General features: G+C 40.6%; 2 protein-coding genes and 1 long non-coding RNA gene across 4 annotated transcripts in view; 1 reads left to right on the top strand and 2 right to left on the bottom strand.

Annotated features, from left to right (window-relative positions):
* Positions 1-6212, top strand: part of ZC3H12D (zinc finger CCCH-type containing 12D) — an 11661-nt gene extending 5449 nt beyond the window's left edge. The window contains exons 3-6 of the mRNA XM_064707181.1: positions 1894-2033; positions 3010-3244; positions 3874-3980; positions 4648-6212. Coding sequence (XP_064563251.1) covers positions 1894-2033; positions 3010-3244; positions 3874-3980; positions 4648-5657 — 1492 coding nt within the window. The 3' untranslated portion in view covers positions 5658-6212. The remainder of the gene's footprint in view (positions 1-1893; positions 2034-3009; positions 3245-3873; positions 3981-4647) is intronic.
* A 22127-nt stretch (positions 6213-28339) lies between these two features.
* Positions 28340-89157, bottom strand: TAB2 (TGF-beta activated kinase 1 (MAP3K7) binding protein 2). Of its 2 annotated transcripts, XM_064708426.1 has the most exons (7): positions 88761-89157; positions 48212-48401; positions 41486-42998; positions 34734-34894; positions 34014-34107; positions 32671-32751; positions 28340-30487 (listed from the first exon to the last, which is right to left on the bottom strand). In XM_064708426.1, the coding sequence occupies exons 2-7, from the start codon at positions 48311-48313 to the stop codon at positions 30342-30344; spliced, it is 2097 nt and encodes a 698-aa protein (XP_064564496.1). In that variant the 5' UTR covers positions 48314-48401; positions 88761-89157; the 3' UTR covers positions 28340-30341. The 2 variants fall into 2 exon arrangements, with proteins under 2 accessions (XP_064564496.1, XP_064564497.1); XM_064708427.1 differs by lacking the exons at positions 48212-48401; positions 88761-89157 and adding an exon at positions 44833-44969.
* Positions 89158-94976: 5819 nt separating this feature from the next.
* LOC135444904 (uncharacterized) lies at positions 94977-105542 on the bottom strand. Its single transcript, XR_010439348.1, has 4 exons — positions 105408-105542; positions 101888-102013; positions 97766-97953; positions 94977-95070 (listed from the first exon to the last, which is right to left on the bottom strand). It is a non-coding gene; the product is annotated as an uncharacterized LOC135444904 (long non-coding RNA).
* Positions 105543-108916: the final 3374 nt, after the last annotated feature.

Genomic DNA, 108916 nt, shown 5'->3' with positions numbered 1-108916 from the left:
GGCCCATGTACTCCAGGGTTTTGTGGGAAAGGTGACTGGCAGGAGCCAGTGTGTGCCACAGAGGGAGGATGGGAAGCTCTGAGGGCCCTGCTCCATTGCACAGCAGTCCCTGATGTTCCGTGGGGACCTGCAGCTCCCACACGGGCACAGACTCGTTCAGGGGGTTCAGCCACAGCTCTGGCTGCAGCAGTGTGGCAGCAGCTGCATCAGCTGATAATGAGAAGTTCCAGGTTCCTCACTTTCCTTGCTCCACTCGGCCTTTTGGCTGACCACTTGTGCTTGAGTACTTCATTTTCTGCACGGGATTATACATACAAGTAGCCAATAATTAAGAAAAATGTTGCTGAACTTTGTTTGAGTCATTGCATCAAAGATTTACCCGGACTGCCTTATAAAGGCAGTTATCTGAAAAAGTCACTCAAACTTCCAATTCAGCAGTCCAGATGATGTTATTAATATCCTGGAAGGATCCAATCCTTTAAAACCAAACAAAACAGCTGCTCTAAAATGGAGATATTAGATGTGTCAAGCACCTCAGACCATTTATTATTGCTAAGGGTTTTGAATGACTTCCTATTGCCTTGGTAGCTCTTGATAGGCAGCCAGGTTTCTTCCTACAAATTGTGTTATTTTCATCTGTGGTCACCATTTCAGGACAGAAACTTTTATTGGGTGTAAAATCAGCCTTGGTTATGAGGCTGGTGTAAACAGATCCTAGAGATGAGTCCCTGGGAGGGTGGTGGGAGACTCATTTAAGACTGTGGCATCACCCTTGACTGGTCTGCCAGTGCAGGTGGGTGGAGCAGGGAGTCATTCCCAAGGGCCTCTGCAGAAGGGAAAGCCTGAGTGAGACTGGCAGATATGCAGAAAAGTCAAAGTACGAGGATGAGCATTCTGCAGATACTGTGAAGGCATTTATCCACTTAGGACTTTGGGTACAAATTTAAATTAAATTAATTTAAATTAATTAAATTAACCAATTTTAAAATTTTAATTTCCTTGTGCAGAGGTGGTTAACAAGCTACCTCCCTTTACACATACACTGTGCTGCAGTCAAATTTTAGATAAGTGAATGTCAAGCAGTAGGAGCTTTCAAGGCAGGCTTAGGCACATTTAGAAGGATGTCACCCTCATGTTTTCCTTGAGGTTATTTTCTGTCTGGTACTGCATACTGAATTCTTCAGAACCCACCTTGCTGGCACTTCTAGAACATCTTGTCTTAGGGCTTTCCTACCTCTCTGTGCAATGAAGAAAATATCCAATAACTAGAGAAAGATAAAAGTGGGCCTGAGGTGCCTGTGGCTATCTCCACTGATGTCTTGTCTCTTTTTTGGTTCTCTGTATTTCCTATCTTTCTCCTTTTTTCTTCCCCCTTATTTTGCCTCATGTTTCCAAAAAAGATCACCAGTGGAGTGCCCTGTGATCACACCTTCAGCCATTAAAATCTCCAATAGCCCTGTTACCACAGAAGAAAATTCCCACATTTTGTTTCTCACAGGAGCCTCACAGGTTTCTGCTTGTGCAGGAAGAAACTCTCACCCCTCAAACCTTTTTCAGACAAGGCATGTGAAGGGTTTTACAAGGCCTAAGATCTTGTTGGTACTTTAGAACTTAAGTCCATCCAGATACAGATGGAAGGAATAGGCTTGGATCACAGAAATGGGGGATAGGATACCTCTGTTTTTGAGTATCCAAACTGTTTCAGATAAATCTTTGGCTCTGCTGGAGGAGCTGTTTGGATCTGTCCCACCAGGACACCCTGCCAGTTGTTTTCTTGGAAACTGGTGAATGACACAAAAGCTGTTTATTTTGCCTTTTCATTACTGGCTCAGTTCAAGAGAACTCTAAGCTTCATGAAAGCTTTGCCTCATCATCCTCTCTCTTTCTTTACAGTCATGGAAACAAGGAGGTGTTCTCCTGCTGGGGCATCCAGCTGGCGGTGGATTGGTTTCGAGAGAGGGGGCACACTGACATCAAGGTTTTTGTCCCACTCTGGAGGAAGGAACCCCCTCGACAAGACAGCCCCATTGCAGGTAGGTCACCATCCTGGTGGAATTTGGCAGCCACCAGGTGCAGTTTGGAGACAGAGGGGCTGTGAAGAGCCTGGTACAGTTGTTTTTCCTGTAAAGACAAGCACAGTGCAAGTTGTGTACCAGTCCTCCCTCACTTGAATGAGTCATTAATTCATTGCCCCATTCATGCTCCTGGCTGGCAGCTAAAAGTGCTTACAAGGCTTTGTTACACTGCTTTAAACCTTCTGCTTAACAAGCACAAGGTGCTGCCAAGCTGAGTTAAAGAAGGAGTTTGTCAGCTTGCAATGAGTCTGTGGAGCCTTTGAGGCCTGCCAGGAGACAGTGATGCTCATTACTGCATGGCTGCTATCTGTCAGCCTGCCACCCAGCACAGAGGGTGCATGGGCTCCCTCCCCTTCCAGGAGAGGAAAATGCATCAGCAGAAATCTGCAGAGTGAGACTCGGTTTGTGGGGAAATATTTGGTCTGGAAATCAGCCAGGTTTGTGCCAGCAGCTTGGTGTCTGCAGATGAGGCAGATCTGCCTTCCTGCAAAGAAGGAATGGCAAGAGGTCAGAGTGTCCTCAACAGCAGCAGAAGAAGTTTATTTATGTATTTTATCACACATGTTTTATCTCCATGCAAAGCTTACATCAGGGCTGGTTATGAGCAGGGTAAAAAGGGCACTGCAGGGATTCAGTATCAGACTCTGGCATAGAATTCAAGGCATTCTTTTACAGATAAGACTTAAAAATCAAAAAAGGATGTCTCAGAATTTACAGGTTCAGTAAAACCTCTTTGTAAATGACCTAATTTGACAACCTAAGTTGTCAAATAACCACCATTTGAAAATTGCACCATGATTTTCCTAAAGTGCTGAAATATCTTTAGATTGTTGTAGGTTTCTAGCAGATGTTGGAGACCTGGTCATAATTTATTAATTAGTTCCTCTTTCATTTTTTTTACTTCCCTCATCTATTTCTGCCAATCCCCCACCAGATCAGCACATCCTTGAGGAGCTGGAGAAGCAATCCATCCTGGTGTACACCCCCTCCAGGAAGGTGAAGGGCAAGCGGGTGGTTTGCTACGACGATCGCTACATAGTGAAAGTCGCTTACCAGAGCGACGGAGTCATTGTTTCCAATGACCACTACCGGGACCTCCAGAATGAAAACCCCGAGTGGAAATGGTTCATTGAGCAGCGACTGCTCATGTACTCCTTTGTCAGTAACAGGTAGGGGATGATGGTGTTATAGAACCTGGAATTTAAACATTATGGGCCAGCATCGGAGTACCTCCCATCAATAGCAGAATGCATAAGCCTTTTTATGAAAGGATTTACTGCAGCTTTTCTTATCTTGTTTCTTCAGTGTCCTACTCCCTCAGCTTTGGTCTTAAAACCTCCCATGTCACTCTTCTTCTATGAACTTTTGAATGGCAGCATTAATGACCAGCTTTGCTTCTTTCCAATCCAATTTGTGATGTTGAACCAAGGGCTGGTATCTTTTCATTTCTATTTCTTGTAAGAAGCAGAATGAAATCCATGAGAGGAGGTTGGCTGGCAGTATTTTTAATTCCCCTACATGAGCAAAAAGGACTTTTCCCTGTATTTCTACAGTAATGGCTTGCTAGAAGAGACAAGAAGCTGGTCTCTCTGGCCCTTCACCATCCCTGCTGAAAAAAGGTTTTCATTCTTCCACCATGCCTACGAGGCTGGGCTGAGTGCTCCTCAGTCTCTCCACACTAACCTCTCTTCTGTCCTGAGTTTTTAATAGCTGAGGTGTCCAGGGGAGATGCACTTCACTGAGACATCCAGTGTGCACAGACCTGTGCTCACATCCATGGCTTCTTTTACTTTTCCAGGTTTATGCCTCCCGACGATCCATTAGGCCGGCACGGACCCACCTTAAGTAACTTCCTCAGCAAAAAGCCAGTGCTTCCTGAGAAAAAATGGCAGCCTTGCCCTTATGGTGGGTTTCTCCCCATGTTGTGAAGTGCCCCCTGCTTCCCAGCAGCGCTCTCCCTCAGCCACGCGCTGTCCTGCTCCGTGTGGTGAGCACTTGGGCTGGGCTTGCTCCAAGGTGTGAGTGATGCTTTTCCCCCTCCTGCTTGAGTGGCTGCAGCCTCAGCAAAGGCAGCAGATGTTTGTGGCCCCTCCATCCCTGCCTGCACACAGCACCCACGGGCACTGTGGCTGTGCTGGCTGTCCTGCCCACACACACTTCTCACCTGGTGGAGTGGATTCTGCTGCAGCACTTGGGAATGGCCATCCAAACATTTTCCCTCTCTCCCCTCCCGACAGCCCCCCAGCAACGAGCAGGTTTCTCAGAGGTAAATCCCTATGCTATTTTTTAAAGCCACCTTTTGCAGCAGCAGGCCTCCCAGCCCACAGAGTGCAGGAACTGAAACATGAATATCAGACACTTCCAAAATAGCTGAGACTTCCTTTCACTGCTGCTTCACGCTGCTATTAATATCAGCAATATTTAAATCTGGAGTCAACAGTACTGAGTTTGAAAATAGTGCTTCCTCTTTTTCTGTGTTTGTCACACTCAGTGCTGGGGAGAGGCGATGTGTACATTAATTGTTGTTGGTTCTAGTGACAGCTTCCTGTCTGATTTGTTTTTATCCTTTCAGGTAAAAAATGCACCTATGGCAACAAATGCAAATTTTACCATCCAGAGAGACAACATCAAGCTCAGCTTTCGGTTGCTGATGAGCTCAGGGCCAAAACAAAGGTCCCGTTACCCCAGGGGAAGGAGGAGGAGAGGTGTCAGTGCTCCCCGTGCCACGCCTGCACAGAAACTCTGCGGGAAGCCCGAGGCTGCTCGGGGCCCTCCCGCTGCCCAGGCCGGTCCCAGGGCGGCTGCTCGGAGCAGACTTTCCGTGCCTGGCCCGGCAGCGCCGGCTCTGACCTGCGGAGGGACCCGCGCCTGCCGCAGCCAGAGCCGCTGCTGGAGAAGATGTCAGCGGTGTCCATCCGTGAGGACACCTACGGCTGCAGCTGGTCCCGGTGCACCTCTCGGGACAGGGGCGTCTCGGACAGCCCCCAGCCCTGCTCCGACCTCAGGCACAAGCTGCTCTCACTTCATCCCCCTCCGGGCTTGGAGCGCCCCGGCTCTCCCGGGTGCCCTTTCCAGCGAGGAGCGCTCCCGGCCGTGCCCGGCGGGATGTGCGCGGAGCGCGGCTGGGCTCGGGAGCGCCCGGGTGTGCCCGGAGAAGGGCACGGGAGCGGCTGCTTCCCTCGCGGTGCTCAGCACGAACAGGCCCTGGAGAGCCAGCAGCGTCTGCTGCGGCAGTGCCCGGCTCTGTGCCCTGCCCGGCTGCCCCCGTACGGCGAGCCCCATCCCCATGCCCAGCCCCATCCCCATGCCCAGCTCCAGCAGCGCTGTGTGCCCGGCCAGCCCCCGGGGCAGCCAGCCCAGCTGGAGCCCAGCGACGGAACGGGATTATTCCAGAACGCCCATGCCTACCCCAGTGCCGCTTACAGGGACTACTGGCACACCCCAGCTGCAAATCCACCCTCTGCCCAGCAAATTAACATACAAAGGGAGCTGTGCTCCCCTTATCCGTACAGTGGGATGAGCCAGGTGGTGACTTTGTACCCCAGTATCCAGGATAAGGGCACTGGAGCACCTCCCCTGTGAAGACAGGCTCGGGAAGCTGGGGCTGTTCAGCCTGGAGCAGAGAAGTTTGCATGGAGACCTCATAGAAACCTTCCAGCATCTGAAGAGAGCCTACAAGGAAGCCAGAGAGGGACTCTTAATCAGGAACTCCAGGGACAGCACACAGGGGGATGGCTTCAAACTGAGATGGGGTAGGTTTATATTAGATTTGAGGATGAAATCCTTAATTGAGTGGGTGGTGAGACACTAGAACAGGTTGCCCAGAGAAGTTGTGGATGCCCCATGCCTGGAAGTGTTTAAGGCCAGGTTGGATGGGGCTCTGAACAGTCTGGTCTGGTGAAAGGTGAAAGGTGTCCCTGCCCATGGCAGCAGGGATGTTGGAACTGCATGATCTTTTATGTCCCTTCCAAGTAAAACACTTCTGTGATTCTATGATATTGCCTGCTGAACTTTAATGTTTGAAAGACGCAGAAATTTGTGAAACCTCCAGAGCAAACCATTCCCAATCAGCACAAATCGCAGGGCAAGAAGATGCTGAGGCTTAACTAACTGAGGCTTATCTGAGTCTTAACTGTTTTAGAGGGTGTTATGGCAAGGATTACAGCTGCTCCAGGAATACAAATACAGGCATCAAGTCAAGGCAAAGGCTGCCACCCACAGCAATGGGATTGCATTCCACCTCCCCTGAAAGAGAACAGGAGGGCTCAGGGTTACTGGGCTGCCAGCACTTGAACCTCACTGGGGCCTGGGTTGAGGATGGCACAGATTTTCATTAACACCCTGAAACACTAGATGTGATTTTAGAGTCCAACCTATGGTTCAACTTCTGTAAAAGAACTGTGCTTGCTCAGCCAGCACAGAAGGTGATTTGGCCTGTTCCCTAGCACAGGGCTGTGCTCCCTGCTGGAAGGCAGCTCTGGGTCGCTGTCATCACCTGATCCAAGCCCAGCCCGCTGCCAGGGAGCTTTCAGAGCTACATCTCGTGCTTCTAAAGCCATGCTGAGAGCACACAGAACCCCAGCAGAGGGGCTGGAGGTGCACCAGATCACCTGAAGGAAGACACAGGTACACTTCTCAGAAAAGGGACACACAGAGCATAAATAAAATCAGAGAAGTCATCTTCAATGTAAGTCCTGGTGTGGACTGAGGGCTTGGGGCTGGTAATTAAAAAAATCCAGAAGTCCAGATGATGCTAAAGAGAAAAAAAATAAAAAAAGCTTGAAAGTGTCTACTGCACAAGTGTCTCCTGCACTGAACAAGAAATCTATTGTTGACTTAACTCTCAATTACCAAACGTGGCCCCAAAATGCAATTATACAGTAAACCATGTTCTGTTAGGACATGTTTGATTTCCAGTAAGCTGTAAAGCTGCTAATCTCTGCATTATTCCACCTAATGCTTCAGGTTCAATTCAATTAGCAAGGTTGATCCTGGAGGCTTTTTGGCATTATACCAAAGTTTAAGTATGTCAGTATGACATGTTTTAAAAATGTTTTAACACATTATAAAATGTGTTCTGTAACATCTTTAACACTTTGTCCTCAATAATGTCTTCATTTTCTGGATTTTACTTACGTGGTGGGTTTTTTTGTTGTTATTTTGTTTAGTTTTTGGTTTTGTTTTCTTTTTCCCCGCAGTCCCAGTCATCTTAGAACTGTTGCTTCAACATTCAGGTGGGATTTTCAAGCTCTCTGACCCTACAGTATCTCATTTCTCTGAAGTGAGTACAGGTTATTAGTTCCAGACAGGAATTAAACACAGTCCTCAATGAGAAGCTGGAATTCTGTTGCTTCTGCAAAGGTAGCAGTAATTTACCCTTAGTGACATTAGCACATGATGAATTTTTTGAAAGCTGTGATAGTTTGACCTGTTTGCCTCTGGAAACCACCACCAGCTTTTGGTTTTTTGGTGTTTTTTTTTATGATGGTGTTTGAAGAATCTGCAGAAAATAAATATACTGTGTCTATTTAATTTCTTATGCCCCTATGGTTGGCTCCAAAAAACAGCAATTTAGATTTTGGAGGTGTAACTTATATTCATAGAACATGACTGTATTTTCCATATCTCCTATGCATTATTGGAATGGCTTACAAATTTATCCACTACATATTACATAAGGATTAGAAGTTCTAACAAACCAGAAGTTAAAACAAAACTATGGAATAAATTCTCTGTGACATACCTCAAAAAATACTAGAGACAAAATGTGATGCCAAGTGGAAAAATACCTTCCACCCAAACAGAGCAAGTTCCAAATGGCAGCATCCAGAAAACACACACACAGCAATGGAGCAGGATGTAACTGTGCATGTCAACATTAATTTCCATGTCTGGCATGCACATTACATATTTCAATACACAAAGCACTTAAAAATCCATGGGAAAATTGGCACACTGCCTTTACATGGTGCCCTTGGCTTGCTGGAGATGTGCATGAACTTTTCTCCTTTTCCTTTGAGGATGCACAGGAATTTGGTGGTTGTTCAAAGCCCTCTCAATGTTTAATTTTTCTCCTTTTAATTTCTGTCATATTTACTGAGAATCTTTTTGTAAAATACATAGAATGTGTGCTCTGCTGAGAAAGTGTCTGAGAAAATAAATCAGACCTTGGTGCTAAACAGAACTTGATTTCTCTTGGCTCTTGTGCTCACCAGAGTGTTGTTTCTCATGGGGATTTTGTCGGAAGGGCAGCTCAGCAGCAGCGCTGTGTCACTGCCTGAGGAGCTCTGCTGCTGGCCGGGAGCCCACAGAAAGCAGGGAGTGCTTCCCTGTTCCACCACAGCACGAGCACATGGGGCTCAGGAGCTCCTGCTGCAGGGCCTTTGGCACTTTCCAGAGCAGGGATTGCTGTCTGCCTTTGTCAGGCCCTGGAGCAGGGAAAGGGCTGAGAACAGAAGGGAGGCGGTGGCTCTTGGACACAGGGCATTTGAGAGGCTGTTGCTGTTTGGTGTCTCTGCTGAGATGCATTTGAGGCCAGCTCTCGCTGCCAAGTTGCAAATGAGCCCATAAATCTTAACAGGCTCAGAAAGCCCTTGATGTTCTTTGCTTTTTGGTTGTCAAGGCTCTTTTAGAAGAAGCTGGAAGCGCTGAGAGCAATCTTCCGGGAGATGGGCTGCTTTCCCAAGGGAGACTTGCAGAGCTGCCAAGTTCGTTTCAAGAAAAAAAGTCAGGAAAAAAAAAGCCAAAAAAAAAAAAAAAGCCAGAGAAAAAAATCCTTTTACTTTCTCTACACTCAGCCCTTCCCCAAAAAGGCAGAAAGCCAGAGACACCCTCCCTTGCAAGGGGCTAGGGAAACTAAACACAAATATTTCACTGAGAAATCTTGGGTCAGCCCTGCAATAGCTCCTCAGCATAAGAAGGGGGAGGGAAGGAGGGTGCTCTTTGCAGTCCTGGGCACCCCAACACACCTCCCACCATCTCTGCTAAAATACAGAACTCTCCTTCACAGAACATGGGTGACAAGCCTACTCATGTGGTGAGCTGAGGTACCATAAGAATTAATGCCATGAAATAGTCTATAAAGCTGATAATCTTGCTGGGTATCAAATACTTGTATTTGCCAATTATTCTGAGAAATCTTGGTAATATTTTAACTCAGTTCCCACAAAAACTGGCACAATTTATAAGTAAATATTTGAACTAATCACAAAAAATTAAATAGAACATGACTTCTCTCTGCCTTAAGAAATGTTGGGAGGAACAAGGCCTGTACTTCACCAAGTGTGACAAACTCTTGCACTCACTCATGGATACACAAGACTGCTGTAGGATCTATCTCCCATGCACTGGGGGGACTAGGATGCTTTGAACCCTTGAGGAGAGTTTAATACTACAGCACCATTAGCATTATGGAGAAAGTGCTGTGGCTTGCAATTGATAGCAAAGGGATTTTTTAATAGTATTTTAGCCACATCCCTTCTCCACCCCCAGCTGGGCTCACTGCCTTGAAGTCTTGCAGCAGGCTCAGAGGAGCTCTTCAGTGAGATGTGCTGATGTGCTGACTTTGCAAATGCAGCCCAAAGGACACGGCAGTGGAGCAGAGCAGGGAGAGAACACAGCCCATGTGAGAGATGAGCCACAGAGCCAGGACAACCCCTCAGGGCTGGCAGGGCTGGCAGTGCAGTCAGGAAACTGGATGATGTGCATGAATGGTGGCATCAGGATTGTTCACCCTAACCACACTCACAGCTCCTCCTCTTTCCCTGAGTCAAACTGTTTCCTCATCTTCCCTTTCTTCTCCCATCCTTGTCGGGCTCAGGATTTCCATTGCACCTACAATTCCCTAGTTTGGGCATGGAAGGGAATTACTAACACTGCTGGTTCCATACAGAAGACAAATGGGCATCAGCACTTGATGGCAGAAGAAAAAGATAAACTAGGAGCAGGCAGCAAAATATGGGTGGCATAAAAAAAATGCCACACTGGACAAACAAGTAGATTTTCTCAGGAAAAGAACAAAAAAGATATTAAATACAATTAATGAATAGTAGAGCTTGAAGAAGCAAGTACTGAATGTCACACATGGTAGGATGAACATTGGAAAGGCCCTGCTGTGCAAAGTAAGGCTGAAAAAGGTGACTGCCATCCAACTGCACACTTGCAAGACTGAGCAAAGCAGGCCCAGCTCTCCTGTGGCTCTCAGCTTGCTGAATTTAGAATCTGTAATTTAATACCTGCAGAGACTCCAAACAACTGAGAAAAGTGCTAAATAAGAAGCAGCATCAGCTGTAGTAACCAAATGAGCTACAACACTGAACACAAAGTCAGGACAAAGATAACTTCACCATCTGGTGATTTTATTTCCAGATTAGACTTTGTTTTACTGCAGGAATTAAAGTTCTCCTGGCATGGTCAGGAGGAGAGCTGTGCAGAGACCAGAACTGCCTACAAGGACTGAAGAACAGCCAAGGCTTGCCAAGGGGGCAGCAGGAGAAGCCCAGAGGAATTGAGACGGCTTTTACCACTTGAACTGGTAAACAGCAAAATGCACTTCATTAAATAACCCCACATTCTCCAGCTATAGGGAAATCTAAATCCTAAGGAGTGCCATGATGCCCTGGAAAAGTTGCAGTCCACCCCCCACAGCTCCAAAAGTGGAGCTAAGGAAAATTTAGTAGACAAGCAGATTTGTTATTGCCAAAATATACACAACCATTGGCAGACAATTATAAGTGTTATTCAAAAACATCATCAGAATGAGAAATACTGAGTTCTCTCCACAGGAGGTCCTGTTAGGAAGAGGCTGAAGTGAATACAGAAGCTTGTAAAAATGTTATTTCCAGCAGGGAAACATTCTCTGAGAACTTCAGCATCTGCATATCCTTTTGTTCATAACGTAATATATGACATGTGGTAGATTTGGAGACCTGGCTCCACTTAAAGAAGCAGATGGAAGATCTTTAAATCTTTAGAGCATCTTTCCTAGGTCATATTTAAGCCTTACAGAAGGTGAAAAGAAGTGAATACCAATTTAAATTGAAGTAAAATAAAAAATATTATGGGGAAAAGGGCAGAGAATCCAATTTTCTATATCAGTAGAAAAAGTAATCAAGTTATTTCTGTTATTTCTGTTCATCTTCTATGATATTGATAAGCAACTGGGGATGGTATTTGGGAGACACTGGTTTAGGCCAGCCTCTGCACTTTGCTCTTTGATGTTCTAATGTTTGAATTTGCCAGCAGGCAAATGGAAGCCTGTAGGGAACGTCCCGCAGTCCCGCAGCCGACATCCCTAGACATGCACCGATAAGATATTTCTAGAAAACACGGTGGCCAAGTCCGCCACAAGGTGTCAATGTGGCAGCACTAGAAGCAGGCTTTGCTGCTCCGAGGCCTTTTTGACACACGGCGGTGCCGTGCGCTCGGGGAAATCCAGGCAGCAGGAGCTGCCCCGGGAGCAGCAGGAGGAGCTGCCCTGAGAGCAGAGGGATCTGCCCCGGGAGCAGCAGCGGGAGCTGCCCAAGAGCAGCAGCAGGAGATGCCCTGGGAGCAGCTGGAGCAGCGCCGGGACTCGGTGCGCCGCAGGCTCCGCGGGCCGGGCTCGGCCTGTTCGGCACGGACGCTCCCCTGCCGAGGACCCGGCCTGAGAGGCTCCCGCAGGCCGAAGGAAACCACGGGTGAGGCTCGATCTCACCGGCAGAGCCAATTCTGGTGCCTTCTGTGAAGGCCCTGGGGAGCTTGTCCCTATGTCCCTGAGGCACTCCCTCCCATTCCCATGACTGGCCCTTATCCTTGCACTGCCCCGTGACCGGGGTCAGCCCCCAGGCGCCTGGGAAGAGAGAGCCGGGCCCTCTATCCCTCCATGTGTGTGTCTGGGGCCTGAACACCTCACCGCGCGGCTGAATTTAACATCTGTGGATATTATGCAAAGGCTCTTTTTGCTTCCTTACCTTGGACTATGCCAGCAGCAGTTCAGGCTGCAGCAGCTTCCTGCGAGCTGGAATCGCGGCGCTGTTACCCCGCCACACACGCCCGACCTCGTCCCGTGGTTTGTGTCCGGCGGTGCTGCAGGGCTCACAGCAGCTCGGGCGGGCTCTGGGCCGCAGCAGGGTCAGGCTGTGGAGCACTGAGAGACAAATGCACAATAACAGGTTTCAGAAAGGGCGCATTTTACAAAATTTACCCTTTATTCCGTCTCTTTATTCTCCCCTCACCTGCAGTTCAGGCTGTGACTACTCTGCCATCGGCGGCTCAGGATTTATCTTGGCCGCGGCCCAGGCGCTGCTGCCAGGCTTTCCTTTCAGGGCAGCAGCCCTGGGAAAGTCACTCGGGGTTAAGTTTAGGGTTCCAGGTTGGCACATTCTTAACGCAAGCCAAAAATAAGTGTGAATGGGGATCAATTTTATGAATTTGCTGAGCTGCCAATTATATTTTAAAGCTGAAATCTGAAACTAGGTTTGCCAGTGGATAAGTATCACAGCCAATCCTTAGGCAGAAATTAATTGAAAAAATACTCTGCAAGCCCAGATAGCCTCGCCTTACAAATGTTATCTCCCATGTCTTTCCTGGTGGACTTTGGACATTGGCAGTCAATCAGAACACAGGGGATTTTAACTAATTAAGTTTATTGTCTTGTATGTGTCAATCAGCAGTTAGGTGGATATGCAACAAATATTCCCAGCATGCGACTGTATGGCAGCATTGGGGGGCGGAGGGGGAGATGCAGGGGGAAACTTCTCCCAGAATAAACCAGCACAAGCTCCTACTGCATTCCTTTCTTTTATACCTTCTTTCCTTGCATTTTTGGGGAGCCTTGTACAGTTGCCCAAAGCCAGGCAGTTGGGTTGTGCTCCTACATCTCAACAGAACTGAAAATAAAATTCTCCACTCGCCAGGCAGAGGCTGGATGTGCAACTCAGCACTTGGAGCCCTGAGCTCACAGGCATCTGAAACCTGCCTGCAGCCTTGTTTCTAAGCTCCTTGCCAGAGGCAGAAATAACCCTGTGGGTCCAGCTGTCACATCACCAGTGGAGCAGCAAAACTGGCTTGAAGGCAGGATTTCCTGATGGAGCCTGTATTTGTTCACACGCCAGCAGATAATTCCCAATACTGCGCCATACTCCATTTCATTTCTCAGGCCTGCTTGAAATGCTGCATTTGTGGTGCCCAGCTCTTGGTTTTCAGGGCTCAGTACAGTTTTGAATGCAGTTTATCCCATTTCAAGGCAGATTTACATCAGAGCCATTAGCACTGATACTACAAAAGCTACACACACTTTCTAAACTTTGTAGTATGTAAAATAATCCGTGAAAAACAGAAGACATCCCCATCCTTCTTGAACAGCTTCTAAAGCAAATTTTCCAGAGGACACAGACAAATTTATGACATACAAATTGTATAGGTCTTATTTATAAAAATGTATATATATACAAAATAAAATTTTATTATTAAAATATGTGAGATAATGTATAAAAAGCATGTTCCATTGTATTGACACTGAGCTGCAATCCAAAAGGACCAACCTCAAGTGCTGTGCGCAGTTTTGGTCACCATAATATAAAGATACAGAGCTATGAGAAAGCATCCAAAGGAGGTCCATGAGGATGGTGAAGGGTCTGAGAGGAAGCTGTATGAGGATCAGCTGAGGTCATGTGGTCTGTTCAGCCTGGAGGAGACTGAGGGGAGACCTTGCTGTAATTATCTTCAACATCCTCACAAGGCAAAGCAGAGGTGCAGACAGTGATCTCTTCACTCTTGAGACCAGTGACAGAACCTGAGAAAATGGCATGAAGCTGCATCAGGGGAGGTTTAGGCTGGATATCAGGAAAAGGTTCATAACCAGAGGGTGCTTGGGCACTGGAACAGGCTCCCCAGGGAAGTGGTCACAGCTCCAAGCCTGACAGAATTCAAGAAGTGTTTGGACAATGCCTTCAGGCACAAGGTGTGTCCTGTGCAGGGCCAGAAGTGGACTTGATTCTGACGTGTCCTTCCAGCTCAGCATATTTATGATTCTAAACACTGAGGGTTTTTCTGGAGCATCCCCAGGGTGCTGCCATGGCCCAGCCTGGAAACACTGCCCTGCAGTACACGGCCTCTGAAGTGCAGGCTAACCTGCCCTGAGAGCAAAGGCTCCTCCAGGCTGGCTGTCACATGATTCAGAAGGAACCAAGAGGCACCAGCTTTGCTCCTGCCTGCCTAGGGACCAAACACTCTACATTGGGTTAAGAGTACAACAAAATCTTGCCAGCTCAGGGGTGACTCAGCAGCTTGTGTGCATTACATCAAGCGCAGCATGATCAAACACACTAGCAGGGAAGTCAAGAGAAAATGAGGAAACACTTGGTTTGGGAGCTAGTCATGGCCATAATGTGGTATAACCCCTCACAGCATTGCAGCAGCAGGCTTATCTCCTCCTGACTGGAAAGTACTAAAGAGGCAGGCAAAGCAAACTCCATTGATCCAGGTACTGGAGGTTTGTGAAAAAACATCTGGAAAAGGTCAGGAAGAGTGCTGGCTCATGTTAGGGCTAGAGGACATTCAGAGAGAGCTTAACTGTGCCTGTGTCCTGACAGCTGGCAGGCACCCTCTCAAAACTACACAAAAACCAACAGAGGCAGTCAACAAAACCTGCAGGTATGGAGCAGCTTTTGTAGCTAAACACACAACAGGAGGGCTTGGGGTGAGGGAAATCCCACACAGAGCAGGCCCAGTCAAACATGAGTGACGGCTGATGCTTTAGAGGATCACACAGGAGTTGCTAACAGATGAATAACGACTGACAAAACAAGCTTCTAAGCAATCTCATTTATGCCACCTACCTCAAGCCTTCAGTCACACCTTTTCCACTGGTCTGTTTTATTCATTGGTCTTTATAAGGTTGGGTTTAAATGCTTTTACTCTTAAAATGAAAATAAAAACAATTAGGTCATGGCAGTAACAGCAGGAGCCAATTGTGATGTGAAATGAGCTGTGTTACCTTTCTGAGACTCATCTGGAGTCATAAAACCAAAACTCAGAAAAAGTATTAATCACCGCTTGCCAACATCTTCCTTTTGGCCACAGAAGTGAAAGCCCTTCCACACTAGGCAGGAAACTGCAGCTGTGACCAAGTGATGGGCAATGCCAAGATAAGCCATTCCCTGTCAGCCCTAGGGTGTGCCATTCTGATGCCAAACACAGGATTCATAGCTCATTAACAGCTCCACAGAGAATGGGAGCATCCTGGAGTGCAGCCCTGTAAACCAGTAACAAGGACACCTCCAGCTGGGGGTGATGCAATCCCTGCTCTGAAGCATTACTAATGCATTTTGTCTCAGTCTCATGAGATGAATTTCACATGTGAAATGAAAAGATACTGAGCTGAAATCACCACATGGCAGCCCAGCACCTCCTGGGCCAGTATTATGACTAATACAACTGTTTCAAAATCCAAGAGAAAAGCATGGCTGCCATGGGGTGGCAGACTGATGAACAGGTGAGATCTAGATGCTGACTCAAGCCTTGAACTCAAGCACTGTGTGCAATCAATTATCAATAGGTTCAACCCTACTGCCAAATACAGGGATTGGTCCAGGAAAAGAACAGGATGAAAAGCCAGGAAATTAAATGAAAGAGAATGAAAACCAACATGAGGCAATAGATCAGGAGATGGATGACACTTTTCTATGGAACTACTTAAGACATACCTTTGCATGGCACTTACCTTATGTCCACTTTGACCTTGGCTGGATGCAAGAATGCAAGTTTCCAACCATGTCATCACGGGGTACAGCCATGCCTGACAGTTGTGTTGGGAGCAAATAGTAAATAATGTCAGTAGTGAAGTATCTCTCTCCATCACTCAATCCTACTGTTTTTTTCGGGAAGCACTGAGAACTGGGACACATGACAACTGCCTTGAAAAATGATTGAGTCTTGTTTCTTCAGAGCAAACTCCACACTTGCAGTGTGGAGCTTGGTGGCCACGGCTGTGGGGCTGAGAGAAAAGCACTTCCTGGTGAGATCCATCTGGACAGCTGTAGGGTCCATCAACAAAAGGAAATTTAGCCCTTAGCCATGCTAGCTGGTTGTTTTGTTTCACTTAGTCCAGAGTGCCAGGGCCAGAAGTGAAGCTCATGGGGGCAGAACAGAGGCCAGGCAGGCCAGCATTGGTTTCCTTAGGGTTTCAGAAAGTTTAAGCCATTTAATTTTAAAGTATCAAGCTCAGCAGGAAGAAACCTCCACATTACTAATCAGTATTAAAGAAGGAAAGCTTTTGCTATGTCCTTCAGCTCATAAAGCATTACAAGGCATTTTCTTTCTCACATACAGGGCAGGTGTGCCAAGGATTATGAAGAGCTCCCAAAGCCCAGCATCACGCTGCCTTTCCCCCTCACCCCCTTAAGACCAGCAGCAGCAGCAGCTCAGTGGGAGTGACACAGTAAGATTTTCTACTGAATGGCCCACTTCTTCAAAACCTCAATACTCAGGAATATGCACAGTAGAAAAGATGCGTGCACCTCCAAATGCTTCCTCAATTGCAGCAGAATTGCACAACAAACACTGCAAGAGGCCAGACTGCTGCTGTGGATCAGACAAGAACCTGCACAGCTTTCTCCAAGGCGCCAAACAAGTATGTGACAGGGCATCAAACCACAAGTCATCAAATTTCAAGCTGCGTGTCCAGTGACAGCCTCCAACATCCTCTCTATGACAGCAAATATGAACTATAGACATTGGATACCAAAAAGTTTTTCTTGCGGGCATAAAGGATGCCACATGACAATCTTTTCATAATTGTATCAGGTATCTCTGTCAGAAGACAGTATATTCTTTCCTCAGGTTATGTTTAAATTTTATTTCTGGCCCCAAAACACAGAGGGAAGAGAAAGGCTCATGAAAAAACCCAAGACATAAATCCTACTTCTAACCCAAATTTGCACTGTAGCTACTGGATAGATGCAACAAAACATAGGAAACTTGGCCTGAGTGGTTGTTCAAGTCTCTAATTAGAAAAGGAGAAAAGGAAAATTGAAAAGACAGAGGCAGAGATGAAGGCACAGCAAATAGGCACACAAAAAATCCTGGGGTCACATTCTGCACACTGCCAAGGCACAAGAACAGAGCATCTTTTAGAAGCTGAGCCAGTGACACAGCAATACTGCTGAGATGGACAAACCAAGGGCCAGGCTGGATTGGGCTTTGAGCATCCTGGTCTAGCGGAAGTTGTCCCTGCTCATGGCAGAGGGAGGTGGAACTAGATGAGCTTTAAGGTCCCTTCCAACCCGAACCATTCCAAATTCTCCAATACCTTTGGCCAAATGCCTTTTAAAGCCTAAATAGTACTTCATGCTTTTTCAATACTGTCCATAGGCTCACAAGTCAGCACCAGCCTCAGAGCAGAGGGATGGGACACAATGCACCCAAACATGTCCTCCTTCCAAACAGCAGCTCCCCAGATGGAGCAAGAGCAGCTCTCCATGACAATAAAGTAAGACACAAAGCAAGTACAAACAAGAGCAAAGCTGCAAAAAGATTCTGTAAAAAAATAAATCCATCCATCCATCCATCCATCCATCCATCCATCCATCCATCATCCAATTTTGTACTACAGAAGACACTGTGAAATAGCAAATATTAAAAATAAATTAAAAAATCAAAAATCAAAAAAGGGCCCTCAACTCACTGTTTACAGCTAACTATGAAGTAGAGAGTTGCTACCATGAATAAGTAGATTGTAAATGAAATATTTTTTTATATCAGCTGATGAGAGACATTATGTATGTGCAAACATTGCTTTGCTTGTAATCTTAGGTCAACATAAAACCCGCTATAAAAAAAAAATATGTTAAATAAAGTTTTTGGGATGGTAACTTTTGTAATCAAGTTTTCCTTACAAACACACATTCATTCTCTCCTCTGAATCATGTTTCCTGTCACCTCAGAAGAGCTATCAATACTTGTTAACCTCTTTCAAATTTGCTTCTAGATTTACTGCCCGAGTTAGGAAACACCACTTTTACAGGTTTACTGTTGCAGTACAGTGGTGCAAAGCTAAGCCAGAATTAATGATGCACGGGCTGTTCTTCTGAGAGTACAAGGTGTCTCTTGTAAGGAATCAGTGTCCAATCTCCAAAACCATGGAGGCTGAATAACCTCTTTTACAAGCAGGCACCTCTTCACTTTTGTGGGTAAGCAGCTGTGTACCAGCCAGATGAGGAACTCCAGGGACTCACTTCCAACTGTCCTTTCCTCAGGAAAACCTTGTGAATTTTTCCTTGTGTCTAGGTTTAGAGCAAATTTGGGGAAGAATCCCCCAAAGGAGCTCTGGTGGGAAAAGCAGATCCAATCGGCCCCTCCCCCCAACTGGTCCGGGAGGAAAGAAAAATACCTCCTTGGAGAAAGGTGGAAAAAAAAACCCCTGTTTATTAAACAATAAGACCAAAACAGTATCAAAACAATGAGACCCCTTGCCACTCTAAAAGAGATGACAAACTGAGAAAAAACCCCGAGTTCAAGCAGCAGCTCACTCAGTCTCTGATCAGTCCCTCCGGTGCTGGAATTGTCGCAGGCCAGGCCTGGCCTGGTGGGCCACAACTGCAGCTGCCGGTGTTCTCCTGGGTGTTCAGTCCAGAGCAGTTCCAAGAGGTCCAAAGAAAAGGGAAAAAACAGTCCAGGGAACTTCTTTGCCTCAGCTAGCTAACACTAACTAAAAAGCAAAAGAAGAGCTCTCTGTCCCGCTGTCTGTCCGCAGACAACACAGTCAGGAGCAGGAATGTGGAGGAGTGCAGTGTCTGAAAACAAACTGCGCGCTTCTTCTCCCTCCCCCTTCACTCTCTGTAACACTCTTAAAGGTACAAAACTTATTATTATTCAGCATAAACAGAATGAGACGATTGGGGATAAAAGCATCATATAGTCAACCCAGGACATTCCACCCCTTATCCCCATATCGTCTGCTTACTACTAAAACTAATATAAATTCTAACTCTACAAGTACATACATGATACATCCATTATACAACTATACACAGACAATGGTAATAACATTCAGGAAACAGTGATATTTATACAGGTTTTATCCAACAATCAGGTCTCCCTGAGGTACACATCGTGTTCTTCCATCTTTTTGCATTATCCACCACGTGCAACCTGGTCCCTGAGCAAAGACAACCCCACGAATGGGTTTGTCTGTACTCGAGGCAGAATTGATCCACACAGTCTTCCCTAACAAACCTCTGACATGTACCACTGGGACTTTGTCTCCATCTACTCTCTGCAAAGGCTCAGATTGGGCAGGGCCGACTCGGTTAGTAGAGCCTCGGGTGTTAACTAACCAGGTGGCCTTTGCCAGATGCTGATCCCAGTTCTTGAAAGATCCCCCACCTAATGCTTTCAATGTGGTTTTTAACAGTCCATTGTACCTCTCTACTTTGCCTGCAGCTGGTGCATGGTAGGGGATATGGTACACCCACTCAATGCCATGTTCCCTAGCCCAGGTGTTGACAAGGCTGTTCTTGAAATGAGTCCCATTGTCTGACTCAATCCTCTCAGGGGTGCCATGTCTCCACAGAACTTGCTTTTCCAGGCCCAGGATGGTGTTCCGGGCTGTAGCATGAGGCACAGGGTAGGTTTCCAGCCATCCAGTGGTGGCCTCCACCATGGTCAGCACGTAGCGCTTGCCCTGGCGTGTCTGGGGCAGTGTGATGTAGTCAATCTGCCAGGCCTCCCCATACTTGTACTTGGACCACCGCCCACCGTACCAGAGGGGCTTCAGTCGCTTGGCCTGCTTGATGGCGGCACACGTCTCACAGTCATGGATAACCTGAGAAATACTGTCCATGGTTAGATCCACCCCTCGGTCTCGTGCCCACTTATAGGTGGCATCTCTGCCCTGGTGGCCTGAGGCATCATGGGCCCACCGAGCTAAGAATAACTCTCCTTTATGTTCCCAATCTAGGTCTATTTTGGACACCCCTATCTTTGCGGCTTGGTCTACCTGATCATTGTTTTGGTGCTCCTCATTAGCTCTACTCTTGGGTACATGGGCATCTACATGGCGGACCTTCACAGGCAGCTTCCCTACCCTGGTAGCAATGTCTTTCCACTCTTCAGCAGCCCAAATTGGCTTTCCTCTACGTTGCCAGTTAGCCTTTTTCCACCTCTCCAGCCATCCCCACAGAGCATTGGCTACCATCCATGAATCAGTATAAAGGTAGAGCTTTGGCCACTTCTCTCTCTCAGCAATGTCCAGGGCCAGTTGAACAGCTTTGAGTTCAGCAAGTTGGCTTGATCCACCTTCTCCTTCAGTGGCCTCTGCCACCTGCCGTGTGGGGCTCCATACAGCTGCTTTCCACTTCCGGTTCATTCCCACAATGCGGCAAGAACCATCAGTAAAGAGAGCGTATTGTGTATCTTCTGCTGGCAGTTGGTTGTATGGTGGAGCTTCTTCAGCTCGTGTCTCTTCTTGTTCCCCTTCATCAGAGAGACCAAAGTTTTCACCTTCGGGCCAATTTGTAATGACCTCCAAAATCCCAGGGCGATTCAGTTTACCTATATGGGCGCGCTGAGTGATGAGAGCAATCCACTTGCTCCATGTAGCACTGGTGGCATGGTGAGTGGAGGGAACCTTGCCTTTGAACATCCACCCCAGCACGGGTAGTCGGGGTGCCAGGAGGAGTTGTGCTTCAGTGCCTATTACCTCCGAAGCAGCCTGGACTCCTTCATAGGCAGCCAGGATTTCTTTCTCTGTTGGAGTGTAGTTGGCTTCAGACCCTCTGTAGCTTCGACTCCAAAATCCCAGTGGTCGACCCCGAGTCTCCTCAGGCACCTTCTGCCAAAGGCTCCAGGACAAGCCATGGTTCCCGGCTGCAGAGTAGAGCACATTCTTCACCTCTGGTCCTGTCCTGACTGGGCCAAGGGCTACTGCATGAGCAATCTCCTGCTTGATCTGTGCAAAGGCTTGTTGCTGCTCTGGGCCCCAGTGGAAAGTGTTCTTCTTACGGGTGACCAGGTAGAGAGGGCTCACGATCTGACTGTATTCGGGAATATGCATCCTCCAAAAACCTATGGCGCCTAGGAAAGCTTGTGTCTCTTTCTTATTGGTGGGTGGAGACATTGCTGTGATCTTGTTGATGACATCGGTGGGAATCTGACGCCGTCCGTCTTGCCACTTCACTCCCAGAAACTGGATCTCTTGAGCAGGTCCCTTGACTTTGTTCTTCTTGATGGCGAAGCCAGCTTTTAGGAGAATCTGGATAATTTTCTCCCCTTTCTCGAACACCTCTGCTGCTGTCTTCCCCCACACAATGATGTCATCAATATATTGCAAATGTTCTGGAGCCTCACCCTTTTCCAGTGCAGCCTGGATCAGTCCATGGCAGATGGTGGGGCTGTGCTTCCACCCCTGGGGCAATCGGTTCCAGGTGTACTGCACGCCTCTCCAGGTGAAAGCAAACTGAGGCCTGCATTCTGCTGCCAGAGGAATGGAGAAAAATGCATTGGCAATGTCTATAGTGGCGTACCACCTTGCTGCCTTGGACTCCAGCTCGTACTGGAGTTCCAGCATGTCCGGCACAGCAGCGCTCAGGGGTGGGGTCACTTCATTCAATGCACGATAGTCCACAGTCAATCTCCATTCTCCTTCAGATTTTCGCACAGGCCAGATGGGGCTGTTGAAGGGTGAGTGGGTCTTGCTGACCACCCCTTGGCTCTCCAGCTCTCGGATCATCTTATGGATGGGGATCACAGCATCTCGATTCGTTCGGTACTGTCGGCGGTGCACTGTTGAGGTGGCAATTGGCACTCGTTGCTCTTCCACCTTCAGGAGACCTACTGCAGATGGGCTGTCTGACAGTCCAGGCAAGCTGTTCAACTGCTTGACACCCTCTGTCTCTACAGCAGCTATTCCAAATGCCCATCTGAGTCCCTTTGGGTCTTTGAAATACCCACTTCGAAGGTAGTCTATGCCCAAAATACATGGGGCCTCTGGGCCAGTCACAATAGAGTGTTTCTTCCACTCATTTCCAGTCAGGCTCACCTCAGCTTCTACCAGAGTAAAATCCTGTGATCCCCCTGTCACACCAGCAATAGAAACAGACTCTGTCCCCACATGTCTCGATGGGATTAATGTGCATTGTGCACCAGTGTCAACCAAAGCTTTGTATTCTTGTGGTTCATATGTGCCAGGCCAACGAATCCACACAGTCCAAAAAACACGGTTTTCCCCAGCCTCTACCTGGCTAGAGGCAGGGCCCCTCTAAGCCTGGTTATCCTTCTTTCCCTGGGCATATGTCTTGGAGGTTCCTTCAAGGGGATCAAAAATATTGTCATTATCATCATATGTGACAGTTCGGTTACTGGCCACTGGAGCTGCTTCCCTTTTGGAACTTCCTCTCTGAATCTTCAGTTGTCTCACCCGTTGTGCCAGAGCAGAGGTAGGTTGTCTATGCCATCTCCTCATGTCTTCTCCACAATCACGCAAATAGAACCACAGCTCAGCTCGTGGGATGTACCTTCTCTCGCCGTCTGGGGAACGTCTGCGTTGGGTACCAGAACCTCTGATCTGTACCGCCGAGATTTGGAGAAAGCTCTCTTTAATCTCCTCCCTCAGTTTCTTGTGACCCTCCTCTATCTTGTCCTCTAATTTTTGAAGACGTGTTTCCACCGCTGCGATTCTGGCATGTGTTGGGCCATGTACAGCATCTGCATATGCTCGGAGCTTCCTTGCCATGTCAAGCACAGTCTCACCCCTCTCATCCCTCTTCATGATGGCTAAGGCAGAGGCATATTCATGTGGCCCGAGTCGTACGAGTTTTCGCCACATCACAGACGTGCATGGTACTAAGTCTGGGTTCCTAGTTGTTACATCATCTGAGAAGATAATCTCAACCACGGCCATTTCTCTCAGGCGTTGGATCCCTTGCTCTATTGTCTTCCACTGAGTCTGCTGCATATAGAGATCGTCTGCACACAGGTATCTTTCTGCTACACTTCTTAGGACCCGTTCCCAGAGGCTCTGAGAGTTAGCCCCCCTCATCATTCCTTGGTCTATGACAGTATCCTGTGACAGGGATCCCAAATGCCTGGCTTCCGTGCCATCCAAAATTGTAGCCTCGCCTGCAGCATCCCAGAGACGGACCAGCCAACTAATTATGGATTCATCAGACCTTCGAGTGTAGTCCTTCCTTAGGCCACGAAGGTCCTTCAGGGAATAAGACTCAATATTTGCATCTGATCTTGCACCTGCTGCTTTGACTCCTGATTTTACGTCAGGAGGCATTGAGGTTCCTTCTCCTGTATCATCACCATCATCATCATCATCATCCACTGGTCGATCAGTTTTTTCCGTGCGTTTCCCACTTCTAGTACTGGTAGCAACAGCCATGGGTTTAGATGCTGGCTTAGGCTCACTGTCTGGTCTAGCTGCTGGCTCTGAGCCTGGGCTGTTGGCTACAGCTTGAGTGACTGGGATAGCTGATTTATCTCCCTGCCCCCCTGCCTCTGTCTGCTGCCCAACAGTATCTAACAAAGTGCGATAAGCATAGGCCAGGGCCCAGCTTATTGCAATTAGCCTTTTCTCCTTAGAATCGTCATGGCACTTCTCCTTTAGGTATTTCCCCACCTCTGCTGCGTTCTGAATTTGTTCCCGTGGGAAATCCCAGTCTACAGGATCAGAAAATTCCTTCAGGGTTTGGCCTTATATTTTCCCATTCTCCACCCCACTCAGGATTTTTCACGCCTGCATCTGCTTCTGGATCAGGGGTCTCACCAGCTCCTCTGGATATCTCAGCCCTTATTCTAGAGAAGCTGCAGACCATATAGAGGAAACTTACCAAATTAAATACCAGAAAGATGGTCTCTTTAACATTCAGGGGAAACTGAACATTCTCAAAAAGTGACATAACCGATCCAAAGGAGAAGAGGGAAAGGGAAGGCTGGAAAGTCTCATTCTTAGCTCCTCCTCTAACAGACTGAGTGTAGTTACTAATAAATTCCCAAAACATACCACTGGAATTGGGATGCAGGGTAGGATGAAGAAACCATAAACCATACATGCTGTAAACAGAGGTCAGTATCTTTTTGAACGCTTTATAAATCATTATCACCAAGGCCAGCACAACCGCTATTCCAATCCGTACCCCTCTACCGTAAAAATTACTTGTTAAGGACAATAATCCTAATGACCAGAAAGGTATTGAAACCTCAAAAAGGTCTAGAGCCCAGAGCCATACAGAGGCGTTCTCAACCAGAGACATCAGGGGTTCAAGCAGCATAGCTACTAACTGCTTTAACAACAACAGACACACAATTAATAGGGCTTTTTTCCACATTTTCCAGCCGCGCGTTGGGCGCCAATTCATGTATTTGTCTAGGTTTAGAGCAAATTTGGGGAAGAATCCCCCAAAGGAGCTCTGGTGGGAAAAGCAGATCCAATCGGCCCCTCCCCCCAACTGGTCCGGGAGGAAAGAAAAATACCTCCTTGGAGAAAGGTGGAAAAAAAAACCCCTGTTTATTAAACAATAAGACCAAAACAGTATCAAAACAATGAGACCCCTTGCCACTCTAAAAGAGATGACAAACTGAGAAAAAACCCCGAGTTCAAGCAGCAGCTCACTCAGTCTCTGATCAGTCCCTCCGGTGCTGGAATTGTCGCAGGCCAGGCCTGGCCTGGTGGGCCACAACTGCAGCTGCCGGTGTTCTCCTGGGTGTTCAGTCCAGAGCAGTTCCAAGAGGTCCAAAGAAAAGGGAAAAAACAGTCCAGGGAACTTCTTTGCCTCAGCTAGCTAACACTAACTAAAAAGCAAAAGAAGAGCTCTCTGTCCCGCTGTCTGTCCGCAGACAACACAGTCAGGAGCAGGAATGTGGAGGAGTGCAGTGTCTGAAAACAAACTGCGCGCTTCTTCTCCCTCCCCTTCACTCTCTGTAACACTCTTAAAGGTACAAAACTTATTATTATTCAGCATAAACAGAATGAGACGATTGGGGATAAAAGCATCATATAGTCAACCCAGGACACCTTGGCACATAATGAAACGTGGCCAGGGCAAGACCTCAGTACACAATGGAGACGTGGCTGTCCTGTCAGCAGATGCACAGTGCTGACACCAGCATTTCTCTCATGTCACGTCCCAAGTTCCTGACTCCAACAAACCCTATCGAGCTCTGAGGCCTGCTTACCACATTTTATTTTGCATCTTACAGCAGGGTGCAGGGAAAGCAACACCACTTGCTTCTGTATACGGAGAAGAAAGGGCACAGCATTCCTCAGTCCATTTCCTCGATGTTTCCAACACCGCATTCTTTAGCCTTGGATCTTTAATCACTTGCAAGGGGAACCTGAATTAAGTTAAAGTTTATAGGCTTTATAAACTGGTAAGTTCTGCTGATATCTACTAATACTAAAAGCACATTAAAATGCTTAATATGAAGCATCTCCATTTGTTACCGTATCAGCTACATCAAAATTTTTTGGCACCATGCTCCCATAAAATGTCCAAAAAAGCAGTCTCAGAATTCACAGCTGTAATAATGTACCCCCTTAAAAAGTGGAACGGGTTTTTAAAGCAACTTTGAATGCTCTAGTAGTACCCAAATTGAGATGTTACTTTTCACCTTTAAAATCTGCACTCACCCATATGATAGGGTTTTATTATTTTAAATGAACTTGCAAATCATAGACAGCTTGAACCCCTGTAGATAATCAATCATTTTGGCTCAATGTCTTTCATAAGTACACATGGGTATCTGCAAATCAAATCAATGAAGAGAACAGGACACTGGGAAAAATGATCAGCTAAACTAATGCCTGCAGCAGCACTGCACTGGCTGAAGATTGTTATATTTTGATTAAATATTAAAATATATTTGCATTTTTGATGAAAGCATAATTATATGCACTGCTGGAAATTAATGTGTGAGGTCTTGACTGAAGCAAGAATTTCTGAGACACCTACTCAGTGCTGCCTCTGAAGGCAGCACTGTTTGAGATCTACTGTAGATGCCATCCATACAGAACTGCTCAGAGAAAAAAAAACAAATTAATGAATCATATCAAAAAGTAAAAATTGAGTCTGATCATATAATTTTCAATGCTCACCACTACTCCCAATTGCTCCTATAGCACTTAAGCTTGATATAGAGCCTGAAGCTCGCAAACATTTCATACTAACTCTTCCTGTTCTCTCTCTGTACTTTTAAAGTAGTTTACACAAAATACGAACCTCACAAGGCATTCTGGACAACATAAAATCAAAGACTGTTCCTCAAAATTAGCAATAAAAGATCTATTCAAGCAGTCAGGCTTGAAACAGGAATGCACTGTAATTATTCCACTCTGTGCCAATGAAAGGAATCTAAAGTTTAATTTGTATTTGCTGTTCAACTTATCAGGGCATTTTAAACAAATATGAGATAAAAGATCAAATTATTTTCTTGCTAAAGTTAGAATTAAACATGAGTAATAACTGCTGCACATTCACAAGTTAACATATTCTGTTAACTGTACTGAAAAGTTTCTGCCACTGCTTTGTAGCAATACTCCCATTTTAGAATACCAAAGGAGTACTGAAAAAGAGTAAATAGTAGATTTCAATAGATTACTTTTCTCTAATATCTCTTCTACATCCTTAATCAAGTCTTCCTTTAATTTGTGTCCAGACTCCAATATACATTGAAGTGAGAGGAATTTGACAGAAGGAACATAGTACTGATAAGGACACTTATCCCCCAGTCATCTACAAAACATGCTGAAGGTAGACATTTCAAGACCACAAAACAGATTAAATTCACATAAATAAAGCAAACAGATAGGCATGAATACTGACCACACAGTTTTAAAGCTAATCTATCATTAGCTTGAGACTGAAGATATTGAATCTCACAATTAAACGGAGTTTCACAGGTGCCACACCTGGCCACACTCCTGGACAACAGAATAGCTCTACTGATTGGAGACTGCACAAGATAAAATTTTTTCTAATATATTTAGAAAGCAGCAAGGTGCTAGCTCTGTTTAGTTGCTACATTTCTAAAGTTATCCCAGTTTTGAAACTTGACCAAGTGATAATGTTAAGCATTCACAAAAAATAAACAGGAGCATCTCTGAAAGCCAAGAAGGGTACCCCCTTCCTGCTGTATATACTTTCTTTACAGAGATCCCTGACAAAGACAGTACAGGAAAGTAAAAAATCATAAATCAGCATCCAAGATAGAGTACTGACATCAAACCACAAAATTTAACCTTGCTGCAAGTATTAATTTTTTTATGTTCCACGAGGAAAATAAAAACAGCGGTGAAACCTAGTTCTACTTCATCCTTCAAACCCAACCCATAATGACACACTACATTGATATGCCACTATCTGATGATATAAGCGACCTGGAGTACACAAAGAACATAAAACTCTTGAAGGGGAAGGTAAAAGTCTGGAATTGACACTGGAGATATCATTTCTCTTACCCTACTGTTTCAGGATCAGTTACTGAAAAGGCTGTCCAATACAAACTCATGTTGAGCAGAGACGGCTCTGCACACCTAGCTGGAGCAAGGATGTAAGTATTTTTTTTCCCTTCAAATTCAGGGAAAAGATCATTTATGCATTTCATGGAACGAGCAGGATTACATCTCACCTATTTCTCCAAATATGCGCTTTCCTGCCCTCAACTGACTGGCATTTCCTTTAAAAATTCAGTTGCCCCCTCACTCCAACCACTGTTTCTTATATTACAGATTATGGCACACTAGTTGAATAATATGCATTAAGGATTTTTTTTTCCGGGATCTGTAGCTAACTTTTTTTTGCTAAATCAGTTTATAGATGTCTCCTGAAGGCCTTTTATACAGCATCAGTATGTCTCAGGAAAGCTCAACTCCACATAACAAATATCTGCTTTGACAGGGTCCATGTGGGAAAGACATGTCAAGGAACACTCCACATCTCACAGCATTTATATCCATAGCACCAAGACAGAGTTTAACCATATTCATCCTTAAACTGTGTTTATATTAACATTAGTTCATCATCTGTCACCACAAAGCAGTTGCCCATTTTGATTTAGAAAAACATTTTTAAAATCATAAACCCCAGAAGCAGGAAGTAAAAAGGGACTGTGTCTAGCTTATTGCTTTATGAATAAATGAGTGGGTCTTCGGTCAGGAAACAATCTCCTCAGTTCAACTTTATGAAATACATTCCTTATGCTCACTGAATTGGAATTAAACAGAGTAATGCATGGCAGGAGAGACAAGGTTCAACAAAAAAAGGCTTAAATAAAAACTCTGGTCATAAGAAATCAGCCTACTTTTAATACCGTTAATGCTTATTGCTCCGTTGAGTATTCTGTTGCTCCACAGCATGGAAAAAGCAAACAAACCACAAAAGAAAGCATTAGAATATATTTTTTTTTAATTTTTATAAATAACTTATCTGTTACAAAGGCAGTTTACCCAGCTAAATCACAAAACCATCAACTCAAGATATCCAAATTAGGTTTTATTAATAAACAGGTAAAAACTGATTTGTCAATCTTCACATAGAACTGCAGATGAAGCTGAAAAACAAGGCCTCATTTTATAAACAAAATGCATTGAATGCAACTGCTTTGGGTCTACTGCCTAATTACCTGGGATTGACATTTTCTTCCCACATACAAAAAATTGCAAAGCCTTCAAAACAAAGGCCTCTGTGCATTCACATAGATCACTTGTAAAACTCCTAATAAAAGTGTCCACTGGCGGATGTTTACAGTGGGTGACAGTCTACTTTGTCTCTTGCTACATGGTTAGCACTCCCTCCAGCCTCACACTAAGTGCTGCTGCTACATAATTCTTTGTGTGCCGTCTTTCATGCATATTGTACTGGAATTCCATTTTCTTGATCTCGGTTACATACATCCCCGATCATGTGAGTATTTTCCTTAAAAAAATAGATCATCAAAATAAAAGAGATGCTTGAGGTTGCTTCAGTGTTCAAGTCTGTTTGATTTCTCTTTTCCAGCCTTTATTTCAGTTGTCCTAAATATTGCTATCCTTGTTTTCTATAAATATGAGACTTCACCACAAAGTCAGGTATAGAAACTGGCTGCCAAAACAGGAAAGCATTTAAAGTCCTTGAACAAAGCCGTATGATGCTGCTGCTGTTGATTTTGGCACTTTAAGTACTTCCCCAATGAATCTCTCTTCAGGAGTCTGCAAGACACCCAGCAGATGAAGCAAGCTTAACTCGGATGCTGATCTGTTGGTGGGTTGAAAGTTTCCTACTATAAAGTTTCCTCACAGCAGACAAAATGCTCCCTTTGTGTCACCCACCGTAAAACTCAGTGTACAGAGTGAACTATATGCGTAACTCTTCCAACTTTTCCTGCACTTTTACCACGCTGCATCTGCAGGTCTTCACAGATCATCAGCATTTACAAGAGCAATGTACAGAACGAGCAGAGGAAAGCTATTTTGTGCATAGTTTTTTACTAATGCTCTTATTTTAAGGCATTGCTTCTCTCAGATAAAAGCTTAAAAAAAGGGACATGATCGTGCTTAATCACTTAAAGGGAAAAAAAGAAAGTTAACAAAAAGACTATTACACTATACATACAGAAGTACAAGAAAATAATAAAGGTGAGGAAAGGAAATCACTTAAAGCAGGCTCTAGAGCTATGTACAGTAGGAAAAGCTTTGGGGTATTTCACTGTGTGTATTGTACAGACAACGCATGCAGTTTTTCCTTTTCATCTTTAGATGTGATTGTAATGATTTCTGGCTTCACAGAGATGTTTTCAGGGAAGACAAGGCAAAGAGTACCACTGATTTGTGAAGTTCTTCCCTTTATCAAAGGCACTATGTGGCAGCAAACAGTTTAAATATTTAAACCTTGTTCCTTTTAAGATTTCCTTTGTGCATGTAGTGTTTCACTGAAAGCTCTGAAAACAAAAACACTAGCACTCTATTCCTTTCCCCTGTCAAAATTCAGTAGTGACATTGGGGCAGAGAAGAGGATGGGCGACACCCAGGCACTGAACACGGTGTGTGTTCCTGGTAATACTGTACATGGTTCAGGCAGCTGGCGAGTCTCTCAGCAGATTGCCCTTCAGCCGATCAGTGTCAGCTGCCTGTGACACAGCTCTGAGGTATTGCTTGCTCTGTGGGCTGACATTTAACAATAGCAAAACACCATCTCGTCACACCTTCCATTTTACAAAACCCTATGCATAAATGCTTTTTTTGCCCCCCAATGCCTGGACAATTCCTTGTACGTTTGCTATGGTTTTAGGGAAGGTAATGGGCCTGTTGGCTCAGAAATGCCTGGGCATTTCACACTGTTCACAGCGATTTAAGGCAGGATGGTTTAAAAAAGTACAGGCGGTACAACTCCACTGAGCTCCCTCATCTTCATCTGTGTCTGGAACAGTCTTTGGTGTTTTCACAATGGACCTCTGATCTGTGACATGGAAGAGATAAGATAAGCAGTTACTAACTGAAAACAGCACGGAAAGAATTTTGAGATTTTTTTTTCAGTAACTGAGAACAATCTTGTTCCTTTGAGAACAGCACAGTTATTAAAAGTGACAGAAGCAGCTTTTTACCACCCCCTTGACTACAGCTTGTTTGTAGGTAAGCCAAAAGGCTCAAGGTAAAACTACAAAAATCAAGTTTCCCATCCCTTAACTCTGCTTTCTTCCCTTAGTTCAAAGCTAAGGCAAAAAAAGGAAATAAAATTTGCAAATTAATCAGCACAGGACAAGATTTAGAAGTCTGACGTCTATGAAGTGGTCTAAAATTCATTATGACAAGAAGTATGTGCTTTGTAACCCTTTGACATGTCAAACTTTTTGATTCTAGAAAGAAGGTAGCAGTTCTTCAAGCCATCTCAGCAAGCAGATGTACTAAAGAAAAACCATTGCAGGGCTCTGTCATGCTACAGAGTAATCATCCCAGCAATACCAACACATCTTTTTGCATGATGTGTTAGAAATCTTCAAATATTTTAAAAGAGAAAAGAAGAAGAGAGAAAAGGAATGAAAAGGATGAAGAGAGAGAGAGTGACTTCTCAAGTTAAGGGTTCCCCAGTTTAGGTAACTGTGAAATCCTTTCAGCCCATTATTTCATCTGGAAAACATCTCATCAGCAACGGCAATTGCTGCAAAATGACAGCAAGATTTCCATAAGTATAACACTACTGATCACAGTACAAGAATTATTTTTGTTCTTTTGTGAACAGCAGTAATTCTGTTTTAAGTCAAATTCTGTTTTAGCTACATGATAGCTAAATTGAAGCTTAAAATGAAATTAAAATTAATGAAGAACTAAGATACAGCAGTGATACTTTTTTTAAAAAAAAGAAGAAGAAAGGTAATTGACAGAGGGACTTTGTAGCTTATAAACCAATCAGGGTCAATTTTGTATTTTCAAGATAGATTGAATGAAACACTTAAATTTGGGAGTTCCCAAACTTAAGATAAGCCAATAAAAATGTTGACAACTAGTCAAAGAAAATGAATTTTTCTTCTTTGATGGGTTAGTTTTTATTTATTATAAAAGGAACTACATAATTGACAGAACTTATAAGTTCTTCATGGTTCAGTTGTAAAATGTGTCTAATAGGAATGTGTTTGGATTTAACTTTACTTGGAATTTTCACTACCAGCTCAGGTAGTGGAAGGATAAAAAGTGCTTTATAAAGTATGAAAAACAGTATCAGTTTGGAAGTGCTGCAAAAGATCTGCAGGACAAAAAGTTCAATTTGTCTAGACCATTTTACAATGCAGAACTGTCAGAAATCTCCAAGATGAGATTCTGTAACAACAGTTACTGCACACCCCAAGGACAATTAACCACATACATCTATATTATGTGGAGAACTTTCAGGACAGAAAGACTGCACAGAAACACCTGTGGATTATCTCCATGTTTTGTGAGATGGTGTGCCTAAAGTCATAGTATAATGATGTTCCAAGCAAGCTGAATTCATTCTCTGCTTTACGTAAAACACAAGAGGTAATTGTTCAGCTTTGTTTGACACCTTGAGAGTGGAACAAGCAAGTAATGTGCACACTAATGATAAACAGAATGCTTAAGAGTGTCTAATACTCAGCAATACTGACTCCCTACTGCTCTGCATTACTTTCCTGTTCAACTACCTAGAACTATATTTACCAATAGTCAGAAGAGGCTTTCATGTAACTTGTTAATAGAAATTCTGCAGTAACCATGAATTCCGGTGAGGGTAACCCACCTGAGTTGTTACTACATGTAAGTAAATCTACTGTTCACTATGGATAATGGTGAAGTCATCTAAGTGAGTTTCACTGGCCCCTAAGCAACGTACCTCATGCTCATTTTTAGAGAAAGATGGATGCTTCCATTACATAAACTGCCTTACAATATATTATTCATCTTTAACATAACCCATTTAATATACTTCTCTTTCCTGAATGTATGAGTGAGAGGAAACAAGAGCAAACAGAAGCATATTTACTGCCAATACAAATAAAATGTGAGGTTTGTATGCTTTTGAAGTAATCTATTTCAAAATCAACACTTAAACAAGATTTGTAAATTAGAACTTGGTATTAGATACAAACCAGGTATTTGTATCAAATCCAAATTTTATCAATACAATACCTTTGGGTTTTGGTGGCACGGGACCAAGAAATCCAATATTATCGTAAAAATTATGAATAGCGCTGGGATTAAAATGTGGTCCTAAAAATAAAAAAAAAAAAGTGCAGCAGTTTAAAAAAATAAACTTGAGTAGGAAGGCATATCAATCTTTTCTGGCAGTAATTCTGTAACCATACTATTATTCACTTATCACCTTTTATATCAAGGTGTCAATAGAGACCCCTAAGTGAGATATTAGTGATTTCAACAACACACTTTAACAAACTTATTGCCCAAAATACGTAATATAAAGTAAAGTCAGAGACAAGCTCTAGCAAACTAAACTCCTTTTAAGGTATCTTTTTCTGCTACTCTTTAAGATAATTTTATTAGTAAATCATATCTGACGCTTTCTAAATTGCAACTATACTCAGAGATATCTCACCTACTACGCAATGTATTATACAGGCTTAGAATTAAAACTCAAGAGAAAGTTCTAGATGCAATTTACTTGTAACAAGCAAAAAAAAAATCACCCACTACTCACTCTATTTAAGGTCAGGCTTTCAGTGTAGCATTACACTCAGCACACCTGTCTGCCTTCTCCTGAACTGCAGGTAGACTGACTTTTGTGTTCATGTGTGGAACTCATATCCCAGCTGATCTAACAGCTCACTGCTTCTGGAAGTGGGAAGCATCAATTCCTTCCCTCTCACTATCTCAGTTCTCCCTTCCTGTGCCTCTACCCCACATCAGCTATAGCAAGCTTTTCCAGCAATGCAAGTTTTAGCTTGGCTTGTGAACAGAATCAGCTCTGCAAAGGGTCTAAAAAACAAATACAGAGGCAGAGCTCTCTGTGCAGAGTAAGTGGCAAGAGAGAGAAGCAGGAAGAGAGAGGCTTTCTTGCTGGCAGTTCTTGAACTGGCTCAGCTGTCTCATTTCACCCCCATGACCAAAGGCTGTGTCCCTGCAGACAAGGAAAGCAGAGAGCACACTGGAAGTTACAACCACATTTTATATTTTCTAACTGGAGAGGCTAAATACAGACAGAGGTGGAAGACAAAAGAGAGAGAAGAACACATATGTATAAGATGTATCACTCAAAAAACTTACTCTTTCTTTGATACACAGATAATCAGATTTGTATGAAATAGGAATGACTGTGGAATTAGGAAAATCATATGGCCGACAAAAACAAGAGGCTTTAAAGACAGTTACTACCATGGTTTCACTCACACTAATGTGATGATTTATCAAAAAGTATGTATATCCATCATTTATGACATGGACTTTTTTGAAACATGTAGACAGTGGAAAAAAAAAATCAACATTTACAGTTACTGATGTACTAAGACATACTGTACCTCTTGCTTGAAAAAGATCAATCTCTTTGGTTAGGCAATCTATGTCTATCTGCAGCTGTCTGTTACAACTTCTTAACTGTTGCATTTCTTCCAGCTGAAAAAATAAATCTGCCTGTTAGACAAATTTTCCCAGTTTATGAACAGTTATCATTCACGCACAGGTAGACAACATTTAATTATTTCAGAAATTATGATAAAAGAATCTTCCCTAATGACTACTTTTCTTTTAATCCAAGCATAATCTTAGAAAAAGCTTCCAGACCTACTGAATAGTTCTCTCTCATCAGACTTCAGAGCAGACTGAACAACTCCAATCTTCAGTCAGGGCATAGCCAGTGGTCTGGTCCACCAGATCAATGGATGATCATCTAGCACTGAAAACTGGTGCATTAATTGGTTTCTTTGAGCTCAGTATATGCACCAAGACCAAAAGTACTTGGTGTGATAACAGTACGAGTATTAACTTGTAAGGGCTATCATTTGAAACCTTTAGTGACTGCCTGTAAAAGCAGTTCTTCACAAAGCAACTAGCAAGCTGCAAGCTCGTGGTTAAATGACACATTTTTAGTCCTTACTGTGAACTCCACTGTTCACCAGCTTAATTCTAACTATACTGCCTGTCCCTAGTATATTGTCAATATACGAACAAGTCTTCCTTCCATTTATTGTGACAGACCACACTTGTGGTTAGGTTTATACCCTACAGATGTTTCAACTTACTGATGGAATTTGGGAAACAGAATTCGATCTTTTCAGGCGCCTTCGTGTTAGATTATTCTCCATTTCATTGACCTCTGATTTTAGTTTATCCAACTTTTTCTTTTGAACCTCAAGTTCTCGTTGAAGTCGCTCCATCCTGGCCTTCTGGTGTACCAGTAAAGCTGCAATACATAAAGTCCCATTTTATCTACTTTATTATCCTTCACATGGCAACATCAGATTAAGAAGCAAGTTGGCACTCTTTTGGGAAAAAAACTGAAAAAACCACTGGTACAGACTGCTTTTCCAATTTCCTCACAAGAAAAACTCTGCCATAAGACAGAAAGTGCTGTATTTTTGAAAACAGCACAAGCTAACCACAGACAAGCAAATATGAGAAAGCCATACAATGCAGTAAATGGCCATGCAAAATTTAACTACCCAAAGACAGGAACAAATATTTCTGTGTGTATTCATCTTAACTACTGTAAAACAGGTAGCATGAAGAGGATTTCAGACAACTGCAATATGGAGCACTGCATATGCTTATTACAATTAGGACTGGATCCAGTGTTCATCATAGCACAAACCATCAAATGAAACCAAATCAGAAATAAGCACACCACTAGCAAACTGATACTTGTCAAAAGCTGGACTGTATGTCACTTTACCCCTAAACTATGGTGCAGAACCATTAGCTCAGCTTCTAATTTCTAACACTGGTTACTATTTGTAAAGCAAAAGACACAAGGAGACCTAATTGAGAAACAATGAAGTGAGCAGAACTTCACAGTTTCAAACCACAGTTTTTCAAATGTATAAAGAACCTAAGTAACAGATGACACAAATTCATGCAATATAATGAGTTTATTTCACTGAAGGTAGGTTTACTATTAAATATAATCACAAAAGCAGATATCACTGCTCAAAGTAATAACCACCTTCTATAAAAATGTATTTAATTAAATAAACTAAAGAATAATTTTAATTTCTGCACAGCCATTCATTCACCCGTTAAACTAGTAATTTCTAAACTGTGATAATTTTCACAGACTATGAATACTTTTATATCACCCTGGAAATTATAAAGAAGTAGCAATAACACGGTATTTTAAAAAAGATTGAATTTGCCTCACAAAGTCTTTAAATCAAACTCCAGCTGGAACATGACGTTTAACTCCTTACAATTTCTTCAGGTACCAAAAAATTAGAAGCACTCAAATCTGGTTACCTGGGTTTCCCAAATAATAGCAGAGGAAAAAAAACCCCCAAAACAACATCAAAAAGATGGAATGCTCCACATCTCTGGCAACTGACTTCTCCTGCAGATCCTGCCTGCTCATTCATTCATTCACCCATTGCATTTTGTCTTCCAGAGGTTCTTTAAAAGGAGGAACCATTAAAGAATGCCAAACTATTTTTGAACAGTGTTACAGACCATACTGAGATCCAGCCTAGGCTTTTGAGTCACAAATGTTCACAAGATAGTGAAATGACATCTAGCTTCTGCTACATTTTATTCAAATCGCAGAAGTTTTCATAAACAAACACCTTTACTTTGGGTCACAGTAGTTGCACTACAGTAAAAATTGCAGCTGTACTCATGTAAAATAAAAACATAATAACTGAAACCTCAGTATAAAGATTTTTGTTGAAGACTTGAAATTATCAGGTAAGTATTCTCAGCAGACAGCCACTCCTCTTGGAAAGCCTTTTACAAACAGAAAATGAAGCTGCAATTCTAAAGAAAGGAAATAAAAGACTACTTTGCCTCTACTCTGGTAGAGTGTACAAGTCCTTTTTCTTTCTACATTTTATTTCCATTTTCAGACAGTCTCTTCTGTTTTCATTACCTTGGTAAACCTGCTAAGGCAACACAGCCATGCTCTACTGCCCAGACCCACAACTCCTCAGACCTGTCAAATGGTGGATGCAGGCTGCTGGCGAGTAGCCAGTGCTGCTGGATGTGCCAGGTGAGGAGCATTGCCACCAGACTATCAGGTTGTATGGCATGGCCTCAAGAGTTCAACTATGACCAAAACTTTGCCTGTGCATCCCTCATCTCCTTTTTAAAACTACTTTTGTAAAGAAAAAGAACCCAAGATTCCTCATTTTGATGTTCTCCCACTTGTGTGATTTAGAAATTCAGCTGTCATTATGCAGCTGTACAAGGAGGAGAAGGCACTGATGGATGCCCCCAGCATTACCACATGCTTTTCATTTTCATGTCATGTCTGGAAAGTCATGCACTTTATTTTCCTAGGAACTTTGGGACTACCATCTCACAATTTCAAATCCCAACAGGTTTTAAAAACACACATTAAAAATTACCATTGTAATTAAAGAAGAATCACTTGATACTACTGCGCTATCCTTCTACTTATTAAAAGTAACTTTGATAAGGAACTTGAAAGAGATTGGTGTAAGCAGAGACCTTCATATACAATTTGGTAATTTTGCTTTAATACCAATTTGGTAGCTGCAGGAAAACAATGATGGGGGGAAGACAAAACCGTCCCTGTATTTCAGTGTCGTAATTATGAATGGAAAGCCGCAATTTAAGTATTCAGCTCCCTCTAGCGTTACTCAGAGCAACTGAAAACGTTTTCTTAATTAAGTGCAAACACGGTATTTGACACATTTAGTTTTTTTATATTTCTGCATGTTTGCATTCAGCAGAGTACAGTACACTTCAATGCCCTGGCAGATGCCACTGTTTCCTCTGACAACCAAAGTGCACATTTACACATAAAAGCTGTGTATCATTATAATTACAGGAAGGAGCATAAAAGTCTGGAGGACAAAAGTTCACTCTTCCTCTCCCAGAGACCTTCTCAGTCAGGCACTAAATATACCTTGAAGTTTGTAAATGTATGCATAATTGTTTTCTCAAAGACTCTGTGAATGTGAATTTTAACGTTAAGAGTACATTATTTTAAGTGTTTCGAAGATAAATTCTAATCTAGGAATACAACGATTTCACCCTATCCTATAGACCTACACAGTTTTAAAATCTCTTAGTTTGTCAGATATGGAGGGGATTTCTGACAATGCAATTACACTGTGGCAGGAGGTTCATGAGAGTCTCAAAACTTATGCTTGGGCATGTTGTCTAAACCTGAAGCTGCACAGAATTCAGTCATCTGATACGCAACTTCAATAGTTCAAACTGATTTCTTTGATCTCTCTTTTCAATACTCTCTTCACCTAATTTTTTAAAAAGAACATCAGTGAAGAATGGGGCCTGATATACAGAGGCAAATATAAGGTGGTATTTTTTCTTAGACCATATGATGCAATGGGCTCAGAGTCCCTTGGTGCATAGGCCACAGCTGTATCTTATTCAAGTCTTTTTTCTTAAACATCTACGAGGACTGGCTAAGAATGAAAAAAACTTGTTTCCTGCAGCTTTATTTATTTTTTTTAAGTTTCAAAGATCTCCAAGAAACCAAAGCAAGACCTGTGCAAAATATTAATTTACTAATCTAGTTTACAAATTAATTTATTTACTTTAAAAACACAGTGGCAAGAATTGCTAAGTAAACATGCTTCCACTTATATAACTATAGTTGGTACCAATGATTCACTCAACTTTGCACACCATCCTCTTTCAAGTTGAAGAAAATAATATGAAAACATCAGTCAGTCAAAGGCATATAATATTTAACCAAAGGACTTAAGTTCCCTAGTAAGAAAACATCCACCTAGTGATTTTATTGTACAATTATGTATTTTCTTGAGAGGTTGCCTTACCTTTATACAGATGGAAGGCTATACCCAGAATGAGCAACTATTAAATAACTGTTCAGCCTCACTACTCATCACATGAAATGCATACATCACAAAAAGGTATCTGAGAACAGCATTTTCAATTTCTAACAAGATTCCAATTTTCCATCCATAAGACATGTTATACTAAACTAAATTATACATTGAAATCCCACTTAACTACTTCACGTTAATAAAACTAATTATAAATTGTAATCTCTACTAAGCAATGGGAATGCTCCTGCACGCTGACAGAAGTGACACTGAACACATAAAAATGCATCCTCTTTTGGCTGTCCTTCTGGGCATGCATCTAGCATTACTCTTCTCACAGCACCATGAATTCTTACTGACTTTAACAGCAGACACATGCACTCGACACTTCCACAAGTGAGTCCTCAGTATCAGACTAGAATCCTAGAAAATGAGAAACATCCCTCAGCAACCAGTTCTGAAAAGTCTGGTGACAGTGAGTTTCTCAGGATGACAGAGTCAGTGCCAGAGATACAAGCAGGCATTCCAGGGAAATGACATTGATCTTATCTGAGCAGTACCCACTCCTTTACACATTCTGTAACCTCCAGGTTTGGCAGCAAATAAGACAGAGATCTGGGGCAGCCTTCTACTACCCACTGCGACTTTCTTGGGAGGGAAACCAGAAATATCATGGAAGGAGACTGAGGTGCCTACACACTGCAATTAAGCAAAGCTTCTTTCATGGCAAGCAGCAGCACCTACAGAGAAGCCAAACACATCTTCTGTTCTCCTGGGTTGGACCATGTATATAAATGTAAAAGAAATAAAAAGAGCAAAGGAAATTTCATTTGACATCAAAGCAACTCCATCTTCCACCCCAAGGTTTCTTTTTCCCCAGGCCAGTTTCAGTTCTCCCTGCCAAGATAAGGAGCATTCTGGTAGAAAGAGAAAAGCTGATAAAAATACATCTTTCTCTAATCACGGCCAGAGAAACTACTCATTTTCTCTGGCTAAAATGAAAATGAAACAAGCACCTTGCATGGAAGGATTCTGGCAGTCTGGCTAAATCATAAGCAATTTAGAATACAGAAAACATGAAGTAACTCAAATCCCTTTTTGTATGCAAGACGAAAAAGAAACCACTGCTAAGTATAAGAAACATGTTTAAAAGCAACAGTTAGGACTTCCAGATATCAATATCATACAGTAAGTCTATCACAGACTTCTCAACATTACAGATATAAATTAATAACAAAAATGTAAGAAACACTGCACTTCTTGCAGCAGAAATGGAGCACACATGCCAGAAATCTCTACACGTAAAGAACTTCAGGACTATTAAGCACACTTTCTAGTGAAGGACACAGAAGGATGGTGATTTCCTGAAGTCCCTAAAGTTGTACCAGCCCACATCATAGATCTACACATCATCTAATAGCTGCAGTTTGGCTTCAGGAAGAGCTGGGCTCCACAGCAACTATGAGGTCAATGCTTCTGGAACTCTAGGTTGTGTATCAAGCTTGCCTGACCTTGATAAACTGAATGCTGACACCTGCAGCTTGCGGAGAGGTTACAGCGGCCATCACTACCAAGGGTACAAGAGATAAAAAGGTAGACCTGGTATAAGTCAGTGCCCTCAGAAAGGAAAAACAGACAAAAGGGACAACTCTCCAAAATGAGCAGTCTGGCAAGCCCCTAAAAAGTATCCAGCTTGCTTGGGAAGCAAGTTCATGACCTAAAAGACTGTTTAAAGCCTAAGGACAAGATTTCAATTGCTATATTTCTGGTATATGAAGTTTTCCAGGACTAAGACTAAAACAGACAGCTAAGTCTCCCTCCAAAGTAAGAAATGGAAATATGATATGGGGGGCAATTTTTTTGCTTACCTACAGATGAATTTTCTGAAGTTCTTTATGCACTGAACATAAGAGAATGTAAGGATGATTAGGCTTTTTGGTTTTGACACATAACCTTTGGAAACTCTTGAGTTAGGATTAACTATTCCTCACTAAAGATAGTTATATCCAGAAGTAGTGCACAAGCTGGAATAATTTTTATTTACTTCATTAACACAGTACTCCAGATGCAGATCTGGGTTCCAGTGTCCTGATCACTGTACTTACTTACAAAAAATAAAATGGCTAAGTTCATCTGAAGAATGTTTACACTGGTTGTGCAACAGGCCAGTTTTTTAAATTCAGAATTGTTTGCTAGGTCCAGAGGGGACCAGTGAGGTCAAAGACAAATGATTTTGACAACCTAATGTGAATACTGCTTAAATATCCTAAGACTCATTCAACATTTTTATGTAAAAAGCTCACAGGAGGGCTAATAAACCATTGAGTTGGTAATAAAAGCATGCAAACCATGAAAACAGAAGAAAAAGATTTAACAGGTTATCTCGCTTTATCACATATTCTAAGCTTTACCCCTCCATTACCACTGACCCCTTAAAACAGATTCCTTTGGTTTGGTTTTCCTTTTCACATTTTAAAATGTAACGGAAGTAAGTATCAAGACTTTAAGCATTTTATTGTCAGGAACATAGTAGGAAAAATGGAAGCCAGGCCAACACTTTGTGCCATTAATTGCTTTTGAAGTCTGCTTTTCTTTCTTCTTAAAGAACACTCGCAAAAAAAAAAATCTAATGTAAACAGTATCTCAACAGATTTAAAAGTCTGACAATGGAAATGTAGCTTTAAATCACTAGGACAAGTTGAACAAACTAGATTTTTCTTTCAGAACAACATAAAAATGAAGATGGTATGACTCCACTTCATTAAACAGATAACATATCTACTTAAGACAAACAGAAGAATATCTCCAAGTATTCAGTTACATGTCTTTACCATAAAAAGAAATCTATGAATTGCTTATAAAATGCTTTTATTTACTTAGGAAACACAAATGCTAAAATGAAAGACACTGTATTAACGTCATAAAGATTACTAACTGTTTCCTGTTCTGCAATCTACACACTGAATTGACAACCTGGTCAAAATCTCTGCAATTTATATTAAGAATATTACCTTGTGTGTAGGCAGCATCATCAGATCCCATACTCAATTTCCGTGCATCACTGATCCTATCCACATGTGCTAAAACAGGGTCAGTAAGATGCTGGATACCCTCTGGTTCAACATAGTGATCAGGAAGGTTTAGAAGGTTTGTAGGTTCAAAAGTTGGGGATACTACCCCTGGGGAAACTGCAGGGGGCTTATTTGGAGAAACTGTAATTTTAAAAGTATATTTTGTGTTAGGCTGAGTAACAACCACTCGAGGAGAAGTTGCAGTGGTGCTGTTGCCCACTGCTCGACTCTTGGGTGGATGGTGATGAATAAATGCAGGACCCATGCTTACTTGACCAGACATATTCCTAGCAGTAGTAGATACTCCAGGATTTGTGGATATGAAAAGCGTGGGCTGGTTCCGCACAAGTTGATCATCTCCTGTTGTGGCATTTGCTGAAATGTAGACCTTGGGCTGACCACGTGTGATCACTTCATCAGTATTTGGAGGACTGGCCGATATGTAAACAGTGGGTTGACTTCTACTTAATGTCTGGCTATTGAGGGAAGAGGGAACGGCGGAGGTGCGAGGGCCAGTTGAACGCAATTTAGAAGAACTGTTTCTTTGTGGCGGTTCAAGTTTGATTTCAATTTGATTTTTGCGAGGTCCTGTGGATATATTCTGAATGTTGTATTGGCTATGAGCAGAAGATTGTGAGCTACCAGATGAATGAATCATAGGTGCTTGTGGAGTAGTAGGAGAACTGATAGGCATGTACACATGAGAAGTCTGGTGGCCTTGCTGGTTTGGCTGTGTTGAGTGTTGCGATGAGGTATGTGGCGTAGTACTGGATGTAGGAATAGTAGTCCAGGGACTTGGCTGTGAAGGCTGGTAGACTTGCTGAGGGTGCATGGGATTAAACTGAGATGCCCAGCCTGGCTGCTGCTGTGTTTGCCGAGCAGTACCACTAGGAGCTGTGATGTAAGGCCTAATATAGATAGAATTTCCCTGGGGACTGTTAAGTACAGGAGGAGGTACACCATGTATGTGCAAAGACGTTGGGGTATTGCGACCAGGCTGAATGTTTGGGGCTAAAGTTACCATAATGGGGTTGAATCTGGGTGTTTGTTGAGACAAGTTAGATACTCCTTTGCTGCCTAGGTGAAATCCAAGATGCTGCCCTGGATTAGAAGTACTAACTGTATTAGCCATCCCAAAGACATTAAATCCTTGTGGAACCTGCGCAGGTGCTGTCTGTGGTTCCTGCTGAAATAGTTCATTGTTGGACTGACTGGTTTGAAGGTGTCCATCACTAACACTGTGAGCTAGAGTCCTACTTCCATTCATTCTACCTCCTTCTCTTCCATGGTGATAGACGTTCTGTGACTGCAAATCCAAATTAAGAGATGTCATGTGATTTCGTAGTCCAGGAATCCCAGAATCATCCGAAAAACTCAGGTCTCCTTCACCGTAGAGATATTTTGTGCTCTCTTGAGAGAGAACTGCACAACAGGCATCCAAATTATTGTTATTCTAAAAAAGACAGATGAAAGTTTGACATTACTGATAAAATACTGTCACAGTTATGTATGAATACATCCAAGCACAACTGAAAAATGAACAATACAGCATCAGATAGAAAGCTTTAGGTGGCTGGCTAGTGTAGCTGCTCTATACACACAAGGGGCTTGCCTGTGAAGCTCACTGCTCTGGGAACAGTGACTGAGCCAGTGGCACCAAGGGCAGAGCTCTGCATTGCCTCTGAAGCAGTGACAGGGAGATCCTGCACCTTGGAAAGCTAGCTTTATACAGTATGATACACCGTGGATGAATACTTTCCCTATTCCTTCTCAGTTTCAGAACCATCTTCAGCAGAGACCAAAGCTCAGGCTTTAGGAAGGAAAATGACAGCAGGAATGCATTCATAGCATCTGCATAGTATTGATTAATAACATAAAAACAAAAATAAAAACACATGTTGATTTTAAATGTTTTCCCAAACACTTCAATACCAGTTATGCATTACCTCCTGCTGAAAACAAAGTGAATCTTATGAAAAGAAGAAGTACGCAGACTCAAGAAACTGTACATGACTTCAGAAGAAATGCAAAAATTCAGTTTATACAAATACATCAATGACTATTCTTTTGTAAGATTAAAACTATTAATTGAAAACCCAGAAGACATTTGTATTTTCATTTTAAATCACTGCTTGCAAAGCTTTGAAATACTTTTTATTTGTACCTTTTAAATCTAGTAATAGGATGACTTGGAACAGAAACCACAACCTAGCTAACTCTTTTTTCAAGAACATTTCAGATGCAAACTGCTAATCTCTTCTCCCTTTCCACATGTGTAATAATATTGTACTCTAATCTTCCCAATTGAGTTTCCTACCTGAGGATTGTTAGAAAGAGGGAATGTGCACCAGTGACCTAATTTCTTCATACTGTGCTCCATGTTTATCACTTTTCACACAGAACCTCCCACCCCTCAAGAAATAAAGGTTAATACTTTCAGCCAGAAGAGCACCTGTTCAGGCCTACATCATTAACACTAAATAGGTGGCAAATACATCTCGCACATAGAAACAGTTACTAGAAAATATGCATGTGATCAAGGAAAAAAAGTGCATGTGCCAAGTAGCAACGTTATCAGTTAGTTAAGAAGTAACACAACGAGATAAACTGATCCATGCTACATGCTTTCTATTTTGTCATTTTTGTTAAACTAGCAGACATTTCTAATTCTTCAACCACTAGGAAGGTGACAGTGTTGTGCAGCCATAGCATGACTGTCTATACCTCACAGATGTACAAAAAAAGAGAAAAAAGAAAACAGAAGTGGGAGAGGGATGACAAGGCTAAACTTCACCCACAAAACCAAAACTATGTGTCCATACAGACCAGATACAGTTCTGAATTCTTCCAAATTAAAGAAAAAAAAATCCCCAAAAAACCCTAGCCACAGAACTTTTTAAAATGACAGGATTCTCTAAAGGCTATCTATCAAGCCAGCGCTATATATTGCTGCAGAAAAGTATTCAGCAATACGAAAATGGATCAAATTGATGATACACATATTGGCTCTAGTTTGGAATAAGCACCAGAGGATGAAGTAATCAAAGGAAGTTAGTAGTGAAGAAAGGAAACACACGGACAGAACAGTGGTAAGATAAGAACAATAGCCTGGTATTTGTTGCAAAGGAGAAAAGGGAGCCAGAAAAGGGAAAAAGATAGGATGCCACAGAAAAACAAGCTAGAAAGATCTCAAAGGCAGATTTTGCATGAAGTGAATTAAAATTATTAACAGAAAGGCCAAAAATACCAAACCAAAAAGGAACAGGCCAAGCTTGCAAGGCCCTTACATTCAGCTTGAATGCATTTCTTTGGACAATTTTTTTTCTTTTTTAAGACCGCATCCAATCAATTCCAAAATTTCAGTGACGTCAATGAGAAAATTGGAGAACTCAAAGGGGAAACGGGGGCACATGGAACCCCTGGCATCTTCTGGCTGGCAGAGGCAGAGTTTCAACCGCTTCTAGCTCTTTACAGATCAGAGAACCGGTTGATGGCAGAACTGAGCATATTCCAGCAAAACAATACCCCTCATCTTATCTCTGCCCATGTCCCATTTGAGTTTAAAATGTTGGCACCCTGAAAGAGAAAGAAAAAAAAAAGAAAGAATAAGAATGTTGGAGGGAAATGAGGAAGCAAGGAGAGGACGTAGACTTGAGGAGCAGGTACAGAATGCTCCGGACACAAAAAACAGAATAACAGGGACCAATGTCCACTGACTGTGGGCACTGCAGTGATTCCTTTAAATGAGAAGAATGGGAGATCTGAATGCAGGAGGCTTGCTGGGAAGAACAGAGGGATACAAAACTTCTTAGGAATATTTAGTCCTGTCAGCCCAAGACCTTTTACTACCTAGATTAAGCTGGTTTAGGTTTCCTCCTATTAGCTCTTTGGTGGTCCTCTGCTGTTAGCATGCTATATATTGTTTAGGTATTTCAACAATGGGCTATTTATCCTGAGGTATTTGCATATTCTCTTTATCCCTATTTTTTTCATTATAAACATATAATGCTATAAACCTTCCTTTAGAAACAAGCTGTGTTTGTTTACAAAGAATTCATGAAGGACGACTGAAGTATCTGTACAGTTTTTCTGCACAATTCACAGTTATCCAAAGAAATTTTCCTTGTAATAAAAGCCTCCTCAATAATATTATAAATGGCATAATTGCTTATATTCTTTCAGATTCTCCTCCTAGCTTAAAAAGAACTTCACCCTGACATACGATGGCTGCACATAAGGTACTGTGGGGGCAAGGCACTTTGTATACCAAATGTCCTCAAGTACTTGTCTTTGATCTGAAATACACTTATTGCCTTTCTTGGGAATTCCTTCCACTATGTTCAGCTACAAGGTGGCAGAACTCAGGATTCAGACACTGTTCCAGCAGCATTGAAACATGCGCACAAGTACTCTCAAATTCTGCTTTTCAATCTTTCCCATCAGTCCAAATACAAAATTTGTTGGTTTGAAGAGGTCATGTTAGGCAGCTTTTATAACAACCCCAAACAGATCAAAACACAAACAAACAAACAAGACCCCAAGCCAGAGAGCAGCAAAGCTAGAAGGTGACTCAGAGAAACCAGAGCTCATGAAATTTCAAAAAAACACCAACATGACAGGATTTTCTTCGTGAGTCTTAGTTCACAAAAAAGGCAGCTTTCCAGTGTGACAAATTAGTTTAACAATACTGCACACACAGAACATTAATTACTTTAGACTGTTTTTGAAAGATTCTCTTATGAAAGCTGACTTAGAACACTTCCTCAAAATCTAAACCCATCCCCATAAATGTCATATGGGATGTACAGTATCTTTTCTTCACAGTTATAAAGCTCTTTTCATTTAAAGAGATCCACTGTATTCAATGTTACAAAGACCGCTGACTCTATTAAAGACAAGCATTAGTTTTTAAATTTATCAAGAATTACATCCAAAAGATGATTACTGATGCATTCACTCCATCAAGTCCACAGACCTTGCTGAACAAGCAGCTCTCGTGTTCGAAGAACAAAACTGTACTTGTAGTATAGAGCCCTACAGAGCACTAACAAAAATAGTGTACAATCCTGAGAACAAGTACAGGCAATTTATACTCTGGTTCAGTTTCCCTTTCAGCTAAATAATGAAAAAGAAAGAACTGAAGAAAGCTTGAAACTTCATGAGCCCCAAGCAGAATTTTGCCACCTTGCAAATCAAAACCAATTTTGTTGATGAAATGCACTTTTCACAACTTCTTACTCTAGAAAGACCGGAGAGTCGTGATAAAGTCTTGGCAATATGTTAAACAGACACTCTTCCCAGCAGTACGAACATTTTATTTGGATGTATATGTGTGTGAGTACATATACATATGTAAGTATAGAAAAATATGTATTTCATACATAAAAATACATATAAATAGCAAGACAAAAATTAGAATATAAAGAATGCTGAATCATAACCACAGTTGTCCTAGCCATACTCCAAAGAAGTTAGCTTCTGGGAAGCCGTAACATCTTTTTTCCTATCAGTGTATATTGATAATCAGTATGACTACTTGGATAATTCTCTCATTAACCAGAGTAAATCAAACGTTGAGTATCTTAGAATGAAAAAGAAAATCAGCTATTATGGATGCTTTGAATCGATGGAAAATGCAAAGCAAACATGTCTAAGCAACACAGTTAAATAAGTCAAATCTACCAACATAAGTTAACTCCAGGCATTTAGGTGTCCCTGTTGGGCTTTGGAGGAACATTAATTTATCTTCTGAAGTAGCTAACATGATACAGAACAAGAAGCTGATACAAAATATGGTATGTGCTCTGAGAGTGGCAGCACTAAAAACAGATAGCTGCATGTAGAAGTTGAGAATATGCAGCTTTAGCACTAACTACAGCACTGGTCAAAAATGATTTTTTACTATCAAGCCCAACAAAAATCCAATAATTAATTACATAGACTCCAAACGTACAGCAAAAAAATGAAGCCCATCTGGCAGTCAAAGCCCTGGGCAGAAGCACACCAGTGCCTCAGCCCTGCCTCTGGTCTAACACTGTGGAAGAGAGGCTACAAGCACCTCATCCTGCCTGAGAGAGCCCGACTTGGAACACCTGGCTGTGCCCACGCCACACTCCAGCCTTCCTGCTGGAGAGGGTACCTAAGGCCACCAGTGCTGGCTCTGCAGGCCAAGGGAGCTGGGAATGGAAAGTATTGGTGCCAATCTGCATGCAGGCAAGGGCCCACCTTTAAGACTGATGGAGACCAGGTAGCAAAGTTTCTTCTGGACCTGCTTCAACACTCAAATAAAAATTAAAATAAAGTTTTAAAATGCTGCTCGTTGTAGCATTGCCTTAAATTGTCCCTGCTGGACTCAAGTTGGCTTTGCATCCCTCCTTTTGCCACAGTTAGTTTTGGCTGTTGAGATGGCCAAAAGTCATGAGCATACTGATTGGTGAGACAGCAGTCTCCATGCACACACCAAATATTGATTTACAGCCTGATTTACTTTGGACCACCCCTGATTAGGCATGGAAAAAGAGAGGCCAATTTAACACTTCGCAGCTTGAGTATATTTGCTTCATTTATAGAGAAAAAGAAAAACATCTGCTTTCAAAGGAGATGCCCATACAGAAAGCTTAAATTAGCAACGCTGCTTACTTGTACAGCCATGAACAGAGCACTGACCTGTAACATGCATCTGGACACAACACCTTCAGGTACCTCAGGAAACTTCTGTCGCAGGTCATGTAAAACCTGAATATCAATTTGCTGGCTTCCTTGGGCCATTCGTATCTTGCCTGGTCAGGATTGTTTTTCAACAGGCAGTTTTAGGCCTTAGTAAAGGGAGTACTCATCTCTTCTGTCCCAGCATTTTCTGCAAGAGAAAGGAAAGCCTTGAGACACCAAAAGCAGGCACTTCTGATGTAACAAAAGAACACCCCACAAACTGAAAGACGCATATAAAATCCCTTTTTAATTATGCAGCCAAAGTCTGTACTTTATTTTGATGTTTTCCCATGTGATAACTCTAAGTAATTGTCCTTCACACATTCATAATCTTGAAAATTGCCCTTTTATAGACACATCTGACAGTCAGTTCCCTTCTATCTTTGGTTTTATACTGATATTATTAAATAAATTAAGAAAAAAAAAACAAACCTTGATTTACCAAAGTATTAGAATTATTTGGTTTAAAAACAGCGTTTTTAGTTATTTCAAACACAATTGAACACAAAGTAGTCCACACCAAATACTGGAAAACAGTGTTCACTTGACTTTTGAATGTACCTGCATTTTTACCTTTACCACCATTGTTTTTGTTTACTGTCAGGATATTGTGGATAGAAGTTCAATGTCTCTAAGTTTCAGAAATTACTAGCAATTGTCTACTTGGTTTTCACCCAACATACTTCAGAATATTCTGAAATTATTACTAGAAGGAAATAACACTGCAGGCTTCTTCAGCTAATTCTGTTCCTGCTTTGAAGGAAATTATGAAAGCTATGAATAAGACAATTGCACAATCACCAATCAACACATTCACACAAATGATCTGTCCAGACCATATGATACCTACAGGCATTTACCAAGAAGAATTTCTACCAACAAATCTTCAAAGAATGCACCTATGTGTTAAGCAATGGAATGGTATCTTCTTCATATAAACTAGTATTATAAACAAATATGGTTCATAGAAACCCTGGCATAGTCAACTCCAATGAACATTCGCCTGTTACATTAGTAAATCTTATTCAAGCATCTCCATGAATTTTATTCACTTTCTCTGTGGCAGCAGTAGAGCAATTTAACAAGTTGCTTAGTCCATATCTCACTAGAAGTACATGTGTGTTACTTCTTCAACAGTTTACAGTGCTAGACTAATTTAAGCAGCGACAAGACTACTGATCTTGCACCTTCTTTAAAGAAAGAAGGAACACACTCTTCAAATGAAACAGCTAAACAATTATATTGTTTATCAAAAACTGTATTGCAATACTTCTCTAATTAAACTTCAAACCCAACAAGACCAGAGCAAATCCACAAAACCAGAAAATTCTATTAACATGAAAACTGGTTTACCCTAGTTCAGTGTCAAATGCCACTTTTCCACCCCTCTTCTACAGAGCAGTTCATTAAACTTCCTGCTAAATTTTTAATTCCTCTCAATCCTCCTAAGATAGCTTAATTTTTTTCCAATTTCTCTAGCCTAGAATAGCAAATTCTATGACCTCCATCTCAAGTTCCCTGGACAGCACAAAAATTTTGTATTTACTTTTCATTTAAATTTTACCAACAGAAAAGCACCTGCACAGCTACCACAGCAAAAGCTCTGTTGAAGGAGATTCATCCATGTAGTCTTTTCAAAAAAACACAGAGAATAAATAAAAAAACCCAGTACTTAAAACAAATGCTCCACATTGTCACCCCAGTGCTTCATTTCAGTAAAGTATTTTGTGTTCTAACTCATTTTTCAATGCCTGAAGTCTTAATAAAACACACAATGACCACAGTTCCCATTTATTACTCCAAAGCAGCAAAGTATTGTAGCAATTACCTTAAACTTCAAAAGTGCTACAGAAAAACTTGTCTGCATCTTCATGAGGTGTAAAATGATTTATGGGTCATCATTCAGTGTTTTTAAAGTTCAATTATTTGTTGGTAGCATGCAGAACTTGGGAGATAGCTTATTTTTATTTTTTTCTACAGTACTTTTAAATTTTGGTGGCTTAGCACCAAGCAGATGCCTGCAAGCAGTATCACTACTAAATTTGCTGATAAAGTTTTGCACGTGTGCATCAAATGTCTCAACACAGCAAAACATTTTTACTGTAATATGGGAGGAAGTGAAGCAAAGAGGCTCTGTCCCCACTATTTTAACTCAGAGAAATACACTCCAACACAAAAAGAAAGGAGTTTTTTCCCCTTAGTTTTCAATTACAATAGGCAACTGATATGGCTTCACTGACAATTTAACATATGTTAAATTGTATCTTATGAATATGAAGGTGTCATTCCAATCATCACTTCAAGAAGAAAAACCTACTAAAGAGCTCAAAGATATCAAAAGATTATTAATAAACTCAAATTAACCTTAAGGAAGGCTGAAGTGAAAGGTCATGATGTCTTTTGAGGCCTCTCTAGTAAAGACAGATGAAAAGGTTTTTTCCCAGTTCTTGATGTTGCAAGAAATGACAAAAAGGACTCAGGACGCATCTCCAGGGTCAAACTTAAAGGAACTGAAAGTTACTTTGACAGATGAAAGCCTAAGGAACAACCCCACTGTCGTCAGCCATGGAACTCAGGATCATCCAGAATAGTGTTAGAAATATTGTCAGAATATTGTTAGAAAGTTACATATGCAAGTGGAAAATAAAAGGCATGAATGCATGAGTGAATAGCCAAGACTGCCAGTAATTAAGACTGTAGAAGAAAAAGGTATCAACAGGAGGCAAAGGAAACTGCTGGCAGCAACATTTTTGCTTCATTCAGAGACTCTGATAAAAATCAAGGCAATACAGCATTACAGAAGTAATCAGAAAAATCTATTCAAGAAATTAATTATTGGAAGAAGGAAAATTCAACAAGGGTGACTCAGATAAATAATTCTTCCTAAAATCATTAATATCAGAGTTTAATTACAAAGGAACACTTCTAAATACTGGTGTGCAGTAAAATAGAAAGTTGTTCTTGTAGTAATGCCCATTTACTAATAGTTTTACATACTGCTTCTAGCTATAAAAAACCCCTCAAAACAACCCCTTCAATGTGAGTTTATAATGTTGAAGAGAGACAGAGATCCCAGTGCTCATTTATGCCAGAAATCCTAAGTAACCGGAAGAATTAATTAGCTGTGTTCTTTTTCAAAGAGGATTGGCATGATCCCCAGACAACTTAAAAGGCCTGGCAATTGTATCATGATGGAGCTCCTGTTGAAGCTTTATTCTGTAAAAACTATTGAAACCAAAGTAAACAATGTGTCATCTCCCAAAGACTACTCAGAACCATGAGTATGAGACAAAATACACTGCCTCTTTTGTTTATGAAAATATTCAAAGACAACTTAATGTGAAATATAATTCAGATGCCAAATACTAGGCTGTTAGAGTGCTGAACCAGTGCGAGCTAAATACATAATTTTTCAAGTCTCCTTTCTTCTGACAGAGCACATGTTTAACATACCACAGACAATTCTTCAATACAAACCTTAACTTAGTATATCACATTGACTTTCCACAAAATACTTATAAAGCAAGTGCTCTTCAGAGTAGATTCTGCCAACACGGATCTTATGAAATAATTAAACCTGATAAAATCTGAACAGACTAGAATGTTATCTGCACTTCTTGTTCATTACAAATTTTTTCCTACTGCAACTTCACATGCAGTCCATGTCACAAAAAATCTCAAAGATAATTGTGCAGATTTTAACATAACTGCTGTATTTAATAGTTCCAGTTGGAGTTATGATGCCCTCATTATGACTGAAGTCCCATTTATGGTTAGCTCCCATTCGGGAAACAGCCTTTGTGTGTTCAAGAGAACAGCTTTTGGAAATATGCAGAACACTGCCACAGTAACCAGCATGCCCTTCACCTTCGCCAAACTCAAATCAATGCAGCCTTTATATCTCCCTTGTTAGTTCAGCTACATCTAGTAAGTAAATTCCTCATGTTTTTCTGTGGTTTTAATCTGATCACATCTGATCTGTGCTTTACTCACTTGGCTAAAATGCTGTAATCTATCTAAAAGCTTATTTTAGAAATCAGGCTGTAAATATTTCTTAAGAGAGTGAATGCAGAAACAAGAGACCATTTTCTTGTAGCATTTATGGTGTAGGATACAGACAATGTGCATAAAAGACTGCTGTAATGACAGGAAATCAGATGCAGCAAGTTGCAATGCAAGCCTGGTACAGGTTGCTAAACCAACAGCAGAAACACACAAGCAATTAAAAAGGTGACGGAAAAAATCCCAAAACCCAACAAAAACCCCCAAATAAACCACCTAATCCCTCTATACTTGTCTAAGGCTCCTTCATCAGGACTAAGACACACAGCCTGTGTATCTGTGCATTGGGTAATTCCAAAAAGTAAAATGATCTTCACCCCTCCTCAGTCCATGCTTTTTTGAGCCATACCTTCTACCTTCCCCCATATATTTAGCTATATTTTTTCTGTTATCTTAGCCAAACACCTATCCAGGCACCAAGCCAACAAATATTACAAAACTTCTACGGGTCCTTTTTTCAGCCTGACGTTTCTGATGTTTCACTCCAATAATTCAGCTAAAGACTAACCTTAGTTCACTTTCCATTCAGGGATTCTTGACACTGGATTGCTTGAACGACAAAGTATAGCTGATATTAATATTGCTAGCATTTCTTTCAGCTTTTTTTTTTAAAATATAATTTCCTCTCCAGTCTACAAGATGGGCAATCACATTATAAATATATGAATCTCTATCCACAGAAGACCCCTTCTAAGCAGGATCTCCATTCCTTTGACAGTAACAAGCATTGCAAGCTTATTGCCAGTTTGTACCTACTTCTGTGTTAACACTGCCCTTAAAATTAGAAGTATGTTTCTGTATCCCTATTGCTTAGAAAAAAAAAAGTCATTAGACGATAAATGCCATATTGTTCTCTTCCAACCTCCCTCTCCAACCTCTTACATTCCTGTTTCCACACCTAATCTTCCTTTTCTTCCTTACTTATAACCTAACACTCTTGTTAAACATGAGACTAGAAATTTTCACTGTATGTGTGCCTAGCAAATGGAGAGGGGGGAGAAATTAAGGAGTTACCACTGCATGTAAGGCCAACTTTCCTTACAGAAATTGGTTCCAAGCTACATGCAGGACAGCACACTTTTAACTCTGTCAATGACATCTTGCAGACAGGAAAAAAGAAAAACCCAAGAAAAACAAAACCAAAATTGTCTGGTTCTCTGAGAAACTACAATACAAAAAATTAGAAATTAAACAGCAATTAAAGGAACAATTAAATTCTTTCGTCCCCATTTAGCCCTAATAGACTTTTTCTGAAAGCCTACATGGAGCCAAATATCAGGCAGCCTGAACACAAACTTGTTTTCTTAAAATTAAAATTTAGAGTAATTTCGTAAGGGCAAAAATATAGAAACAAGAACATTCTACCCCAGAGCCCCATATTCTTTCTGCAAAAGAGATTAAGAAGTGACAGAACAAAATCTAAAAGCTTACACTAACATCACTAACACTTTAAATGCATATTTTAAAAAAAAGTGTGAGAACTGCATGATGGAAACAGGTTTATTAAATATTCCTAGTATAATTTAATTGTTCTAATATATTATTCAGCTTTTCCATGGCCAATTTGAGCCATTTCAACAGTTTTTCACCAGTATCTCTGCTTAAAGAAGAGTATTATCAAATCCAGATGTTATACTTCACTCATTGCCATCCATCTCTTAAATAAATAAAGAATGAATAAATTTACCTATCACAGTTAGTTTCCCATCTCATCCTCAACTTACTATACAGTGAAACTTCCTTGGAACTGTTTGCCACATTTGTACTCTACACTGTTCTGTATCCAAACAAGAACAGAAAGGACATAAACCTGATTTCATTGCATGATCTCAAAATTGAAAGAAAACCCCCATAATTGCAAATAAGCATCACTAAGAGTTTTCCCCAAGCACATTACTGAATTATATCAAACCAAAAGACTTCTATCAAATAATTAATGATGAGCAAGGTCAGAGGAAAATGGCAAACTCTGGAACAGTTCAAAGAAGTAATCTGGTCTTATGGAAAATTAATTTTAAGTGACCATACCAGGAAGCAATTCCTACCTGGAAGCAATTCCTACCTGGAAACACAACTTGGTATTTTTTCTTCCTCCAAATTCATTACAAAGAGTAATTTCCAGAAATAAATTTTATTTAACACATTTCATAATGTCTTTAAAACTCCTGGCCGGAATAACAATGTACTTTAATGGGTCCCACAGCAAAAGTGCACACATGAAACATTTAAAGAGGTTTAATCTGTCAGGTATTCTTTGGAAACTATGAGCAGTCACACAATTTCTTTTTCAAGGTAAATTAGTTGGGTTGTAAGTTTTTCATGTTGAGCAAATAAAAAAGGGCTTTGGTTTTGTTTGACAGTGAATTTTTAATTCTTGCTAGTTCAGTAATGCTAATGCACACATTAAGGGATCCTACTAATGGATTTCACCTAATGGATTTTTTTCCCCTTTTCCTTAAGAGAATTAATTAAAAACAAAGCCACCTTCCTTTACCGCAGGTCATTCTGTCAATTCTATCAAAGCATAGCTGACCCTTTCACAGCTCAGCAATATGCTGGCAAATCTCATACGTAAGAAGCACATTAAAATGAAGTTTCTGAGATCACTGAGGAAGTAAAATACTTCCTCAGGAATATGGTTTTGTTAGAGAAAAACCTATCACAACAGTTGAGCTTGCCTTAAGCACCGTTAGGAGTTGGCAGCTTAAAATCAGACCTGTAATCTTTGCACAGTATGTTAGCAACAGAAATTCACATCTGAAAGCTTAGACATTTGTAAAAAGGGTTTAATTCCTTTTTACTGGAGATGAACTAAAGGTGAGGAAAGCAAAACACCTCTAAGATAGCTGAGAAGGCATTTTCAATTCTTCCTACACTTATTCACCAAGGCACACCCAACCATTTAAGAGCAACACTTCTCATGTGCTCTCCTGTCCACACAGTTCTCACAAGACCCCTAAAAGCTCTACATCACTACCCAATAAGTTATACTGGAAATATACGTGAAGATAACAAAATCAGAATTACATTACAAATTCTGAATTACATGTGTATCTTAAATAAAGTACTTGATGCAAATCAGAATTAAAGTCCAAAAATGTTTTAAATCTATCCTTATGAACCATTTCCTTCACCTCAGAAGCAATCATATGTTTTGTATGAGTCTTGTAAAACCCGTTTCATGGCAATTGTAGGATGTCATATGGAAATGAAATACACAAAACTAAAATTGCATTGCATCATCTAGTCAGGGTATTTTTAAAAATTATATTAATGAACTCCACAGTAACTCTAAATTCTGCCTGTATTATGATTCCAGTCCTAATATTCTTCATGTCAGTTTTACCTAGATAATCAAAGTTCTCTACCTTTAGGAGATTTATTCCCTTTTTTATTATGCAAATGTGTACATTGCTTCTGTTTGTCAGTTTCCCAATGAATGAAGAACCCATTATTAATTCACAGGAAGGTCAAGTAGCAAGTATTAATTGTCACATCCCCACCTGTGATTGTATCAGGTTTCTTCCACAGATTGACAATACGAGAAAGCTGTCAAGTATTTTATTTTCCTTCTGCATACTTAATTTCTATGTTGCTGCAGTGTAAAGTTTTCATAAAAATTAATCCTCTATGAACTCTCTGGAGTCAAAAGCAGGTGTAGCTATTTGGAAGAGTATGCACTATTTCCAGCACAACTGTTCTAAGAGTTGAAGGAAGAGAAAATAACTTATGACAATAAAAATGCCAATCAGAAAAAGAGGTAGGAAAAGCTCTTTAAGAGGCAGCCCTCATTAAAATATCTCGGAAAAGTAACTGAAAACAGTGACACTCTACAAAGAAACATGATTAAACATTTTTTTCTTTAATTCACTTGACTATATCTCCTTTAAAATCTGCTTTTGATTTATGACTGACAAAAAGATACAAGGACTTCCTAAAATGAAGCAATGATTTGGAACAAGCAGTTGAAACCTAACGAGATGCTATAATCTCTCACAGATTCTCTGATCACAAGTGCACTAAGGTAAGAACATAAATATCCTGCTGAGTCAAAAAGGGGTCATTTTAGCTCAGTGTTGTTTGCAAGAGTGGCAACAAAAAGCAATATTCAGGAAGAACATGTAAGCCTAAGCCTTTTTTGAGCACATTCCTCTCATTCTCTCTGTATGTACACGTACAACTGTGTGACTGAGGAAACTTGAGAGCAGTGCCCTGCCTATTCTCTCCATAGACCTGCTGATGATGTATTAATCAAATTCCTTTTCTTAACCTACACAAATTATCTCCTTCTCCAATACATTATGGCAGAGAATTCCAGAAGTTTACTACTCTCTGTGCATTTTGAAATAACAATTCAAAATCAACTAAAAGATCTTCCTTAGACTTTTTTCAAACCTCTTGTCCTACAGGTCCTGAGTGAGTGGTACAGTTCCAAGCTGCAGGATTTTGTAACAGCTCTGCACTCACCACCTGGATTAATTTTCAAGCTTCACTCATAAATCCTCCTACAATCTTCACCTCTCCAAACTGGTAAGTCTGTCAGCTAAATGCCTCCTTGGAAGGCAAGAGCTGTTGCCATGATTAAAAATAAAATAACATCCTCTCAGTACCTTCTCTAACACTAACATATGCTCCTTGAAATACAGGGACTGTAGCCCTTGGTTCTCAGGGGGAGGGCTTCCCAGGGCTCCACTCGGGAATGACACCATTTCTCATGTCCTCAGTATCTTTCTGATGATGCCCAATAGCTCTGCTGGCTTTTCCATCTGCTCCTGAACATGTTATGAATGCAGTACCTATACTAGTTCAGATCAAAATCATCCTTGAACTAACTGCCCCCAAAAAGCTGTAGATGTTCAGGGAACTCACCAGTAATCCAGTGCCAACAGCAGCAATAAAATGTATATGAATGACAAGTTGAGTAGCTTCAGGAAGCTCTACAATAGCTGACTCCGGGCCAAAGGGGACTATCCCAAGGACACAGCAGCCCATCTCAAAACCCCTTGGCTCCAAACACCCTGTCAATAGTATGAAACCACATTCCAACTGACCTGGATCTGCAGAGCTTGCAGACTTCTGGCTCCACCACTGGAAGCCAGTCCAGCATGACTGGCTGCCTCAGAGCTGCCAAGCTGAACTCCACAATCATCAGTCCCATGATAGCTTCACTGAACCCAGGCAAGATTCAGCTTACACTTGCTAAGCTCATATTTAAAAATCTTCACATAAACGAAATAGACATCTCATGAAACTAGAATCATGACTCCTAGCAACCTACACATTTAGCAATAGTTTCTGATTGTGATTTCCCAATTTAAAACTAAAACAAGACAGCACACACACCAGATACCAAACCTTTCAGTAAGAGATGTACAATTACTACTGAAGAGCCATCATGGGACATCAGTGTATAGAAGTGGGCACATAGGAAGGACATGATGCTTTTTATTCTTTGAAGATCACATGATCAGGAATATCTCTGGTTTTCCCAATGTAAAGCTCTATTACATTATACATATTTTTAAATCATACATTAACTTTTTTTTTGGACACAGAAATATGACTTAGAGAAATAAATTTAGATAGAAACAACTTGAAATTACATTTAACCAAGCACAAAGAGACTCAAATCTGCATTGAAATACTGAAGTATAAAAGCACTGGTGTTTTCATAGTGAAATTCCACATACCTTAGCTTTCATTCTAAAGAGAACAGCAAGAAGTGCCATTGCTTCAATTCAGAGCTAAGTAAGAGTGCAGTTAACACTACACCCTTTCAGTGACTCAGAAGTCTGTACCAGAGAAACACTGCAAACCTAGCTGGCCTGAAACTGCAATAACTCAGATTTATTAATGAAAAAAAATCTTCAATTTCATTATTATATTGCCAATTCAAGGGAGAGAATGAGAGATCAGAGAATCCAAAAGGCTAAAGAAATACAATTACATGCATGATATATAATGATTTTGTTCTAATTTATAGTGACCTTTATAGTGACCTACAGTTGTTGCATGTAAAATTATCCTGTTGTTTGTCATGTTTGCACAACACTGCAAAGTCTGAGAGTGAACTTTGTGCCCTTCTTGTATGTTCCCAATGACAATATTACCATATTTCATTAAAATTCACATGAGAACATAAACATGCTGTGCCACGTTTTAGCAGCTTGCCAGGTAGTTCAGTTTCTGCTATGTATTTTGGGTTATTCAGTTCACAGCAGGGAGCTCTGGAAAGCCTCTATATCCAGGCAAATAGCTGAACTTCAGCAGTTCAATACAGAAGCCAACAACAGCATTACAAATCTCAGAGCTTGCATTATGTAACCCAATCTTCCAGTGGTTTTGCTGATGACTAGATTGGTATTTGAAGGACTTACTTCGGTGGTTCATACTGATACTAAAACAAGTACCTCTAAAAATGCTGAGAAGTTCCATTATCCTACAAGCATAAGCCAGAATCAGAGATCAAGGGATATGACAGCATTTTAAGGAAAGCATTCCAGAATCAAATCTCAATGACTGCCCACAGCCACAGTCAAAAACTCCTGAAGATGAGGTAACAATTTTAAACTAGAAGAGCATACATTTAGACTGGATATAAGGAAGAAATGATTTGTGTTGAGAGTGGTGAGACATTGGAACAGGTTGCCCAGGGAAGTTGTGGGTTCAGCCCTCACTGGCAGTGAACAGGTTAGGTGGAGCTTTGAGCAACATGAACCTCTGAAAGGTGTTCCTGATCTTTCAAGCCCCTTCAGACCTAAAACATTCTGTATCCATGGTGTCTAAATCAAGGACAATTCATTGGATTTTGATGCACTTAAGTAATGCCTTTAGAATTTTTTTCATACAATTATACGATGTTGCTGAAGTCAGACTGTATGGCAAATTAAATGCATGCAATTACATTAAGAAAAACATACAGAAATCCCAGCAGCAACAACGCATGCTAATTGTTTTCTTATCCACATTATATGCTGTGTCCTGTTTTCTAGTATTTGCATTACATTTTTCCTCAGAGAAAAAAAATGGCTTGTGTATAATATTGGCCTAAAATGCTGTTGATAGCACACCTAGTGTATAGAAAGTGAGAAACAAAAAAGCTTGTCCCAAATAATTTCTAAATTATGGTCAATCTTTCTTATTGCTTTGACTGAAAACATTAATTTATGGGAAAACCTCCTAAGACATTTGCATCTCTCTTTCCTTCTTAGGCACACATAATGTACAGACTGTTTCCTGATCTTACAAGGAAGATTTTCTAAGTATTTGTCTGATTTCATGGAACCATTCTCTATTCTTTACTTTTTAACTTAAATGTCTATATTCTTAGTTGTGCAAGCCCCATCTATACAAGGACTCATTTTGTCACAGCCTGGCCACTGCAGCACAGCCCAGCAAGAGCAGCGCCCACGTCAGAAAGCAAAGAGCTGCAAGTCACATGCCAAGAAAACCTGGTTCTCAAATGTTTGTGTGACCATAAAAAAAAACAAAGCACACATTTCAAGTTCAGGTCTAGCTGCACCTTTGACACTCTCTCCAGTTATTAGAAATTTAAATCAAAACATATATGTTACTATTTGGAAGATGTTTACATTTGGCAAGTATGGTCTTTTTATTATTTTTTCCCCTGTTCCCTTTATGTCTCTTGAATGTGACTAAATGAGATAAGTAGGTAACTGAATTATTGTTTAGACAAGCAGATGGAATTCAAAACGTGTCAGTACAGCCCCCCAAGTGACCAATACAAGTGGCCAGAAATTGTCTAAAGGTTGACAGCTCAGTCCATCCTCTTACTGAGGATAAAAGTGTAAGGTTAACTATAAGGATCTAAGGGAACATAAAGGATATAAGGCTAACCCTTGCCGTAAGCAGGAGCTGGGGAAAAAAAAAATCCAGGTCTGGAAAAATGATTTGGAGGAAATTACCATCTCTGCACTAAGATTTAAATTAACCTTGTTTTCTTAGTAATTCCCAGAATACAGCCAACCAGCCAAGAGACTTCTCCATCCTTCATTTATTCTATTGCTCTAAAGGTTGTTACTATTGTAGCAAGGGCATCACTACTGGCAATGCTTTTGAGTGCAGCTGTGGTACTGAGCAGAAACCTCCCCAGGCCATGGAGGGAAACATATTTTACTAAGTTTCCAACTCAGCCAATGAGATACAATAACATTTCACGCAGCAAGAGAGGCCTCTTGCTTGAGGAATTATCATTACCAAATTTTAAAACTGAGCCTCTAACAGCAGGTATATTAGACTAACAACAATAATTTTTAGAAAAGTATTTTAAATTCTCATTTCCTGCTGCAATAAGGCTACTATGAACAATAATATTCTTATGAATATTGCTGCTGGGTCTTTGCCCTTGTAGCCATGTTAGGTACTGTTCATCATATTCTACAAATGAAAAGCCAGACCAACATAGTAACTGAATAAAAAGCCTCAAAAAAGCATGACTATACCAAAGGTAAACTAATAGCTGTGATACTCTGAATAACATGTAACTGTAATGCCAGCTCAGTCATATAATGACAGCCAAACTCCAGCAGTAGTACCTTCTTTAAATATATCTTATTTTCCATTAATTATGTTTCCTTTGTCTCTAAAACCAGTGTGTACTGTTCAATAGTTGACATATCTACTACAGAACAGCCTATATTAATGGTGACTTAACTGAGAAAATGTTTTAAATACACATAAAATCACATTGCTTGTGTAGAAAAAAAATCATCATTGGCTGGGAAGTTAAGAGTAAAAATATTAGTAACATCACAGCTAAGCCTGATTTCACACATACATTGCTCAAGTCCCACCTAACATCCTGCAGGAACTCCACAGCACTGCCAGGAAGAGAGCTGCACACTGAATTTAACACACTGGAACAAAACCAAAGAGACAATTTCTCTCTTCTTATCATACTCCAGCTCATTCATCATCTTTCTCTTGTCTTGCAGCAGGCAAAACATTACATTTCTGAATTGTATCATCTTCTAAACACTCTTATCAATGCAGTCTCCTTGCTGATCTCATTTTAAACATAGCGGGAATTCTAACTTGTTGAAATAACAAGAACTTTTCCAGGTCACAGGGTCAAAGTCTCTGATTCCCCTTACGCTAAGCAGGCACTTTAGGAAGAATATTAACATTCTGCAAAAATGCACAGCAAGGGCTCTGTCATCACTTGGATACAATGCACTTGTATACAAAAACCTCCATTCAGCTTGCTGAAGCCACATTCATACAGTATTCCACTGTGATTCACTGGCTACTTTGAGAATGCCTGGTTTACACAAAACATCACTCAAAAGAAAAGTGAAAAATTCCTGAGCAGTAAACTGGCTTTAGGGAGATTATCTGCTTAGAGAAAAGCAAAGATACCAAAGACAGCTCGAGCAATAATATTTTGAGCAAGTCTGTAAGCTAGTACAAGTTACAAACCGTATGATTTAAGAGCAAAACAACTCCACTGCCTTCCATCTTCAGTGCTCTTTCCCGGACACTACAAACAGTTACCTGTACATCCAAATGTACCTCTGACAGCGCACACAAATGTAGTTGGAAGTTTGGTGGTGGAATTTGTAATCCCATTTCCATGAAAGCCATAGCACAAAGCATTGAATGGATCAGCAATCCATAGCTGTGTGTGCAGCACTAGAAGTGGAAGAAACAAGTTGGTTTATTTCTCTCTAGTTGTCATGTACAACCATGAGACCACACAACTTCCTCCTAGGAGACATGTGTTAAAATACACCATTTACAGAAAAACGAAGTAGCTTTGGACTGTTCAAGAAAGCATCAAACAACAGAAAACAAAAAAATCTATTTCACATACACCAGACATAAGTAAGTATTTGAACAGTTGCTAAGCAGCTGTATGCATCACATCAGACTTTAAAGTTTGACTGATATGTTAGAGACAGTTTTGCAAAATCATCTATCAAAATTTTTTAACTATTTAGCCATATTTCATCCAAAGTGCAGTCTGAAACCTTATTAACCAAGCACTACAGCAACTCACACAAATACAGACGCTGTCGTGTCACAAATAACGCACATCTGTGCTTTAGTCCTCTGGAGCAAAATAACAGACAACCAAATAACAGAGAAAGCTGTTAGATTTTTGGCAGGGACCTTTTCCCTATGGATAGAACAGGCTGTCCCCACAAAACTGGTATTTACCAAACGTGGCTCGATGATCAAATTACATTTTCTCTGGTATTCACAAAGTAGTGAATGCATGTGTCACAAAAAGCCACAAGAAATCCACAACGATGAAGAGTAACTTCAAGTATTCCCTTTACTTTACAGATACTCCTTTCAGAAAGCACTCTCAATTCCATTATCTATATGCAAAAAGCCCCTTATTTTTTATATTCATATTTAAGTAAGAAAATTTCACTCACATTAATTCAAATCACTTAAAAATATTCAAGAAACACAAATAATTAGTCCAGGATGGTAATGATACTGATTTGAATGTCTCAAAAGCTGGACCTTTCTTATAATTAAGACTGCCAAACTAAGAGCATCATTTATGGCAAAATCTATATGCATGCAAAAAGAAAACAATTAGATGCCAAAGAGTGAATTGTGCTCATTCAGATTAAGGACTCCACAGGTAACACTCATCTCACTTTTCTTCTTTGTTCTTTCTTAATTAAAAAACCAAATAAATACTAATGCAAAACAGTTGAAGTTTTACCAAAACAAATTATTTAACTACCCTAAGCAAATGATACTTCTAAATATTTAGACAGAGTCTACTGGCTTGAATACAAATGAAAGCTGGCTATTCAGCCAACTAAAAGTTTTCTATCTTTCAACTCTTCAAAGTAATTCCGGAATTAACACTCTGGCCTACTTTCTTTTGGAAAAAAAGTAGGAAAAAAAAGCCCTTTCAATATCTATGTCTGAAATCTCTATGAACCTTTTCAAATCAGGGGTAAAGGCCACTCACAGTTCCAGATGCAAACAGCGAAGCTCCAGAACTCAGATTATCAGGTCTGTCAGGTGCCTCCTGTGGCACAAGGCCCGTGAAGAAGCCACCTCAGTCAGGAAAGCACAGAACCGACTCCTTTAGCTTCCCTGAAGACCACAAGTCCTCAACCACTATTCTCACCCACTCTGAGGGTAAGATGCTCACATGGATCTTCCTATGAGAAGACTATGAGACCCAAGTTAACTGTGTGGCGGCAATAGTCAGCCTTGCATGCTCCTTTACTAATGAAGTGCTTGCAGATTTAGGGTGAAACTACATGAGAAAGCTGAACAAACCAAAATCTTCAGTAGACCTTGCCTTTCTCACCACTCTGCTCTTAGACCCTGCAATTCTGCCCTCTTTCTTACTCTGGCCATGGTATTTGTCCACCTCTTCTCTGGGACAAACAGAAGAGATCAACCTATTAGAAGGTAACACCTTTCTTTTTTGTTGGATTTCTCTTTGTGTTTCAGCAGCAACGAGCTGCTGTATAAGCTCAAACCATCTTGGATACATTCAACTGTAACACATCCAGCAGACTGCAAGATCCCATCAAGCAGAAAGCCTGAAAATGCCTTATTCTGAAATCAAAGATTTTACTGCAAAACTGAAAGAAATAATGAACTAGGCTGACACAGATTGCACCTGCTTTCCAAGAACTGTAATTAAGAATCTGAATACAGACCCTGTAAGTACGGCTAGACCAAAAGCTGAATTGGAGCAGGGAGTTATGGGCCATGTGCTGTTGTTTCAACAGCCAGCATTAGATCAGTGCTATGACTGGATCATTTTTATATCCCATTCCTATTAAAATCCTATGGGACTACATATTAAACCAATTCTACACCTAGAACAGGTAAGGAAGAGCAGTGACTGCCTAAAAAAAAAACAAAACAAAAAGCATTTCTAAGAGACATGTAAAAGCAGAAGCAGTAATCTCAATTCATGGAGCCCCAAAAAAGCTGTAACTATATAATCTAAGGCTGCTCTATCTCAAAGCACTTCCAACAGCATCCCAGACAAAACAGTATTGATCTAGAATGTTTTCTAAACTTGGGCCTATGATTCTTAAATACTCTGTAATAAAAACCAACTCTACCATCATAGAATTGCTGATAAACTCAGGTTGGAAGGTACTGACAGAGGTCAACAGCCCCAAACACTACTGAAAGCAGGACTTGACTTCAGGATTAAACCAGGTGCACAAGGCCTTGGACAGTCAAATTCTGAAGAATCCCAAGGATGGAGATTCCACCAGGTTTCTGGAAAATCTCCTCCACTGATTAATCACACTCACTAAGAGCAACTTATTTTCCTTATAAACAAGGAAAATTGGGATTTCTCTTGTTGCAGTCTATGACTTGTAATTTTGTTTGCTACCTGAGAAAGACATTCCTGACCCATCTTGCCAGTAATTCTGTACATCAGTCCATCTTTAGAACTCTCTTCCCCACATGAGGCATGCTGAGGTTCCTCAGCCTCTCCACTTATGTGGCTAACCATCTTATTTCCCTCAGCTGAAGTTGCTCCCAGCTATCAGCATTTCTTGCAATAGCAGGCTCAAGGCTGTCAGATGCACCCTCACAAGTGCTGAAGAGAAAGAATATAAATCACATCCTACAGCATGCTGCCTATGCTATTGCTTATGTGCACTTTGAAAAGCCCTTTTGCTTATCCTTCAACAAGTTGACTTACTGAGAAGTACATATTGAGAAGCCCATTCCCAGTTGCTGTTTAAAAGATGCTTTTTTTAAAAACAAGGTTAATTAACTTGATGTTTTTACAGTGATTTTGCACCAGCAGTTGTATTACAAATTAAGTAAAGCTAGGTATCTAAGCAATAACAATAACTGGCATAGAAATACCTTTTCTATACTTCTACATGTATAATACACATATCTCCCACATCTCACTTTTCCACAGAACACAGAGAAAACCATTCAGATTTGACACCTGCCTACACAAGAAGTGGGGGAAAACACACAGAGAGAAATTAAAGCTATAGATTTGAATAAGCTAGGAAGAAGAGCAACAGGAAAAATTATAGACCTCAGTGCAATTTGTGACACTGAGTCCAAATTAAATTCAAACATTTGTGCCAAGTATTTGTCTGTTACTGTTGGGCTCTATGCAAATCCTTAATCAGTAGCTTCTGTGAGTCCCAATACTTTTTTTCCAGGCCTTTAGATCCCTCTCCACTAACTAGATGCTTACATACCTCGGTGGAATTTGGTTCCATTTGAGTAAGACTTATTTCTGTTTAGCCCAGACGCATGTCCTCTCTAGACATCACAGAGAACACATTTAAACATTTGAAACCGAAATTTTAAAATGCCAAACTTCTTAATGCCAAAAATCAAAGCCACTGCTAACGTTATTTGCACAGCAGGAAAGTTTTGATGCCAGTACAGAGAGTGGAAAAGCTTTTTCAATATCATATACTGAAGTTCAGAAAAAATTGTCAAGCTCCAAATCTTCCCATGTCATCACAGCTGGCAGATCTTGTTCTGCCTTCCTGAGAAAATGCAGGATGGCCATCTATTGGCTATAAGAACAGTAAGCCTTGCAAATGGAAAAGCATATAAGTATCAAAAAGGGCTACTGTGAGTTGCTACTGGCACCAGTCATTATGAAACTAAAGAAAAAATAAAAATCCAAACCAAAACCAAATGTTTTCAGATGGACTTCTTGATTTTGCCCTGAAAAGCTGCTCCTCACCAACAAGGAATGGAAACTGCCACACTTTCCATAAAACAGAAGTTACTACCATGTTGCAAATAAATGGTTAGTTATTTTAAATGAGGCGGTATAGTTAATTCCTTATGTGGAAATAAAAAAAGCAGATTAAAAATATTTTAAATGCTCTGGTTTCCTCTTATCCTATTATTACCCTATAATTCCAGAGGGTCTACTGATTAGTCTAAAGACTGTCATAAAATCCTTTTTGGTCATTACACAAGAAGTCCTCAGAACAAAAGCTTGAATATATTTAACCCTAAAAGCTATGTTCAACCTGTAAAAAATGTCAGTGATCTGTCACTGGAAATGCTGTATCCTCATTTTGACACTCTCAGGGTACTCTTTTGTACATCTTAAAAAAGCAGTTCCCTCAGTGATTGAACCACTGAGGAGGCCTTTCCCCCACTATGATTATGCAGTAGTTTCAATCGCACTGACCAAGACATCTTTACCCTTTCACTGACAGGTACAGAGGACAGATACAGCAGTCAAGGTGTGACAGTAACCAACTGAATCACACTGGGACAAATTCTCAAGACATCACAGAAAGAATTCTGACCATATTGTGCTCTTTTATATCAATGAGAGTTAGATATGATTAGAATGCATGACTGATTTTAGGCTTCGAAAGAAGGCACTGAAGTTGTCATAATACGTCACAGGTTATAATAAATAAACTAGTAAATCTAGAGCCATTTAACTTCACAATGTTAAAATATATTCTGAAATATTTTCACTTCTTTCATTGTTTCAGCTATAGTAAAATCAATCCCTTTTTATCAGCAGTGAGTCCTAACAGGGTTGATAGCTCAATCAAAAGAACCCTAAATGTCACCAATACCACCAATCTGAGAGGCCTTATATCTTTCAGGAACAAAACAAAAGATATTTTCTAAAACAATAAAAGCTTCTGTCAACACTCCACTTCAGGCATATGAATTTAGAATGAGGAATTATGAAATACTGCTACGCATGAGTTAATAGTAAAATTAGTATGTGTAGTAGTAGAATAAAACACATCCTACCCACTATAATGTTTCATAGCAAAAACTCATCTAACAATTAATTACTTAAAACTCCACAATATATGTAACTTGTCTTTTAAGAAAAGTATTCCTTGTATCTCAATTTATAAGAGATACAAAAAAAAAAGCTCTTCCTGTAACTTAAAATTCCATAAAGAAAATTCCATTACGAACAACACTGGATGTTAGAAATGTATTTCTTATAGATTCAGCAAAGGACACCACTATTAATTACAGTGAAATGCATTGCCCATACTCCTTTTTCCAACATCAGAGGAAATTCTGCATGAGTTGTCTTTACAGCTTCCCGACTACTGCATAATTTTCTCAAATATCAGTGACTGGAACAATTTCACTCCAGCACAGATCAGTAAGCTTACTCTTATACTAAAATTTCTCTTCAGTGCATAGGAAAGCTACAAACAGTCAGCAAAAAAAAACCTGTCTACAAAGAACAGATTTGTGCTTCCTTTCCAAGCCACAAAACGTAGAAGTTTGGGAGCTGCTCCCCCACTTTAATGAAACCTTAAACTTTGCATAATTTGAAAAAGCTCTTTGCAGTTGTTGCCATAGGGACAGTGAACTCTTAAAGGAATACACAAAGCACAAATTTCCACTGTAACATTATCTTTGATTTCTCAATTGATTTGTAATTGCTCAGCTTTAACATTACATGATAAAGACACAATTACATACATGGGTATTTGTAAATGGAATTGGGTAGAAGGCATTACAAAGGCTCACTACCAAATGAAATAAATGAAACTGTTTTACAGCCACACAAGAGCTCAGGTATCTGCCAACTTAGAGAGTAAAAACCATGAAATACTGCAGCATTTTTTTTTAAATCCTAGAAACATACTGTTAGGCACACATGGCTAAAGGAAGCCCACCTTAGCAGAACAATACCTGTATACAAAGAAATGTAAAATCAGCTCTTTTATTCTACACTGTATACTATGCATGCCAATATGCAGAAATACAAGATTTAAAAGTAAAGCATCACAAAATTCTAACTAACTAGTCCGAGTAAGGGAAAATACTTGCCTTCCCCCTTACCCATTTATAACATGAGACTGAGAACTGAAGCTGAATTTAAAATTATTAAAAAATCCAATCAGAAATGAAATTAAAAAATTGAATTGTGTGTGTACAGGACACTTGACAAGCAACACGAAAGAAAAAGTTTCAGGACAAAGAATGAAAGCATTTTTATGCTTTCTTTCCCAAGGGGACCCACAGCTACATAAGAAGGAATTATTATTCTTAGCATATTATCTCCTGAAATCTTAAATCTGTTCTTCAGATCTTTGGGTTTCTTATCACATCTACTAAAACACTGTGAATTTCATTTCTTCTAAGACTTTCTGTTGCTCTCATCTTCAAAAATAAAGGCTGAATGAACTGCAGGAACACCAGTGTTGTTGAAGATGGAAGCGACTATCTCAGCATTACATATATTCCAAGCAGACAGCATAAAAAAGCAGAGGATGTCTTCATTTTACAGTTCTTCAATTTTCTAATGATCCACAGTAGTTCAAATCAGTTTATATAAACAGTAAAAAATTTTACATAGAACTGTCAAGACAGGTTTTATAGACATATTTTGACAACATAAATACATCAGAGCAAACCCCACAATTATAATTTTCTCCATTCCACAGTCAAACCGTGCTAACAAAAGCTGTATCTATGTGAAGAATATTTTGCCAGCATAGTACAACTGTACCTAGAACACACAGATTAAGCTACAGTTTCACAACACTTTTTCCACTACAGTACCAGCTTAAGCAGTCCTCATTCCTCAGCTGTGCTGGCACAACTGTTTGTGCAGCTGAGCAGCGAGGCCGGTCAGGGAATCAATCCAGGTTAAAAATAATATTTTTCTGATGGTAAATTCCACAATCTGCTTTGCTGCAAAGCCACCTGGCACATTAACTAGTTATACCAGCACAACTGAGGGGCAAGGCAGGAATAAGAAGCTAAGGTCAAGACAGCCCATGCCAGTGCTGAATGGAAAGAAATGGTCATGAAACTACACTCTTGGTCTTTAAATGTTTTGGCATTCCCGGATTAAGTGCATTATCCAACTACCACAGAATAAAAGGGAATACTAACTACTACCTTACAAGCATGTTTTAAAAAAGAAATAAAAAGGAGGTTTCCACCTACTTTTGAAGAAATTCAATGCAAGGGTTACAAGAAATTCTCTTCGAAACTCATTTAAAACAGAAGTTTCAAACTGCCCCCCCCCATTCCATCACCACAACAATTTCCTGTCTGTGAAAAAAGCATATTTTATCATTTACTGATTCTTTCACTTGCTCACACACAAAACTTGATCTTGGATCTCCATCCTTCAGAAAAAGAGGCAAAATGTAACTGCATTTGTCCTCTTAACAAATCCTAGGCAATGGAAAAGGAGGGGAAAAAAAACCTGTTAACTATAATTGGAACAACTGTCTACAGCCCCTATGTATGGAAGAAAATTATTTCTGCTCTGATACAGTAACAAGAATAAAACAATACAACTCACCTCACAATATTGGCTATCCTATTTCTGTAAGGGCTACATCCCAGCTCCTTGGTAAGATTTTAAACTTCCGTAGCAAAAGGACAAGACTTTCCTTCGGTTAGTGATCTAGTGTGTCTACAAGGCCATGAAAAGGGATGAACTCTTGTTGGCTGTGCTCTATTGATACAAGCACTGTCTATCCTGGGCACAGGCTATTGGCATACAAATACTCAGGTTTACAACTACATGGACAAAGCTTCCTGACAGAAGATGGTTTAGATCACGTTGGCATGGCATGGAGCCATACTCCACACACACAGGGAGCACAATTTGTGTCTCAAACACACCCAAAAGAAGCATCTCTGGCACACAACCTTCTACTTCCAGGTGGTTACAGCCCAATTTTTGAGAGTATTGCAGTTAATATTGAAAGAAAACAAGCTTTTACTTTTTCTTAAAAGGAAAAAACCACTAATCCTGGAAACATTCTATTATTTTGTTTTATACCTGATGCACTCATACATATTTCGCACTTAGGCAAGTCTCTGAACACACATCAGAAAAGTCAATAAATTAAATGTATCATTCCAAACATTTAAATTTAAAATATATCAAGGAGCTATATCCAACTTTTGTAGCTTCTTTCTATGAAATTGCTTCAAAGCATCCATGAGACATTTTTACCACTATTAACTTAAAGAATAAATGTATTTTTTTCACCTGTTAACTCAAATGTTTATCATCAGATTTAATTCAAGATACAGTTCAGAATTTTTGCTAAGAAATACTGTAACTGAAGAATAAGCCTTATAATACTGATTTGGAAGAATTTTTATCACCAAGTACACACTGTACTCTATCCAGTCATGGTTGGGCAGGGTACTTCTTAGAAATGCGTCATGAGGAACAAGCCTTGTTTAGTATTTTGATTCTTTATTTACCTCCCAACAGATACTACAATATGGCAAACCAGAAACAAGATAGATGAAAGCCTGCTGACTCTGGACTAATAAAAAAAAAAACCAAAACAAAAACAAACCTTAAGCAGGAATGACTCTAATGTCAAACACTGACACAGGCTTAATGAAGTTTAAGACAGAATTCCCCTCTCACCTGAATACAACTTAGCACAGGATCAGTCATGTTGGAAGGCACCACAGGGTCATCTGGTCCAATCTCCCTGCTCAGGCAGGATCATCCTAGAGCACACAGCACAGGATGGCATCCAGATGGTTTTTGAATGGCAGCAGGAGGGAGACTGCACAACCTCTCTGGGCAATTGGTTCCAGCGCTCAGTCACCCTCACTGTGAAGTTCTTCCTTGTGTTCAGGTGCAACTTCCTCTACATCAGTTTCTGCCCTTTGCCTCTTGCTCTACTGCTTATCCCCTCGCAGGAGTTAAGGTTGTGCACTTCCACATCTATTTAAAAAAAAAACTAGCCAGAAGCTCACACTTCTTCAGCAATTAAGAAACACAAAAGAATAATAAGCAGTACATTTCTCAGACCTTGCCCAAATGACCTCCTGTGGTATAACTACAGGAGCACATATCATGAAGGCAACACTACACTGAAGTTTTGAGACAGCAGTCTGGCTTCTCATCTGGTCTGAACACCCCTCTTCAGGGCTCAAGTTTCACTGCATTACTGTTACAGCATAAATTCTGATAAAATCATGGTCAAACTGTAGCCTGTGGGAGCCCATAAATATACTTCATTTAGGTACTTCTTCTAGCGCCTTACCTGGTCTTGTATTACTCTGATAAAGAGTAATGAATTTTGATGTGACCCAATATATCACCCAACACACATACTACCTGTTCACCTTGCACAAAAAGTACACCACTTATTTAAAAAAATGCACATTTCCCCTTACATATGTCTCACTGTACCATTACAGTAACACAGACAGGCCTAACCCTGACCTTCTCAGAAGATCCTACAATGAGTAGCTGAGCAAACAGCAGCAGCCTGCCATCACTCAGAGGGGCTCCTTTCTAAACACCGCTCCAGAGCTCTTTTGACAAGTGTCCTGCACCACATCTTGTTATGCAAAGGTCTGAGAAAAATAGTTTAACAGTCATTATTATTATATATTAGAAGCTAGCAAGCTACCTTCAGTGAAGTTTCTTCATCTATCTATCATTTACCAGCCATTTTTCCATGCCCTCACACCCCCAAGTCAGCCCAGCTCAACAGGTTGCTGCTGCCACCTGCTGTAAAGAGAGCTTTACTCTTCTTTCTCCATCACAAAAATTTCCCTGAATCTTCTGCTCACTGGACACCTGAAAAGGGGAAGTCCATTTGCTAGGTGATCAGAAAGGGATTATCTGGCAGTCTGAATTTGTAGCAAATGGAGCTGGTTAGAAGAGGTACCTGAGAAGTGCCAATCCAAGCCCACGTGTAGGGAAAGATACACTTCTTTTGCTAACAGGAGGGAATTCTTAGACTGGCATTGTATTATTTCCAGTGACAGGAACAAGCCGAATGACTGCTGCACTCTCAAAGCCAACTAGCATGATGCTTGTTATAAATAAAGCCACCTACTGTTATCATCAACAAAACTAACCATGTCAATGTTGCTTACAGAAACCATAAAAAAGTAGATTTCTCCAATCCGCTATTTTCACACACACGTTTAAAGACACTTGGGCCTTTGAAAGTAAAGCTCTTAGCTGACTTTAGGCACCTTCTAGAATTCTTGGTCTTGTATCCCTTTGCAATGAAAATCTAGTCTGAAGTACTGAATTAATCTGAAGTAAAGATCACACATACTTGATTTTAAGCTTTCAGTGCATCTCCAGGGAGCTGAAACAAACGACTCCACTGTTAGCAACTCAGCTAATACCCATCAGTCTGGTAAAAGAGCAGAAAAACAATTCATCTCTCCACTAAATTCCTTCAAATTTGAATTAAGCCTCCTGAAGTTGCAAGTGAAGTAAGGCATGAAGCATGAACAAAGTAACTGAGCTGTACAGGTATCTGGTAATTCATAAAGATAACAATTTCCAGAGTGCCATGGCGATGCATTCGCTTAGACTGGTACTGCATCACTCAATTGTGAAAGCTCCTCAGAGCACCAAACATTCCACTGGGTAGTTTTACATTTTTAACTTTATAACAAATGTCATTTTAGATTAATTGTAGTAATCAGCAGCATGAAGCTTACTGGAAGTCTTTGGAATTTTGGTTTTAAAAGTAAGAAGCAGTCATCAATATAGACAACCACATATAAATGGGCTCTGATTTTCTGGAAGACTTCAGAAGAAAGTCAAAAAAGAAAGAAAGAAATTCTTATCAGTACAATTTATTTTCCTTTCTTTCACTTTGTTTCATTCAAAATAATCAGATGCTATGCCAGCTATGTTCTTCAGTCTTGAAGGACAGAATATTGAAATTCTAACTTCAGTACTGGGCAAGCACCATGCACCTCATTGCAAAACCACCAAAGTTTCTTCTCCTACTTATTCTTGTCATTTCTTCAGGCACATTCTACCAGGGAACAATCAAATATATTCAGAAACCAACACTTTAATTATTCTGTGTTCCTTTTTGTCTAATCTCATATCTGTTAAAGAGCAATCTTCCCACAGTCAGCAAGACCAAACCAGGTAAAGATGTAGCGTGAAATAGTCCGGGAATGTAGGAGGGAAGAAAATATTAAAACAGGTATAGAAAGAACACAGTGCAGATTCCCGTGCAGAACACTCAGGTAAATCAAGAAAGGAGGAGAAAGGTCCTGAGAAACAACCCACTAAAGAGAAAAAAATCTTGCATAGCAGATACCCAGTTTAAACAGCAGATCTTTGGAAAGGGACAGATGAGTCAATAATGCCTACTAGAAACAGGCTTTGACTACCCTCTGCTGAATTCCTTTAAAATATATTGCTACAAATCCTATCAAGTATTGTATCAAACTACAACATTCTCAACACAAAAGTCCATATGCCTGCCTACAGTGACTTGCTGATCCGGTGCTTAGCAATTCGATCTGCTGTTGAAAGGTAAGTTTTACTGCCTGCTCTGATAAAACTTTTATCTACCTAAAAACATAAGACTCCAGCAGAGTAAGACTCAAACCTCAGGCTCTCCTCCCTCTAATTGCAATAATTTTCAACATCTTAAATTTCATTCTTTAAGTCCAAGCTGCCAAGAGAAAACTGCTACCTACATGAAGCTGCACCTTTGCATTTTGCATGTTGGGGATAATAAAAATAAGTAAGTCCCTTTTTCTGCCAAGGATAAAAGTAATCACACATGATCCTAACCAAGAAAAGAGGAGTAAAAAATTCAGACCAGATTATCAGAAAACACTTCCCCATGCACACACAGACTCATGTTCTTCACTCAGTATTTGCTCAAATAAAATCAAATGCCTGCTTTTTATGCATGACATTAAGGGTAAAAACCCAAATACCTGAAAGCCATAATCATGCTCCCTTAACAAAGCAAAGATACTTACAACATCACTCTCCCTAACAGCTGAAGAAAAATGAAAGGAAAAAAAAAACCAACTTCTCCCTTATGAACATCTGTGCAAATGGGGCTTCTTAAAAAAAAAAAAAAAAGTTAAAATATTGGTGGCAAGAAACTACCAATTCCTTTAACTCATTTAAAAAGTGAAGAAATTCAATTAAGAGATTCAATGAATTATTTAAGCCTAACTGAAAACCAGTTTGTTCAGAATATCCAGGCAGAAAATTAGGTTCTCAAGCTTTTCAAAGAAAATAGCCTCTTGTTTGTCTTAATATGATTCACACAGACCATATTTCCTTTGCTCAAGAGCATCTTCGACTAAAATGCTTCAGATTACAGATAAAACCCATTTCAAAACACTCACAACTACACTTCAATCCAGAAAACAAAGACGGTATACTAAAATGTATATGTGTCACGGAGTAAATTTTTCATCAAACTGAAAGGCAGAAGTGAAAGAAAATCATGTTTTTTGCTAAGGCAAAAATTTTGATAGCATAGAAAATGATTGGCTAATGCAATCAGTCATATGCTTCTCTCATTTTAATGAAATATAAAGCGATTTGTTCCAACAGAAGCAAATAATTTTGGTTATTTAAAGGATTTGGGGACATCTCCACCCAAGAGTTTATTCATACAGGTAATCTTTTGAGAACAGCAAGCTCAAAGATACAGTAATAACCAAACAAACAATTAAAAGATATGCTTGATTGAATAGAACAGATCTTCAGTTTCGCGCATGGCTGTACTTCACTTCACCCATATTTTCCTGAGAAAATGACTACAATTACTAAAGAAAATTCCTTGAATTTTTCCTGCCAGGCTTCTAATCCAAAATAAACTCTCCTTTTTTCATTTTGGCATGCTTTAAAATTTTTGCAATTACATGTGGAACTGGGACAGTAGGACAAGCTTCAAGGAATCATCAAATGCAACTCTTTCACTCTCCTCTGGCATGACCACCAATACCTTATCCTGCACACTCCAAAATGGTGAAATCTCTTAAGGTTAACTCCCATTCCATAGAGGTGGGTAGGTGGAAAGAGGCTAATGAGCAAGGAAAAATATCCACCCACTCTTTGGAAGTACACCAATCATTTTGAAAACACCTGCACTTTTCATAATATAATGACATTATTTATCACTAACAAAGAGTCAAAACAGTAAAATGTGTGCCCACTATCAGACACTTGGGTACTGCTTAGAAAGCTCTGTGGTCCTAATTCCCACAGAAACAGATGCAAGCAGAATGAAAGGTCTGAAGGAGCTGGGCCAAGGAATATGTAGTTAGATAACCAAGCTGCCAAGTACCATGAGCTCCAATTTCCCTCCTGTTCCCTAAAGATAAACCAAGTAACTACAGGACAACTTCTTCTTCCTTCTCATTTACATTTGTGACTCACCTTGAGAAACATCTCAGTTTATTTCATGAACTTTGAGATTTGATTTAATTTCCCAGCAACCCTCATGGTACTCTCTCCTGATCAAGGAGCACAGAGGATTGTGTCTCACACACGCTTTCACTTCTGGGCTGATTGAATACTTTCCTTTACTTCTGGGCTGGCTCAGTATTTTCTTTTCCATTCTTCCACCCATTACAAAACTCAAACAATTTCTTTAATTGATGGGAGAGATGCCACTGGTAAATTCAGTATTTGCATAAATACCTACCCAGACCGTCAACAAAATAAATTCCTTTTTCATCTTAATCAAGGATTTCACTTGTTTAGCAACATATCCTTTACTTATAATATTTTAATGACAGTAAGGCTGGGTATTTCAGCCACTCCTTAAAGTGCTGTTCCACAACAATTCAATACTGCCACTGTCATTCCTCCTGTTCTCAGGCATGCATTCCCTCTCTCCCTCCTCTCCTGTGAGTGCCCAATTCTGGCACTCATCTGATTCTCCAGCAAGCCAGTTCATGGAGCAAAATCAGCACAAGGAATAATGTCATGTTAATTTTTTGCTAGTTTAGCTTTGAGTTAGATGAATGTCAGGGTGAACACAGGGAAAGAAGCAAGCATACTTACACTGATCTACAAATCACACCCTTCACATTTCCTAAGGACAGTCTTGGAGACGGGAGAAAAATCAAGGTTCTCTTCAACACTAAATCAGACTTTTCTGATTTTACATTATCTTAGCACTAGAATAAACAATGAAAAAGTTAAAAACCTAGCCCAATCACACAAAGCTGCTTCTGGCAGCTGTTACAATGTAGGCCTGTAGGATAAGAGAAGGAGGAAACATACAAGTTCTAGAGAAGCTACACAAAGGGTAAATAACAGCAAACCACTTCCTTCAATTGATAGCAGCTATAATTGGAAACAACTGTCAAAACACAGCACCTGAACTTACAGGCAGCAGAGAAGTTTCAGGAAGATTGGTAGGACAACACCAAAAGAGAACCTCCCACCAAGAGTTAGTGAAGAAAAGACCTTTAGCTATTTAACACAGTATGATAAGCAAAACAATTTGCCACAGAACTCCTCTTTTCTGACAATCCTCTCCTCTAGAAGGTCAACTGAGATCCTTAGATATAAATGGTGTCCATATTAGGAAGAGACTCACAGCTGGGCTGCCATAGTTTTAGGGTAACAAAGCTTTACTTTGTATCTGCAGTTATCTTCACCTGTGAAACTACACTGGCAGAAATCCCTGGGGAAATAGCAGAGGACTTTTGACAGCTGCCAGAAAAAAGGGGGAAAAGAAAGGGTGAAGTGTGGTAATGGAAAACTAGTTGTTGTTTTCTCTTTCTTCTCTATTAGTTCCCAAACCAACACATATGAGGACAAACCCAAGAGCATCACTGCAATATTTGGGAGGAAGCCTCTAGTTTCCACTTATTTTCTGCCAAATTTGTAGTAGTAGAAAATAAACAAAAATCCAGCCAATAATAACCTCCACCAACACTAAGATGAGGTAACAGACACTGATAGGCATGAGTCAAATAGAAATACTCATGGTGGTGCCCATACAACCTGATTTTCTTGTTGCTTTTCTTCCAAGGCCCTATCTGGTGCACAAGTAGACAAAGTAACAGACAGATATCTAAGCAGCTATTCCTCTAGCTCCCAGTTAGCTTCCCATACTTATCTTCTAGAATAAGATTTAGATTTCCCATCAAGAAACTGATAATATATAATTTTTAAAATTGCTATTTCTGTAGGTTCCCCATATTTCACTATGAACTGTCTTCAAGGAAGATAAGAGTGCCAGTTGTTCTCCATCCTTTTGTTAAGGAAAGGAAAATGTGATCACTGCACTTGCTGTTATGTAAGGGACTAATACCACTGATCTTTTTTTCTGCATTTTACTGCACACAAGACCGGGGGAAGGGGGTTAACAAGGAAAGGGGAGAGGAAAGCCAGGAAGAGCTGAAATGTCTCCAGCATTCACAGCTTCTCAGTACCTATTGTTTCCTGCTGTTACAACATTTAAAAGACAACTACTAACCCTTTTATAAAGTAACCTATCATCTACGTTTTTCCTACCTTAAACTAAAATTCCTTACAAGAACCCAGCCAACAGATACATACTAACAAGACAACTAGCTACGCAAAAGGAAAAAATTAACTAAGTAACCTGCTCTGAAAAAGGTGGACAAGGGAAAAGTAACAGGAAAGCTGAGAAACAAAAGAAAAGATGCCTCATGGCACCAGGCAAGTAAAGAGCTATCAGCCTTTTAAGGTCTTCCACTTTTTCACATCACTTGGGAAGAAAAAGAATCCAACGGCAGCAGTAAGTTTTACACAAGACTAAAATTCACATAAAAAATCCAGAGGACTTGCAACTAAGATTTTGTCCTTGTGTGATCCCTATTCCGAGCCCTCTCTGTAAACCGTGGACAGACAAGCAGAAGAGAAGTGTAGAAATAAACAATTTCTACTCAGATTTTGACTTCCCACTGTGTCTTCTGGGTATTGTCTGGATATATTTTCTGGATATTGATATCAGCTGACAGCCTTTTATTAAGGAAAAAAAAGAGGAAAATACAAAAAGTACATACAATTAAGAAGAACTGTTAAACCTCAATGTTTCTCTTCTAATCAGAGATATAGCCAGAGATTGTGTATTTTCAGGAATCTAAAGAAAGCAGAGAACTCATTTTACGAAAATAAATATTAAACAAGAGCATGGTGAACAGTACCTCTGCTAGTCCGGATATCTCTGCACAGCTTTGACATACTAATACATTTCTTGCATTTGCAACAAAGATAAGACGCCTGTTAATAGAAGTAGACCGACTTTTGAAAGATAAAATGAACAGTGTCACATAGATAAAGCAGCAAAGGATTTGTAACTATTTAGCTCTGTATTTCACAAGAATTCCATTTTTACTCATCCCGATTTTCTAATGTTTGTTCTGCTAAAATAATAAGCTATAGGTTACAGGCAGCATTCTTTAAAGGCAGGCATAATTTAAAAATGCAAATGGGTACTTTTCAGAGGAACTGGCAAGAACCAAGGTATTAAAAAAAAACACCTCATGCTTTAATTTTGTGATATCACCACCATTTCCCCCATAAATAAACAGCAAAGTACTATTCCTTCCAATTACATTCTAACAAGAGGTTCAGAGAGGATGATAAAATAGTGACAACAAATTTTTAAGTTCATAAGGCAAACAAAGCTGCACTGCTAGGCTTCTCCTAAAACAATTTAAAATCCCAGTCAATCCATACACACCAGAAAACATTGCTACAACAGCAGAGAAGGTGGCAATAGTAAACCAAAATGAGAAAGGGCTTTTGAAAGCAGTGAATTCGACAGTCTGCACAGTCACTGCAGGCATTCTGCAGCATTCATTGACATGACAGTGTAAGGTGATGACTTGTCCTTATCACAAACAGGCAGCAGCTTGAAGTCACACAGACAATGCTGAAATACTGTTTTGTCCAAGACTCTTAAAAACTTCAAACATGAAGACAAATTTCTTTTACCTAACAAGATTCCATGCTAGTATAACTCTGAATATTTTTCTAGATGATGTATTCCTCTGAAACTGTATTATGTTGAGGCAAGTTGCAGGTCTTAATCTCATTTGCGTTGGCAAGAATTTCCTCACTCATTGATGGGGAGTGGAAAAATCCTTCCAGAGAGCTGCCCCTGGCTCTGCACTGAAGAAACATAAGCTTCAGTTTGGCCTGTTCTTTTGGCTGGTTTCAACAGGAAGGAAGCCTGTAGCTTCATCAACTCTGCTAACTCCATTAGGTGGTACTTGAAGATACTCTCTTGTCACAGCAATACTACTGGCAACCAAAATCCCTAAGAAATCAAGCAAAGCCAATATAATAAACACAAGCAAGAAAACACAAGAGAAAGCACAGCCTAAGCTTTAGCTTGAAGAAGTTGTTGGTATCTGCCAGCCAAGAATCTGAACATGCAGGCCAGATTAGCAACTACTGCTGAGTTCCAAAGTCCATTCAAAATCTGCAACTGAAAGAAAGAGAACACCTACACACTACTTTTAATTAACCCATCTTTAAATGAAGATTTGTATTCATGAATATGTTTGAATAGCAGATTATAATTTAAGAGATTCACTAGTTTTGTCTTATAACCACTAAAGGTTATAAAAGGCTCCAACTCCAGGCTACAAATAATGCTCCCTTGTAGTATACAGGCGAAGCATAAACATCATTACAAAACATCAGTTTTGCTATCCTAATTTAGCCACATTTTTCCTCAAGAGTTCAACAAGTGCTCCACCTTTCTTCTCTCTCTTTCCATAGTTTACATAACTCATTGCCCTGACACTTACCTATTAGCCACACTTTGACTAGTTTCAGTGGAACCTGAATTTCCTACTGCACTGCAAAACTGAACGACAGCATTTAAAGATCAGAAAACCTTAGTAAAAACCCTTTCTTATTGACAAAGAGAAGACTGCTAGGATTCTTGCAGGCACCATCACTAAAAGCTAATTAAAATACAGCTGTTGAAAGCATTTAAGACTCCTTGATTATGTACAGATAAAAGGAAAAAAACTACTGTTAGCACCTTTCATCCAGGTAGGTCACTAGTGAAGATTTTAGTGGTAGAATCCACATACATGTGTTCTGTGGTGAAGTTAGCTCAACTAATTAAATTAGTTCAACTTATGAAGTTAGTTCTACTTTTTGAAGGGCTAGCTTTTAATTTACACCATTTCAGTATTTCAGTTGGTGACTGTGAACAGCTGCAGTGCCACAGTGAGTAAGGATGAATCCTTGAGCAGGTCTTATTTCTCTTCATAGGACCACTCTCAGGTCTGCACTTTCATCATCCACAATACCAGCTTAATTAACTCTTATTTCTTCTATGTATCTTTTTCTACCATATCTCAGAAAAACCTATTTGTGGGCTCTGAGGAAAGGATGGCAAGTCCATGCCCCGTCACTGATGTAGCACAGAACAACCCCCCTCAGTGTGAAGTTACAGGAGGCCACCAGACCGATCCAGCAGCTCCTCGGCAGCCAGGCCTTATTCTCAGCCCGGGAGATCACCTAAGTTTAACAGCAATCTGGTTCATTTTCTAACCACCCATACAGAAACTGCCCTGGCTCACAGACAGATGAGGCCACAACAAGGGAGCAGCTGCTTGTGTCAGTGAAAGCAGTCTTCTCTGTTCAGTCACAGCAAAATGTCAATGGTCCCTGATGCTCACAAACACCTCGTGTTCTTCCATTTTTTACTCTAAACCTCCTATCTCAAAGCCATTTTTTATATTACTTCAAGAGTAATTAATGTATGAAGAATACTGACAAAATAGTGAAAGCAGTCCTTTCATGGCAGCTAAGGCCTATTTTTGTATCAAAAAACCAAAACAACTCACTCAACATTGCAGCTCTTCCAGAAAAGCAGCACCATTCTGCACATGTGACACACTACACCTCCAATCTCTGCATGCAGACTGCTGCACCATGGAAGGATGACACTTTCATCCATCCAAACCATGCAGCCATGCTTGGGACCTTTCCCAGCTTTGACAAAACCAACAGCATCAGAACAGTCAAGATACCACACTGTCAAACTGCTATTTTTCCTCCACAGTATGTGTATGAGAGCCCTACTGGCAGAAACTATATTTCCTTTTGATCGGGAAACCACAGGGGTTTTCAGCCCCATGCAGGGGAAAGAAGAAACAATTAATGGGTATTTTCTCTGAACCTTGCTGCTTAACACAGGAGACTGGAAAGAACAGGAATTTCCACAATTCAAACGACAGCTTTCACCTGCTGCTGATAATTTATTTTATTCTCCTTCACCAGATATTGTGGAAGAGGAACAAAAAAAGTGTTGTACTTTACACATGGAAAAAAAAGATCAACATGTGCTTCTTGTAGAGGCACAAAAACTGACCCTCTAGCAACTTTTTTTCACATATATGTTCATACTAAGTTTTAACTCAGATACAAAACAAAATTAAAAATGTATTTTTAAGAAGTTGCTTGTGGTCAAATTTTCCTTGTTTTCTGAAGAAATAAGATGTTCTCACTCAGAGTGAAGCCCCAAGTGTGTCACAGATGGGATCCACTCTGATAACCTTCAACTCCCAGCTTTGATACACCAACCTCTACCCTAAGCAGCTACCAATGAATACAAGCTAGTGAGGTCTAACTCAAGCAATCCCATACCTCTTCTATGAGTTTTCCAGGCAAATATTAAAAGTAATGTCAAAACATCACTAAATGAATTACAGCTATCAAAGACAGTTTTAATTAATTTTTAAAGACTGAACAATTTTAAAATTACTGGAGAACTAACAGGCCTAATAAATGAAAGATAAAAATACTTTGCTAAATGTCTTTGTCTAATCCAATACATGTTCCTAGGTAAACAAATTCATTATTCATGGGACTGCAAACTCTTCTAGGACTGACTATAAATATTTGATAAATATTTATACACTGCCTTGCACAAAAGGGCCTAATACACATTAAACTCCAGTCAATACAATATAATAATCTGGTATTGGCAGTTATTACAGTAAGACAGTTTTAAATACACAACTTTTTGCATACAAAATAATCTTATCCTCATTTACCAAAGACAAGAGTGGTACTTAAAAAAAAAAAAAAGGAGAGAGCAAGACACCAGATTTTTTTACTGCTTTGTACTTATCAACCTAAAATGCCTTTATAAGCACACTTTTGCTGAGCCCCTGGACATTGTCTGTTCCCAGGCTTAAGGCTGTTAGACTTAAGAAGGCTCTTTAGGAAAGATAACCTACTATTCCCTTTGAAAAACAAATGCTTGTTCAACAAATGGAAGTTGCAGTTTGAACCAATTGAGTGACTAGAAAGAAATCCAAGTACAGAACTCAGAATTTTTTTTTCTATCATTCTCTCAGGAAAGCCTAAATGAAGCAGGGGCAAACTTAGCAATGATACTGTGAAGAAGAGACAAAATGGGAATGACATGACAAGTGCTGAATGAGTCTCTTAAGAAAGATTAGAACAAAAAGAATGGCAAAGTCATGTATAAACAAGAGGGCACTAATGCTTCAGCTATAAAGTATAGATCAGCATGCCTAGGCAAGGTAAATGGAGAGGATACAAATGACCTGATTTCCTCTTTCCTAGCTCACCTACAAATATGATACAATGTCAGTAAAGTGGCTGAAGGAGATAAATTCTGCATGACACAAATATTTCAAAGAGTAAAGAAAAAATAAACAGAAAAACTATGAATGCTGTAAAAAGACAGGAGAGTACTGCAAAGAGATGTGAAGCACCACAGATGCAGGGAGGGGCAACTTCAGCTCTTAAGAGTTTAAACACAACATGAATCAACAAAAGATGTAAATACAGACCACACTTTTCAACTTCAATATTTCTTTAATTGTGTGCCTTTCCCCCCTATATATAGGTGAAACAGTTAATTTTTTTCTGCCTGGGGAAATCAGGCTTAGGACTTACACGTGGAAAGACTTTTCTGCATTTCTAGCCCTTCAGTACAAAACAGAAATCAATTTCCAGAACACAGACAGCTTCAAGAAGAGAGATGATTTATCTGAATGTACATGTCACTCACAGCTTCAGAGGCATCAGATCAATAACTAATGTCTGTGGTGTAGTTAAATTTTGAAACATACTGTATTTCTTTAGTTACTTTACTAAACCTGTCTCATTTACCCTGTTAAAAAGGGCATTTGGAGAACACGCTGATAAACTGATGGATCAGCATGGGATTTTTACACACAGTGTAATTTCCTTTGAAAAATGCATTCTAAAGCCCTAGCTTTGACAGTCTCTAAGAGTTACTCCCTAAACATATTTATGCTTGATCTTTCTACAAGTCACTTATAAAAACACCTGATAACAGGAAAGCATATTCATGAAAAATAAAGACAGGCTGCAGCAAATAAAATTAAACAGTTGCTGTTAAAGAGTATTTCCCATCTGCCAGTGATTTCTTACACACTTTTACTTTACTTACACTTTTCTTATACTTTTACTATCATTGTGGACAAAATAGAGGTGTACCAGGCAAATACTTATTTCTAGACTCAAAAAACTCCATAAAATCTTTAGTCTGTAATAAATCTATATTAAAAAAACAAATAATTTCAGGCTTACTAAAACAATTTGATACTACCATGGCTCACCTTCACAAATAAATCAGGGAGTGCATCACATGTACCATTGCATGCAACAGCCCACAGAGACAAGACTGAAGTATACTACCACCATGCAACCAACATGTAAGCCACATTATCTAAAGAAACTCTACCTATACATGATGCAACAATAAAATAATGTTTTTGATGGTGTATTTTGAGAAAAACATGTATGTCTTACACTTAGGTAACTCCTCCCTTACTCATGCACATTCTTGCCCTGTGCTGCTTCACACACCGTGCCAGTCTGGGCACTCCTGTTGAATCAGACCCACACAAACACAAGAGCAGCCATAGCTCAAGAGACTCTTGTCATGAATGGAAGCAACAGTATCACCACATTTTTTTTTCAGTCTTCATCTTCTAAAGAACCTATTTAAATGTGATTTTTGTTCAGGATGCTGCCCCAGAAAGTGCAGAAGTAATCAAGTCTTGTTTCCCCCAGATTTCTCTGTGTCTCAGCCATGCCCTTGTGCTCCAATCAGTCACATTCCACCTCTATCCCAGACACCCATTATCTTCCCGCTCTCTCCCAAGCACTGGCCACAATACACTGAACCTCTCCCATCCTCCAGCTACTGACTGGAGAAAGGAGTACTGCACTTCATACCTGGCTCTTACCCCACAGACAGCGGGCAGCTAAGCACAGGTAACTGCTACATTCATGCAAAACTTTCCCCTAAAGAGATGATCTCAATGAAGCCATCAACTTGAACGAGTTTAATTTTTGTTTAACATTATTATAATGTAAAACCTTTCACACCTTGACCCTTGGCTAATTTCTCTGCTGAAATTTTGATGAGCTCAAAATTTACTGAGACAAAAGATTAAATGAAATATGATTGCTCAAGATTTGTGACTTTAGAAAAGCAAATTAAAGAGAGTTAACCACTACACAAATATACAAAACCAGCAACTATTTCTTAAAAAACCCTACAAAAAATAGGTGCATCTCAACATTTCATCCACAAGAGAACAGCTGATTCTGAACTCCTAAACTGCAAAACTTTATTTTCTAGCATGTCCAATTAACTAAGGCTTCTTAAAGAAATTGCATTTATGTGTTTTGCTTGTCCTTTTAATAACTACTTGCATCCTCTGATTATTTTCAAGTGCATTTTAAAGGAATACAAAATCTCACAGACAAAAAGGGTTCTACAACTTCTGTGAAAACTGGCAGCTTTGTAGAAAAAAGTAACTTGAATTCATGCTTTCAATGAGAGCAAAAGCAGGTTCAATTCTGCCTTCTCCATTGGCAGCCCCAGAAGACCAGCCAGCCAACACCAGATTTGATTAATTCTGGAACAAGCATAGGATACTTTGCATTTAAGTGGTAATCTACCTAAAGTAAATCATCAAAGCAGTGAGCATATAAAGTGGCTTTGTCCTATTTTTGGCAAATTCTAGCAAACCTAACAATATGACCAAAAGGCGTACAGTCTTAGTTGCTTGGGTGATCATTTTTAAAAAACTCACATATACAACCTACATTTTTCTTCTGCCATGGAGTATTCCTAAGGCAATGCTTTTTTAAACACTAAAGGGAGTACATGCTGAAACACTGATTTTTAAATAATGGAAAAATTAAATTCTGTTCATAGTACAACCAGGATCTGAATGAGTTTTAAACCACTCATCACTAAAGACAGCGAAATCTGATCTTCATCTGTGCTTAGAATAGAAAAGAGCTACATATTTTTCACATTGCTACAAAAATTGATTCCACATAGCATTTTTCTAAGAGTAGAATGCACATTTCAAACAAAAAAAAAAGTATTTGTGTGGTAAAATTATCTGACTAGGTATTAACTTACAATTTTTTTAGCACATTACCAAATTATGCTTGACTTCTTGCAACCAACAAAAAAAGCCCCCTATACATTCTAAAAATATTATGTATTTAAGTATTCCTTAACTGCACCTATGGCAACAAGAATACAGCAAGTGATGCCGTTCATTCAGCAATGGTCATGTTCCAAGAATATCATGATACTACACACAAACCCCACATATCTTTTAACTTTACTTATGTCAAGCTATTTCACTTTGTTTCACTAGAATCCAATTACTACCAATGAAGGAACACCACCTAAAGGCAGTGTAACAGAAACCAGAAAATTCAGTAAATGTCTGTAGAGCATTTGTAGTAACTTTTTGATTGAGAGTTTTACTTACTGATCAGTTCAATAAAAATAAATTCCTAATTTTATTATAATTAGGAGAAATGTCTACAAAAACTTCTGTCAGGGAAAGCATCAATATTATGTCAGTGATTTTTTGCTAAGCATTCTCAAGAGAGGGTGAAACTGAAACAACTATTACACTGAAAAACACCTAATGACATTGGAAAGTTTATAAAAAAATATTATCCAATCTGGCAGTTTTCTTGCTTTCACAGTTGCATTTAAATTTGTGAAATCCAAACCAGACCAGGTTGCAAAGAAGGGTTCAAGATGCCTTAGAGCATCCAACAGCATTTCTCCTCCTTGAAACAGAAAGCACACACTTGCCCATTTGAGATAACCTACTACACCAATGAAGTGAGAAAACCCAACTTGAATCACTGTATACATTTGTGGTAAAAAAGTTACCTTTCATGTCAAACATTTAAATATTTGAGTTTTGAATACAGCTTTTAAAAAATCCAGTTCTGAATCACTGGAATTTTTGTTCTGTTTTCTGTAAAAGCACCAACAGTAACATGGTTCAGCCTTCCGCTTGTAGCACTTCAGAAAAGATCAGCCTGATCCCGCAGTCCCAAATTTACAGTCATTTCATAAACCTGAGGTCACGTCTCACCAACTTATTTCTTCCAGTGTTTCCAACCATGGAGATCATGATAAGGAAGGCAGCACTTGCAACAGGATGAACAGTAACATAGCTTTATGTTTCAAAATACACTCTCACAAAGAACTAGTTCGCCAACAGCTCTTTAAGCTACCTAGCAAGAAGATTTTTTTTTTCTGAGAATAATCTCTCAAACAGATGACAGGTTTAATTCCACAAGACTCAAAAAACATACCAGTTACCTATAACACCAAAAACCATTATAAAACAACACAAGACCTTGGCCTTCAAAGCAATGCCATGGTGCAGAAAACCACTATCTTCTTCTGTTCTGTCGCTGCTGGAAAAGAGAAGTTTCCACAGGACACTGTCATAGGAAGAGTGCCCATTTTCAAGAATTGTATTATTGTATCAGCACACACAAAGGAAGAGAGTAGAACCATTTGACTTCTCTTGTATTGAGAAAGATAATGGTTTGCATTTCACAAAGATGTGAAAAGCTGGCATAAGCAAAGGGAGCATAGCGCAGCATAGCAAGACTGCTGCCACAGGTAATGATAGTGATGATCTTTATCAAATATCTCTTAAACACAAAACTGGGATGACCCAGACTGAGAACCTCCCCCAACCACGTTCCTTGCCTCTTCCCCTTTGGAGGCTCTCTCCCCTGTGAAGCACCATGAGAAAAACCACCCAGGTCTTCTCAGGTTTTACAAGAAATTGAGACTCAACTGAGGCTTCATTCTGCTGCAGCACAAATCAAGGTACTGTCTACAGTTAAGAATACTGGGGTTTACCACGTGGATCACAGTCACAACTGACTGAAATTTTCATTTAAAACGGACAGCAGGACTCACTGAAGTTGATGACATGTCTCTCCTAAGGTGTCAGTGGAACTTCCCTCTTGCCAAAAGCAGGTATCAGCATATAATTACAGTTGTAATTACATACAGTTACAACAGTATAGGCAAAGAACAAATAATTGAAATTTGTATGTGAAACACAAATGCCCAATTATCTGGCAAATCAATAGCTAAGCTTAAAATTATTCCTGATTTCAGCAAATTGTGGCCAATAGTGAATATAATGCTATTGCTACAGCATCATTGGCCCTCCTTATAAAGTAGTGTACAAGCAGTACCATTTTGGTGGGTAAAATTGTGACATGAGCTAATTTGAACAGTCTAAGACTCTATCTTACTTATGCTGATGTTTAGAAGGCATATGTGAGAGTATTGAAAATTATGTGCAGCACCATTTTCAGCGTTCTACAGTGAACTTCAGAAACTGCTTTATCAAGTCTGTATCAGATATCCTAAACTTACGACCAGAAAACCACATCTGAAACCCACTCCTTGACAAGAAGCATCCCTATGGAATTGCTTTTTTATGTGTGTGCTTACCATCATTAATACAGAAACACAAGTCTTGGGAACAAACCAGGCCCTGCCGAGCCACCAGGCACAGCACAAAGAACACCAGGTTTCTGCCCTGAAGGCCTGGCCTACATCTAACAGGACTGAGCATTCAGACTTTCATACGAGCCTTCCAATGAATGAGACAGAGTACTACACACCTCCGCAGAGCGTTCCCACGTCTCTCAGAGGGACAAAACAGAAAAAGGGAAGAAAACGAGAAGCGCTATGCATCTCCCAACTGCAAAACCCCTCTTATCAGAGCCATTTCAAGAATGTCTACTCGACAACTAAATTGACTCGAATAATGGAAACCAACGTCCCAAATATACTATATATGGAATCGAGGCCAGCCACCCCCGCAAAGACACGGGGCACCAACCTCCCACCTCAGACACTCGGGTACTCATCCCCAAATGGCGGAGTCTCGCCCAGCGCACTCACACCTGTCACCTGCCAGGCGCCGCGCCAGCCCCTCCCTCTCTCCTCTCTCTCTCCCTCCCTCCCGCAGCCAGGCGAGCCCGCTGGCAGCTCCCGCCCCTCCCCGGGCAGCCGCAGCCCCCCGATCCCTCCCCGCGTCGGGGAGCTCCAGCGACTCGCGAAGGAAAATAAGTTTCCATCTCTCCCCGAACGCCCCGCTGCGCGGAGCCATCCCGTCGCCGCTCTCCCACCCCGCCCCAGCACGCCGGCAGGAGCGGGGTGCCGGGGCTGCTCCCTCCCCTCGCACAGGCCTTCCCCGTCTTCCTCACCCTGGCACAGCCTGGGGCGCGCTGAGCGGCCGCGGAAGCCCCGGGCCCCCCGCCCCTGCCGGCCCCCCGCGCCTCTCCCTGCAGCCCCCGGGGATGGGACCAGGAAACCGGCCCGGGGAGCCGCCACCAGGCCCGTCTCGGCGGGGTCAGCCTTACCCTGCTGCCGCTTCTCCTCCTCCTCCTCCTCCTCCTCCGCCGCCGCCTCCCCCACCACCACGGCAGCAGCCGCCGCCACTACCGCCGCCACTACCGCCACCAGCGCCGCCGCCGCCTCCGCCCGGCAGGGGGGACCCCGCCGACCCGACCCTCTCCGCAGCCTCCCGCCGCCGCCGTTCCGCTCCGCGGGGGGAGGAGGCGGAGGAAGGAGGAGTAGGAGGAAGGAGGGCAGGGGGGTCCGTGCTGCCGCGGCGGCGGGCGGGGTGGGCTGGGGCTGGGTGAGGGTGTGCGTGCGGTGGCTGTGGCGGCGCCGCTCCCGCTCAGCCGGAGCCGCCGCTGGGGCCGCGCGCCGCTCCCGGCCCCCTCCCCCCGCGCTCTCTGCGCTCCGAATCAAAATAGAGCGACAATATGGCGGCGGCGGCCCCAGCATCGCGAGACCGCGCCGCGAGCGCTAACGGGGATGCGCCGCGCGCCAATGGGCGCCGGGGCGGGCGTGGGGGGTGGCGGGGGGAGGGGGGCCCGCGGGCGGTGCCTCCGCCGGCTCCGCCCTCAGGGCGTGGCGCGAGCGGGAGCGGGAGCGGGACCGCCGCCTCAGAACCGGGACCCCGGCGGGACCGCCCCGGGACACCGGGATGAGCGGGAACTCACAGCGGCTCCTTCCTGCCCCGCCGCCACCGCCCCGCCTGGCCCGGCGCCAGAGGAGGGAGAGGGGGAAGCGGCGGTGGCGCGTAGGTGGGCTGCCCGCCTGGAAAGCAAGCAGGGTCTGAATGGGCTGGGGAAGGAAGGGCAGCATCTGCAAGGGGAAAAAAAAAATCCTAGGAAAATTAATATTAATTAAGCCCTCTTCCTCCCGCCCCCCCCAGTTTATAAACAAAACGGTTATTTCGAGGGAATTGCCAGACGCTTTCTCTCAGAAATAGGAGTGCTTACTCCACATTACTCAGAGTACGTGATTTCCATCATCCCTCCGAGGTAGAGCTCTGATTAATCATCTCCCAAAAATGTCGCCAGGAGAACGGGGCCCGGCATGCTGGTGAATCCCTCTTCCCCTCTCAGCCCCACCAACACCCTCGCTCAGACCACAACAGGCATCCTTAATTTTAGTGGGCTGTCCAAGTAGGTCTTTATATTTCAGTAATTTGGGAAGTTTCAGCTTCAATGAAAAGACAACTTTCTCATTAAAAACATCCAGTAAATCAGTTGAGTTTCAGAGTTGTGATACCTTACACTATCTACTCCTTATTCTTCCTATATTTGCTTTCTTCCTGTATCTCTTGAATCATCCTCCTTCATCCCTGCAGCGAGCAGGGGCTGCCCATGTTGTCTAACAATAGTCCGTTCATCCATCCATCCATCCATCCATCCATCCATCCATCCATCCATCCATCCATCCATCTTTGTGTCATCTTGCTTGAAAAAATACAGACACAAAAGTCAAACACAGAAATAATTTTAAAGTAATCTTTATTATCTATAGCAGAAAGAAATTGCCTGAAGCCCTGTAACCTAGAATGGGACTTGGAAAGGAATGGGATGTGCTGAAGCTTTCAGGTTTTCCCACACAGTGGAACTAGGCTGGAATCAACAGAGAGAAAGGTTTTCTCCACCGCCTTGATTCCCAGAGGCACCATGATTTCCCACAGACGCCAGTGTGTGAAGGGTACTACAAAATGGGCAGGCCATAATCATCCCAAACTTTAAAACTATCCTTTGCACTATCCATTTCAGTGGTGTGACAAGAGAGAGCTGCACTTTCTTTGTAAGACTCAGCTGTTAGACTGGCCAATTAACAATTGCAACACTGAATGACAGAAACTAATAAAAACATCTAGCATGCTGTGGCAGGAACTAAATTACTCATGACAATTTAGGCTAAGTGTTCTGTTAGAAGAAATAAAGGCAGCCTTGCCATTGAAAAAATGAATATTTGCAGAAATGATTGGAAATGCATTTTCTAAATGAAAGCATTAATAAGTGAAAAAAACCCTCTCAGCTACATTTAGTTAAAGCTGTCAGAATCCCAAGGGAAGCAACTGCAAGGACTGACTGCTTGGAGTAGGCAGGGAGAGAGAAAATACCAAGGGGTCTAATTGTTATGCTGTGATGGGGGGAAAAACAGAAAAAAGGGGAACAGGAAGATTGCTTTTTTCCCTCACAAGATGTGGAAATATAGGGGTGGGTGGGTATGTACATTCCAGTAAGAACCAGTTGCTTTCATAAGCTGCAACAGAGAAATCTGCAGTTCTTTTGTACACGAGCAGCATGGAGCATGGAATGCTGTGTCCAAACCTTGTAACACAACCTGTCTTGTGTCATGCTTATACAGAGAATCACTGAGATTTGTTTGTTAGTTGTAAACAAAACAGTATTTCCCAAAACAGAAATTATTGCAGTCCATTACAGTAATAATGGGTAATGGGGCACCTAGAAAGAAGGTGCAGTGGGAACATCAGGTACCAATGCTGTACCAGGCATTGCCCCACTCCCAGAGTTTGGGCACATTAATGAAACCTTTCTCTTTTGCCACCTGTGCTGTAGACAGGGTCTGTAGGCATGCTCTGCCTGGTCATTGCTCAAGCACCCTGCTCTTCAGCTCTTCCAGCACAACTGTTTCAAACTTTGCTAAGCCATTCCTGACCTTTCAGACAGATAGGATAATAAACTTACATGAATATGTTTCTTGCACAAGAAACTCAGTTTATTTTGCTAAGTTTAATACCAAGTTAAATATTTGACCCTTTTGCCTACAGTTGCTAAAACAGGGATTTACCACAGGAGAGTGAGACCACTTCTCACTGTGCTATCAGCAGAATTTACTGCAATGCTTAAGCACTGGGATCACGTGAGTGAGCTGCACTGTCCCCCCCCACCCCTTTTCCAGGCTCTCCACACCACATCTATGTCTGAGGCTGTTGCTAAAGTAGCTCTTCTCCTATAGCAGCTAATTTTGGATCAGTTTTTAGCACCTTTCCAAAATCTCAAAGCACAACTATTTAGGAAATCAGGTTTTTGTAGTGAGATTCAGAAATTAACTGTTTTCCTGTGTATCTGAAATAAGAACCTGGCAGATCTATCTAATAGTGCATTCTGAGAGTGACTTACCATGGTGCAAATCAAAGCTCTGTCACCAGTGAACAACAAGGCCTTGCATCTTTCCCTTAAGATTTTAGAGATGACCCCCCTTTTGCCATAGAAGGTATGAGTTCATGTTTTTTAAACCTTCATCAGACTGTTTATATTTTTCCCTGCTAGAAAATGGAATTTTGAATAGGTTTGGGAAATGATTCTTAATATATTGTACAGAAAAGCTATTTCTACAAAGTACAGTCAATTCCATCAGCTTGCTACTGACAAGTTTGATGCTGAAATTTCCTGAGAATGCTCTTTAGGAAAGGTAAGAGGAGGAGTCCAGTTAAAATCCACAACAACTGGCATAATTATTTCTGCAATTGAGTTTAAGAGTCATCTTCCACAGCAAAAGGTAACATTGGCAGCTTTAAAGACACTTTTCCATTGAACATTCAACTGTCAATTTATTTTTTGTTCTTCTAGATAGGAAGTCTGTCAGTCCTCCTATTGGAAGGGTGACAAAAACAGAAGTAGCATTCATTGGCCAAGGACAGTCCTTGCAAGCTGCTAGCCTGAGGTTGCAACCACAGCTTCTCCTACAAAAGCAATTAGAATTTGAATTAATAACATGACAAGGAAATACAGAAATTCACCTTATTTCACAAGCAATTTCAGGCACTGTACTTCTCCCATTCCACATGGAAGTTACCGGCTGAGTCCAGTTACAAGAAGCTGTTGTGCCCCGATGTTTTCCTTTGCAATCTGCAGAACACAAACAGCTCCTGTTATTGCTGCTGAGACTCCCTTCTTTTCCAGGTTGCTGCTGTCCTTTCTTCAAGATAGCACCGGCCTTTTCACTTCCTAGCAGCTCATCTGTTTGGGAGCGGAGCGCAAACATGACATTTGCGATAAGGATGTGATTAAGAGGTGCCTTAGTAGTTCATGAGTTCTAGCAGCTTCACAAGATTTGGATAAGACCTTTGCTGAAGGAAAATCCATTGAGATTTTGAGGACAGCCAGCCTACCCAGGCTTTTCAGTGGTAAAAGCATAGGGACCTGTGTTACAGCAGAGCATTATTGCAGTCTATGTATTAAACTGACATACAGAAATAGCATGTTTTGAGACTTGGTAAGATTTTTGTAATGCATTAAAAACCCCACACTTGTTTATATTGATCATGAGCATACTGGGATAATGTTTACTCTTGAAGGGAAATATCTTTGTCTACCCAAAGCAATTCTGAAATTTTTTTTCAGTAATTGTTTTAAAAAGTGGGAAGGATGGTCATAATAAATCAGTCTCTTGAGTAAGTAGGGAAAAGTGCATCCTTGTCACATCTTTCAGTGCTCTGAATAAGAGAATTAAAAATGTGTGAATAAAAGCTCATATGCTCATATGACATACAGTTGAGTCAGTAGCTACTAGGGAGATAAATTTAATATTACTTAATGCTATGATAAACCTTTTTCATTAAACTATTTTATGATAATTCAATGACATAAAGTATAAAAAGCCAAGACCATCTGAGGCTTCAAAGTACTTCAGGAGAAACACTGATTATGTTTATTCCCAAATCCTCTGTTTCCTATGCTTTGTGGGAAATGGAGTAGAAAGTAATGATAAAAATTTATTCCACTTTTCTTAAGATTTATGTAATACTGGTATAGAGTTCCTACATGTCTCTAGGGTCTTGATCAGCAAGACACCTTTAGTCTCTTGCTAAAGTCCATCTCTATTCAAATACCTTTCAATCACTTGCTTAAACGTTATGCTGTATTGAAACCTGAGACAAAGAATGGGTTGAAGTGTTTCTGGACAGGTATAACTTGCTGAGTTGAGACAGGAAACCTACCTTGAAGTCCAAACAAATGACTTGCCTGTTCCAGATACAAATCAGGCATGAATGTTTTCATAGTAAAAACCCTTGCAGAATGTCTTACAGCTCTTTCTTTCTCTAGCTACTGATTTTAACCTCTTCTGTCTCAGTGACTTCAGCCAAATCCCTTCCCTTTACACATTTTGTAAATGTGAGAAATGAGAGTGAAAACTGCAAGATACTTAATCTTACTATATATGTTAACACACAAGGTGCAAAAATTATATTAAGTTTAAATTTCCCTAAATGTGAAGGAGGCTGTTTGTAGATGGCTAGTATATTTTTAAAAAGAACCCAAAGTACTCTCTAAACCTAAATGTTTCATGGCATTATATTTCTCTGTCTTCTTCTGGCCTTCTGCCCCACCACTGTAATTTCCTTAACTTATCACCCAATAATAAAACTCTCTGAACAAATCCTGTGCCTGCTATTAAGGAAAATTAAAGCTTAGTACAAATTCTCTGCATTCTTTCTTCTCTTCAGCTGCAGTCCTTGACAGCTTGCATGGTACAAATGAAAGCCTTTAAGCCATCCTACATTAAAAAAAAAAAAAGGCAACTCAGAGCTTTGTAATGCTGATAGGTATTAGACAAAGTCAATTTTGAAGAAGAGGGTACTGGGTCCTCCTTTTGAGTAGAAAACCCACTAGTGTAACAAAACAATCATGTGAGCTTAAATATGCACTGTGCTGGTTTGTTCCTTCTGGGTCTTGTGCAAGCCCTTGTAAGGAGAAGGCAGCTTATTCCAGGTCCATTGTGTCCTAGGTCTGTCTGAGACTGCCAGCAGAAGTGAAAATTGTGGGAATACACTTCTCTATGTAACCAGTTGTCCTCTAGCTACTGCATCAGAATCCTCAAGTTCCTGTTATACTTGTTTGATTTTCAAGTTCCAAATTGAGCTGCATTTCAGTCATAATCCCCTGTGGTTTCACCCTTTCTGTGGGAAAAGATCACTTGTGTGCACCCACAATTAAAAATGTTTCAGTATCACAGAACAAACTATTAAGAAATACTAAACTTCCACATCATCAGCTCACTAGCATGAAGAAAGATCAACTCTTTTCCAAGGTAATATTCTTGATACAACTAGAAAAACGAATACAGAAAAGACAGTGATCATTTGTGAAAACAATCAGCTACCACTGCACCTGTTTTCAGCTACTACATTGTCACATAGTGAAAGAAGAGGAAATTGTGGCAAGTTTATTAGGAGATGCATGACATACATATTTAAAGGAGAGTATTCATCTCTAAAACTTTCAGTGTTCACTCGTTGGTATGTTTTTATGTAGAGATCTTCTGATAAATAACAACATGTCTTAAAACTCCACAAAACTCTGTTCTTCCTTCAGGAGGGCATCCATTCTGCAAAACACACAAAGCCCTCTAGACCATAACCCAGAAACTATAACCCCACCTAAGCCAAACACAAATTTGTACTTAGATTTAGGCATAGGAAAGTTTTGTTGGCTTTATTCAACTCGCTTAAAATTAAGCATATGTTTTAACACTTTACTGGATTAGAGCCTATGTCAGCAAAATAAATTTCTTGGGAAGAAGTAATAAAAATGTAGCTTGCAGTGAGGGACAGCAGAGCCATTCACAGTTACAGAAGCTTTAAAACACTAGCTGGTATTTATACATTTAGAAAAGAAATCAGGCGTGAAACAAAACATTTTAGATAGCAAAGCAATTAGTCTGCTACAGAATAATTTTTTTTTTAATTTTCATTTGAAGAAAAACATTTTTTTGCATCCTTGCACCTTCAAAAGCGAATTGATTTTGCACATCAAGGAAAAACAGTTTTTGCAAGTTTCAAAAGCAATTTCCCCACTGTTTAGTAACAGCTTGGCTGTTCCAGATATACCATTGCATTCCCTGGAGAAGAGGAACCAACAAGAGGCCAAGCTTTTTAAACAGTTTCATTACACACATGCACCTGAATTTGCTCATTCAAGTTCACATAATTACATATACGCTATAAATGTCAGCTAACTAATTCTTCTGTGTGCATTGTGCACTGGTGTGTATTTATTTTTTATGCTAAGAATCTTTCTGAATATTTGATGTTGTAGGTCTATCCTTTAAAGAGAACTTACATCATTCTCAAAACCAGAAGGAATACAATTCTCCCAGACTGTGTCCGTGCTAATTTTAATTTTTCCAGCAAAACCTTTCTGTTGCTAACAACAGTGGGGCAAAGTATGAATTCTAGTGTAGCTATTTGCTTCTTTGGCATTCAAAGCACAGGGCTATCTGTCATCGTGCAGAGCTGCTCTATCTTGTGTGAAGGGCCACACACCCTTCAGGAAACCCAGACCTGGGAGGGGCAGAGCTGGAGTTGCCCTCTCTGTGACGAGGCAACACTTGGATTGAATCAGGCTCTGTCTTGGGTGGGTGATGAGCAAGTGAAGAGTTTATAGGCTGGGTTTAAAGAGCAGACTGGTCAGGGTGGGACTGTGTGGTGCTTGCTGCAGGCCGTCTGATCACAGGGAGGAAGTAGGTGAGGCCTTTAACAGACAGCTGGAAGCAGTCACAAAGTCACTGGCATTGGATCTTGTGGGGGACTTAACCACCCTGACATCTGCTGGAGGAACAACATGGCAAGGCACAAACAGTCCAGGAGGTTTCTGGAAATTGTTGGCCACAACTTCCTGACACAGGTGGTGAAGGAAAAAACGAGTAATGGTGAGCTGTTCGACCATGTACTACCAAACAGGGAAGGCTTTGTTGCATATGTGAGGGCTGGGGGCAGCCTTGGCTAAAGCCACCATGAGATTCAGTATCTGGCATGGAGGAGGAAGGGCAGCAAGTCAGAATGCAACCCTGCAGTTCAGGAGAGCTGCCTTTCAGTGACCTTCTTGGAAGGATCCTATGGGAACTGGCCCTGCAGGGAAGATGGCTAGTCAATATTCAAGCACTGCTTCCTCCAAGCTCAAGAACAGTGCATCCCTAAGAGCCAGGATCACAGAATTGTACAAGTTGGAAAAGACCTCTTGGATCATTGAGTCCAACTCTTAACTATCACTTGCAAGTCCAGCATTAAAGCTTGTCCATAAGCAGCAGATCTGCACATTTTTTTGAACTTCAAGGGACAGTGATTCTGTCACTTCCATGGGCAGCCTGTTCAAATCCTTGACCACCCTTTCACTGAAGAAATATTTCCTAATATCCAATTTAAACCTCCACTGGTGCAATTGAAGCCATTTTCTCTTATGCTATCACTTGTTAGCTGGGAGAAGAGATCAACCCCCCCCACCTATCTACAGCCTCATTCAAGGTAGTTGTAAAGTGGGTAAACCTCCATTTCTCCAGACTAAACAACCCCAGCTCCCTCAGCTGCTCCTCATTGGACTTGTGTTCCAGATCCTTCACCAGTTTCATTTGCAGAAGTTGGTGCTTGTGAAGTTTAACCTGAACATGAGGAAGAACGTCTATACTATGTGGGTGACTGACCACTGAAACAGATTACCCAGAGGGTTGTGAAGTGTCCCTCCTGGCGGTATTCAAGAAGTGTCTGGACACAATCCTGTGCCATGTGCTCTAGGATGTGTTTCTGTACATTGAGGCACCAGTGGTCACAGCAGGACTCTGCATTAACACTTTGGCACTTTCCAGCAGCAGTGGAGCTGCACCAGCAACCCTCTCACTAATATCCTCACAGAGAAAATGGGCTAGACTTCCACAGTAAGTGTCATCTACTCCTTTAGCATTGCTTCACACCTGAATCACCAGGCAATGCATGTGCATTGTATTCTGCCTTTTCAAAGGGAAAAACTTTAGTTCAGAAGACATCATAATTTGTTTTCAAATTAGATCCTTTACTGATCTTTAGTAGCTCTGTCCTTAGAGCCAGTCTTCCAAAGGTGCAAGGTTGCTGAGTGCACAGCCTGCAGGTGTTTGTGCTCATTCTGCATTGCCAGCTACAGCTCCAGAGCCCATTGAACAGTTTCAGATAGACACGTTTCTAGTTTGGAACTTTTTCAGAAAATAAGTGTCTGGGCTGAAGAGCAGCTAGTAGCTTTACAAAAGGGAAGAATGAAGATGGATCTTCTCTCACCCTTATGACACATGAGGGAATCCACTGGAAACATCAGCCTTGACACACATGAAAAGCAGGTTTCATCACTCCACTCTGAACAAATTCTTGATCTCACTGGATTTTATAACTCAGGATCTGCAATCCTCTTTTCATGTCTTATTCATAAGGCCCACTGCTCGGTAAAGACTTAGTCATGTCCCAGTGCCCTACAGAACAAACAAACATTAAACAGTAAATTTATTGACTTCACAAAACTTATGCGATCACAGATGGTAAAGAAAATAGCTCCAAAGGAAGGTCTTCTGCAGTAATCCTTACAGATAGTTATGGGACTCTAATTAATAGGGTTTGTTTAAAAAAAATCCATTCTTCCTACCAATTATGTCAGAGGTTGCTTTTTCTTCAAAATTCACCTCTTCATCAACTCTTCTGAGGTTCTATATGGATTTCTGCAGTGTTGTATACAGACACTATTAATCAGGTTAACGTTTTTAATAATTTCTGAAACTGCACACTTCTAGTGAAACCCCAGTGCCACCTGTTCAGCTGGACATAATCACTGTAATGCATAATATCATGGAGAAAATATCATGGAGAAAAATGACACATATGAGTCACATCTCAGTTCTGCTGTATGGCTGTCATCTGCTGCTGATGGGCAGGAGACCGGAACGCAAACTGGAATTGTGCAGGTTTTGTGTGGAGACAGGACTGCAAAGGAGCCCTAGCACTCAGCCACACATTGACTGAGAGTGTGGCAGAAAGGAAAGTTTTATTTATTGGCAACAGCAGCAATGCTGGGGCTCAGTCCAGTTGGGCAGGCAAGCTAAGGTGGGCTGAGCTGCAAAAGAAAGCAGCTGCAGGGAGCAGGCTAAGGTACAGCACGGCTGGAATGACAGTTCAGGTTCACCAGGAGTTAATTCAGCGTTGTGTGTTTAAAAGAGCTGTAGTAATGGAACTATAAAAACTCCCACCAGTTGAGATCTCAGTTTGGGAGCTTCCTAATGCATTACATATTTCAAAGTTTAATCATCAGCCCTTCTCCAAGCAAAACTCCTACTCATTTCAGTTAATCTTTGTCAGAATTAGTCCCAGTAGTAGGCAATGCTCTGCAGTAAAGCAAAAATAAGTTTCTAATCATACAAATTAAGTTCTGAAATTGTCTCCCAACTGTAATGGTGAGTGAAAACTAGATTTAAAATGTAATTAAATGTAATAAATAGGTATCATTGCAGCATCATAGAACTATGTGCAATGAACCATAGAGATTTATCTGGTTCAATTTCCTAACTACCAAAATCCAATACCTAGTAGTAATCTGAAATTTGTACATGCATTGAACTGTTATTGATTAAAATAATTGTCACTAAATAATTATTTTAGTGAGACCATCATCCTCAGAAAAAAAGAAAAAGAGAAGATTTAAACCAGTGTTAGTAACTTTTTTAATAAGTAATTTTTCACCTTGTTTATAAATACTTGATGCCCAACAGCATAAACAGACTGTTTCTTATTTAGAAAGTATCAGTTTAATTTTTAGGAATAGCATTTGTATCTGGAAATCTTGCTAGTGTACTACACAGAAATTTTTCTTCTGAATAAGGAAGGTCTACAAAGACAATGCATGTATTAAATTGTCAAAGAGTCTGTGTGCTTTTCAGGCAATAAATATTCAAGTAATTAGTATGTTTCAAGTATGATTAGTACTCATAGAAACTTAGGGATTTTAAAAATCTGTACTTTATATCTATACTAGCTTTTATGCATCAGCTTATATAGGAGAGAAGACACTCCAAAATAAAATAAAATACTCAGAAAAGAGAGTAAATTTTAGTTATTTTTTTGATTATGATTATCTTAACCCTGAAAAAAAACCCAAAGGAAGATCACCACAAAATACAAACAGGTGTGGAAAACAGTTAAGAGATGGTGTTACAATGCTGAAGCTGAGACTCATAAGGTGTCTGTATAAAGAACAAGTAACACATGTGCTGCACAAGAGGTGACTTTTAAAATATGTAAGTCAAGATGTCCTAAATAATTGGCTTCCTTTTGATTGTTCACCTGTGATAAAACATTAATTTAATTTATCCAACTTTTAGTTTAAGAATGTATAAGTCATTAATTTTGAGTTGTGATTTCATCTAATTTAATCTACAGCCTTTCTCATAACTGCAGTTTAGATAATGCAGCTTCAAAAAAGGAATTACATAGACCACATGGCCATATAACTGGGCAATTTAATTACAAGTGCTCTCTGTTTCTTTGAGGTATGATAAATTATCAAAGAAAATTATATATATGTAGTCACCCTGAAGCAATGTAGTGATGAAAAAAAACCACCTGGTATAATTTCAGAGTGGAATCCAATAGAAATGTTGTAAAAGGGAGGAGAAAAAATTGTAGCACAGTGTGTAATTTTTTTGCTGAAATGAAAGAACATGCCATCCTCAATGATGCAATAAAATAATAGTGTGCAATGTTAAAATGCCATGCATTGCAATAAAGGAGTTGGCTTGTAGATAGTACACCTACGTTTCCTGTAAGGTGGTGTGTATTGCAATTGTCTCTCTCAGATCAAGAATACTGGGAAGCAGTGCCTTTTATTCATATGGATTTTGAAACTGCAATAATTTGGTAAAATTTTCAAGGAAAAAATGTGTGTATCACACTGGAAAGTAGTTTTAGCAGTATTGTGGTGCAATGACTTCTAGGCACTGAAATTAGGCTGAAAATAGCTATTGAAGTGTAGCAGAGTTGCCATATCCATATCAGTTTACCTCTTCTTCAGATAACCCAGTGCCTGCCTCTAAATATGCAGACCAGATAATCATTGTGTTAAAATGTACTCTTAAAATATTTTTCTGAGCAAAGCTTCAGTGTCACTGTAATGTAGCAAGCAGAGATGCCTTCTGTTTTGGTTACCTGGCTATGTATTAAGTTCATAAAACTTTTAAGTTTGGTACTTACAGGGAAATATCAGTGGTTAAAAAGCCCATCGTCTTTAAGAAACTAGTTATGCATATTAAGAGGCCTCATTACTATGTGTTTTAAACAAATAATAAACTTTACACAGTCCACAAAAGTCAGCAGTGCTGTGAGCACTAATTCCTGGTTTAGTGCTTGGTAGGAAAGCATTTCAAATGTAAATCTTAAGGCTCTTAGTCCTTGCCCTTGTGGAGCTGACTAGTGTAAATTGTAGTGAGGTCTTCTGTTCATGGCTTTACTACAGGTGTTACTGGGCAAAATTGTTCAGAGCATCATCCCAGCTCCAATGCTATTCCAGATCACCCTGTGCAAGCTCTTCCATCTGCCTTATAACAACCTATGCAGAAGATGAGGCAGGAGCACAAAGCTGCAGCAAGTACCAAGCAGCAGTTTGTGGTGCACAGCTGGCTCTGCAGCCCATCTCAAAAAAGAGCCCCCAATAATCAGGATAATTTTATGAGCAGGGCTCTTTCATGTCTCTACTCAACACACAGTACCTGGGCTATGGTGGCAACAGGTGCCTTAAAGATACCTCTCTTAAGAGTGATCAACAGATACTGAAAGCTTTATCATGTGTCTTTAATCACATTGCATAATGCAGAGCAGTTACTTGCATGTGATCTAAAGCAAGTACTGTTTGTAATTCCTTCCCTGGCAAGGTAAAGGGGGCATTATCAAGTGTTTACGGTAAAAACAAATAAGATGTAAGCAAGAAGTTTCTGTCAGGTGTAGTGTTTGAAATACTGCTAATAAAGTAATGTATTGAGGATTGTAATTCCTAGCGTTTTAACGCAGTAGGAAGATGCCTACATTTAAAGTATTTACTTATTCCTGTGGTAACAAAAGTAAGTGCCATACACCTAACTTGGAGACATTAGAAATGCCTTAATTAAAAAGCATGCACATAGGACAGCACAGCAACAAACTGATTTGTTACAAACAGATCTTACATGTAAAAACACCTCCCCAAAACCACAAACAGCAGCAGAACTAACCTGGGCAAAGGCTGGGTCCTTCCCCCTGCTGCAAAATGAGCTCTTTGGAACTCATGAAGAAAACCTGGTCTGAATGTAAGCACACTGGAAGCATGAAGCTATTGGCTTTTGGCATGCATACAACACATAATAACCTGGAAACAGAGAATCCCCTCACCTCAACATCAGCAAAAGCTGGGAAGTAGGTCAAATGCGCCGCTGCAATATTTCAAATTACATAACAGTTCCATTACATGAACACTCCTCTTCCATGACACTCTCAAAGTAACATTTCTCCCTCCTACTAGAAAAAAAATTACAACTATTACTAGAATTCCTTTCATTTCCAATATGTGGAAAACAAAATAAATTATATATTCTACTCATGTTTATTGGTTTATTTCTACTAGTGTATGTTCCCTTGAATAAGTTTCAGAAATTTGAGATTGAAATTTTTCAACCAACAACTGTCCTTGTTATTTGTGCTTCTGTGTTTCCCTTTAAAACTCAAAACCGTTGCCTTTTAATTGTGTGGATTTTTTCTTGTTATTAACAGATTCTTTAAAACATTTGTACTAAGGACCAGTTCTTGCTCATCACTCACATTAATTTGTTTCAGTTCTTTGTTTCGCAAGTGCCTGGCTGATCCATGTTATCATCTTTGTGAAATAATCCTTTTCTAAAACAGGAAGAACTTCAGAGTAAGCAATCTCATATTAGGCTTCACAAAAAAAAAAGTCAGCAAAATACAGAAAGTAATCTTGCCCTGCTCAGCACTGGGTCAAGCGAACCTTTCTAAACAGTGAGTGCTACAAAAGCATTGCAAGAGCTGGGGTAGTTCAAACAGCTCCACCTTTGGAGATATCTACAAAGAACTTATGGTACAAACACATCAGAAATGCCATAGGATATAGTTCATCCCTTAGGGAACAAATGAAACTCCTTCTCTAAGTCCCTCTCCTGGCCTATTTCTATTACATGTGATTCAGGTTATACAATAAAACTGTGTACTTAAAATGCAAATATTTGTATTAGTTTATCATAACTTTTACCCTTGTGATCATCTCCTTTATCTCTGTAAAACATTACCATGTTGGATATATGCAAAAAACACTGTCCAATGTAAACAGAAAAAAAATAATCTGCATTCTTACTTTGTTCTATGGTTCACAAAAGGTTATACCCCTATTCTCTACATTTTCCTTCAGAGTAACAGATGATAAAGGAAAAAGTCACCTCCTTTTGAGGTATTTTTTGGTATTAGAAGTGATCATCTGAGGCATTATCAGCAAAAAGACTGGTCAACAGGTATTCTAGTCTATTAAAAAAGGATTGGAAAGGATCTCCTGGGTCACCAGAGCAGCCTTTCAGCCTACAGTTTATCAATCTTCAATATGTTTGCAAATTTCTGTCTTAAAATGCTACTTCCATCATACTGGCTGGGCAGCTGTTCTCCTTTCCTCTGAGGTTTCAACATTTCTAAAGTTTTCAAAGTATATTTGTTGAGGGCAGTTTGTGCTACTTGATTCTTGTGCCAGCATTGACTTTTATGTTAAATATCAACTTTCTGTCCACCAGAGAGGGTGATAGCAATCCTAATCTCTCTTTGGTTTAAGGTTAATATTTTTTTTTTTTGCCTCTTCTTTAACTGGTCCCTTAGCCACGTTTTGGTTTTTTCCTACAAATTTTCAATTTTAATACATTAATTTTTTTTCCTTTATGTGTTTTTTTGACATCCAAAGCACTTCAGTCTAATGCTTTACTTGTCAACAAGAAGAACTTGACCAGGTAAAGATGTATGCCTCATCACTATCATATAATCTATTCCTAAAGTGTATGTTGGATCTTATTTTAAATTTTTCTCAGTATCTTTGGTTATACTTCATTGAATATTTACAAGTGGAGATCTGATCAATGGATTCAACTGTTAACATACATTGTATTCTTGCTTCATCCTAATCATAGAAACATATTTGCTATTTATGCCCTTTCCTTACTATCTGATCAAGTCACAGCCTCTCATTCAAAATCTTTGCTTCTAGATTCCATTTCATGTGCTAGTTCTTCAAATTTAGTGATTATCTTATTGTATTATCTCTGCCCCACCCTTCAAATGAGCATCTTCACGTCTTTAAACTTTTCTGCTATGTTAGGTGTTCTCATTTTCATTTCTCAGTGTTAAACACCCTTTTCCTTAAATTGAATATTTCTCAGTAGCTCAGAGCTAATACAATTTTTTACCTCTACTTTTACTTCCTTTACTTGTTTCCATGCACTGTGTCTCCTCAAATTGTTGGTTATTGGCACTTATTTAAACCAGTGGACACCAGCTACACTTTCTGCAATAGCCTACAGGACTCACCAGAAAGGAACCAACTAGCACGTGGAGTGTTCCTCAGCCAGAGAAGGTCCAAGTCATTCCTACATGCCTGCTCTGATCACCCACATCACTACAGGAAATTCTCATGCAGGGCCTCCTGCATCCCACCTGGTACCTGAGTTACTGCATAGTTCAGATATAAAACCCTTCTTCTTGGCACCCAAAGTGGAAGGAGGAAGAAAGAGTTTGTGTTTAGAGCCCACTGTCAGGGGTTTTGGCAGAGGTGATGGCTGAGCTGTAGCCCCCAGGCAGGTAGTGCATTTCACCCTGAGGCACAGCAGTTCCACAGCACTGGCTGCTGTACCAGCTCCTTGTGGATCAGATGCACAGAAGTGCATGTTCCAAGATGAGATTCACAGCAAACCCTGAATGAATGACAAATCTCAATCCCATTCACAGTTCAGTGCCAGCTGATAGTGGGAGAGAGAGAACACCACTGTGGTGCAATTTTGCCTGCCTTCAGATAGAGAGGCAGGCAAAGAAGTTTACAAAATTACTTCTTCAGCAGCAATTTGCAGAAAAAACTTGAATCCAGCCAAACTTTAAGAGAAGCTTTATAGCTGTGGACTTTTCTAACCACTCCAAACTCCCTAACCTGTGCAGCTTGCCTGTCTGTAAAGGAGCAGTAACACCCTAGCAGAGTTTATGTAACTGCTACTCAATATTGCATTAAGCTTCCTCCGTCTGACGTGTAAAACTTCCACCTGCTCAGTCACCCAAGTCCTGACTTGAACTAATGACTTTTGATACTACTGGGCTATATTTGCTCCCAGCAGGCTGATAACAAAGTGTACAGAGGATTGCCTGATCCAATTTATGCTACAGTCTGAGATAATAATTATTTTACACTGGCTGTTATTGCCTAGCAGCAGAATCAGTTTAAGTTTTTTGCTCTCTAGAGAAGAAGGAAAATGCAAATGCAGTGAGAAATCTATGTGCTGTGGTATTTTAAAATGTCAGAGAGCCACTACTGTATCATTAGCTATAATTTTAAGCTTTGACAATGCTGTCAATGGTCCTTGGTATTTTGTCATCACTGTACTATTTGAAAAAATCTGTTTCTCTCCATTGGCAGCTTCTTTAATCTCTGTGGTTGGCAGTGTTGTTATTTGTTTTTCTCTCTAAAAGAAATTCTAGAACTACTAGTAATAAAAAGAGTATCGTTATGAAAAATACAGGATTCTCCCTCCTCAAATACATCTCTCTTTCACTGTTTAAAAATTAAGACTTACAATGTAAATGAGCACTGCTCCCTCCCCCTCTCAATTTGTTCCAAAGGTAACAGGAGCTTTTAAAATCTGTTTCTCCCTAGACTTACCACTGATATAATTCTGAGTCACTGTGAAAAGTTTCCTTCTGCCCACTCCCATCTTTTCTGCACAGAGATGTCCTCACAAATCTCTTGTTATCAGGCAGTGCTGAGAGTAGAGCAACTGTGGAGTCTCAAAATGCCAGCAAAGATGGTCAAGTTTGCAGTGGTAAAGTACAGGAACAAACAAAACATTGTAACATGCTTTAAAGATTCAATCTGCATTTGAGCATTTTCTGTGCTTGATCCACACATAATAAGTATTAAATAAGCCAGCAAGTACAAAATAAGTCTGTGTAATCCTTTAGAGCAGAATAAAGCAGCTCACAAGCTTTCTGTTTAAGCCATTGTAAGGCCCTGGTTACCAGGGAGGCTCCAAAGCTTCTGAATTTGGCAATTTTTGTAATTACTGTTATGCTTATTTAATCTTCCATTCTCTTATTTGATCTTTAATCTATGATCTAATCTCCCCTGCCCCTCCCTTAATGCATGTGCTAATCCTGCTACTGTATGCAGAGTCAGCTTTCTGGATGTTCCCTCAAAACATACAGCACAGCTCACCTTGCCATGTGCAGATAGCTTTACCTGCTCCAAAACCACTTGTATCTAAAGAGAAATGAAGAAAGAAAGAGGTCCATTCACCTTGCTAGAAGCTGGTCACTGGAAATCCATACCAGCAGATCCACAGACCAGAAAATCTTCGAGAAAAGTGGATCTGGCTCTGCTGTGCTGAATTCAGTGTATCCACGTGAAATCAAACCTTTCAGATGACCAGGGATGAACCAGGTGAATTCAGGCTGAGGTTATGAGGAAGCAGCAGTGGAGAAGCTCAGCTGCACCAGTGGCAGCCACCCTGAGCAGGCAACTAGAAAATTAGCAGAACTAGAAAATTAGAAATGCCCAGACCTCATTAGGTGTGTTTTGTGGATGGCTCATTAAATTCCATTTCAGTAAAGTTTTACACTTTTCCTTTTTGATGTGGCTCTGCATCAAAGGAGCTTCATTTTTTACTTGGTCTAGGAATGGCAGAAGAGAGGTGGGGTAGAATGTAGCAGTACCACCTTGGCTTCTCCTGCCTCCCAGGTCATTTACTGGTGTGCACTCAGTGGGGATTTCAGCCACAGGTGGTGCCACAAAGTGCATGGCCCAGTCCCCAGTGAGTACCCCAAACTCAGTTCTTCCAGGGAGCAACTGGATACTTCAATTCTGATCCACAGCTAAACGAGTAACCAAAAGAGCAGGCAGAAATCTTGCAGGCAGCTTTAAGCCCATCCTTGGCACCTTGACTGCAGTGTGAAAATTTCCAAGAAAATGCAGAAGACAGAAATTCAGGAAAAATGAGAAGGCATCCTGCAGAAAATTACACAAAGTCACATGCCTGAGTGCTAGATTTCATCATCAGGGTTCCAATTTAGATTACAAGTTTTGTGATACTTTAGGTAACCCCACAATCTGCTATTCCCAAAGTTCTCCTGCCCAAGTTCTCAGGAAGCATATGAACAACAGGCACATAGGATTAAAACAAGGAGTGTGTAATGAAATGCCAACTTATTCTGTTGACATTAGTAAGGGCTTCATAAGGAAAGATTTTATCTTGTCAGAAGAAGAGTTTTGTGCCCAGGTTACTTCTAAACTGTAGCATATATCAATGTCCCATACAGAATGGTGTATTGGGACTGATGGTGTCTGTCTGGCCAGAATGAGTATTTAAGAGAGAAAACCAGAAATGTATCAATGTGGAAGAAAAGGACTGTGGAATAAGAAAGATAGTTTGCTTTCCATTTCTAGAGACACAATGAAACCTAGTGCTTTGCATTAACTATGCTCTCAATAGCTTAAAAAGATTAGGAGCAGGGCATTCTCTTTGTGCACGCGACCTTTTCAGCAGCTTGGCAAATAAAATAAATAAAAAGAATAAGCCAGCCCCAGAGGTGGGTTTATATTTAAGCACAAAGTTTACATTCAAGTTTCTAGGAGAAGAGTTGGAACAATGTGATGTAAGCTTGGATCTTTTAATTAAGATCAAATTGCATAGTATTTTTAGACTTTAAAACAACATGTTTTGACCCAAAATACAGTTCAAGTTTTCTTTTCTCCTGGACTTATTGTGAATTATTAGCACTTGACATTCTGTAAACCAGGTCTGGCACAGACTTCAATGGACATAAACCCAGAGTCAGAGGGGGGCTGCTGGGTTGGGTTTTTTCTCTTTTCAGTAAACACAAATTTATAATGTGCCAAAAATTCTACAGATCCCTTCAGTCCAAAGTCAAGGGGGAGGCTTTCAAAACATTCTAGGCTTTTTTATTTGACCCACCTCATAGCTTTTTGTGTAGGCATTCCTTCCCAGCAAATAGCACAAGAGCTAGCATGCTGAACAAATAAATACAAAAAGGTTACTGAGTGCATAACACTTTCCCTCTGAGCAGCCTCCCTCTACCTTGCTGCACACTGCAGGTTTGAATTCCAAGTGTAATTTAATTCCCACAAAACAAACCAGACAAGGCCTGCAAGGATTTAGAAAAAAATATTATTGAGTCATAGCAACTTGTTTCATGTGTGAGCTTACTGAAGATATAAAAGCTCCAGAAATAACTTCTGCTTGTTGGAACCTTCTTTTAGATCTCACCTTAACATTCACAAGGTGCTCCTGCCCATCTTGACCCCTCCACAAGCAAAGATTAAGAGGTTACTCATGGAAACACCAAGTTCATCTTCTTATGAGATTTTTCTGACTTCAGTAAGTTTCTAATAAATGCACCTAGCCCTAGTGGCATCTTGTTTAGTACTCTTTTTTGAAACCTGAGGCAAACATGACTTAATAAGGCAAATAGTCCCGTGCAGTAAGGTATTGTAAGGTTTTTCCTTAATCTTAAATATGTAAGGCAGACTTTGCCGCTTTAAAAGTGAAAAAACCAAACAGTTCTCAAAAAAAAGTTGCTTTTTGCAAGCATACATCATGCTTCACTTACAGTGTTACAAAACCACGCCTCCCAGTCTCAAAAACCAAACTCACTTTTTTCATAACTTGCCATCTTTGAAGCAGGTAAACACATCCAAGGAATTAAAGCTACTTGCCACTTAGCCCTAGTGGACTGGTTCACTGTGGTAGAAAGAGGAACCTTTGTGCCACAAAAGTGATTACTTTAGGGCTCCTAAGGACTACACCAGCAGTCTTCAGCTTAAAAAAGTGAGAGAAAGAGAAGCATCATCAGCACAGTGTTTCACAGCACCATATCCATAGACAAGGTTCACAGCCAGCCCCAGCCCAAAGATAAGTGGTGATCCTAAGCAGGCTGTGCACTGTCAGGAAGCAAAAGCCACTTCCTTGTGTACATGCCCAGAGCCCTGTCCCAGCTTGCACAGGAAGGGAGGTGAATGGGTTAAACCTCTATTTCCACTTCTTCTTGACAAGGCTACATGAAGGCTGAAGGTCTTAATGAAGCTTTTCTAAGGTTTTATGTCAGATCTTGGCTTCTTTTTTTTTTTTCTTTTTTTTTCTTTTTTCACAGATAGTA

The sequence above is a fragment of the Zonotrichia leucophrys genome, chromosome 3 (genome assembly GCF_028769735.1).
Source record: "Zonotrichia leucophrys gambelii isolate GWCS_2022_RI chromosome 3, RI_Zleu_2.0, whole genome shotgun sequence".
Classification (NCBI taxonomy): domain Eukaryota; kingdom Metazoa; phylum Chordata; class Aves; order Passeriformes; family Passerellidae; genus Zonotrichia; species Zonotrichia leucophrys.
Note: the sequence above shows the minus strand (reverse complement) of the source record. Positions and strands in the feature narration are given on the sequence as shown.

Coding starts and splice junctions, on each gene's coding strand:
- TAB2 (XM_064708426.1), bottom strand. CDS start 48,313: ATGGCCCAAGGAAGCCAGCAAATTGATATTCAGGTTTTACATGACCTG. Junction 34,895..41,485: donor TGATGCTGCCTACACACAAG/GTAATATTCTTA, acceptor TATGTATTGCAG/CTTTACTGGTACACCAGAAG. Junction 32,752..34,013: donor TGATCTTTTTCAAGCAAGAG/GTACAGTATGTC, acceptor TTTTATTTTTAG/GACCACATTTTAATCCCAGC.